Source organism: Theobroma cacao, chromosome 5 (assembly GCF_053813885.1).
Source record: "Theobroma cacao isolate CCN51 chromosome 5, ASM5381388v1, whole genome shotgun sequence".
NCBI lineage: Eukaryota > Viridiplantae > Streptophyta > Magnoliopsida > Malvales > Malvaceae > Theobroma > Theobroma cacao.
Genome location: NC_142643.1, coordinates 2,571,835 through 2,675,268, shown reverse-complemented (window position 1 = coordinate 2,675,268; position 103,434 = coordinate 2,571,835). Strand labels below are relative to the sequence as shown.

At 34.8% G+C, this 103,434-nt stretch overlaps 15 protein-coding genes across 22 annotated transcripts; 8 read left to right on the top strand and 7 right to left on the bottom strand.

Annotated features, from left to right (window-relative positions):
- The first annotated feature begins 11,496 nt into the window (after window positions 1-11,496).
- Window positions 11,497-14,258, top strand: LOC18597908 (elongation factor 1-alpha-like). Its single transcript, XM_018121659.2, has 3 exons — window positions 11,497-11,680; window positions 12,496-12,977; window positions 13,100-14,258. The coding sequence occupies exons 2-3, from the start codon at window positions 12,516-12,518 to the stop codon at window positions 13,985-13,987; spliced, it is 1,350 nt and encodes a 449-aa protein (XP_017977148.2). The 5' UTR covers window positions 11,497-11,680; window positions 12,496-12,515; the 3' UTR covers window positions 13,988-14,258.
- A 1,776-nt stretch (window positions 14,259-16,034) lies between these two features.
- IRX9 (Nucleotide-diphospho-sugar transferases superfamily protein) lies at window positions 16,035-18,602 on the top strand. The gene is made up of 3 exons (XM_007027202.3): window positions 16,035-16,853; window positions 17,183-17,429; window positions 18,241-18,602. The coding sequence occupies exons 1-3, from the start codon at window positions 16,177-16,179 to the stop codon at window positions 18,415-18,417; spliced, it is 1,101 nt and encodes a 366-aa protein (XP_007027264.3). The 5' UTR covers window positions 16,035-16,176; the 3' UTR covers window positions 18,418-18,602.
- A 3,210-nt stretch (window positions 18,603-21,812) lies between these two features.
- Window positions 21,813-25,667, top strand: LOC18597906 (protein IQ-DOMAIN 2-like). The gene is made up of 6 exons (XM_007027201.3): window positions 21,813-21,953; window positions 22,548-22,647; window positions 22,736-23,056; window positions 23,271-23,492; window positions 23,814-23,933; window positions 24,557-25,667. Exons 2-6 carry the CDS (start codon window positions 22,573-22,575, stop codon window positions 25,253-25,255), a joined length of 1,437 nt encoding a protein of 478 aa, XP_007027263.2. The 5' UTR covers window positions 21,813-21,953; window positions 22,548-22,572; the 3' UTR covers window positions 25,256-25,667.
- Window positions 25,668-26,644: 977 nt separating this feature from the next.
- On the top strand, window positions 26,645-28,160 carry LOC18597905 (mitochondrial import inner membrane translocase subunit TIM14-1-like). Its single transcript, XM_007027200.3, has 3 exons — window positions 26,645-26,798; window positions 26,920-27,098; window positions 27,684-28,160. The coding sequence occupies exons 1-3, from the start codon at window positions 26,760-26,762 to the stop codon at window positions 27,838-27,840; spliced, it is 375 nt and encodes a 124-aa protein (XP_007027262.3). The 5' UTR covers window positions 26,645-26,759; the 3' UTR covers window positions 27,841-28,160.
- Window positions 28,161-29,878: 1,718 nt separating this feature from the next.
- Window positions 29,879-33,379, bottom strand: LOC18597904 (alpha/beta-Hydrolases superfamily protein). The gene is made up of 6 exons (XM_018122252.2): window positions 32,621-33,379; window positions 32,230-32,421; window positions 31,895-32,134; window positions 31,461-31,678; window positions 30,824-31,078; window positions 29,879-30,380 (listed from the first exon to the last, which is right to left on the bottom strand). The coding sequence occupies exons 1-6, from the start codon at window positions 33,048-33,050 to the stop codon at window positions 30,111-30,113; spliced, it is 1,605 nt and encodes a 534-aa protein (XP_017977741.2). The 5' UTR covers window positions 33,051-33,379; the 3' UTR covers window positions 29,879-30,110.
- A 2,352-nt stretch (window positions 33,380-35,731) lies between these two features.
- On the top strand, window positions 35,732-39,882 carry POP4 (ribonuclease P family protein). 2 transcript variants are annotated; one of them, XM_007027195.3, is made up of 9 exons: window positions 35,733-36,030; window positions 36,323-36,534; window positions 36,609-36,644; window positions 36,737-36,813; window positions 36,890-37,155; window positions 37,711-37,779; window positions 37,876-37,934; window positions 38,571-38,672; window positions 39,343-39,882. In XM_007027195.3, exons 2-9 carry the CDS (start codon window positions 36,327-36,329, stop codon window positions 39,438-39,440), a joined length of 915 nt encoding a protein of 304 aa, XP_007027257.3. In that variant the 5' UTR covers window positions 35,733-36,030; window positions 36,323-36,326; the 3' UTR covers window positions 39,441-39,882. The 2 variants fall into 2 exon arrangements, with proteins under 2 accessions (XP_088662191.1, XP_007027257.3); XM_088806065.1 differs by lacking the exon at window positions 36,609-36,644 and having other exon boundaries at window positions 35,732-36,030.
- Window positions 39,883-44,468: 4,586 nt separating this feature from the next.
- On the top strand, window positions 44,469-49,989 carry RIP2 (ROP interactive partner 3). The gene is made up of 4 exons (XM_007027191.3): window positions 44,469-45,246; window positions 46,688-46,789; window positions 47,681-47,861; window positions 48,069-49,989. Exons 2-4 carry the CDS (start codon window positions 46,770-46,772, stop codon window positions 49,725-49,727), a joined length of 1,860 nt encoding a protein of 619 aa, XP_007027253.3. The 5' UTR covers window positions 44,469-45,246; window positions 46,688-46,769; the 3' UTR covers window positions 49,728-49,989.
- A 594-nt stretch (window positions 49,990-50,583) lies between these two features.
- Window positions 50,584-52,106, top strand: LOC18597900 (small ribosomal subunit protein uS12). Its single transcript, XM_007027190.3, has 4 exons — window positions 50,584-50,689; window positions 51,290-51,445; window positions 51,546-51,672; window positions 51,772-52,106. The coding sequence occupies exons 1-4, from the start codon at window positions 50,685-50,687 to the stop codon at window positions 51,910-51,912; spliced, it is 429 nt and encodes a 142-aa protein (XP_007027252.1). The 5' UTR covers window positions 50,584-50,684; the 3' UTR covers window positions 51,913-52,106.
- Window positions 52,107-52,633: 527 nt separating this feature from the next.
- On the bottom strand, window positions 52,634-58,611 carry LOC18597899 (uncharacterized). Its single transcript, XM_018121643.2, has 8 exons — window positions 58,305-58,611; window positions 57,570-57,764; window positions 57,220-57,486; window positions 55,427-55,461; window positions 55,253-55,348; window positions 54,825-54,975; window positions 54,048-54,721; window positions 52,634-53,808 (listed from the first exon to the last, which is right to left on the bottom strand). Exons 1-8 carry the CDS (start codon window positions 58,426-58,428, stop codon window positions 52,873-52,875), a joined length of 2,478 nt encoding a protein of 825 aa, XP_017977132.2. The 5' UTR covers window positions 58,429-58,611; the 3' UTR covers window positions 52,634-52,872.
- Window positions 58,612-59,173: 562 nt separating this feature from the next.
- On the bottom strand, window positions 59,174-63,011 carry LOC18597898 (Tudor/PWWP/MBT superfamily protein). Of its 2 annotated transcripts, XR_001928127.2 has the most exons (3): window positions 62,861-63,011; window positions 59,777-62,705; window positions 59,174-59,429 (listed from the first exon to the last, which is right to left on the bottom strand). XR_001928127.2 is itself a non-coding variant. In XM_018121642.2 (2 exons), exon 2 carries the CDS (start codon window positions 62,694-62,696, stop codon window positions 59,832-59,834), a length of 2,865 nt encoding a protein of 954 aa, XP_017977131.2. In that variant the 5' UTR covers window positions 62,697-62,705; window positions 62,861-63,011; the 3' UTR covers window positions 59,626-59,831. The 2 variants fall into 2 exon arrangements, 1 of the variants encoding a protein (XP_017977131.2); XM_018121642.2 differs by lacking the exon at window positions 59,174-59,429 and having other exon boundaries at window positions 59,626-62,705.
- A 2,663-nt stretch (window positions 63,012-65,674) lies between these two features.
- Window positions 65,675-71,919, top strand: MCM8 (minichromosome maintenance 8). Of its 3 annotated transcripts, none has more exons than XM_007027184.3 (17): window positions 65,675-65,941; window positions 66,253-66,393; window positions 66,496-66,610; window positions 66,704-66,926; window positions 67,059-67,222; window positions 67,560-67,823; window positions 68,289-68,384; window positions 68,568-68,720; window positions 68,925-68,995; window positions 69,071-69,189; window positions 69,470-69,599; window positions 69,799-69,850; window positions 69,958-70,114; window positions 70,209-70,383; window positions 70,736-70,906; window positions 70,993-71,106; window positions 71,546-71,919. In XM_007027184.3, exons 1-17 carry the CDS (start codon window positions 65,762-65,764, stop codon window positions 71,594-71,596), a joined length of 2,376 nt encoding a protein of 791 aa, XP_007027246.3. In that variant the 5' UTR covers window positions 65,675-65,761; the 3' UTR covers window positions 71,597-71,919. The 3 variants fall into 3 exon arrangements, with proteins under 3 accessions (XP_007027246.3, XP_017977545.2, XP_088662572.1); XM_018122056.2 differs by having other exon boundaries at window positions 69,799-69,856; XM_088806446.1 differs by having other exon boundaries at window positions 68,925-69,189.
- Window positions 71,832-74,496, bottom strand: HCF152 (Tetratricopeptide repeat (TPR)-like superfamily protein). Its single transcript, XM_007027183.3, has one exon. The coding sequence runs from the start codon at window positions 74,314-74,316 to the stop codon at window positions 72,043-72,045; it is 2,274 nt and encodes a 757-aa protein (XP_007027245.3). The 5' UTR covers window positions 74,317-74,496; the 3' UTR covers window positions 71,832-72,042.
- Window positions 74,497-74,805: 309 nt separating this feature from the next.
- UPL4 (ubiquitin-protein ligase 4) lies at window positions 74,806-83,554 on the bottom strand. 4 transcript variants are annotated; one of them, XM_018121468.2, is made up of 19 exons: window positions 83,288-83,554; window positions 82,120-82,827; window positions 81,913-82,023; window positions 81,711-81,827; window positions 81,445-81,603; window positions 81,188-81,349; window positions 80,729-80,881; window positions 80,524-80,645; window positions 79,901-80,427; window positions 79,287-79,471; window positions 79,055-79,150; window positions 77,637-78,884; window positions 77,295-77,525; window positions 77,097-77,201; window positions 75,979-76,059; window positions 75,824-75,892; window positions 75,576-75,704; window positions 75,373-75,456; window positions 74,806-75,282 (listed from the first exon to the last, which is right to left on the bottom strand). In XM_018121468.2, the coding sequence occupies exons 2-19, from the start codon at window positions 82,759-82,761 to the stop codon at window positions 75,217-75,219; spliced, it is 4,287 nt and encodes a 1,428-aa protein (XP_017976957.2). In that variant the 5' UTR covers window positions 82,762-82,827; window positions 83,288-83,554; the 3' UTR covers window positions 74,806-75,216. The 4 variants fall into 4 exon arrangements, with proteins under 4 accessions (XP_017976957.2, XP_088662571.1, XP_007027241.3 ...); XM_088806445.1 differs by having other exon boundaries at window positions 79,287-80,427; window positions 83,247-83,554; XM_007027179.3 differs by having other exon boundaries at window positions 79,287-80,427.
- A 1,234-nt stretch (window positions 83,555-84,788) lies between these two features.
- LOC18597894 (nuclear transcription factor Y subunit B-8-like) lies at window positions 84,789-88,770 on the bottom strand. The gene is made up of 7 exons (XM_007027174.3): window positions 88,552-88,770; window positions 88,178-88,417; window positions 87,898-88,027; window positions 87,349-87,354; window positions 87,132-87,206; window positions 86,928-86,978; window positions 84,789-85,212 (listed from the first exon to the last, which is right to left on the bottom strand). Exons 1-7 carry the CDS (start codon window positions 88,713-88,715, stop codon window positions 85,171-85,173), a joined length of 708 nt encoding a protein of 235 aa, XP_007027236.3. The 5' UTR covers window positions 88,716-88,770; the 3' UTR covers window positions 84,789-85,170.
- A 1,136-nt stretch (window positions 88,771-89,906) lies between these two features.
- Window positions 89,907-98,358, bottom strand: LOC18597893 (Leucine-rich repeat protein kinase family protein). The gene is made up of 15 exons (XM_007027172.3): window positions 97,901-98,358; window positions 96,112-96,643; window positions 95,295-95,800; window positions 94,961-95,093; window positions 94,773-94,844; window positions 94,580-94,648; window positions 94,432-94,503; window positions 94,145-94,213; window positions 93,229-93,380; window positions 92,902-93,143; window positions 91,894-92,020; window positions 91,757-91,825; window positions 91,490-91,676; window positions 90,994-91,129; window positions 89,907-90,629 (listed from the first exon to the last, which is right to left on the bottom strand). Exons 1-15 carry the CDS (start codon window positions 97,977-97,979, stop codon window positions 90,294-90,296), a joined length of 2,781 nt encoding a protein of 926 aa, XP_007027234.3. The 5' UTR covers window positions 97,980-98,358; the 3' UTR covers window positions 89,907-90,293.
- Window positions 98,359-103,434: the final 5,076 nt, after the last annotated feature.

The window sequence follows — 103,434 nt, the reverse complement described above, 5'->3', positions numbered from 1 at the left end:
GATGTGACATACTAATTTGATATGATAACATATCGTTTTCAAACTGTCATGAGATCAGTCTACACTGCGATATAAATTAGCGGGTCACAGAACCAAATTCCATAGTATCTTGACACAGTGATAAGTAACATGAGGCAGTAATAACCAATAAATATATTCTAAATGCTTAAACATCATGATAAAACACAATTTTCACCATTGCAACCAAAAATCAAAGTAAACATGCTTCAGCATTAATTCGGCTGTCCACATTCATTAAAGAAATCAAAATTTCATTCAAGTGAGAGACCAGTAGGGCACTACCCTTAGTAAAAGTATTCTACAACAAAACCTGCACAGAGGAACAATCAGAAACTACAACCTTAAAAGTAATTACTGTTTACTATTGTTTTCCGCAGCACTCTCTTCCTTTCCCAGTGCAACAACTACCTTCTTCAAAATGGCTTCGGTTGGCTGGTGAGAGTTCTCCACAGCCTTTGAAATTGCTTGCCATTTCTCACCATGCTTTGGTTCTGCAGCAACACACCTTTTCATCGCATCTTTCTGGTTCTCCTCACTACCACGCTGAAGTTCAAATTTGTAGTACAATGCCCAGAAATCCCCAATATCAGGAGCAAGAGTCACAGCCCTGTTGAGCCAAGTCCTAGCTTTATCCACCTTCCTATCATGCCAAAATAACTTGGCCACAGCTGCATCATATACTTTACTAATAAATTAAGCAAATCTTTGTAGTAAAAAAACTAAATAGTAAACTAACATATATATATATATATATATATATAATTATTCCAATCATATAAAATTAAAAGCATGCACATAAAATAGAGTGATAAATAAAAAGCATAATGCTTAAAAAAAAGTTGAATTATTTTAAAAATTTTAAATAAACTCTTATTCTTTTATTATTTTCAATTAAGTCCATGTATTTTTATTTTGAGTTAAATAATCTTTTATAATTAATGATTGATTAATTGTCATTAGTTAAAATATCACTTCTCATTTAATATTCACATGACACTGATGTGAAGAGTAAAAAATGTCACATGATTATGTTATCATGCCACGTTATTATCATTTATAATATGTCAACATACGATATCATTATCAATTATAACATGTTAACATGCCACGTCATCTTCACTTAATATAAAATAACAAATAGTATTATGATTAAGTTAATCATTAATAATAAGAGTTTATTTAACTCAAAATAAAAAATATAAAAACTTATTTAGCTCACGTCATCTTCACGTAATATAAAATGACAAATAGTATTATGATTAAGTTAATCATTAATAATAAGAGTTTATTTAACTCAAAATAAAAAATATAAAAACTTATTTAGTTCAAACTAAAAGTACAAGAGCTTGATTTTTTCTTTTTATAATTGGGGGAGAGGGGATTCGAACCCTGCTCTTTAGGCAGGGGGATTATGCACAAACCAATTAAACAAATACTCGGGTCAACAGATATTGAATATAAAAGTATAAAGACTTATTTGAATTTTCTTAAATAATTTAAGAACTTTTTTGGATATTGTGTCTGTATAAAATATCAGCAAACATTGACCACTCTAGTGTCAACATTCTGTACAAAGTTTTGCAATTACCATGTTTACTTTGACAAAAAAGTTAAAGCCATCCATCCACTGATGTAGCAAATAATAAAGTGGAAACAAATAGAAATTAATAATCAACAAGTAAAATGTCAACATATATTAAAGGCATAATATTTAAAAGAATTCTTAAATTATTTAAAAAATTCAAATAAACCTTTATATTTTTACTGCATTTAATTAAGTTTTTATATTATTATTTTGAGCCAAATAAGTCATTATTGAATAAGCCTTTATGATTAGTGATTGACTTAGTTAAAATGACATTTGTCATTCTAAATAGTGTGGTGATAACTTGACATACTAATATATCATAATTAATGATGATGTGACATACTAATTTGATATGATAACATGATCATATGACATTTTCGCCTTTCACATCAACACTATATTGTGTTATGTGAATAAAAATGACAAATGACATTTTGACTAGTGGTAATTAATAAATTATTAATTATAATGATTTATTTAATCAAAAACAAAAATATAAGAGCTTGATTAAACATAAAAAAAGAATAAAGACTTATTTGAATTTTTTTGAATGGCTTAGAAACTTATTTAAGTATTATGCCTATATTAAATATCCAAAAGATCAAGTCTTGTGTACCTCTTCTACACTTACCATGCAAACCTGGACCGAGAAATGTATTATATTCATACAATTGTATATCAAATCAAGACAATGCTAAATTATAGGACAAATAATAAAAAACAAATATCATCAAATAATGTGTGTCAAAATTAAAATAATCAAATCACGTAAATAGAAATTAAATATAAGTAACCATATACGAATCAAAAGGTTTGATCAAAATTCATCCATCATGATACACTATATTTTTAATAGCAGAGTAAACAATCGCTTAAAAGTTTGATAAAAACTTGTTAATTAGGGAAACAATCATATAAAAGCCTAATAAAAACTTATTCACTATGCTTCAAATAGCAAAGTAAACAGCTGCATAAACAATAATAAAATATCAAATAGTCATAATAATAAATCATAATCACAACAAGCAGACAAAAATAAATATGCACAGCTCGTAACACAAACTTAAAATATGTAATTGCTGCCATAAATAGTCATTGTTCTAACTACAAATTAAAAATTCATTAATATTCTGAAATATAATTTTGAAAGAGAATATTAGAGAGAAGTAGTAGAAATGTAACAAGATCTTCTATTTTGTTTCTTGTTCCAGTATATCTACCATCAACTACAATGTCTTTATTTATAAGAACACATAGATGAAGGAAAAATGAATTTACATAAATTGAAAGGATGAACTTAGTAAATAGGAATGTACATACACTAAATGAAATCGGGAGATAAGGATTTACCAACATAAATATGTACATTGGATATAGAGAAATATATTGGTGTATGAAATACAATGGATATTCACATATATTCGTAATACTCTCCCTTAAATGTCCATTGTATTGCCTCATTAAAAACCTTAAGTCAGAAAAATCTAATGGGACAAAAATCAGTCAAAAGGATAAAAGAGTACAGTGCATAGTCCATAATTGCTCCCCCTCAATTGAGCCATATTGCCACTTCTGGATTGCCTCATTAAAAACCTTAAGCTATAAAAACCTAGTGGGACAAAAATCGATCAAAAGGAAAAAAAAAGTATAGTGCATAGTCCATAATTTCTCCCCCTTAATTGAGTCATATTGCCACTTCTAAGGTCGACCAATTCTAGAACATTTGATACTTTGGCACTCAGTTTTCTTGGTGTCCATGATTCTTTCTTTTTACTTTATTTTTGAATGTTCTGTTTTCTAGACTTTGTTCTTGCTGCCTTTATTGTTTTGGGCAAATTTCTTTTTTTTCTTTTAGGATGTTTTGATTTTTTGAGGTAGAGTAATATCTTGTTACTTTGGTAGGAATAATATCTTGTTAATATCTTGTCAGTTTTCATTAATATCTTTTTTTTTTTACAATGTATAGATTTTTTGAAGAATGTCGACAATAAAAAAAAAGATAAGAATTATGATGGTGAGAATTATAAAAAAGTAGAAAATCTATCTTCGATTGATGCAAACTTGTTTTGTTTGGGAAACTCACCTATGATGATGAAAACTCCTAATGCACGATCTTCTATGCCTAGTTTAACTAAACCTTTGTTAGGTGCTCTAAGTGTAAAATGTCGTAAGTTAACTTTGAAAATTTAAGCTCATTTTGAAAAGAAAAACATAAATGGACTAGATATGGAAATTTGTAATTATTACAACACTTTTCTTAAGGCCAGTAGTAAGAATGAAACATCATTTTTGAAAAATCATATGGATACTTGTCCAAGAAATTTTTTTTGAGCATTTAAGAATGCTTTGAAAGGCAAAAGCAGCTTAGTGTGGGGATGCAAAATGATGGAAAGGTTTAAATTCAAAATTTTACCTTTGATCTAAACATTTCAAGATTTGAGTTGGCTTGTGCTATAGCCTTAGATGAGTATCCTTTTAGTATTGTTGAACATGTTGGTTTCAAAAGGTATAGTACTAGTCTTCAACCCCTTGTTAAATTGGTTTCTCGCATTATGATTAGAGGGGATATTGTCAAGGTTTGTAACACATAGAAGGCCAAGTTACAAGGTGTATTTAGGAAGTTAAAAAGTATTTAGGAAGTTAAAAAGTAGAATAGCAATTAGGACAGATATGTGATCTTCAAATCAAAAGAAATGTTACATGTCCGTCACTACTTATTTTATTAATGATTCTTGGGTGTTGCAAAGCCGTATCTTGAGGTAAATAATATTTATTTTTAATTATATAATATGTGGTACAAAATTCATTAGTGTTTTTATGAGCATACTTTTAACAAATATTTATTTTTTAAATATATAGATTTATTTATGAGCCTACACCTCACACCAAGGATGTTTTTACACAAGAGCTGTTAGATGCCTTGACTTAGTGGATTATAAAAAGTAAAATTTTTACTATAACTGTGGATAATTGCAGTTTTAATGACAATATGATTTCTATCATAGTTGATAAGTTGTGTTCTGAGCTTTTACTTGATTGAAAAATCCTTCATATGAGATGTTGTACACATATTTTGAATTTGATTATGAAAGATGGATTATCAGTAATAGACAAGGTCATAGAAAATAGCAATTTAATTTTTTGGATAGCTAGTCTCTCTAAAGTGGCAAAGTTTGAAGATGTAGCTCGTCAGTAAAAAATGTCATATTCTAAAAGTTAAGCTTTGATTGCAAACCTAGGTAGAATTCGACTTATTTAATGCTTCACACTGCTTTGCAATACAAAGATCTTTTCCCTAAGTTGAAATTTAAGGATAAATATTATGTTTCTATGCTTAAGGAAAAAGAATGAAAGAAAGCAAAAAAATATTGTTGAAAAGTTGGAATTGTTTTATAAGACCACTTAATTGTTTTTTGAGACAAATTATCCTATTGTGAATTGTTATTATGTTCAAGAATGTGAACTTCAAAGTTCAAAAGTAAATTAGATCTGTTCTGATGATGTTGTAATTAGTGCAATGAGAAAAAAATGTTTGACAAGTTTGATAAGTACTGTAAAGTTATTCATACTGTGTTAGCTGTTATGGTTATATTAGATCCTAGGTGTAAAATGAAGGCAATGGAGTTTTATTTTCCTGAGGTTTATGGTCATGATGCAACTTATGAAATTGAACAAGTTAAAAGAACTTTTTATGATTTACTTCTTGAATACCAATCTAGATCATGTAAACCAAAGTCACATTCTTTTAATTCTTGAGCTGAGGCATCAGCATCTATTCCAGCATTAAGTCAAAGGAAATTACTTTCAAAATTAGTTGCATTTATGATTTCTTTTTTTAGTGATAGGAATGTGAAATCAAAATTGGGCTACTATTAAGATGAGGCACTTGCATCATGGACTGAATCTTTTGATATTTTGAATTGGTGGAGAATAAATGGGTTAAAGTATCTGACATTGCAAATGATGGCCAAAGATTTTCTTGCTATTCCTATTTCTACGATTGCATTCGAGTCACCTTTTAGTACTAGTGGGAGAATGGTGAGTAAACATTGAAGTATGCTTCATCCAAAAACTTTGGAGGTATTAATGTGCACTCAAAATTGGTTGAGGAATGAAATGGAAGGTAAATAATATACTAGTTATTTTTTTCATTTGTTTTATAAAAATGTTTATTATATTTCAATTTATATAATTTTTCATCATTTAAATTTGTGTAGGATCTTCAGTTGGAGGTGAACTTTGCACAATTGATGTTGAAGAAAAAGAGAATTCAAATGAAATTTATGATGTATTCATTTTGTTGTATGTTATATTTGAATATGATGTTTGATTCTACACTTATATTATTTTTATGTTGTATTGTTGTTGATTTTAATTGTGAAATAGTTTTTAATTGTTAGTTAATTATATATGAATTAATGTAAAACATTTTTTTATTTGAGTTTTGGGTTCGAGTTATTAAATGGGTATCCAAATACTAACAATTTGCTTTGAATAATGGGATAATTAACGGATAATGCTATACTAATAGGGTTCAACTTTGGATAGTATTTTTTAATTTTATCTAGGTTTTTATAGGATTCGGATACTTTAGTTTTTAAACAATTTCAGTGTCGGGTACCTCAAAAATAGTAAGTGCTTTACCCGTTTACATCTCAAAACACGGGAGTAAAAAGAGGCAAAAAAACCAAGAGAAAAATAAGATAAATCTTAAAACATGGGAGCAAAAAGACCAAAAAACTCAAACGAATTTTTGAGAGACGAAGAGAAAAAAGGAATGTGAAAGCCACTGAAGGGAGAGGAAGAGAGAAATAGAGCGATGGCATGAAAATTGATGAAGAGAAAAGAAAATGTAGTTAAGTAAAAAGACACTTATGCCTTTTAGATTTGCTATACATCAAAGAAAAAAATTAAAAAAAAACATATACACCCATTTTATTTAATTGAAATCCACAAAAAAGGCTCAGCTGTGTTATTAACAATTATTACATTTCACAATTAACTCCTACAAAATTAAAAAAATCTCATATAAACCACAAACTAAACCTACCACATGTCAACCAATTGCCAATACACATGGCATTTAATTGGCCTACCCAAGTGTCTAACAATTACATGAATTGAAACTTGAAAGACACTCTCTATATATAATTATAGATATTAAACATGTAAAATACTCGCAACTTCTAGAAATCTGCATGTTGACAAAAGCTAGACAAACAAGAAATCAACATAAGATTTATTGATAAAGAATAAGCAAAACCTTAAAACCCAATTATAAATCATATTATTCATATGTTGACCTTTGATAATTATTAATCACGTTTTCAACAAAACTCAATATGCAGTAGCAAAAACATCTTCAAAAATTGAAACAATAAATTGATATATCCTAAACCAACGAACAAAACACAAGAGATGTAAGAAAAAAAGTACACAAAGCATCAAGAAAAGAATTACAAAGCATGTAACTCATATATCTATATTTATTCCACACAACCAACTTTATTGTTATTTTCCTAGGTTTTCATTATTGTAATCTTCTTTCTTGAAAAACTTATACATGATAAGGAACGAGAATGAGTTATTCTTCAGTTGGGACGAAACGATAACCCAATGGAAATTCCATTACTTGATCAGAAGCCATTCTTGATTGTGAACAAGTTTTTGTTTATGGCCACGTTTGACTAAAACTTTTGTTTTCAGTAATCAAGAAATTTTGTGGACTCATATATCTAGGTTTCAATTAAGACAATTTATCAAGACATTATGCGCTCTTGGAATTTTCTTTAATGGAATCAATAGAATCGAAAGAGAATTCTCATGTTCCTCCTCCAACATATGATATTGCTAATCTAAATTTTGTGGTGCCTCTGGTTGCATGAACTTATCAGTGAATTGCAGAATGAGATCCACATGATATCTAAAGGAGACATTAAAGCTTGAAATGATGAGTGCCCAAGCTATGATTAATATTCTCTAGTCAAAAATAGATTCCCTTAGCAAGGAAAACGAGGATTTAAAAAAGAACAATTGAGATGTGTAACATGGGGAGCCTAAACACCCTTATAGTTTCTTGTATTTATGTATGAATTATTGTTCACCATGTTTATTGTAAAATTTGGATAACATTACCATTGGTTTGTTGTTGAACAATGTTGTAGCTTTTTTGTTTAGTTAAAGCCCTAGTTGGTGACACATTTTGATAAAAAAAAATTATAATCCAACGATTTTTGGAGTTTTCGAAACCCCTTTTTCGTTTATTTTACTTATTTCGGCTGCCTTTTTGATTCAGGTTTCTTAACAGTTGGTAGTTGGAATAGTGACTAAAATTACCGCTACTATTTTATTACAAAATTTGCATAATATATATGATTAGTTTATTACAAAATTTGCATAATATATGATTGTTTTATTGCAAAGGCACAATTTAAAATAATTAAGGAAATTAAATAAAAACAATATATACTCGAATTCACATTATGTAATGATTTATAAATTATAAAACAAAAATATTACTATAACTAGATTACAGTTAATTCCAACATGACTTTCAAATTAATGGTAGAAGTAATTACACAATTTTCCAATATTTTTTGGGTGAAGTTTTTTTTATTATTTTGGCAATTTAAAATTAAAATAACAAAGCATAAATAAACATATCATTAAGCAATATATTTTTTTATAGAAGAAAGAATAAAATATACCTTGTTTAACTTTTTATAGAGTGGTTCCAATGGGACTTTTTGTTAAAAAAAAATTGCTAGAGAAAGACAGTGAAATTAAATGTGACCATTATACGTAATATGGTTGTTACTGGTTGTAACTTAAGCCCAATCTCTTGTGGCCTTAAACTCATAAAATGGAACTTAAGTAAACTTATAAATTACGGGTTTACGTTCTCAGCTCAAAAGACATATCTGATATGTGGTGGAAGACCCATGTTTATATATCAAAAACCCACCCATCTCTTACTGATGTAGGATCCATAACATTTTATCCCACCAAATTGTACAATGCTCTCGTTGCATTGACTCTGACATTCTATCTCACTCAATTATGCAACGCTCCTGCTGCAATGGCTCCTTTACCCATAGAGAAGAGAAACTCTTACACTAGTCTAAGTCTACCACGACCCTTGTATCTCTCATAGGGCTCTACATCAGTGAAGATTTAGGTCTACTTTGATACCACTTGTCATGAGTCGAAACTTAAACTCAATCTCATACGACCTTAAACTTTAAAAATCACGAGTCCAAGTTCTTAACTTAAAAAACATGCTTAATAAGTGGTGAAAGACTCATATTTATATACATAAGGCTCATCCATATCTTCTTAATGTGCGATCCATGACAATAGTTAAGATGTAATTTAGTTAAGGTTTGTTTGGTAGTCTAAAATTAACTTGCTAAAAGAATTTTTTTATATAAAAAATATTTTATTGAAAAATTTAATGTTGTCTTTTGATTGGATAAATTGAGAAAATTATTTTCTTTTATTTGGACCACGAGTTTAAAAATATTTTCAAAAATTTTCATCTGAAAAAATTTCAACCATAACACAATAAAAATATTAATATTAATCATTTATGCAAGACATTTGAAATGTTTTTTTTTCAATATTAAGAATATTATATAAAGTAATAAAATAATTAAAAGAATATGCATAAATAAAAATTAATTTTTTTTCAAAGACAATAGATAAAAACCCTTTACAAAATAAAGTTCGAGGTTTGTGAGTCTTAGATCAATATATCAATTAGTTAGCCATTGCTCAACTTTTATATACGATATGGAAATCTTAATTTGCTATCATCGTTGAGTTTGTTGGAGCAGAGGCCTTTTGCTATGATTTTGTCTATATTGTGAATATTAATGTGACATTTTTTTTAAATAATGGATATTGTACAAGGTAGGGGCTGCCCAATAAGTTCAAAGGCCTAAAGCGAAATATTCAAATGAGGCTTTTTTTTATTGAAATTAAAAAAATTATTAAAATTTTATTTTTCTAGCTTTTTAAGATGCAAAATTTTTAATTAAACTTCTATAATCAAGTTCTTCTAATATTTTTTTTTCAATTGATAATACAGCCAATTCATTTAATTTTTCTTGAGACATTATTGATCTTAAATAAGATTTTATTAATTTTAGTTTTGAAAAACTTCTTTCTCCTGAAGCAACACTTACTGAAATTGTTAACATTATTTTAAAAATATTTAACTATTATAATTATCTTATTTTTTTTAAATGGCTAATATAAAATCAACAATCCAAATTTCTAATTCAAATAAATCAACTATCACATAAAATAAAAATAATATAACAATATAATATAAACTCTAAATTAAAGTAATAAAATCTGTAAAGATTAGAACAATAGTATCTAATTGTTGAATGCTTATTGCAAACCGCAAATGAGGCTCATAGTTTTATGAAAATAATAAAAGAACAGACTTCTTGTGTATTTTTTAGAGAAAAATTAAAGTTAAAGGAAGAAAGAGCAAATGAGAAAGAAAGATTTCAAAAATATATATTATACATTGAAAATAAATAATTAGTTTTATATATAGGAAAAAAATAGCTGTTGGAAATCATTAAATGCGTTAATTGGAAATAAGAAAAATAAGTGAGAAAAAAAATAATTGTTGGAGATAATTAAATACATATGACTGTTAATTTATTGAAAATAAGAGAACATAGTTGAGAATTAATAGCATTTTAGAAAAAAGAAAGTAATAAAAAATTGAGATTTATTAGGGACATAATTAAACAAGTAAAAGTACAAATAATTTTATTAATTATTTTTTATTTTTATATTTTTAATATAATTAATTATATTATAATTATTATAAAATTATAAATTTTTCCTAAAATTGAGGCCTCCTCAAATTGGGGGCCTAAAGCCCTTGCTTGGGTGGCTTCACCCAAGGGCCAACCTTGGTACAGGGTTATACTTTTATATGATTTTTGTTCTAATAGAGGTTACAAGCATCTTGAAAGTGTTGCATGATGTACTTGATTTGTGTTCTTGTAGAGGTTACAAGCCTCTTGAAAGAATAGGATGATGTACATTTTGGTTTTTGGTATCTTGGTGGATGTTGTTGAACTACAAGATCTTTTGGTAATTTAGGTTTTTTGATTAGATATACTTGCATTACTCCAATAGAATGAAAGTATTTATTAGTTTTTTTTTTAAATGCAGTCTAATTAGTTTGTTCAAATGAAAAACTAATGCTTTTTAATTACAAAAAATAACCTCACTAATTTATACAAAGAAAATGCTAAACAAAAATTGGTTAAAGTATCCAATTTAGTCATATATGATAGATTTTTGTTCAATTCAATCTTTATAGTCTATAATTTTGTTCAATTTAATTCTTGTATATTATATTTGTTATTCTATTTAGTTCATATGAATATGATGTGACATCAAAAAATTGATATGAAAAAAATTCAAAAAAAAACTTTTTAACTTTTTTCTAAACATGCGATAGCAACATGCTAATGCCACGTCGTCGTCACGTCAACATAGTCTAATATGTTAATGTCAAGTCTGCACCATTAATAATTAATTCAGACAATATTAAAGGAAGAGATTTGATTGCACAAACTCTTAAAATGTAAGGATTAAATTGATCAGTTTAGGAAAGAGACTAAATTGACAAAAAACTCAAAGTACAAGCACCTATAGGTACTTAGACCTGGTTAAAAACGGAAAATTAGGAAATAGTGGAGGGTAAAATTGGTAGTTTGCATAGTTTAAGGAGTGCCGTGTTATTTTGCAAAAAGGTTAAGGGTATTTTTGAGGTTTCAAGGCCAAATAAAGTCATCTAGTCTGAGAGAAAATATCGGAGAAGCTTTAAACGGTTGATGTGAGATCTCTCACGTGAGCCTTTTAATCCAACGACTGAGAGAGAAACCCTAGTTAAACCAAAGCTGAGAGAGTAGCTACTTAAGCTAAAGCAGACAGCTGATTTCTTCCTCTTTCGCTTGCTCTCTACGCTCTCTTCCGCTGCGACGAGGAGAGCTTCTGATCAAGCGAATCTCCAAGAGTCCTATTTTTAGCTTACAGGTAAAAATCCTTTTCTTAATTTTGTTGCTTCGATTCGAGGAAGAATCTGATCTGATTGATTGGTACCTGAAATATTAGTTTTATCTTTCATTTGATTTGGTTAGTTAATATAAATTTGATTTTTCCACCGTTTGATTTGTTTCCTTTTTAATGATTCTGATCTGATTCGTTTTGTTTATATTCCTTTTTTGGGTAATTTCGGATCTGATTCTTTCTTCGTCCTTTTTTTTTTGTGTTATGATCGATGTGTTCTTAGATTTTATGCATCTATGATTATGTTCGTTTAAAATTTTATGATTTAAAATTATAAAATTTGTTTCCTGAGAAGATAATTCCTGTGATAACCGATCTATCGAAGCGAATTTAGCCTCAGGGAAATTGGTTATCGATAATAATAAAGATGGCCAGCGATTAATTTTTTCCCTGGGGCTTATTTGATTTGAATGGAAAGCTTTGACTGGTTACATGGGAAAGGATATGTTAAGATCTAGTGGCTGTAGTTCAGTGGAAAGAACTCCATATGTGGAGGACCTGGGCTCGAATCCCAGCGGCCACGTTTATTTTATTAAATCTGTTGACTTTTAACTTTGGATTGATTTTTTGTTTTAAAATAAGTTGAATTATTCTATATAAAACTGTTAGTTTAAACTGGAGGTTATGCTTGTTAGTTCTTATTCCATAAAATATGGATTTAATTGTGTGATCTTCATGTGGAATTTTTGTTGTTGGTAGGCAAGGGAATTTTATGCTTCAAGTTTTGATTTTGAATTTTGTTTGTGATTTGTATTATGAATTTATTTGTTGTTGATTTTCAGCTTCTCTCCCGAGTTTTATAATGGGTAAGGAGAAGGTTCACATCAACATTGTGGTCATCGGCCATGTCGACTCTGGGAAGTCGACCACCACTGGTCATTTGATCTACAAGCTTGGTGGTATTGACAAGCGTGTGATTGAGAGGTTCGAGAAGGAGGCTGCTGAGATGAACAAAAGGTCATTCAAGTATGCCTGGGTGCTTGACAAGCTTAAGGCTGAGCGCGAACGTGGTATTACCATTGATATTGCACTGTGGAAGTTTGAGACCACAAAATACTACTGCACTGTCATCGATGCCCCTGGACATCGTGACTTTATCAAGAACATGATTACTGGTACCTCACAGGCAGACTGTGCTGTTCTCATTATTGACTCAACCACTGGTGGTTTTGAAGCTGGTATCTCTAAGGATGGTCAGACCCGTGAGCATGCTTTGCTTGCCTTTACCCTTGGTGTCAAGCAGATGATTTGCTGCTGCAACAAGGTGAGGTTTAGAACTTGTTCATGTTTAACATTGTATTCTATCTATGCGTCTTTTTCTTTAATAATTGTTGTAAGTAAAACTTGATTTTGTGACTGAGCTAGTGTTCATATTTTTTGGTATAGATGGATGCCACAACCCCAAAGTACTCCAAGGCGAGGTATGATGAAATTGTTAAGGAAGTCTCTTCTTATCTTAAGAAAGTTGGTTACAACCCTGAGAAGATCCCATTTGTCCCAATCTCTGGTTTTGAGGGTGATAACATGATTGAGAGGTCTACAAACCTTGACTGGTACAAGGGTCCCACTCTTCTCGATGCTCTTGACCAGATCAATGAGCCCAAGAGGCCCTCAGACAAGCCACTTCGTCTCCCACTTCAGGATGTCTACAAGATTGGTGGTATTGGAACTGTCCCTGTTGGTCGTGTTGAGACTGGTACCCTTAAGCCTGGTATGGTCGTGACCTTTGGCCCCACTGGTCTGACCACTGAAGTAAAGTCTGTTGAGATGCACCATGAAGCCCTCCAGGAGGCTCTCCCTGGTGATAATGTTGGGTTCAATGTTAAGAATGTTGCTGTTAAGGATCTCAAGCGTGGTTTTGTTGCATCTAACTCTAAGGATGATCCTGCCAAGGAAGCTGCCAGCTTCACCTCTCAGGTCATCATCATGAACCACCCTGGCCAGATTGGAAATGGATATGCCCCGGTACTTGATTGCCACACCTCTCACATTGCTGTCAAATTTGCTGAACTGCTGACCAAGATTGACAGACGATCAGGCAAGGAGCTTGAGAAGGAGCCTAAGTTTTTGAAGAATGGTGATGCAGGGTTTGTGAAGATGATTCCCACCAAGCCAATGGTTGTGGAGACTTTCTCTGGATATCCTCCTCTTGGACGTTTTGCTGTCAGGGACATGCGCCAGACTGTGGCCGTTGGTGTCATCAAGAGTGTTGATAAGAAGGATGCATCCGGTGCCAAGGTCACCAAGTCTGCTGCTAAGAAGAGTGGAAAGTGAGATTGCTTTTGTGAGATAATTATCACAGCTAGGATAATTGTCTTAATTTTGGTCATACTTTTTATTTACCGGTAATTTATATGTCAGTTTTGTGGACCAATTTTTATATGCTGTCGTCTGTGTCTGGTTTGGGTTGAGACTTGCAAAGTTGTCTGAGGTTTGCTTTTATTATTTGTCTTATTTACATTTTCTTTTGTCAAGTGTAGTTAAATGCTTTTAAAACAATTCTCGTTTGATATTATGATTTTCTGCTGCGAGTATTCGAGTAAAATCTTAATGTCACTATGAATGTGGTATTCCGTATGATTCCTACAGCTCAGAGTTTCCTCTAGTTTGATTGCGAGCAAATTTCAAAAGTTACAAGGGATCCCAGCAATCGGAATGCGGCTTGTAAGATCATTGGTGCCGGCATCCTCGATCAGGTAGCCCAGGGGTCTCCCATTGTGCCGAATGGCAATCTAGACATTGATATTTATTGTGGCTATTTGAAACTTGGGTATTTGTTAAACCGACGCTTGTTATTGTAGAACAAGCTGTGTAAAGGTTTCGAACCGTCTTTGACCAACTACCAATTGCCCTTTGTCCTCAATTTTGATCAGGAATTATCCTCCCCCAAACAAGACATTGCCATTTCGAATTGTCGTTTACATCGAATTAATGCCAAGGTCACAGACACTTGTGCTGTGATGCTAAATTCTGTTTGGGCTCTTCCCTTGCTTTAGAAACCCGTTTTCCCCGACCAAATCTTGTATTTATCAAGAGTTACGCAAATCATGCGTAAAAAAGGTGGAAACAAGTGTGAGAGTAAACCTATCTTAATCTTGTGGGGTGAAGATGAATCATTCCCTTGGCGCTGCTCCATGGATTGATGCCTCAATACTCAATACGGATGATTCTTACTGCTAAAATGCTTGTTGGAGTGAAAAACCATAAACAACTAGAAGTGGCAAAGTCTGGGGAAAAGGCAAAGTCTTGAAGTATGAATAGTCTTTAAATCATACAGCAGCAAAAGGGCTGCTGAGACTACGGGCTCATAGTCCTGTAGACTACTATAAATTGATGATTAACATCATGAATTCATCACCATCATTTTGTCACTATCTCAAGTTCCTTCTAAAGTTAGAAAACTGTGACAAAAATTATAATTAGTGAATAAAAAATGATAAGACGTATTTTTCTAGCTAGAAAAGAAAAAAATTACAAAATCAATCAAAGTGACTTTAATGGACGACTCTTGAAATTTTAATGGCAACAATTAATAATTACCATTAAGAAAAGGCATCCGTAGCCTTCAGGCTAATTCTCTTTCTCCATTTTCTTTTCTTTTTCCTATTTCAGTGGAGGACATATTGGTCCAATTCAAATCTGAAATTTTCAAACTTACTTGCAATTCATGACTGCAATCTCAACCTCGTCTCAATCAGGATTGTGACAAGTCACAATCTCCAGTGGGGCGCAATTCCGTGTTGCTAAATTCTGATGTATTTTTACTTGGAATATATATCAAAGGATCTGGAATTCTCTCAAGTTCTTCTCATTCTTACGTATATGTATTTCAATAACATGATCACAATGATCCTAGAAAGTGGAGTTTTTGAGTAACCATGCCGCAACAGTGGATGCTGCAGACGTTCTGCATCAACCTGTTTATGGGGACTTAGAGGTCTTCTCAGTACGAAAATGTGACAACAAGCCGCGTTTGGTCAACTCCAGGTATTAGAAAAACGAATCCTGACAGCAGGGAGAAGAGGGTATAAATTGTTTTTTCAAAATATTTAGTTGATGGGTTCCATCTCAACAACTATTTGGTGCAGATAGCAACTCAAGCCCTCGTACATGTCGCTTTTTCCGTGTTTCTTTTACTTCAAGGGACAACTAAGTGAAGCAATGCCTCATCAATTGAACAAACCCCAAACGAACACAATATACATTGAGTTTGCCAGTGCCAATCACAAACCATCAGCTCCTACCTTACATTAAAAAAAAAAAACAAAGAAAAAAAAAAAGAAATACCACTCCTAGCTATAACCTCCACAACATTCAAATATAAAAAGATACCTGATTAATCATAGTCTTCTAAATCCCCCTCTACTCTATGATAACAACAATACTTTCAACTGATTCAGTGGAGGTGACCAAATTTTCCACCTTAAAATTCCATTTCCACTGATTTTTTGGCAAGTTAGAAGATGGGATCTGTGGAGAGATCAAAGAAGAAAGTACAGTTATGGAAGAAAGCTATTGTGCACTTCTCTTTATGTTTTGTCATGGGGTTTTTCACAGGCTTTGCTCCAACAGGTAAGGATTCAATTTTTTCTAGCCGTGTTGCTACAGAGAATAAATCACAGATTTCGCCGCAGCCTGTCCAAACGTTGAACCAATCAGCAACAGCAGTACATAGCAGTAATGTTAGCAGAAGTTTGAGAGCAGAAACTCCGGTGCCAGTTCCAGCAAAGTCCAAGGAACTAGAAAGTCCAAAACAAGTGGATACTCATGAAGTCATCAAGCTGCCAGCTAGAAGACTCATAATTGTTGTTACACCAACAAGCACGAAAGATCAGTTTCAAGGGGTGCTTTTGAGGAGGCTAGCAAACACTATAAAGCTGGTTCCTCAACCATTGTTGTGGATTGTCGTGGAAGGGAAATCTGATTCGAATGAGGTATCCGAAATACTTAGGAAAACGGGTATTATGTATAGGCATTTAGTGTTCAAGGAGAACTTTACAGACCCTGAAGCAGAGCAGAATCACCAGCGAAATATGGCACTGAAGCACATTGAGCACCACAAACTGAGCGGGATTGTTCATTTCGCCGGACTTTCCAATGTTTATGATCTTGATTTCTTCAAAGAGCTTAGACAAATTGAGTATGTACCCTCATCATATTCTTTCTCCTATTATATTTCTTATGATATAAGTTTCAAACTACCTGCATAATTATGCCCTTGTAGGGTATATAAAATAAAAAATTTAAAAGAGAAACTAGGACATGAGAATATAATGCGCTGGCTGGTGGGTGGAAGTTCCAAAGCTTCATTCTTTTAGGGCAACGAAGATTAATTTAACAAATGAAAGAAGAGTGTATGTCAGTACAAAGATACTAGGAAAAGATAGTGTCAACCAAACCCTTTGGTAAGCTGTAGAAAAGAGTGAGTAACTATGTATTTAACCTATATACATTTTGGCCAATGTGCAGGGTGTTTGGAACTTGGCCAATGGCCTTACTGTCAGCAAACAAGAGGAAAGTTGTAATAGAAGGACCAGTATGCGATTCCTCTCAAGTGATAGGGTGGCATCTGAGGAAGATGAACAACCACACAGATGCAGAAACAGATGCAGAGCCCAAACCTCCTATTCATATATCAAGTTTTGCATTTAACAGTTCAATCCTTTGGGACCCTGAGAGATGGGGTCGCCCCACATCTGTTCAAGGCACTTCACAGGTAAGCAAATATTCTCTAAGCCAAGCATTAGACAGTTAAAAAATGGTTTTCTTTTTCTGTTCTTGCCGCATTTCATCACAACAATGAATCTCCCATTTTAAGATTCTGTACTATCAAGAATCAAATGTACAATGAAAGAATGCATAGTTATCCATAATGGATTTAGCCCAGTAAAAACTCGTTGACATGAGACTAGGCCTAAACTCAAATATTTAGGATTTTTCACCCACTGTCCATCAGTTTGGTAATAAATGGTCTTTAAACATACTGATTGATGCAACTAACCAAAATTTATACCATCTTACAATAAAAAAAAGGATATGGTTTGCATATGAAGCTAATAATCATGATTCCATGAATGAAGCTGGGTCCCATTTAAATTAGGTTCCAAGAATTTTCACCAGGAAAATAAATGGTTCAGTAGGGGTTCGACCAACTTCCATTTCTTTATAAAAAAAACAGCAGCATACTGCATGCCTTGATAGATATTAGGTAAAGGGTTAATTTATAACATGTTGCTGTTGCTTTGATCAGTCCCCCCCACTCTAAAAACTGAAGTGAAAGCATAACAAAATAATGGGCACTTTGAAGTTTTTATATTATTCAAAAGTTGAGCTAGAAAGGGCAAAGATCAGCCTTTCTCTTGTTGGTTCTGACATCTTCAAGTGCTGCACGTATGATTTAAAAAATATTAGTTTATAATTAGCTTTGCAAGCAATAGCAACAGCATGGATGACTTAACACTTCGTGTCTGCATCTGCCAGAACTTTTATTGAGAAGGCTTTTGTTTTATCTCGTGTTTGCTTGCCAGAATTCACTCAAATTTGTGAAACAAGTTGTTCTAGAAGATGAGACCAAGTTAAAGGGTATCCCACCAGAAGAGTGCTCCAAAATCATGCTTTGGCGTCTTCGTTTTCCCATTGGAGTAGTGCCAAGAGACCTTGTCAAAACAGCCTCATTGCTGGATGTTACTGTTACTCAAAGATAAAGGAGGAAAACATATGATGCAGAGAGATTTCATTTGGTGGACAAAAATATATGATAATGAAGAGCATAGTCTCAATTTTTTTTCCCATTTATCATGTAATTTTTTTAATTGTTACACATTTTACAAATTTTTTTGTTCCTCTTTACAGTCTCAACATGATAGGGCACACCATCTTTTTCTTGCCAGTTGCAACATCAAATCCAAAAAACCATCCCCTAAATGTTTGCCTCATTTCTATAAAAAACAGCAAATAATCCTTGCCAAGGAACAAATACTACCAAAAGTTGAAGACTCCCAGTCCCACCTGATGATTATAGGATGGAAGATCTTGAAATGAAAATTCTATTGATTTAAAGCAAAGACAAACCCACCAACCTTGGCAAGTGGTTATACCAAACCATTTGATTAGAAAGTAAGCAAAGAACATTTTGGAGAAATTAATATCATATTGCTTCATCTCTCTTGGTTAGGAGAAATAGTTCTCAAAACTGTTCACAATTTCTGTTCTTTTTTTGTTTGTCCTTTCTTCCAATGCCTGCATGCATTTATCTTTGCAAAAGTTTTTGGTTGAATAAAAAAACCTGCCTGGACCGCCATGGGATGATCAATTATGGGCCATAGGGGGCAATGAAATGTCAACAGTCTTTCATTAGCTGCAGCCTGATGCAGTTTCCCACATCTTTCAACAGGCGGCCTATCTCTGTCTGGGCTGATTTCTGGACCATCACCAGTCACTTATTTACCACCCTCTTTCTTTAACATATACGTTTGAATGAATTGGACAACTTGGAGATACAGACTGCTTTGGGAAACAAACTTATCAGTCAATTTCTAGCAAATTGGAACCCATGGCTATATAAATCACTCTCTTCCCATTAACATATATATGGGAAAACATCATTTGCATGTATAAAATTAGAAGAAGCTAGCATGCATATGATTCCTATCAAAGCATGTCAACAAATAAAATCATCAAGCATGGCTATAAGATAAAAAAGTTTTATCTATTGTTATATAATTCTAAGAATAATGAACTTCTTCTGGTACTAAAAAATATGAATTATACAAAATTTTACCTATTCCGTGCATGAAAAAAAAGAGGTTTTTTATTTTCCAATGTTAAAAAAGAAAAAAAAAACGTAGGTTATAAATTTATAATATCCTTTGTAAAGCATGAACGTCCATATACGTGATGATGCATAAATATTTTTGAGAAAAAAATGAATAAGTTACTGGATCAACTCTATATAAGGGTATTACTTCTCAAAAAAAAAAAAATCTATAGGAGGGTACTAAGCTTAATACGAGTGCATGTGATATCTAATTTCGACTTATAGATAGATTTTTCCCTTTTCATTTTAAGAAATTGAATTAAATTAAGAGTTAATTTACAAATTATTTATTTTTTATTAAAAAAAATAAAGATTCAAATTCAACTTTTTAAATAAGAAAAGATATATTAATTATTAAGTCAAAGGGTACGACTTCTTATCATTTTACTAATACTCAAGTGAACTAGTATTATTTTTTTTACATTAATTTTAACCGAATAATTTTTTAAAATATAATATTATTTATTTTAATTTATCAAAATTTCTAATAAACCCAAAAAAAAAAAAACTATTAATACCATCACCTGCTTGCAACTTTGTTGTCGGTTCCATTATTCACCTTGTCAAAGAACTTAGCTTTTTTATTTATTTTTTGGACTAAATTCCTAATTACTAAAAAATCAACATCAAAGGAAGAAATGTTGCAATGTGCATCCACGTCTTATATTAGTAGGCTCCTTGACGTGACAAGTTGTAGGGTTGTTAGTAACAAACTTGGTCCTACAATTTAATACTACTTCTTATCTTAACCGAAATACTCAATTATAAACGGTTTGAGCCCATAAATTAGGACATAATCAATGCCTTTTAGAGTTGGATTATGCCTTAGAAGTGAAAAGGAATAACAAATTATTTATCGACTAGTTTTATAATTTGCTTGTATTAGACAATGCTTAAGTTAATAACCTACCCCTTAGATCGAGATAAAGGACTATTATCGATGTTGTATTATGTCGTGATTATGTTACCATATGCGATTACAACATTGTTTTTTATTTAATTTTTCTATCAAATTTAAAAATATTACCGATAATATTTAAGATAGTTATTCACAAGATAAATTATAAACGATTACTCTATTCATTATTTATTGTAATAGTTTAAAAACTTCATCAAATAATATTTAACATAATAATACACGAGATAAATCTAATCTATTCACCATTTTCCCACTTCCTCTTTTGCCAAAATTACTTATGGAAATTAAAATATGACAATTAGTCTATCAAATTGTACTATCAAACCATACATGTGAGCCAAAAGATATATCTATATATATTATTCATTATCCACTCGCATGAAAAACTGGTCAGATGTTATTTAGTAGTGTAGCACATGAGTCCAAGAATTATAGAATAGTATATAGCTTTAAACAAAATTAATTAAAGGTGTTGAAATAATTTTAATATCATAATGTGGCACGTAAATTGTAGCAGTAGTTCATCAATCATGTTTCTGCTCGTAAGGAGTGTCAAAACCTTTCTTTTATTTGCCTAGAAAAAGTTAAAACCTGTGGCGGTGTCTACCGACAACATGCCAAACAGCCTTTGCTCTGCCGTCTCCATTATGCTACTCTTCTTTTCATTTAACATGTTGCAAATTACATCACTACTTTAACATACAAAGTAAAAAAATATTTGCATGCGGTTATTTAATCTCTGCATTTAGGATAAAATTTCTTTAAAAACTTGCACTTATGTTTAGTATTTTATAAAGAAATTAAATGGACCCTACATGGCAAGGAGCATCGAAATAAAAGGGAGCATGGAATAAATCGGTTAAGTGTAAGACAAGGAAGACACACCTTTGATATATTCTTAATGACATTTTGCAGTAATATACCCTCAAAAAAGAAGTTGCGGTTAGCCTTGGTATAACTTGTTTGTTCATACCCATGCTACATTTTTGTTTTGGGAAGTAGTACTAAGAAAAGTAACCCAAAAAAAAAAAAAAAAGAAGGTTTTAGTTACCATCAGACATGTTGGAAGTTTTACAGTTGAGTTTCAGTTTTAACTGCTCTGCTACTGAACTGAAGTGCCATTGAAATTTGAAGATGACAGAACAAGAGGGTGCTTTTTTAACTGTATTAGTTACCAACATTTGGGAAAGAAAAACATTGGTGGGATAGGTTTTTTCAACCGATCAGACAAGAAGGAGGCGATCTGTTAAATTAAGTGGGACCCAAGTTTGCCCAACCCAAGAAGTGGGGTCACACTTAGCAAAAAAACAGCTGTTTTTCTTCCTTCATATTCTCTCTAAAATCTTCTTGTCAAGATCTGTTCTTCCCCTCTATATCACAAGGAGGCAGCCTAAAGGAGGTGTGACCCTTTCAAAGTTTTCTGATCTTTTTTGTTTGTCTTGAGAACAGAAAAGAAAGGAAGAGGACCCTTGAAGCTCTTTGAGATCTGGGCATTACAATCTCAGGTACTTTTGCTACTTTTTGTTCCATGGACCCCAATTTAAAGATGCATTCTTCAGCTTCTTTTTGTTTGAAATTTTTGTAGCTTGGTATTGCTAATTGTCCTTCAAAATCTGGGTAGTTTAAATACATTTGAAGACTTTTGGGTTTTGCCTGGTTGAGGAGAAAATCTAGGAAAGGAAGAAAATTTGAAATTTTTATAGCTAAAGTTGTTATTGTACAGTTCCCTTCCCTGGGGTAAAAAGCCGTTTACTTTAACTTGCTTAGTCATCTTTGAATTGAAAATGAAGAAGGTAAAAACTTGTTTAGATTGTGGTAACAGATATACATGATAGATCATGGGATTTTTTGCTTAAAACTCCCATTTTTCTTCCTAATTTGCACTATTAATATTTAATGCCCTCATGATTTTCCCTGTCTGTCTTTTGGTATTTCTGTTATTACCATTTATTAGCTATCTGCTTCCTTGAATATTTGTTTGAGATTGTCATTTTTAAAATCCCTATATTTTACACTGCGAAATCATATCTCATTTCTAGTCTATTCCAAATGCATTTTAAAAAGGGCTAATTTTTTTTTTTTTTTTTTGGCTCTTAAAGGATTATACTGAGGAATGATAAGAAGATGGGGAGGAAAGGAAAATGGTTATCTTCTCTAAAGAAAGCCTTCAGCCCAGAGTCCAAGGCAAAGAGAAACCAGGTTTGGAGAGGTCCCATTCAGCTAAAAATTGCTTGTAGTTTATTGTTATCAATGAGTTTCTAATATTCTTGTTTGCTACGTATTTCAGAAATCAAAAGCACAGTTTTCGGAGAAGCAGGTGCATTTGGGACCCAGTGGTTCTGATGCAGCCACTTTAGAAGCTGTCAAGTTGTCCCCTCCTCCTCAGCCGGAGGAGGTGAAATTAACTGAAGCTGAGGCTGAACAGAGCAGGCAGACTTACCCTGTGGCAGTTGCCACTGCTGCTGATGATGCTGTTGCTCCTGCTGTTCCAGCACAGGCTGCTGTAGAGGTTGTTCGGCGACAACTTAATACAGGTGCCAGGTTTGCTGGAAAATCTGAGGAGGAAGCCGCGGCAATCAAAATACAAACAGCTTTCCGAGGTTACCTGGTATGTGCTGCAATTTTAATAGTTACTTTTTCCTTCTGAGGCTGTTTGCTTGACCATTTATTATTAGAAATTCTATCGGATATAATTAACATTATCAATCAATTCCAGCTAATTTTTACTTAATCCCACTCATCCCGCAGCAAACATTCTCAGATTCTCAGCCACAACTGAAATTTATGTAGTGAATTTGCTGCTCATGATTTCTTCTTTTCAGGCAAAAAGGGCATTGCGTGCTTTAAGAGGACTGGTCAGGCTGAAATCATTGATGGAAGGTCCTGTGGTCAAACGGCAAGCAGCCAGTACCCTTCGCTGCATGCAAACTCTTTCGCGTGTGCAGTGTCAGATTCGTACTAGGAGAATCAGGATGACAGAAGAAAATCAGGCTCTTCAGAGGCAACTCTTGCAGAAACATGCAAAAGATCTTGTGAACTTGCAGGTAAATTCCCTTTCTCTCCGAGTTGGACTGCTGCGGAGTGGGTTCAATTCTTTCTACAAGCTCTGGTTTTTCCTACCTATAACTAGAATCATCTTTATATTACAAACAAATAGGATAATTGATTTATGTATTATATACAGCATACAAGGGGATTTTAGAGTAATTTCTGTCACTGCAGTCAAGCTCAGTTCCCTAAATGACTACGTATATATCTTCATCTCGATTAGAAAAGTGCCCTCCATCAGTGGAAAACCATTCTATCATGTTGGTTTTCCATAATGGATCCCTCCTGCTGACTATAGGTTCTGAATGTTTAAACAGATGGGGGAAGAGTGGGATGACAGCCTGCAGTCTAAGGAACAACTTGAGGCAAGCTTACTGAGCAAGCATGAGGCAGCTATGAGAAGAGAAAGGGCCATGGCGTATTCATTTACTCATCAGGTAACCCGATTCTCAAATTTTATATATGCTGTTGGAATTCATGAAGAGCATCAGATATTTAATCTTCCCTCTGTGTGTTTATATGTACAAGTGAGAGATTTAATAACATGGTCAAGTGACATGAATGAATGAAGCATAACTAAATTACTTAAAAAAAAGTTATCCTCCATAGCTTTGACGAGGCAGGAAGTAGCAGTAGATAACGATTAGATTGAGTTTAGCATTACTTTAAATTATCATACTGCCAAATAGTTTAGCATAAATTAGTTCCTCACCTGTCAGGTCAACTTATGTAGATATTAGCTGAGAGTAAATCCAAAATACTAACCAGTTGATAATGATTAGATTGAAAAACAATGTTTTCCATCATTCACTATTTGATCTCATCGAAGGGAAATGTTTTCAAGTCTGAGAGAGAGTTTCGTCCTTCTAAGCTATATATGCTGGATCACTTGACAAATGTTTAACCGTATTCCATCTTTTTACCTAGTTCATCCAAATGCTTAATAAACATGAGTCTTATTAAAGGTAGGAGTACGATCAGGCAAGAAGTTCTTTGGCATTCAAATACCTGAAGCAAACTAAGTTCTGTGTCTGACACCTGCACATAATCCCTTTTGCAGCAAACCTGGAAGAATTCTTCAAGATCTATGAGTCCATTATTCATGGATCCAAACAATCCCTCATGGGGTTGGAGCTGGCTGGAACGATGGATGGCAGCCCGGCCATGGGAAGGTCGTGGCATGACAGAAAAAGAACAGAGCAATGACCAGTCATCTGTAAAGAGTGCACGCAGCAACTTTGGAGGAGAAATCAGCAAATCTTATGCTCGCTACCAACTCAATTTGGATAAGCAATCCCCAAAGGCCAGCCAAAAGCCAAGCCAAACTTCAAGCCTCCAATCTCCTTCAACTCCTAAGCAAGCGTCCATTCCTGCCCGAAAGCTGAAGTCAGCAAGCCCTAGGAGCAGTGTGGTTGGTCCAGATGATGACACAAGAAGCATGATCAGTGTGCAGTCAGAGCGAAACCGGAGACACAGCATTGCAGGCTCCTCAGTGCGTGATGATGAGAGCCTGGCGAGCTCCCCATCACTTCCAAGTTACATGGTACCAACTGAGTCCGCAAGAGCTAAGACCAGGTTGCAAAGCCCCTTGGGACTAGAAGCAAATGGCACACCAGAAAAGGAACCAATCGCATCTGCCAAGAAACGGCTGTCTTATCCGCCTTCACCAGCCAGGCCTAGGCGGCACTCCGGCCCTCCAAAAGTGGACAGCAGCATTACCAAGACAGAAGTTGCTGTGGTGAATGGAGGGGGCAGTTAGCTATTCCTAATCAAAAAGAGATGGAGCAAAGCATCATATTGCTGTGGACAACTCCAAATGAGCAACAACCAAACAACAAAAAAGAAATGAAAAGGACAGAGAAACTACATTCATTTGATTTCTGAATCTTCTACAGTTAAGCTTTTCAATTCATTGTCCGGAGATTGTAGTCATTGGGGTAGAATTGGTTACTCGGATCAGCTCTGTTATCTGAATTATTCTTCTCATACATCCTTTGCTTATTTATTTATTTTATGTTTATGCCTTTTTCTCCCCCTTATCATCGTTCAGGTGGCGGAATGATATTTGTGATTGAGAGCAAGTTATGCCCAAATTCAGTTCATTAAAATTTCTCGTGTTGCTTGTATCGATTTGTATAAATAAATTATACGTACTTCTTTGTTCTTGTTTATTTGGCCCTTGGGATTACACTGATTGCCCTTTTTAACTTCATTTTCTTTTCATTTTTTATGAGATTTATCTGGTGATGATGGGTGTTCATTCATTGGATCAAATTTAATTGGACAACTGTCAAAACTTTGATCATCGCAGAGATTTGGGTCAATTTTAAAGCTATATCCCAGATTTTGTGGCATTGAAATTTAATTAGTAGCAGTGAAAGAAAGCCAATTGAAAGGAAAGAAAAATGGAAAATTTCTTTGATTTATGAACATCATTTACATATAAAAATTTTCTCAAAAAAAATCAAAGAAATTAGTTCCTAAATGGCATAGAAAATGGTAGGTTTTTTTTATAATATTTCAAAAATTCATAAGTTATTTAAAAATTTTAAATAAGATTTTATTTTTCTATTTTAATTAATTTTTGTACTTTTATTTAGACTCAGTGACTTTTATAACTAATTACTGTCAATTAAAATTACTTGTCATTTTATGATTACATGATGTTAATATTACACTAATAAATAATCACCATATCATATTATGTCACATGATCATATGATCCTATTATGTCACTATATCATATTATCATTTATTGTCACCTATCATCATTTCGCATATTAGCATTACATGACATAAAATTATTTTTTATTAATAATAAATAATCAATTCATAATTATAAAAGATTCTTTAACTTAAAATAAAATATAAAAATATCATTGAAAATAATAAAAGATTAAAAATTTATTCAATTTTTTTGAATAATTTAAAATTTGTTAAGTATTATTCTTTTTTTGTTTAATTTTAATTTTTAAAAATATTAAGAGAAATAAAAATATTCGGCATTTCGCTGTAGACTTCATTTTCTTGAGGTTTCCAGGATATTGTTGAAAAAAGTTTACATATTGTCGCCGAATATAACAAAAATAAAAATCTTAAATAAGAAATATTTTCTTGAGAAACACGTAGAAGGCGGGGCGGGAGAGAAAGTCGGTCGGGCAAGTTGTATTAAAATCGGGTCTTTTCCATATTAATCGGGAAAAATAAAATTACCTAAAACCCCACCACAGCAAAACCCTAAACCTCAAAGATTTAGAAACAGAATGCAAAAATCCAGAGACCTCTCAGACGCATCAGAGATGGTGAGTCCCTTAAATGATTCTTTTCTTTATCAAACTTTTTCCACCATGTTGAAAACTATTGATATTTACATATTCAAATGGTATTTTCATTTTGGTTAATAAATTGGGATTTTGATTTTAGGTTGCTCCGTTGATAGCCGGACTCGCGGTGGCAGCGGCTGCTTATGCGGGTAGATACAGTATTCAAGCTTGGCAGGCGTTTAAGGCAAGGCCACCGACGGCTAGAATAAGAAGATTTTATGAAGGTGGGTTTCAGCCTATTATGACTAAGAGAGAAGCCGCTCTGATTCTTGGTGTAAGGTAAATTTTACATCTTTCGCTAAAAGATAACCCTTCTTTTTCATTGTCAAAATATCTGCTTTATGTCATGAAATCGTTTCAATGAAGTTTGAAATGGTTTTTAATGAATTGGGTTTGTATAATATTGTGGTGATTCGCTCAATGGAATGAATTCTATGTCCGGAATTAAAGTTAAGGATGGAGAATTTCAGTACTATTTGATTGAGTTAGTTTCAAGGGATGATGCTTAATCACTCATGGTCTTTGCAGTTGAGCTGAGGTTACTTTAAGATTGGGGATAGGGGATTGTTTAGAAATTAATCTCTAATTTCAGGTTCAAGCTTGTTGTTTGAGACTTTGAATTATTTGATGAGCAAAGGCAGTTAATGATTTGGCTTGTCTTTTCCCCTGGGCCCTATGTCTCAAACTGCAGATTTTGCTTCTGAATAGTGTCTAGCCATTGGTCATTGTGCTCTTGTTCTTTAAATGTATTTACTTTAGTCCTTCTCTGGTCATTGCACTCTTCTTGGAAACAATTTCATTTTCACCATGTTCTTCCATAAGCTCCTGCCTAAAATTTTATATAAATATATTGTTTCCAAACAGAGAAAGTACTCCAGCAGAAAAGATTAGGGAAGCACATAGGAGGGTGATGGTAGCGAACCATCCAGATGCTGGTGGAAGCCATTACCTTGCATCAAAGATCAATGAAGCGAAAGATATGATGCTTGGGAAAGCCAAGGGTGGTAGCTCTGCTTTTTGAAGGAGACATTGTCATCACATGTCCAGATTGTCCACTTTGTGCAAAAAATTTATCATCCCAATACACTAGAGCGAAATAAGAGAGAAGGGTGTCTGTTCAAATCATTCTTTGGGACCCAATAGTTGTTAGACTATTTGGGAAAACTATTGATTTTTGTATGAATTTGTTGAAATTGGAGTTCATACTTATTCTAGGTTGACATGGATGCTTGGAAGAATAACAAGATACGATGGTTGTAATGGTTTTACTCTGTTCCAAACGCCAGTTCTTTCTATATGTATAATGGAGTGGACAATATGATTTGTTGATTGTAGTGGTAACACTTAGTTTCAAGCTCCAATTTTTGAGTCTTACATCCAAGAAGAAAAAGATAATTCTAAGCATTCCGTTAAAACTACTCAGAGGAGAAAGCTCTCAGTAAATATAGGATTGACTGAAAAATATATACAAACATTTTGAGCACGGAATCAATCACTCTTGTCTTCTGGGTTCTTTTCTAACTGCCAAGGCTGGTCTTTCGTTAGATTTTCATCAATTTCAACTGGTATGGCCCCCTTTCGAGGAATTGATAGATCTAATGTTGAGAGCACATGCAGCTTGACGCTACGATGCGCATTCACTCACGCTCAGAAGATGAGGTGAACATGCCTTTGGAACTGGAAGCACAGGTGTGCACAGGAAGCTTGTCCCTCCAGGAATTATTCTGAACATGTCGATATAAGAAGAAAACCTTTGTCAGCTACTTGCTATATCCCACAATACTGTCTTTTGGTCCTACCTTACTACTACTAGAGATAAAAGAGTGCTAGTGATAAAAAAAAGAAAAAATTATGAGAAATGATTTTTTTTAATAAAAATATTTTAAAAGTAACTATCAAAATAAATTTAATTATTTTTAATCATATTTAATTATGATTTGATGAAAATACTTTTTAAATTATTTCAAATAAATTAAATCATTCATTATAATTTTTTCTTATTTTTTTCCATTTGTGCTTCAGATTTCTCTCTCACCATCCCAATCTTTCAAATTTTATCGATTTTTCTGTTCAGCATTCGTCTGCGATGCTTCTGATTTTTCTTTCTCACGTTTTTAGATTTCTCTTTCTTACGCTTTCAAGACACCAAACAATAGTTTTGACGTGCTTGAGTGGATGACTGTTTGAAAATTTTGATTTTTAGGTATTTTAGATAAAACGAAAACAGTAGAAATAATCACAAATGTATGAAATAGTTTTTAATTGAAACAATTCGAAATCTAAATATTAATAAACTCAAAATTTTGAAATTTATAAATCTAGGTTTTAAAATTTTTTTTTTATTTTTAGTCAAAGTAAGTGTTTTAGATAAGAAAATATTTGTATTTTGATTTATGAAAACATATTAGAAATACTTTAATCTGTGCTAAATTGTTAAAAAAAAAAGTTGAGAGGATTTGAAGTTTCACAGGTTTTTGTACATGACGTGTAACATGCTAACCATGACTTATCACAGGTTTTTGTACATAACGTGTCACACGCTAACCATGGCTTGTCACAAGTTTTTGTAGGCTTTTGTCCATGACGTGTCACATGCTAACCATGACTTGTCACAGATTTTTGTACATGACGTGTCATATATTTTTGTACACGATGTGTAACACGCTAACCATAACTTGTCACAGATTTTTATACATAACGTGTCACATGTTTTTGTACATGACATGTCACACGCTAACTATGATTTGTCACAAGTTTTTGTATATGTGTCACAAATTTTTGTACATGACGTATAACATGCTAACCATAACTTGTTACAGATTTTTATACATTATGTGTTACATTATAACGTGTAACTTTATTAAGAGTAATTTTATCTAACTTAATTAAAAATAATTAAAATTATAAAAAAAAATTATTTTTAAAAATATCTTATCTTTAAAGATTATTTTTTAAAATACCTCTTAAAAAAGATCCGAAGTACCCTGATTTAAGTCATGGATTCGATATTGAATATTGAATATCGATTACCTACTCCTCAAGCAAAGACAATGGGGAAATGCCAAAAGAATTGTTTATACTTATTGATTCTAGTGTGTAAGGTAAATTACTAAGATCATGCCTCCTTGCCTTTTAACATCTCACCTCTAGAGTACGTTGACTTTTAGCCTGACCTCTCAAGTACTTGTAACAGAAAATTTTGAGACATCTAAAGTGCTCCTACGAGCTATGAGGGAGCAATCTGTGGTATTTACACAAAAATTTGGAAAATTCAGGGGAAAAATTGTAAATCTATGGTGATGTATCATTTTTGGTAGAATCAGTAGCTGATGATTGCTCTTCCATATCTCCTTCAGAGAGAATTTCACCTTTGTCTGTTACTGGGTCAAGAGGTCCTTGAGGACTTCCCAAGAGAGTAGAGAGTATCTGACGATGGCATTCATCACAGAAATAGAAAAAGGAAAAATGGCCTTCATTTGGGAGCTTATGCAGGATGGCCCCGGGTAGAACCCGGCTTATATAATTCATCATTGCTGGTGGAACAGCTTTGTCATCCATCCCCTGTACAGAAATTGATCAATAAACAGATGTTAAACCAATAAGAGAAAACTATATTAAGTTGTCTTTTGTTGGCTCAAGAGTCTAAATATCAGTGACACTTCAAACTAGAAATGCATGCATAAGTCACTGGCAGAGTCAATCTAAACAAAAAATAGTGACCAACTGAATTCAAAACACTTGGAGATACTCTTAAATGATTATTATATCACATATCAAAGGCTGACCAGAAAAAGATCTATGGATCCTGATATATGTCATATTGCACTATAATCTCTTCAGTTCACAACAATAGAGAAACATATCATGTTCCTCACACTTAATTTTTAAGAGATTAAAAAGCACGCCAAATTGAGGTGATAGATTGCCAAAGATCTTCCAAGTTATATGGGAATGAACTCTCAGATATGCTATGCAGGGAAACCCAGAGGAAAAAGTATGCAAACCTGCCATATATGTATTGGTCCCAGAAATCCTGCCAATTCACATTCTGCTTGACTGTACAGGGACCTGAGCCAAGGGAAAATTCCACTTCTGTAACACCTCCTCTGCACCTGAAGATCTGCCAAACTAAAACCCCAGTTTGAAACCTGTAGGACAGCTTCCTCAATGAATGGTTTTGCATTTCCCTGACGAATTGACTCCTCCACATCTCTATGCCAGAAGACTTCAAATGTTTGTCCTTCAGTCAGAACCGTGTCCTGCACACAAAAAGATTATGTACTGCAAAGCCTTCTGGTTTTCAACACTACGAATTAACATAACAAAAAATTTCTGCACTTCCAGACCTGGAACAAACTCCATAGGGTAAAATAGTTCACCCAACAGGGGGCATCATTTCATGCATTAATCCTTGTTCTATTTCTTAGTCCAATGACCACAAGCACTTCAATGTATTTGTAACCGAAAGAGATTATCAAAGTATGTTATGAAACCCCAATAAAGTGGAAGTGTGCTCTTTTAAACATAAAAAGCCCTTTAAACTAGCACCTATCCACCCTAGCTCAAAATCGTCTAAAATGAAAGGTAAGGTATGGACACATATGAGATTTGAGAAATTATTGAAGATAAGAGTAGACTCACCCTCCTTCCAAGGGACAAAGACATCCACTTCTCAATTCGGCCATGCTTGCCAGATAGGAAACTCCGGCGGTAAAAGAAGGACAGCAGTTTTGGCAATCGTCGAGCTAAATAATACATTAACTTCCTTCTTGGTAACCACTCTCCCCAAATACTTCTCATTTCTTCCTTAGTCAGGCTAGGTTCGTATGGATTGATCATTGGAGCAACCATTGCTGCACCTGCAGATTTAGCCAAGATACATCACAATAAGGTCTTGCATTGTTTGTAATTGCCTTTGCTAAGAAAATTTACACCACTATCAAATTGTTAGGATATGGTATTATCTTGATAAGTTCAAGAATCCGTTATGAAACCAAATAATTTCAAGGGCTTCTAAGTAACATTATGCTTATCATGTCAAGTATCAAAATAGTAAGTTTACAACCACTTCACACCTGAAATTCTGTGAGGAACATATCTGAGTGCAGCCCAAGCATGCATACTTCCACTTGAGAAGCCCAACACCCAGAACTTATCATTGACACCAACAGCATCAGCTAGATGAAGCATATCAAATGCTGATGAGTTCAGATTCCTACTAGGATGAGGATCACTCTCCCCAAAGCCAGGAAGATCATATGTCACCAATCGAACACCAAACTCTTCAAGCAGTGATGTCTTGACTCCAGGTATAACTGTCCAAAAAAAAACATTAACAAGTCCACCAATTCTGATTAAGAATATGCATAAGAACCCCATGCATATACAACTTTTAGTGTTTGTATCTTACCGGCAAGTCGGGATGAAAGAAATGGATGTGGAGCAATTAGAGAAAATCTAGCTTTATCAGCTGGAACACCGATTTCACGATAAGCCAAGTGTCTGCCATCTGGAAGCTGGATTCGACTCGCATTTGGAGGATGAGCACGCACTTTCTTCACTGGCGGTACCAATTCATCATGTCCACTATTTAACTTCAGAGCTGCAAATTTTTAAACAAAATAATAGTATCAACAAACAAAAATATCTTCCAAAATTATACGAATTTACAATCAAATATTTGAATTTCATCAATACCATCCTGAAATTGTGTGAATCTAACGTTCCAGATTTTCACTAACCAACCACAATAAATCCAACTCAAATGATAATGTAATAAATACTAGGAAACGATTTCGTACCTGAAAGTGCAAGGATGAAAACGAAGAAGATAACAGGCCAAGCATGAATTGGATCACGATCCTCAGGCAAGAACTCGTTCAAGAATCTCAACCGACCGGAGACCTTAGCCACCGGTCCACCAAGCTTCTGAACTAGAAACGAATCTTCAGTTACTACTGTTTGCTGCACAATGTCTATGCATCCTCTCCCAAGTTCTAGAAGCATCTCGCACCACGATTTCATAAATCCCGTCACCTGTTCCTTCAAACTCTCCTGCGGTTCCGTTTCATGATCACTCTCCACGACCTCCGCCGCCGCGGCCGATTTCGCCTCATTGAAAGGCGGTAACGACGAGACCCCGATCATATCCCCGGTGTATATCATCCCCGTGTCTTCCACTAAACTCGCCAGCTCCTCCTTCCACGTGTTCACTCCTCTAACTTCCGCCATTTTGTGAAAAAGATAATTCTCTCTCTTTCAATGAATCATCAATCTATAGAGAGAGAGCCGCTTCGCTTTAACCAGAAGCCTCTCCAGTAATCATGAAGCCTTTTTATAATAGTTTTTAATATCAAATAAACAATGTCAAATCAAAGAAAAAAACAGAACTGCAACCGAAGCCTTTACAAGCGTGACGATGAAGCTTTCATTTCTTTAATTAAACAAAAACCATAACCGAACCGAGCACCACTAAAACCGAATCAAAATCTCCTTAAAAATAAATAAAGTTCAAAAAGTTTCTACTCCCTCTCTGAAGAGTATCCATCTTTCACTTTCCGACACATCAGAAACGGTTGGCTCTGATTATAATCTGACCTAATTTCTTCAATTCTTTTTAAATGAATGTGACTCGTTAATAAAATCCACAAGGGATGTTCTGATATTGAATACCGACCGTTGATTAGAGGATTGACGGTGACGATTATCCATGTTAGACAGCGCTGTGCCGTGAGCTTAACGGCTTGTTACCAGGTGGGACCCGTGAGTGTCGGCTGCTACATGCGCTATTCGCACCTGCTATTGCCGGTGTCAGGGTGAGAGCAGGATTAAGGAGTGACGTGGAATTCGGTGCATGTGACCTGGGAATGTTCGTGTCAACCTATTTCTTTTCTGCGGATTTTTTCTTTTTTTTTTTTAAAACGAGCTTTTGATAAGGTTTGTGATAAAGAGCTGGTCTTCGACGAGTCTACTCCGTTGATATTGATTACATATGATGTCGAACTTTCTTCAATCTAAATAGACGGTGATGGGAAAGGTGGAAATGTGGTCGTGTGACGACGATGATGATTGATTTGGTTTGGGGGTTATGGTCGTAATTGAACAGTAAAAAGTAAAAGGTCAAAGTAATGACGACGGAGATAAAGATGGGTCGTTGATGAAACTTTTGGTAATTGAACGATAAGGACATAAATTTCTAAATTCTTCGATAACGAACAATTTGTTCTTTTACCTTTTTTTAACTTTCTCTTTGTGGTCCCTCCAGCTCTTTATATTGATAATTTAAAAAATATTTAGGATTATTTTAACATAATTTTTTTTATCAAATGGTGGTTTTTTAGATAGTTAAATCCCAATCCTTATATAATTGAGTGAATTAAATTTTTAAATCAATATAGTCTGACCTTGAAGCATCAACATGTGACAAAATTTCAACAAGATAAAAATTTGAGGGTGATGTTATGATTTTTAGTTAAAGAATAAGTGATTTATTTGTAAAATTATGTTCAATGTATATGTGTGTCATGTTTACTCTTTTTCAATCTAAATTCTAAGTTTTTTTTCTCGTAATGTTTTAAAAAAATTTAAAATAAATTTTTATTGAGTTCAATTAAATCATTATATTTTTATTTTAAATTAAATATATTTTTATAATACATAGCTTATTTATTATTATTAGTCAAAATGTCACTTATTATTTTATACTCATATGATTTTATATGACATTGATATGATTTTAAAGAGTGAAAATGCTTTATGACCATGTCATAGTGCCATATAAGCATGTAATGTTATCTTTCACTATAGCATGTTAAAATGCCACGTTTGCATCATATAATATAAAATAATAAATAGTATTTTGATTAATTATAGTTAGTCAATTATTAGTTATAATAATCTATTTGATGTAAAATTAAAATATAAAATCTTGATTAAACGTAATAAATGAATAATTTTTTAATTTTTTCTTAAATAATTCAATTTCTTAAATATTATATTCTCTTATTGAGTGTATATGATTGTAAACTATATAATGATGATGATCACGACAACAATGAAGAAGAATAGTGATCGTATCTCTCTTGCAAATATATATGTTTTTAAAGTTTAAAATCAAAATCTTCAGATTAAAAATTTTAAGTTCTTAAATATTGCTATGTTTTAATTTAAAACAAATTAAAACACTCTATACAGTGTCAATTATAAGTGCCAATTAATATTTGAATTATTAGTTGAGTAGGCTAAGCTATTTAGCACCCAATTAATATTTTCATTTAGATTTTTGGGTTATGGATTTTTTTGGAGTGATTTTCTAGTTTTTTCATGAGTTTCAATGGTTGGAAATAGATGAATGTTGATATTTTTATGTATCTTGGTAAAATTTTTTTTGAAAATGGATTATGGTAGAAAATATTTTTTATAAGCGATCAAGATAATAAAAAATATTTTTTAATTTATAAAAATAAAAAAAAATATTATATTTTTAGTTAAATGTTATTTATAGAAAAAATTCTTCAAACAAGTTAATTTTAGATTATCAAATAATTTTTTAATTTTAATTTATTATTTATTGACTTAACAAATTAATCAATATAACAATATAATAAGAAATAAATAAATATAAGATATATGACACAATTGATGAATTTTAATATTTTTTTATGTTATTAAAGAAAAGTTTTAAAAATAGGTCATGATGGAAAATTTTTTTTATAAATTGATTCAAATAACAAAAAATATTTTTGATAATTTAACTAAACAATAAAAAATATTAAAATTTTTAATAAAATATTTTACATAAAAAATATTTTTTAACAAATTATTTTACTATTACCATACAAATTGGAACTTAAAAATGGTTTTAATGAATTGGATTTGTATAATTCTTTTCGTTATCCATCTGACCTAGTCGAAGTCTAGGAGATGGAAGAACAGCCCAAACCCGGCGGGGTTCTGGCCCAATCCGACCTGATACGAGCGCTTTGGATTTTTGAAAATCAGGGTCGGGTGCAGATAAGTTATGATCGGGGCGGAGGCGGGGTGCCAATCCCCTACTCGAGTCTCCTCTAAAATTCTTTCATGGCTGGCTGGATCTTACTGCCAGTAACGGCAAGAAATACTTTGCCCTGAGGGTTCTTAGAAAAAGAAAAAGGGTTTCTTTCAGACTATTGCCTGAGTCTTTGTTTTGCCTTCAGTAGAAAATTGCTATCAGGTTTGTTTTATTAAACTCTTTTTCAGGATCTCACAATTGCTGCATTAGCTAGGTGAATACTCCTCTATAAAATTGTGGATTGGGTGTTCGCTTAATTGCCCCAGAACCGATTACTATACTTTTAGGCCTCCCTTTGGTAGGAAAACGGCTTTTATTAGTGCTTCTTTTCTGGTATTTGGATATCAAAAGTAAGCATGGTCAACTAAAAGTCCACTTCCCTATTCTTGGAAGTAGTATTTGGATTACAACTTGATTTCTCGCTAATTCATTTCCAACTTCTAAATTGGCTCAGACCAATGGCTACAAGCACAGGTCCTCAAGATCAAAGAAAACGCACTCTAGAAGCATTAGAGCGAAGGTTCGCCGTTGCGAAAGCGGAGCTTCATCAACAACAGAAGAACAAAAAGACATCTGTTGAGGAAGATGGAAAAGAAACTCTTAGCATTGATTCGTCTATCGCCAATGCATCCATTGCTTCTTCCTCCAATTCATCATCAAAGAAAGGTTCTCCAATTTTCTCTGATCTTTCTAGGTTCTTTTTTTTGGCTGATTTATGTTCCATTATGTCTTATATTTAGGAAATTTCTCCTTCTCGGGTCCGTCCACTTCACAAGGTAGTTATTTATATTGTTGATTGTGAACACTTCATTATGTTATATTGTACATCTTGGCTTTGATATGAGATGGATTTTAATTTTATATATAGACGTCGAAGAAAATGGTCAGGCGTATTCCCGGCTCTTGGAACCTATACATCAAAGTTTGCTACCAGCTAATTCTAAGGTAATTTTTCACTCTTTGAAATATTGCACTAAAGACTTGAGAGGACTGATGTAATCTTAACATCTTTTTGTTATAGTTTTCCAACAACAAGGGAAGTGTGGCTGATAAGATTTTGCATGAGCTTCTTCAAAGTGGGGATTCAGCACGGAAATATATGCAAGGATCTAGAAGCATCAAAATTGACAATTGGATCCTTCTTGATAATTACGTACAAGGCCGAGTTATGTCTACCAGCTCTCACATCAGGGCTTTGAAGAAACACTCTAAGCGGTCTAGAAAACACATGTCTATGAAGCAGCTTAAGAAATCTGGAGCATTTGAGTTGCCTCAAGCCATTCAAAAGTGAGTATTCTATCAGGTATCTGATTGATGCTTTTTTCCCCTTTTTCTTATGTTGTTGGAGTATTGTATTTCTTTGTGTTGCATGTCCGTTGGTATTCGGTATGAGGTGTAAGTGTGGAACTCTGGCTGTGATCTTTCCATTTTCACATCCTTTTTGTTAAATTAATATTTTTAGACTTGGACTAGTTATTTTCTACAAAGAGTGAGGATATTAGGAACTGTTTATATATGTGCGCTGTGTGTGTGGAAACTGGAAGTAGATTATTTTTCATATTGTATAGCAATGAATACTTTTCAGTTTGCTCCAAAACTGAGAGAAGAGTAGTGATACAACAGCAGATCTCCTGTTGAATGTTGAAATGGAAAGAAACTGAGATTGCAACAAATGGATTGTAGATAGTAGTTCTTTGTGAATGCTATATGTTCTGTCTCCTCTATTTATTTTCTTATTCTTTTTGAAGGTGGAGTGTGCTGTAGTGATGTTGTTCAACACTTCTATTTCTCTGCTTGAAAAATATCTATTTTGAAATCTATTGGTCTGTCTTTGATCTACAGGTTTGATACATTTAAACCAATGCATGAAATGTGGAAAGGCTACATGGATCAACTTCTTAAAACTACCGGGTGAGATGTAATCTTCACTTAATGATGCTGGTTTTTCAGTCATGTGGAGGTTGCGGGTAATGCTTTTTTCTATAACCATTGCTCTCTTAATTGCAGGAAAAACCAGTTGGCTCAATGTCTTCTTGGTGCAGATCTGCATGGTGCTTTTATTCTAGGTTAGGCTACTTATTACCAGAGCAATACTTCACATTAGTAGTGCACCTTTATCTTTCTGTGAGAATACAAAATTCATTCATGCTTTACCCACTTGAAGCAACATATATGGCAATTTAATGGGAATAGTAAAGTATTTGAATGAATAATCAAGTTTCTTTCAGGGGATCTACATATTTCGTATTGTTATGAAGAACTTATTGAACTTTTCTTATTTAAGTAGAATGATTCTGGGGAGTACAAAAGCTGACTTTAGTTGAGAAAACCCGTAGGTAGCCATTGCAAGTTCCTCTATAAGTATCCTTTTATCAATTCCTTGCTCTCAACTTGCCTGAAATCAATGCAAAGGGCAATTTATAGTCGTCAAGTCCTTGTCTTTTCTTTTCCTTCAACATTGACGTTTTTATATCTTCCTTCCCTTCTGTTTTGTTGAACGCTTTGCTCTAATGAGTGATGAAAGAAAGCTATTTACATGATTTTTGGGTTTAGACCATGAGCATACATGGGCTTAAATGATACAGTAATTACTAATTAGAACAAATTGATTTTATCTGCAAACAGTGTGCCAATAGTCTTTGATTTTGCGTAATATAATTTATTCAGTATTTATTGTAATATTTCTCTCTATTTTCTGACAGTTGCCGAGTGCAAGATAACTAGTTTCACTGGAGTGAGTGGTATTATGATTCGTGAGACTGCAGAAACATTTGGTCTAATTACCCAAGGTGATCAATTCCGAGGTAATTCAGGCACCATTTTAAAAGCTGTACTATTTCTAATGTTGCTAAGTATATATTATTTTTGTCGAGTATTGATTCTATTTTTGTACTCGGAGTTGCATGTATTCTATGGTAGTATATCTTTCTGTAAAGAAACACAAAGTAGAAAGCTCTACAGCTTAGAAAACAAACATCCTTGGAACAATTACATACGTGTCTCTTTCCCATTTGTTCCCTGTTCTTTATATACAGAGAGAGAGATAGGGGGAGGGAGGATATCTTTCCTTGTTCACTTGTAGTAAGCGTTCAGAGCATCTATGCTTTTTGGCAGGGTTAAAATATGTGTAGAAGTTACATCCATTCAATCTTAACAGAGGAAAGGAGACAGAAGGAACTGTTGGAAATATCACTATTAGTATGTGTTTTTTGATAATTTACTGAGATCACATCCATGCCAGGGTTTAAACTGAGTGGTCCTTGAGAATTGGATTAACACTTTTATGCTTAATAGATGGTATTTATGCTTCTTGGTCAAGACTTGAATGCTTATAGCAACTTTCTGAGGTTGAAGCCATCTTATAAAATTGCTTATAGTTATTTTTGTTTAGTTAATTTATGATATCCCATCTATTGCCCGTATACTGTATGTGAAAATAACAATGATTTAACCATTCAGTTCTGTGCTTTGCAGTTGTGCCCAAAAAGGTATCTGTCTTCATATTCCAAGTTGATTGCTGGAGAATTATCTTACAAGGGGACAAACTCACTTCAAGAAACTTGGGCTTGTGATGTTGATGTTAAACATCCCATTCGAGGTGTTCCTTTTCATTCGCATCGGACATAGGAGAAGGTCATGGAAATTTTGTAGCATTTTTTGTCAAAAGAAGAGAATATGTGTTTCTTCCAGATAGGTCATCCTATGAATATGGTTGAAAGCCCATATTTCATCATTTTCAAACCTAATGAAACATCCAGCATTATGGTCATGAAAAAAGTTTGAAGCTGTACAGAGAAAGGGGGGAATTCTTCTTATTAGTAGTACATATTGTTTCTGGATTTAGTGCTTTTGGTACTAAGGAAACCGAAAACTAGATGCTATAAGTAATTTCCGTGCAACTTAAAGTTGTACTGCATCTTTCTCCACTTTTCCGTAAGATAATCAAATATAGAAGATATTTCAATAAAATCGTTATTTGGCATAGCCTTCTTTTAGGTGAGCCTTTCAGTTTCACCACTAGCTGGTATTTTAGTACTAAGGTTGTTCATGGCTCTTTTTCTATGGTGCAGCTTTCTCTCTCTCTCTCTCTCCCCATTTTTGGGACTGAAACAAGCTTACGGAAGGGGGCCGCTTTCCTTTTCTCTTTTGTTTGTGTTTTAGTGTGTCAGCATGCATGAAGGGAAGGGTTTTGAGTTGAAAAGCTGACATGCTAAATAAAAGGGCATAAGGAAAAGGGGTAGTGGTTCCTTTTTCCGTTCATTTTGGTCTTTGTTCTCTGGGTTAATAATTTCAGGATTTTACCTAGCCCATCTTCAACAAAACAGCCATGTGATGGGTGAATCTGATCCATGATCGGAGCTTCAACCTTCCTATTACGGTGAGATGATTCTGCATATGTTTAGTAAATAGGTTGTATTCACCCTGGTACCATAACATTTGCAAGTTTGCAACCATGGTAGCGTACATGAAGGAGTATAAAACTTATAAGCACAGGCAACTCAAGAGTGATGAGCTTAATGGCCAAAACGAGATTGATGAGAATTTAAGAGTTATCTTAATTATGTATTCCCACTCCGCAAATTGGATTGTTTTAAAAGAAAAGCAGAGAGATTTAGCGTTACGCACTGGCTACATTTTGTGACCTTTGGCCTTATATACAACGACAAAGCATGGAAGCACAGCTCTTGCATTCAAAACAATGAGTTCTTCCGAACCTTCCAATTGATCCCTAGACAAACTTACCACAGAATCAAAGCCACCCTCTTGTCCATCCACGAGTCCATGTCCACGATATCGAGCAACTCTTCCTGCAATTACTCTGCACACAACAATGGCTTTCCTAGCACAAATTTTATCAACAACACAGTCAGTCACAACTTTTCTATGTGCTTGTCGGCTGTTGTTACTCAACACGACTGATTCTTCACCTTCTGATAAGCTAGAACCAACCATTTTGCAAACTCCACAGCATTCCCTATGGCAAATGCTTGAGAAGTCATTATTTCCTAATGAACAAGTCACGATGGCACCATGGAACCCTAGGAGTTCATTGCCATCAACTGCCAATCTCTCCATCATCCTAGTCTCACTGGCAGAAACGTTTGTAGACTTTGATTTCACTATCTCCCTATATTCTTCAAACTTGTTAAGAGCATCTACACTATGATTGATTTTCAGTACTTTCTCAATTTTTAGGCCTATTTTATTGTCCCACCCTGACCTGAAGATGGTTTCCACAACACCATATGACGACTCTTTTTCGACAAGGTTTGAGACCACATAAGAAGCTCCGCCACTCCTTGACGTGGGAAGAGTGGAAAGAGAGGATCCCATGTTCATGTTGAAAGCAACTGAAGTTCTGGAAAGAGAAGAATTGGCTCCCAAATCATTTTGGTTGGTGGATTTTGATGGCTGTTTATTTTCACGGCGAGATTTTTTTCTTTGTGAGGATGTAGTCTTTGATTTAGGTCTGAAACACTTAATGGTAGCATTGGGATGGCATACCAGCGCAGCCATAGAAGCTGCCATTAGGCATCTTTCAACCATTTCCTTTTTCCCTTCTAAGAACACCATCTTTTGCCACTGCGAAGTCTACTCAAAGGCAAGCACCAGCACCAGCACCAGAGAATTTTTCTTATTGCCTCCAAAAATTTTGCCTAAACTTCAATGCAAACTTATGCCAAATTCCTTTAACGAGATAAAATGGCTTAAATTTCGCTTGGCAGTTTTATAGTTTTACCATATCTTATCTCCAAAGTCAACATCAACCCTGATTGAGCCTTTTAACTCTATCAAAATACAGTTGTCCCCAAGTTTCAGGACTCTCACGAAGTGTTCAACGCGAAGAGCAAGCTTGGACACACAATTATGTATAAATATATATCATATGTATGTAAAATTTAATGGTGAATCTCACAAATGACATTGATGAAGATAATTTCGGAATAATTAATAACATTGAATGCCTGTCGTACTAGTACACAAGAGAGAAACAATGTTGTTTTCATAATATTGAATGAATAATTGAACGAATAATATGTGCACGTTTGAATGTTTAAATGTGTTGAATATTTGCCGATGGAGCTTTTGATTGACACGCTCCAAGTTTATCTGCCAGAAATTGCATTAGGCTATTTGTGTTTGGGAAATGGGGAATCCCTTTTTGAGTCAGATCAGGTTGCTTTCAGGTTCAGGCTCTCCTTTGGATCCAATCTTCTTTATGTGATGGCGATGTGTCTTCTGAAGAATCAGTCCTAAAATAATTTAGCTGTTCTAATTATTTTGGTAGGGCATGTTTGATTAATGTTTTCCCATTGAGGTTAGCCTAATAATCTTCCATTTCCACCCTTTTTTAAGCTTCTAGCCAATGGAAAACATGGTCCTGGGATCAAAAACAACAGTCAGGCCTATACTATGTACTGGCATCCTTACATTTGAAACTAGCAGGATGCTTTTACATTTTCTTGCCCATTTTGTCCAATACTAGTAAAAGAATCAAGTTGCCAGGTTTCTCACCTTTTTATCAGAGTCTTTACACCCATGCTGAGCAATTATTTGCCTGAAGATTTTAGGAGGTAGAAATTGGGCTACTCCTTGAGTATTGCCCTTGGACCCTACGCATGCCTTGGTATACACTATTTGATTATAAACAGGATTGATGATGAGCAATTGCTTCTCTAGCAGCTTTCCTCCAGAAATATCAACAGTGTATGATGAAATATAATTGGAGATCATAAAATGAATTGTTGATTTTAACAAAGAAAGAAAGCACTATATCATTATAGTGGCACTAACAAAATGGGAAAGGAAAAGGAGGAGGGTGAAAGCTATGTGTAATGAACTTGACGGGGCCCCAAGGCCACAACTTAACTTCTATGGAAAGATAAGGCTAACTTTTTAATGTCTTTCGGTGTTGTGGACAAAGAGAAAGCATGTGTTGTCAATAACTCATTGGAAGGTTTACCATAATTGTTGATATTCTGCCACCACTTGGTAAACCTGAATGTAAAAAGATTCAAATCCAAGCAATAAAATGGGGATTTGTGATTGTGATCAACACAGTTAAAAGGTTTCAAATACAATCAACTCAATAATATAGCATTTGAAGGCAAATCAGTAAACTTATATCTCTTCAATGTGTTAATGATCACTTAAAAGTTACAGTGAAGGGACTTTGGTCCTTTTGAATAAAGTTAGCTCTGGCTGAAAAGCTAATGCATATTTCATCATCCATTGGACTAGAAAGATATACACTTGCCCTAGGTCCTAGGAGCTCTTAGAGGAAGATTCATTAATTATTTGCAAGAATATTTAGACCCATTGTTAGGTTGTTGCATTGATTCTACAATGGAAAGCGCTGTTCAAAATCACTCTTCAAAGAAGGTTGGCAATAGGCATGACTACATCCTTCCTCTTGTCATTTTTCCCCCTTTTTTTGTGGAAAAAAACCCACTAAAATTGAGTTGTCAAGCAGTTTTTGTTAGTTCCTTTTGTTGTCCAATGGGAATGATCAGCATCACAAGCAATAGATTATTAGTTGTTGCTTTCATTGCAAACAAAGCAAAGGGCTAAACACAATGAAAGATATATCTTTCTCCCTTTGATTTACAACCTTATCCTTGTATTTGTCCTCCAAAGGAAGGTTTTACCACAATGCAAGACATACAAATGTGAGTGCTTTCTAATAATTGGAACCCCACAAGTATATTTTCCTCCTCTTTATAAGGCGCCCACAAGGAATTAGGCACACATCCAAGTCATTGATGGAGTACTTGTGATCTTTAAAATTGTCCTCAAAGCCTGGAGACATCATTAGGAGACCTATAATCAAAAGTGAAACACATGGGCTTTGGCTTTCAAATCCTTAAGCAAAACAAAATTGATTTATTGCTCATATGACAACTAACATAAATGTTGGTGGGCGGTTTTATTTCAATTTGAGCAGGAAATAGCCAAAGTAGGCAATGTCTTGGGAAAATGGTCCCCAAGTGGTGTTATTTCTAGGGACCCCCATCAAACAAAATGCCCTAAATAACAAGGCTATGCACATGTGAATGAATGGTTGAAAACAGGAACAAGACGCACACTTTAATTCCATGGATTACTATATATAGCAATTGCATTGGCTCATTAGGGTGTCTCACCACTGTCAATGCAAAGGAAAGGTCCAAAGGAAAATTTTGGGATTTTCCAGGAGAACAAGTAAATTAATATCATCCAGAATCTTATAAAGAACAGACAGGTAAAAGTTTAAAGGAAAAGAAAATTCCCACTTGTACCTGTAAGAGCTTATGCAATGGTGTGATTTGAAGGAAAGTCTGGTTTTAAATAAATCTTGACTGTTCCCTTTGCGTGCAATGACTCACTTCCTTGCGAAATTTATGGCAAAGAGTGTTATTATATAAGCAAATGCCTCACCAGAAAGATGAAACAATGACAGGAAAAACAAAAACCAAGACAAGAAAAGCGATGCATAGGTAATAATCAAGTGATTGTAAGACATTGCTCAGATGATAACCACACATTCTACTTACGAAGACAGAGATAGAGAAGGGGCGGTTGGGAATGCAACCAAGCAACTTCAAATAGATTAACCTGGCGTTTCATCCAGCACCCTTTGAGGAAAAGGAAAGAAATGTAAATCCATTGAGCTTTTTCCATGCAAAAACTTGTAAATAAGAAAGCAGCTGGGTTGTTCTCTTTGGATGGAATGCAACAGTGACATTTTGTTCCAATTTAATACTACACAGTGTATTTATTATCATTATTATTTTGCAATGAAGCATCAAAGTCAAGCCATAACTTGATTCCCTTTGCAGGATTCATTGTAGATATTTCATTTGTTGCTTCACCTTTTAGTTTGAAATATGAAGGGAAAAGACAGGAGAAAGATGTCGTTTCTTATGGATGAATCAACAGTTTCCTCTCTCACTCCATGCTTTGATCATAAGGGAGATTAATTGCAGTTTCAGAGGAGGGAGTAGCAGGGAGCCTCAGCATTTAGCAACCAATCATAGCACGTGAGTGAGGGAGCGTGAAGGAGCGCGTGAAAAAGGAGCGTGGCAACTTAATCAATCACAATCTCCTGCATAGGAAAACGTCCCAATGAGCCACCGCCTTTGCTTACTCTCTCCACTGACATTTAACAAAAACAGTGAAAGAAAGAAAGAGGAATACTTGGCCTTGGGGAACTGAACATTGAGACTGCAGCAGAACCTCAGCTCAAAGAGATTCAGAAGCTCTTACTTAACCCTGTTTGGTATTTCCAAGCTTGGGTTTTCTAGGGTTTTCTTGTTTCCAAGCTTTATTTTTTTTCTCTTTCTTTTTGCCTCTTAAGCATTAACCAAAGCTAGCTAACTAGCTAGCCTCCTCCTCCAGGTAAAACCCAACTCTGTTTTTTTTCTTTTATGTTTTCTTTCACATTTGTGTTTCAGGTTACAGTTTTCACCAATGCAGTTTTCTTCTTGTGCTCACTCTCTTAGTTTGTTTGATGCTCTTTTCGTTCTTTTTTTTTTTTAATTGAAATGAAAGTTTGAGATTTTTTTTTTGTTAAATGTGTTTAACAGTGAGTCAGGAGTTGTCAATTTCTTTCTGGGTTTTGCTAACTTTAGTTAGTAATGATGTCTCCTTTTGTGTTTCTTTTCTCAAGGAAATCTCAGTTTCTCTGCTGATTTTCTTCTCGGAAAAGAAAATGTTGCTTCACCTTTGCACTGCAGAGCTTGTTTACAGCTAGCTCTCATTTCCTTTTCTTTCCTTTTAACCTAAAAGGAAGCGGAGTCAAATTTGATCCTTTTTTCTTTTCAGAACTATAGCCGCACAATTACTTCAAATTTAACTTGGAACTTGGAACTCTGTTTTCAACTCTGTGTTTAAGCTTACTTTCCATTGTTAACTTGCTCCTGATCCGTACAGCTTTTATCCATCTCAGCTTTGGTCACTAAAGATTGAACAAAGCCTTACCCAGTTTTCAGCTTTCTGTAAAAAAGATGAATCTTATCTGCTTGCTTTTTATATATATGGTTTCTTACCAAGTGTAATCATACCTTGAAACCATGTTTTCTTCAAGTTCATTTGTTTGACTCTCTATACTCCTAACATTGTGCATCGTTCAGTTAAGTCTATCTTCCTTGTTTTTTACTTTCTATGTTAACGAGGCAAAATTTGAAGAAAAAATACGAGATTTTTAATGAGTTCAAGAGCTTTAGTCTTAAATTTGCAGCAGAAAATGGAAATGTAAGAAATGTAGTTTTCTTTGATTGGATTAACTACACTATTGCACTCGCAGTGGCACATAATTTCACTAAGAACGGAATGATCAATTTTTGGTCCAAGATTATTGCAAATCAACAGTTTTGAATTATAATTTCAAACCAAGCACAAGCAGCCAGGCCTACATGGGTTATTAACTTCATTCTTTTCTTGCTGGTCCCTTGTGGTTTCTGTAATGTTTTTTGTAGCACATTTTTCAGAACAGGAGTGAAAAAAGGAAGGGGCCAAAGAGAGAGAGAGAAATGAAAAGAAAAGGTGGAAACATGGTTTTTGTAATGATATTTAATGAATTCATTTGATGGCAACCTTTTTTTCCACTATTTTCTTTCTTTTTAAATTTTGTCATTTGGTTCTGGTTGGTGGTAGTGGAAGTAGTTTCTGTGGAGTTTCTTTGAAGGGATTGTATGGTTTGTTTGTTGGTTAGGTCTTGTGCGTACTGCTAAGAGATGACGCTCCTTTGATGAACTATGCTTCCTCTTTATCTACAATTATATATCAGATTCTCTCTCATGTTCCTTCTCAGCCCACGATTTCTCTGAACTATTTGCAGGTGGTGTGGGTCAGGTGGGGTTTGAAGCAGAGAACATATATCTTGCCCTTTTACCACTTCAACTCAAGGGGATATAAAAATCATGCAGACGCCAAAAGCAAGGTATGATCGCCATTAGTCCATGACTTTTAGAGCATTTTAATCATTCTTTTCACCTTAATCTGCTAGTTTAAGGTTTTTAAGTGCCAATGCTTTGCTAATCTCCAAAGTGGAGTATTTACAATAGTACCTGATGTCATGAAGCCTTCACCAGTCTTGTTTGAGGCAGCCTCCCCCTCCCTTCTCCTCTTCTTCTTCTTCTTCTTCTTCATTTCCCCTTTTTAAAAAAAGTTTAATCATTTTGCAATTTACTTGTTTAGTATTGGCCTAATTAGTGGGTTGGACCTGGTAAAGTTCAGGGTTACTTAATCAATTATCGTCTCCTACTTCTGTTAGATGTTAAACATTTTATTTATTGTCTTGTATAAAGGCTATGTTTCTCCCAATGTTTGAAAATTTTCATGTGAACTGCATTATCGAAATGCATGCCAATAGGGATCTGGATGAGAATTTTTTTTATATTGATGTTGTGTTTTGATGCACATCACTCTCAAGAAGTTGAAATATCATTGTCACAGTATCAGTATCTTGTTAAACCCTTATATCCCCTTTCAAGAAGCAAATAATCTGACAAGCTGAGAGGGAGATTGGAATGATCCTAAAGAAGGTAGTTCACAGTTGTTTTACTTGTGCTTGAAAAAAATGGTGCGACATCAACTTCTTTGTGGTGGTTGGCTACTTAATCTTGGAGTTGTTGCTAGTCTTGACCCACCAATTGCGCCACGATTTTAACCTATGGACAAGTTGTAAAAGTAGTTACATCCTCTTGAAAGAACCGTTTATATGATGCACCATTTTGTTTAGCCATAGCTATTACAGAAATTATCTAAAAGCTTCATTCATTTTGCTGCTATTTTCTTTTATTATTTTCCATTTTATTGTCTTTGACCGTAGAACAAGCTCCTTGGAAGTGCCTCAGAGAAAATCTCCTGCAACACCTCGAACTGCTCGTCAACTGAAGACACCAGGACCTGATTCTGACACAGTTTCCTCTCCAAATCCTGCAAGTAAGACTCCCAAAGATAGAAGTCCTAAGGTTACTGCACGCAAAGCATTGAGAAGCCCAGTATCTGAGGTATTCTCCAGTTACTTGCGCCTAAATCAGTTTATTTTTATGGCAATTGGCAAACGGTATATCCAAAAATAAAAGGTTCAGTCTAGGATGGAGCAAACTACAATGAAAACATTTCTGCACACTCTTCAATTCCAGTATTTTTCTCTTTGCTTATCTACTTAGTTACTCCCACTTACATAATGTTTACTCTTGTTGTGTGAGCTCTAGAAGCAGCGTCCAAGCAAAGTGTCTGAACTGGAATCACAGCTTACTCAACTCCAAGATGATCTGAAAAAGACAAAGGACCAGCTGACTGCATCTGAGTCATGGAAGAGGCGAGCTATACAAGAGGCTGAGGAGGCCAAGAAGCAGCTATCAGCAATGTCAGCCAAGCTTGAAGAATCTGAACAGCAGTTGATGGAAATTTCTGCCTCTGAGGATGACAGGGTGGAAGAACTCCGTAAAATTTCACAAGATCGAGATAGAGCATGGCAGTCTGAACTTGAGGCTGTCCAGAATCAGCACTCAATGGATTCTGCTGCCTTGGCTTCTGCCATGAATGAAATTCAAAAGCTCAAAGTTCAGCTGGAAAAGGCATATGAATCGGAAGCCATTCAGACTAAGCATGCTGAATCTGCACATGCTGAGATTCAGAACTTGAGAATTGAGCTGACTGAAACTCTCTCGTTGGTTGAAAAACTTAAGTCTGAGCTCACTGATTGCAGAGAATCTGAAGCCCAGGCTCTTGAAGTAGTTAGCAAAACCCAAATGCAACCGGAAACAGCAAATGAAACCATAGAAAAGCTGCGTTCTGATGCAACAAAAGCAACAGAAGCTTACAACACATTATCATTGGAGTTGGAGCAGTCAAAAGCTAGAGTTAAGTCGCTGGAGGGACTTGTGAGCAAGCTCCAGGCAGAACTGGTTGGTAGTAGCAGCAAAATGTCCAAGGATCCCAAAGATGATGGACTACCACGGCAGAATGGAGAAAATGAGGAAATACAGCATCTCAAAACAGAGCTTAATTTTGCAAAACTTGAAGTGGGTCAATTGAGATCGGCACTGGATGCAGCTGAAGTCAGGTACCAAGAAGAATATATTCGGAGCACATTGCAAATTAGAAGTGCTTATGAACAAGTGGAAAACATAAGAACGCAGTCATGCCAGAGAGAGGCAGAACTGGGGGCAGAATTAAAGAGAACCAAAACTGATGTTGAAGAACTGAGAGCAAACTTAATGGATAAGGAGACTGAACTTCAGAGTATTTCAGAGGAAAATGAGGGCCTGAATTTGAAGATTGAGAAAAACCAGTCCGATGAAAGAGAATCTGAACTTGCAACGGAGTTGAAGAAGATAGAGGCAGAGTCGACAGAACTGAAAGCAAATTTGACAGCGAAGGAAACAGAGTTGCATAGTGTAACCGAGCAAAATGAAATGCTCAAAATGGAAATTAAGAAGAGTGAAATGGAGGGTTCTAAAGTTCGTGATGAATCTGTTGTATTGTTAGCAGCAGCAAGGGCTGCAGAGCGCGAGGCTCTGATGAAACTCAGCTACGTAACTGAGGAAGCCGATAAGAGTAGCCGAAGAGCAGCACGCGTCACTGAACAGCTCGATGCAGCACAAGCAACAAATACAGAAATGGAGGCTGAGTTGAGGAGACTAAAGGTGCAGTCAGATCAGTGGAGAAAGGCAGCAGAGGCAGCTGCGGCCATGCTCTCTACAGGGAACAATGGGAAACATGCGGACAGAACCATATCTCTTGACAGCAACTATAACCCCATAATGGGTTCACCCAATTCGGAAGACATGGATGATGATTCACCCAAGAAAAAAAATGGCAACATGTTGAAAAAGATTGGTGGGTTATGGAAGAAAGGACAAAAGTAAGATCAGATGCGGCGCAGGTTGCACATATTTCTGCCCTAAATGTTTGACGGTTTCGATATTTTCTCAGGTTTTACGGAAAATTTTCTCTTAATTTTGCTCTTAACATGTCTGGTTAGGGGTGATTCCTCTTGAAGTTTCAATGTTATGGAAACTGTTAAAAGACTAAAACCCCATTAAGAAGACTATCTGTATATGCGAAGACTTGCGCGTTTTGTCGAGTTCTGCTTCACCTTAATATATCTTTCTTGTGGATTTGGATCAATGGAACAAGAATCTGCATTCAGAGCCATAACCAAGTGTCTGAATGTGGACAGCTCATCCAAAAATAGATTCACTTTATATAGAATCATAAATTTTATTACTCATAATAAAATGAAAATATATATTCTTTCCATAATTGATTTTAATTTTATTAATTAATCATTTATTGTACTCAAAATTTATGATTGGTAATGACGTCACTTCAAAATTTCATACATATGCTAAGTTAATTGCGTTTCTTGTGATACAGCATATAAATTTTATAAATTATCATTTAATCACAAAATATTATTTTATAAAATATTTATTTTTAAAACTTTTTAATTTTTAAATTTATTTATTAAAAACTTGAATAAATTTATACACTTGTTACAATATAACAACTATAAATCTCTTTACGTATTTATTTTCTCTATAATACAAAAAATAAACAATCTCAAAGAGCTCATTCATAACTGAATATTGGGCCCCAACACGGGATTATGGACCAGAAAAGGGGCTTCCATTAGGCCCAAATGAAGCCCCAGGCATCTATCTTATTGGGCCCAATTAAAAAATGTTATCTATATATATTCGCCATCATTTCTAGGGTTAGAGCCTTCAGGGTTTAAACTCAGCAGCTGCGGCTACTTCTTGTCCTCGCCTTCAAATCTCTCCGAACCCTCCTTTCAGTCGAAACAACCTCTCTCAGCCAACATGGGGTATTTTCTCTTCTTCTTAATACTAGATAAAGTCGATCGCTTGTCCTCTTCTCTTAGCTCGTGTATGTTTCTTTTTTTGAATGCTGAAGCCGCTCTTGCTTATTGAACGGAATTAATGGTTCTTCGCGAGAAGTGTTTGTTTTTGAATGTGGGTTTTGGATTTTGAAGTCTTTCGTTAGTTCTGTTCTTTGTTTCGGATGTTAGATGGGGAAAAAACAGCAATTTTTATACCTTGATAAGTGTATTGATTTTGCTTTGATTTTAGATTTTGCGAACGTATAGCCTTATTTGAATCTTTGATTGCTTTCTATTTAACTCTTAAGTTTTAAATACTGAATTGAAATATAGGTTTGAGTTTATGATTTATATGGAAGTGATGCTAGCTTAACTATGGGAATAGAATGTTAGTTTGGATTCGTGTTATAAGCTTTAGGAGAATTAGCCTTGAGTGATGCTTGTGTGAATTATATACTTGGCTTTCATTTCAAGTGATATTGCCCCCCTCCTCAAATATTTGTTAGACAATACAAGTTTTATAGTTTTAGGTGTAGAATTTTATCTTTGAGAAGTTAATAATTACATTAATGGTTTTTTTTTCAGGAAGACACGTGGTATGGGAGCTGGACGCAAGCTGAGGACCCACCGCAGGAGGCAGAGGTGGGCTGATAAGGCATACAAGAAGTCCAACCTTGGAAATGAATGGAAGAAGCCATTTGCTGGCTCATCCCATGCTAAAGGCATTGTTCTTGAGAAGATGTAAGACTAGATCCTTTTTATTGGTGTTCTTGTTTTCTGTGTTCTTGTTTTCTTTGAACTATTATTGAAGAAATGTACTGATGGCTTTTGTAACATTCAGAGGTATTGAGGCTAAGCAGCCAAACTCTGCTATCCGTAAGTGTGCTAGAGTTCAACTGATCAAAAATGGAAAGAAGATTGCTGCATTCGTTCCAAATGATGGTTGCTTAAACTACATTGAAGAGAATGTGAGTATTACAAAAGTGAAATTGTGTAACTCTAGTTGTTTAAGCATATTTAGTATCTTTTTGTTACCTTCTCTTCTAATGAGAATATGTTGGCAATAGGATGAGGTGTTGATTGCTGGATTTGGACGAAAGGGTCACGCCGTCGGTGATATTCCTGGTGTAAGGTTCAAGGTTGTGAAGGTCTCTGGTGTTTCACTCTTAGCACTCTTCAAAGAGAAGAAGGAGAAGCCTAGATCATAAGTCTGCAAGGGGGAGGATGACTCTTACTACCTTTTTATAGTTCTACTAAAAACTGAGAGCTTTTTATTGCGTGGTAGCTTTTCTGGACAATGTTTTGTTTATTTATCGACTGGTTATTGTATTGAATTTGCCATGTCAACTCGATCCAAAAGATTTTGGTGCTTTATTGCTATTCCAAACCATTCTCTTCCTCATGCTATGAATTCAAGCCTTTACTATCTAGCACTGCTATGCTTCCCTGAGTATTTTCTTGTTGCTAACAAGTCATAAGACGATGGAACTAAGAACAAGTGAATTTCGCAATCATCCCAAGAAAAATATCTATTACATTTTCGGCAAAGATTTGCAAACATTTCTCTGGGAAGTGGTTGAAATTTTCTTTTTTGGGGTTCTGTTCTGTTGCAAACATGTCTGTTATTTTAAACACGAAGTAAAAGATAAAACAAACAATATCTACTACAACATGACCAAAGGAAGAACATTCTAAGTGCGCCACTTTGGACTACAATGTCAAGTGCTGCTTTGGTAAGTTACCAGATATTGGACTTCAAATATAGTAGTAATAAATATGCATCCATGTGACAAACATTTTCATGATGTGGGCACAAAATCTTATATTCACGCGACCAAAACTTTTTCCTTTAATGCTTGTTCTCATTGCATGATAAACATGGGTGGACACAAGATGCATCATGAACTAAGCAAATCGAAAGACTACAAGTTCAGCCCTGAAATTCTATCAGATGCACTCCATGAAACCAGAACATCAGATTCGAACATGGTGAAAATCGAATCTGGATTTCTCATTACTCGATATAAGTAAAAATTCCACTGAGCTAACAGAGTAGCACAGAATCTACAAGGCGATGTTGTATCTAAAAACTCCCAATAAGAATAATTGAGAGATGATACCATATCAAGGTACTTTAAAAAATCTGCTACTAGAGTGTTGCACTTGTCTTAGCTGTACTCCGGTAAAATGCTCTCTGGAGACTGTAATGTGGTTATCTTGTCCACCCCCACTGCTGATCCTGGTGTAACTGCCAGTGGTGTATGTGTATCCATATTGTAAAAAGAATCCTTGACTGAGAAAGGTCTCCTTGAGCCGGCCATAATTTCAGAAGTCATAGGGGAAGGAGAAGTGCGAATGGGCTTTGACAAACAGTTCTCAACCTTCTTGTCACCATGAGCAAGATGAGAATCAGCATTGGGTTCTTTCTGAGTGTCTGAAGATAAATACCCTTCCGCGGTGCCAGCAATTTGATCTTCAATATGAGCTTCTTCCTTTTTTTTGGTGTTGTAAAGGATAAGTGTATCAGTCTTCAGATATAAATGGCTGTATGTTTCATTTTCGGCAGCTACTTTCAATGGGATTGTGTTCTGATCATCAGATTTGGAAGTTAAATTATCAGTGGTTTCAGGTACTCCATCAAGAGGAACAATCTTGGTGTCCTTTATGCGAGCACCATCCTTGCCTCCCAGGCCTACAACTTGCTTTGGAAAACCTGGGCTCACAATTTTTTCTGCCGTACCAATGCCCTGAGCCTTTGAGTAACTTTCTCTACCAGTTTTCAAAGATGATTTATTCTGAAATTTTGGAGATATGCCGGGGCTGCTTTTGGGGTTTCTTAAAGCACTTGATACCTTTGCTGCAGCATTTGGAGATTTTTGAATAGTCAAGGAAGATCTAGATTTCACAGCAGAGGAAGTTTGCTTAACATCAACCTTGGGGCTCTCGATTGCAGTCAGAGTTCTAACAGGTTGAAGCTTTCCAATCTTTGCCTTGTTTAAGCTCCCACTAGGACTAGTGCTTTTTGCTCCAATTTTAGGCAAGCCATTAGGTACACCAGGATGAGACAGCATACTCCCATTTGGAGTGCGTCCTGATGATCTTACCTACATCCATCACAATTTCACAGGTTATAGTACTTTCCGAACAAAGCAAAGTAAGACTAAAAACATTACAAAAGGTGGTTTGTTCATTTAGATTTCATAATAGAATAAAAAAGTTGTATCCTCTTTATTCAGCAGAAGATTCTGAAATGAGATTTTCCATCTGCTTATTCTTGAAAATAGTTTGGCGAAAACCACTTCCTATCTATTAAACAGAGAAATTTTAAAAATTAAGAACTAACCCCATCAAAAAAGCCAAGTTTTGGTGATGGCATTCGAAGGCCGGAGGGTTTCATGGAAGCTGGATGAAGAAGCCCACTAGTTCCAGCTGAAACTTTGTTTACACTTTCATCAAGTGAGCCAGTAACCTCAGCACCATGTCCCATTGAGCACTGACCAGTAGGATGGTCTTGAGAATCCAAAACTTGGTGGGCGTCCCTATTTGTACCAAGTCCTTTGCGAGAGCCAATGCCAAGGCTAGGTCTTACAATATTAGACCTTTGATTAACAGTAGAGGTTGATGATGATGAGTCTGAGGACCATTCACTGATAGAGCTAGCAGGAGATATACTGGAAGATAGCTTGGTAGAAGACTTCGAAAAAGTTGAGAGCCTTGAACTTCCTGCTTGATTTTTACCTTGTGATGCAATTTTCGATGGGGTGCTGATAGTGCAACCAGAGGAAGATGGACTAACTCTTCCGGAGTCGTTCTTTCGTTTAATCGAATTCAAGGAAGATTTAGTAATTCTGCCAGATGAAGCACTGGCACAGCTCTCAAGTGAGGAACAAGAAGTTGTCAGCTCTGTTTTAATTGAGACTGGAGAGCACGAAGAAGACTTGGAAGATAATGTAGGCCTAGGCACAATATTTCTTAAACCACTCAAAGCAGGAGTCTTTGAAACTGTATTCCCTCTACCTACAACCATCAAATTGAATTTAGTAATTTAAACAGAAACATGAGAACGATAACTTCTTCTGTTTTCATGAAACTAAGTTAAACATATTGTAGTCTGAATTACCAGTCACACTTTTTGCATCCTTTTCCATTTTGACGTTCTTAGAACCCAAGGAAACCCTTTTGATTGGTGTTGTTGAGAGGGGAACAACCCTGCTTAGTACCTTTGGTGGCTTATGAAGAGATGAAGTTGGTTCTCCACTTCTAGCAAAAGACTATTGGTAAAACCAAAAACAAAGTCAGAGTTGCAGTTGTGCTAAATAGCAGTTATATGGTTGCATATTCAGCAGTTGCATAGAACTTTTACAGGCTTATAGTATAGTTTTCTGAGAATGTTGCTGTGTAAGTCAATTTAACCTAACAATTTAGATTTGGAAGTTTAAAACTCACTTAAAACAACCTAGATTGTTAAATAATATTCATCTCTATCTCAACTAGAAAAGATTATACAACTTGCAGCTACTTATTCGCATGACATAGCACAATACGTACCTGAGAAATTTGTGGACGGACAGAAACCTGCTTCATTGTTTTCCCAGAGTCTTTCACACCAATGTTTGGCTTTTTTGGAGCAGCTTTCTGCTTCATCTGAAATCACAAAAATGTTATTGGAAAAATACAAGTAACAATTAATGAAAGTTTAGTGCAGACAATTCTTTAATTCACCTTATCTTGAGTAGCCAATTCTACCTTCTTTGAATCTGGAAATGAAAAAGAAAACAGGGCACTGTCAGTTTGAAAATATTTTTTGAAATGATCACGTATGCCTAGCATGTTCATTTACACCCTACATCTCATCTTATTTAGAAAGAAGACAAAAAAAAAAAAAAGCTCAGCATGCGAATGAAAGACTCTAGATAAGGCATTTTATGCAATTATGTGATTCACAAAGAAATATGGTCTGGACCTAGAAGGCATGTTCATTTGCACCTATGGACATTTGAAAAAGTAGTTTCCATCTTCCCCATCTAGGGATAAGTAGAATATAAGTGTTCTTAACCTCATGATCACATTTTCCTCAAGGGAAATCCTCAAAGGCTCTCTTATGCTGGAAGATTGCAGCTGATGCAATCAATTTTTTTAGTTTTCAATACTACTGGTGCAGCATCTTTCTTCTCCCTTAAAAGTTTGTCAAAAGAATTGTACAGATTTTCTCCTCTTTATTATGGAAAGGTAAAGATGGTGATGCTAGGGGTGCCAAACTTAGCTGGGAAACTATTCCAAGAATGAAGGCGGTCTTGGTTTTAAGGATCTCAAAGTTTGGAATCTTGCTTGTGGCCTTAAGCACATCTGGGCTTTATTTACTCAAGATGGTTCTCTTTGGGTTGCCTGGACTAAAGCTTATCTCCTAAAAGGCAGGAGTTTTTGGAAGATTAGCTGTACTCAAAGCTGTTGCTGGACTTGGAGGAAGCTTTTAAATCTTAGGCCAACTGCAAGGACTCTTATAAGCACAAAATTGGGAATGGGCTCAGCGTCTCTTTATGGTACGATGATTGGCTCCCATCAGGCCCTTTCCTTCTTATTTATGGCAGAGGTTCTTTATAACAGATTGATATATCTGAAGATGCAAAGGTTGCTTCTCTTATTAGCAATGGTAGCTGGATGTGGACTTCTCGTGAGTCTCAGGAGTTTAGGCAAGTTCAGCAGATGTGCTCTTCTTTACTTTGAGCTCAGCTGATGATATTGTGGTGTCACAGGCCTCAAAGAGTGGTATGTTCAAGGCTTCTGATACTTGGCAGTTGCTTAGAGCTATGAAACCTAAAGTAGTTTGGCACAAACTTGTGTGGAATCAATTCTCTCTTCCTAAGCATAGATTTATTGCTTGGCTTATTACTTTAGAGTACACCTTTCTCGTATCAGAAGTCGGGGTATTAGTCTTCATAAAACAACATGTAATTTCTATGATGCTGAAGAGACTAGAGATCACAACTTTTTTCACCCACAATTAAGGATATTTGTTGCCAAAATCTTGAAAAGCTGATTATCTAAAAGAGGGTTGGTTGTTGGCAAGAAGAGTTTAAGTTGCTCACTCTAGAGGCAAGTCTTTTTTGCTGCTATCTTGTTAAGGGTGGCCTGGTCAGCATACTTGTTATCATATCTGGGGGGATTTGAAACTTGAAGAAGTTTGGCTTTTCTGCTCTTACTGCTGATGCTATTTTGCATTCTATTATTTTTAATGAGAAGATTTGTTTAAGAGGTGTTATTCAAGTGCCTGACCTCCCCATTAACCAGCTTTTATGTTATAATTGGAACATTGTTGTAAGGGGTAGTCACTAAACTTTCTTTTTCTGGTTGTTATGTTGTTTTGATAGCAGGTTTTCCCCAGCATTATTGGTTAAATATAATGCTAGTTATCCAAAAAAAAATCATTTGGAGATGTAATTTTGGCCTCGGAGCAAAATCTTTGGGTTCGCCAGCATATAACAATGCAGAGACAAAGAGAAACAAACTATACTTACGTGACACAGTTGGCGTATCTGCTGTTTTCGATTCCTTTTTGCCACTTGAATTTGCAATGTTGGATGCTTTGTTAGATTTCTGGATTGATGCTCTTATATCTTCAAATAAATCAGCCTCAAGACTTTCCAATGTCAAAGTTTCACTATCCAATGTTGTTAACGAATCACAAGATTTGTTTACATCCTCTCGAATCCCAGGTAATGTGTGTATTTCACCTTTCTCATTGCCTCCAATCATGCTAGACAACTCCTCTGGATCGAGAACACCTAAAAAACAGGATATAAATCATATCAAAACAGGAAATTTAGAATCATGACTCGTTTAAGTGTAAATGAAATCCAATTTGTACCTGCACTTGTGAAGAAAGCACTATCCCATGCTAAACTTTTGCGTAAATTATATTTTCCATTCTTACTCGTCTTGTCTTGTTCCAAAGAATCCGGTGGTTCCTCTAACTTTCCATTTTCTTCAAGGGAGCCTAACGAGATTTCTGCACTGTCGGGATCCATAGCGAATCTAACACTTTTGGTTCCACTCCTCTTCCCTTTACAACACATAAAATCCAATTTGTCGGAAAAAGAAAAAAGAGAGAGAGAATGAGATTAAATTTCAAATAAAAAACACGTAAAACAAAATGAGGATCATCATCTTTTATCTGTGAAAAAGCAAATCCCCAAATTATCAAATGGTAATGAGAAATTGCATTCAACAAACCAAAAAGAATCCATTTATCAATTAATTTAAAGGTTTATTGGAAACAATTTGTATAACGAATACCGGGAGAAACAAACGAATCATGAAAAATTAGGTTCATATCTATGATTTTTTTGGAGCTAATTACCGTTAATAAAACGGCCAAAACGCATTTCACCATCAATTTAAAACACGATTAAAAGTATTAGACAAATCAAGTACTTTTCCGATGAAATATAAATCCTGCAATAACCAATAAATCTCAAACAAGTTCAAATTAAAAGATGTCAAACAAATAAATCAAATTTTCAAAAAAAAACCAGAATTATTAGCATTTCTCTGATATCCCATGCAAAGTCAAGAGAAAATAATATAAAATTAAAGGGGAAACCTGAGGATTGAGGGTTTGTGGGATCGCAGAGAGGCGAATTGATGAGGCAATCGTCTTCGGACGAAACGTCGATGAGGCTCAGCCCTTTGATATCGAAGTCGCTTTGCTTCTCAGAATCACCCATTTTCCCGACGGAGATTAATATCAGATCGAATAGGAAATAAGGCGATTAAAGGTGTAATTATTTTATGTAATAGATCAAGAATTGAAGGAGAGATGCGTGAAAGAGAGAAGAGACGAAGGAGAAGTGAATATTTTGAATTTGGGAGAAGAGGCGGTTCAAAATTAAATTTATTAAATAATGCGAAGAAAAAGAAAAAATAGGGAGCGTTTGATGTATATAGCACTTTCACCGAGGTGTAGGTACGAATTTTTGAGACGTTGTGGGACCGGTTACATGTGTGCGGTGATCAGCAGGATGGACGTTGGATTTTCCATTTTGATTTTATCTTTAATTAGGAGACTTTATTTTCAATCCGTTACACGGATTTATCATTTAGGTCCTCATCCAACGGTTTCCAAGATTTTGATATTGCTGTAAAAGAATTGAATGGAGGGTCCAGATCGTTGCTTTGTGAGTAAAGAGCAATTTTCATTTTATCTAGAAGTGGATTGGAAATGCCATATTTTGAGGTGAAAAGTTATACTACAAGTAACAGGGTATCTTTTCCCCAAATAATTAACCTTTTCACAAATTAACCTAATGAAAAACTTGCGCATATTTTAACTGTCTTAAAAAGAGTACAATTTACAGCCTGTTTTTTTTTTTTTTTTACTCATTCAATGCTCCTGATTTAAGTGAATATTTCACCCACCCAATTATCTCGGGCCAGAGGGAATGAGAAGGAAGCATTGAATATGACTGATGATTTACGGCCTAATATTAAACCATAATATATTTCCTGTTAGATGAGCAGTAACGTGATGATGGGAAGGCGCTGCCAAGTGCCAACCTTAAAATCTCATGATTACAAGCCAATGAGATGTCGGGAAGAAGCATGCAACTCATGATGAGCATCACGAATGAGACTGTTCAAAGAGCCAAGATCATGTTCCATCTGAAGCTGTTGCAGTTTCAAGAATGTCCGAACCACCTCAACAAGCCCAAAGCTTCAGCAAGAAACCCTACTTGGAAGTGAAAAATGGCAATTACAAACCATACTCAAAGGCTTTGATGCTTTTAGTATAAAAATTTCTATACAACCCCCCTTAATTACCATGTTATACTTAGAAACCCCGAGAGAGAGCATTGCAAAAGGTGGTAGTGCATAAACTTAAATTAACTGAATGTAAAAAAGGTTTTCACTACAGCAAATCAAAATGTGCAAGATGGTCAGTCATATAAATTAACCTGCTTGTGAAGAATTTGCAACAGAAATAGCTACGTCAACTGTCTGATCCTACCATTTTAAACTAATACAACCTGTCACTTTTATATAACCTCATAAAGGAAAGCATTTAGAAGTTCAAACCTTGAGTGTGAATGCTTAACCTCTCTTTACATCAACTTGACTAGAATCCATGGCATCAAGTAGTACTTCCATCTCCACATGTTTCATCTGTTCTGCTTTGCTTAGTTGCAACTGGAGATGATCTAGGCAGTGCAGAAGCCAGACGCTTGAGGCGGTAACTAACAAGTGAGGGTCCGAAAATGCTGTATTTTCCAGAACTGCTGAAAGCTGTTTCAGCATCTGCATGTCTTTTAAAAACCACTCTGGCACGGACGCTCTTTTTTAACACTTCAGCCCCTGGCGCAACCAAAGGCCCATAACGGCTAAATATCTTATTCAGGTCTTCTACTGAAGGAACCGATTCTAAGTCTGAAAAATTCAAAATCAAAGCAGTTGGATATAGATCTTCTGTATAACTTTCATCTGAGTATTCTATCCGTTTCTCTGCTTCCATTCCAAGATTTTCATCTGTGACTGTACATTTCTGTTCAGAATCCAAATTGGGACTTGCCTGAGCAGCCGGTTGCGATTCAATGACAGAAAAACCCTTTTCACTAGGAGTGTCCGGAGAAACCTCTGTGGTTTGGTTGTGGTTGTCAACTGCTAATTGCTCTTCAGGAAGGCACTGGATTATCCTATCAGAACAACAGGTGTCTTTGATTGAAGTCAACTCAGACTTTCCAGTAACTTCAAACCTGGTTGACTTCTCCCCTATTTCACCATCAGTTCCTTGTTCTGAAGATTGTTCAGACATTTCAGAGCTGTTAAGATCCATAGCAATTGAATTCCTCAACTCCATAAAGAAAAAAACCATAGAGGACAAAAAACTATACCCTTTCAGGGGATCTGTTGCGGCCAAGCAAAGCTGTGAGAGCATCTCATCAGCGGAAGACATATTTGTTTGAAAAGCAGTCTTCCCTGGAGATTTACCAGACGAATTTTTTCCTTTACTTTCATTATTAACCGCAGACTTTTTTTTAGTTGTCCCATCACCATGCTTAAGTACTGGAGTTGAAACTGTTGAACTTGAACCATTCAGTTGGCTTGCAACCCTAAGTATGCTAGCTCCAACTCTGAAAGTTTGTTTAGACTGCAGCGACTTATCAACAGACCCTGTTGACGCATTACTTCTATTCTGTTTCAATGCTGAGTCATCACGCACAGACTCAACCACCTTTAGTTTTTTAGCAGGGGATGAAGAAATTAACTTGTCACCAGCTTTCTTAGTCAATTTCCCTTTTCCATTTTGCATATTCAAGCGCCTTTCAGCTATCAACTCTGACAAGCTTTTCTCCTTTTTGTTGGAAACTTTAGCGTCCCCTGGGATTTTCTTTTGTTTCTGAGAAGAGCCATCTTGACTCTCTGACTTCTCTCTTTCAGAAAGCACCTGTTTGTCAACTTCAACACTAGGAACATCACCTCCAATCAGTTCACAATGTTTCTTTACTTCTTCGGAGAGAGGTATCTCCACATCAGTCTCCAACAATCCACAAAGGTTTTGAAATTCAGGTAGCTGAGAGTAACCCTTCCAGCGATGGAATGCCAACAATTGTGCCTGTGATGTTATGAATTGCAGTCTGTCAACCTCGCTATAAGAAGGTGATTGGGCCAGTGCTTTTATCCTCTCAACAAGTTCAAAAGGGTCAAAAGAATCAACACCTGAAAATCTGTCCCCACCATCTTTTCTACTAGATTCTTCTCGGATCCCAGCATTAACAATTATCTGAGCTTGAACCTCGGCATATGCTTCCTTGGAAATGCAAGAACAGGCCAGACCGAACTCCACACGTCTAGAAACCTCATCCAAAGCACAATCAATAGCATAGTGAAACTCTTCCATATTGTTCTGCTTTTCCATATGTGAGAAATGGGGCCTAAAGGGCTTGATCCGTGATGCTTCGTTCCAAGCAAATGTCTGGTCACCAAAATATGCAATCAAATAACAGTCCTTTTTAAAATACTTCTTCGCCTTCGCTGTGGCAGCTGAACGATCAAATATCTGTCCCGGCCACCAGGGATGACTCCTTACTTTACCCCAGACTAAATCAGAGACACAAAATTCAGGTTCTTCTGGTTTTTCTGGTTTTGCATCAGCATCATCAGATACATCCTCGTCTGTGCTTGTGCATGAATTCAAGTCTACCGCATCATTTAACAGATTAGACCCTTTTTCTGCATTCTGAATAACCCTGTCCCCTTTGTCTTGGATGGCAGTAATTAAATTTCTTTCGTTGGTATCGTCAGGTGTATCAATCTCCATATCCCGACCTTCTAATCTGCCAGAAGATCCTTCCTTTGAACTCACATTCTGCTCCCCATAAGGTAAAGAGTTTCCAGGACCTAATCCTGAAGAAAGAGGCTTCGCATCATCAGAACCTAAATCATGAGCAATACCAGATTGAATGGTACTATCAGCAAACAAGCTCAACTGAATCCTAACAGAATTCCCCTCTATCAACGTGTCCTCACTAGGACACACACTAACATTAAGATCCTCAGCTACCCCACCAGAAGATCTCATAGCAATTTGTTCAGCCACCACTGGTTTCTTGTCTTCAATAGAAACACTCTCTCCGTCTCCACGTCCTCTTGATCCTCCATCAACCTCCATCAAAGAATCCCCACCCGAGCTAAACCGGGCACTAACTTTACCATCAACCTCTTCACCTAAGGATCCAATATCAGCTTCCAAATCAATCCCTTTATGTTTCACACTTTCCATTTTGCTTTCTTCCCCTAGCTCATCAATCCCACCAGCGGACTCATTATCCTTTCCAAAGACCCCAACCCCATCAACTGTTCGTTCTGTTAGGGTTTTGGTTGAAGAAGTACCCGCCCCAGAGGCCGGCTCCTCATCATTTACATCATTATCCTCGTTTTCTCGGTCAACCGGAAGAGCATCACAGTTCAAGTCGATTTCTTCAGGAATTTTTTTCGACATTGAAGAACCCTAAAAATAAAATAAACTGAAAACATTAAAAACCCTAATTCACTAACAAAACAAAACCTAACAAACCATTAACAGCTCAAAAAAATACTGATATAAACCCAATTAGTAAAGAGATACACTAGCGAATAAAATTAATAAACAGAAGAGCTGTGTACCGTCGTTTACTTGATTTTGATGCTCGAATATAAATGGAGTTGCCCTAGTTCAAGAGTAAAAAATTGAAAAATCCTGGTAGGGTTTTGGGGAGAGAGAGAGAAAGAGAGGGAAGGGAAGGGGAGGTCGTGTCTGGAGTTTCCCGGAACTGGTTTTTGGTTTCGGGTCCCTTTAAAAGGTGTGACGATCTTGTGGGCACGTGGCGGAGATCGGAAGGGTTTAGTTCAAAAGAGCAGGTGATGGACTAGTGTTGATTTGTGATTTTCCACGTGTCAGCTTATTATGAAGTTGGAAAAGTTAACTATCATGTGATTAACTTGGATTAACATCAAGTTAACTAATTTGGGAATATGCACACTGGCATTTAATTAATTAATTGGTATATAATCTTTATTTTAAAAGAACAAAGTTTGAAACCTTCTTCTCTAAATTCAAAAAATTAATTTGAAAATATAGATTTTATCATCTATAAAACAAAAATTAAATGATGGCTCAACTTGTTTTAAAAATCTTTAAATTATTCAAATTTTGATTCAAATAAATTCTTACAATAGTTAATTAATTTTCATTAATTAAATTATTACTTATCATTTTTTATATTATATGACACTAAGATAAAAAATAAAAAATATCAAATAATTATGTCATTATAATAATCATAATTAATTAATTGTTAGTTATAAAATCTTATTTAATTCAAAATAAAATACAATCATTTGATTAAAGATAATAAAAATAAAAGCTTATTTAATTTTTTAAAATAATTCAACACCTTTTTAAATATTATGTCTTTTGTGCTTTAAATTTTAAACAACAAATAAAATATAACTTGATAACAAAACTGGCACAAAGATTCAACTTAGAATCCAAATAACCCTTTTTCATAGATTTTTTTTTTAAGCACCTTTTTTCATAGATATATTATTTTATTTTAGCAACTTACCTTATTTGTCAAACTAATCATGCAAAGCAACTTATTTTGCCAAAGTGATATTATCAACTCTTTTTTTTTTTGCATAATATTTAAAAAAAGTTTATAAATTATTTTAAAAAATTCAAATAATTTTTTATTATTTTATTAAGTTCAATGAAATTTTTATATTTTTATTTTTGAGCTAAAAAAAACTTTGTAATTTTATTTTATACCAAATAAACTCTCATGAATAATTATTCACTTATTGAAAATGTCACTTGTCATTTTATGTTACGTGACGTTGACATAATATACGAATGTAATATGATAATATGATTATATGATATTTTTTATTTTTCACATCAACACCATATCAAAATCATGTAAATATAATATAACAGGTGTTATTGTAACTAATGACAATCAGTTAACTTTTAGGCATGAAGTGTTATTTAACTTATTATTTCATGTTACGTGACGTTGACATGATATGATAACACAATTATGTGATATTTTTCACTTTTCACATCAATACCACGTTAATGTCATGCGAGTATAAAATAACAAGTAATATTTTGATTAATAACAATCACTTAACTTTTAGGCATAAAGTGTTATTTAACTTAAAATAAAAATATATGTACTTGATTAAACCAAAAAAAAAAAGTAAAAACATTTTATTTATTTGAGAAAATGAAATTTGAACCCTGCTGTTTAGACAATAGATTATACAACAATTAATGAGTCAATTCCTCATGTGCAATATAATAATAAAAACTTATTTAAAATTTTGTAAATAGTTTAACAATTTTTTGAGCATCGTATTTTTTTTAACCAATGAAAAACATATCAAAATGTGAAAATTAGTTTGTTCACACATACACATACATACATATATATTTGTATATGTATATATGACTTAATAAAAAAACTTAATTTATCTTAATTTTTAAGAGTTTATATTCAATGCATTGTCAATATATATTATCTAGACATTATCACTTAATCATGTAATGATATCTCATAAATATGCAAAAATATAAATTTTAACTATTTATTTTTAAGATGTATAATTTTTAAATTTATTTATTAATCAAGCAATAATATTTGACTAATTAATTACGTATAAAAGGTTTATACTAACCATATATCAAATATAAATACAATAATCAAACATCTTTGCAAACCATAACCTTTAAGTTTATAATTGATGTTAACATTTTTATTAACCTTATCGTTAAACAACGTTAGATTTGTTCCTTTTTCTCTTTGTATATATATATGTATGTATTTTTATTTCAAGTAGTTGATTACTCAACAATTAACTAAACAAATTAAGCATAGGTCTCAATATAAATTTACCCTCGCTTTTTGGCTGAATCAATAATATTACTCTTGTATCATCGAATGAGATGTTTGTTTGCCAAACATTAAAAGAGTAAATCATCGTTGTTACCATGAGTTAGTCTAAGAATAAAGAAAAATAATTTAAACTTTAAACTTCAATATTTTTTTAAAAATTATTCAATAAATTTGAATTGTTATTTAAAAATAAATATTATAATTAAATATAAATCAGTAAATAAATGATTATCAATTCCCGATCAATTCAATCAATAAGAGTATATCGTTGAGAGTTTTGAATATTTTATTTTCTATTTTATATCGGCCACCAATTACAAAGGGCACAAAGTAAAATATATTCCACAACACTAAATAAAAATAATGTACTAATTCTAAATACCAAAAAAGGGAAAAAAATCTCTAAAATTTCAAAGTGATATTCATAAGACGGCCCATGTTAGGCCTAAATAAGTCGGTCCACAAGCTCCCACGGCAGTCGAAATGTCCAATTATAAAACCAGGAAAAATATTTTTTCCCTCCCGCAACTCTCCCGCCAAAAAGGTTGCGGATAAACAAATCAAATCTCGTCGGAAATTTGACGAACACTCGGTGGCCAAGTTTGAAATCACCTTCACCACCGTCGAGATGTACGGGGCTCAGGGAGAGAGCGCGAACGATAAATACGGTTCGATCAATACAAGCAACATTGGCTCGATCGTGCCCGTTTATATCACCGAAAACGAGTACTCCAAGGACGAAGAGAAGCTGATTTTTGAGCTCATTCGGTTCTTCTCCGCTCCTCCAGGGCAAGATCTTGCTCACCAGGTCTTTCTTCCTCTCTTTGTTTTCCTCTGGAATTTCCAGACATATTATATATGTTCTTTTTTTTTTTTGAATTTTTGGTTTGACTTCATTTTGGTAATCAGATGATTGAGAGTGATCCGTAATCTGTTTTCAATGTGCCCAATCAGGTGAACAAGGCATATTAATGGACGAATTAATGTAGAGATTTAATTTAATTATGACTAATATAATTTGGTTTTATTACCTTACAATCTTATGTAGCAGCCAAGTTCTGTTAAATATTTTAAAATTTAAATAAATTAATTAGCAGCTCTGATTCCAATCACGAACAGGTGAAGGATGATTCTAGTTCCTTCTGTTTGCCTCTTGATTTCCAAAAATTTCGAAAGTTATGTGATATAGAAGAATTCTATGCGAAATTGGCAGATAAACCTAAAATAGCTCTCTCCTGCATGAGTGCCGCAGTTCACCAGGTACGAAGAAATGATGAAAGAAGTGATTTTAAGTTTATTTATTAGTCATTATTTTTTTATTAAAAATTTAATTTAACCACGGAGGTATGTTGCAAGCTGCAGGTTCTCTTAAGCAGTTCGGATTTCAGCTTGGAGGAAGGAATGAAGATAAATATTCGTCTCCACAACTACCCTGAGTCCGTGATTGTTTTGAAGAACTTAAAGGCTGCTTATATTGGTACACTTCGATTTCAATGTTTAGTTATTGTTGTTTCTTTCTGTAGCTTGCATTTCAAAATGATTTATGATAGCTAATTGATGTCATATACAGACAAGCTTGTATCTGTGCACGGTACAGTTGTAAAAGCTAGCACTGTCAAGCCTCTAGTGATAAAAATGAATTTTGCCTGTGAAAAGTGCACAACCGAGATCCCTCGTATGTTTCCTGATGGAAAATTTTCACCTCCATCGACTTGCACTTTACATGGCTGCAAGAGCAGAACATTCAAACCAATTCGATCTTCAGCTCAAGCAATAGATTTTCAGAAAATAAGGTAAAACAACCTTATGCCAGCTTTTACAGTCTTTCTTAGTAAACCCAGACAGTCGTCAGTCACGCATCTTTACAACATTCTATTACATTTTTATAATTGGTTTCTCCCTTCTTCTGTTTTCACAAACTCCAGGCTACAGGAGCTGCTCAAGTTTGAAGAACATGAAGAAGGTCGTGTTCCTCGAACGGTAGAATGTGAATTGACCGAAGATCTTGTTGATTTGTGCATTCCTGGAGATGTAGTAACAGTCACTGGAATCATAAGAGTTATCAATAATTACATGGATATTGGAGGAGGTACCATAAAGGGATTCCTTTGGAACTAATTTATCATAGAATTTTCATGTCATAGTGTTCTTCCTTTCCCCTCCTTTCCATGCCGTTTGGAAAAAAGTTTACCAACAATATCTCGTTTTTAGTAAAGGCAGAGACAAGGCTAACATGCTACCTGTGAGTTATTGCCATTACATTCAGACAAATATGCATCTTCATGGATGTAGAAATTATGAATTCAGAATTTAAGGGTCATCAACACATTGTCTGAAAATAAACTTCAGCTGGAACCAAACACTTGCATACATCTACCTGTTTTCTATAAGTAATACAGTTTGGAGAAATCTTTGATTGTTGTCAGGAAAATCAAAAAGCAGAAATCAAGGATTCTACTATTTGTACATAGAAGCAGTTTCTATAAAAAATTCTAAGTCACAGTCTGTGCCTGAGGACTTGCAAGACTCCAATAGTAATGCTAGAGCAACAGAGCTGGTTGATTTGTTCTCATTCTCTCCAAGGGATTTGGAATTCATTGTGAAGTTTTCAGAAGAACATGGTTCATATGTCTTTCGGCAAATACTTCAATCCATATGTCCATCAATTTATGGGCATGAGCTTGTTAAAGGTAAACCCTGAATTTGCACTAGAGTGAAACTTCTTCAATACTGTCATGCTGTTATCTAAAATGTTATCGATTTTGGCTATGTAATGTTGTAATTTAGTGGCACCTGAATCCATCCAGATTGCATTGGAAGTGAGACATGTTTTTTGAATTCCCTAAAAAGTCCTGTCATAGTAACTTGCAGTTGAAAAAAGTAGTTCATCCAATAATCCTAAGATTCCAACAATTCTTACATTGCTTTTCTTAAGTACATAGCGCCCCCCCCCCCCCCCCCCCGCCCCCCCCCACGCACACACACACACACACACACACGCACACACATTCACACATACACACTCCACCCCTTGATATAAATCTTATGCCAAGTAGCACGATTAGTGTGACACATGGAAATGGTCAAGTATTTATGGGTTGCCAAATTTGATTATGTGATCTTGTATTTATGAGAATATTTGGCTTTCTAAACAGCTGGAATAACTTTGGCATTGTTTGGTGGTGTTCGGAAACATTCAATGGATCGGAATAAGGTCCCAGTCAGAGGAGACATCCATGTCATTGTTGTCGGTATGCTTATTTTCATCTGCTCCTTTTATTATAAGAAGTCTTCTTAGCTGTTTTACCTTTTCAAATAAGGTTATACTTATATCACATTGCCATCCAGTCAACCAAATAGCCAGGTCATCCTTTTAAAAATTCTGAGGTCAAACTTGATAGATTGAATCTTAACAGTTACTACTTTTTTACCAGGTGATCCTGGTCTGGGAAAGAGCCAATTACTGCAAGCAGCAGCTGCTGTTTCCCCACGTGGCATATATGTCTGCGGTAATGCTACTACCAATGCTGGTCTCACTGTAGCTGTAGTGAAGGACACCATGACAAGTGATTATGCTTTTGAGGCTGGTAGTTGATTCTTTCTCTCCCTTATTTGAAAGTTGATATATACTATTTTGGTCTCTTTGATGAGCATGTAACGAGCTCATTACAAATCCATTTTGCCACCCATGAACCGGAAACATGTTGGACTAGTCTACATGATGTTTACTTTTCGTTTTATAGTGAAAGATATGATTATATTTTTTCTTTTAACAACTACTTTGGCTGCAGGTGCCATGGTACTTGCAGACCGTGGATTGTGCTGTATTGATGAGTTTGATAAGATGACTGCTGAACATCAGGTTTCTCCTGACTACTTCTATCATTTGACCTCAAAGTATCTAGGCTATCTTTTGCTTACATCAAGGTCGCCGCAGGCTCTACTGGAAGCAATGGAACAACAGTGTGTTTCTGTTGCAAAAGCTGGACTAGTAGCAAGTTTATCTGCTCGAACATCTGTCTTAGCAGCGGCAAATCCTGTTGGTGGTCATTATAAGTAATACTTAGTGAAATCTATTATTGTGTTTTTCCATTCATTTTCACATGCTGATAAACTAATGCATATATAATTATATATACAAGTGATTTTACTTGGGATGGACATATTTTACTTGTCAGCTAAATACTTCATCAAAAGTCAGTTTTCTCTACATTGCTTACTTGGAAGACTCGTAGATTTTCTTTTGGTGTTTCATTGTTGTTCTATTATTATTTCTCAGGGGATGATACTTGTATTATTTATTGACAATTAATAAAAATTCATTATTCAATTGCAGCCGTGCAAAAACAGTCAATGAAAATTTGAAAATGAGTGCAGCTTTGCTCTCACGATTTGATTTGGTTTTCATATTGCTTGATAAACCTGATGAGTTGCAGGACAAGCGACTCTCGGAGCACATAATGTCAGTAAGTAATCTTGCCTGGCCCCTTATATTGGTGGAATTCCTGTGAGTAACTACACAAAAATATCTTGGAGCCTTCCTTCAGCTTTTGTACCTTATAACAAAAACAACATAGCTTATTGACCACATTGTATATAGGTTTATAAGCCTGAGCCAAGGTTTTATAAAGCCAAATGTCATTTACCCCAGAGTCTATCTTGCAGCTTCATGCTGGATATGGAGAAAATTCACCGGCAGTGAAAAAGCCACGTGTAGGTAAAGGTTTGCATTTCTTTCTTTCTTATGAAAGTTTTTATACATTTAAGTGAATCCAGTTTATAAAGAGAATCTGACAAGAAACTTTTATTTATTTGTAAATGCAGCATCACAAAATGTTGAAGGGATAGGTATGAGTGCGAAAGGAAGTTCTTTAGTTTCAAGGCTGAGACTTGACCCCAAGAAGGATGCTGATTTTGTTCCATTGCCTGGTCCACTCCTTCGTAAATATATTGCTTATGCAAGAACCTATGTCTCCCCCAGGTGATTTGATGTGATCTCTGCCTTGAACTGGCATTTGCTTACATTAGCAATTCTTTTTCTTTTATTATTATCTCTTTACTTTTATGTGAAGTAGGATGTCAAAACCAGCTGCAGAAATCCTGCAAAAATTCTACTTACAACTTAGGGACCGTAGTACATCTGGTGATGGTACACCTATAACAGCAAGACAGCTAGAGAGTCTGGTGAGACTGGCAGAAGCCCGAGCACGAGTGGAGTTGAGAGAAGAAATAACAACCCAAGATGCCAGGGTAAGAGGATTACTTTTTTCCTTGGTTTCCAGGTTAAGCAAGTAGAGGATATCTTGATAATGGTCATCCAGTTCCTATTGTCTAATTGAAGCTGAATGATTACTCATATTAATTTATTTAAATTTGTTTGATATCCTTGCAATCATTTGAAAATAATTTTCTTTTTTACAAACTCTAAAATAGTTGAAAGTCAAATATAGTTTTCATGAATTTTTTCTAAAAATAATTCTATACACTGGCGTGGTCCAGTGAAGATTAATTAAATTGCTTCCATTAGTTCAGAACAACTAAGCTTTGGATTAAAACCATTTCTTAATTATTTTTTAAAAGCTTTGGATTATATATTTTGCAGGATGCAGTTGAAATAATGAAAGAATCCCTGTATGATAAGTATGTTAATGAGCATGGTTTTGTGGATTTTGGTCGAAGTGGGGGGATGAGTCAACAAAAAGAAGCAAAGCGCTTTTTAAGTGCTCTGAACAAGCAGTCGGAGTTGCAGCAGAAAGATTGCTTCTCCATTTCTGTATGAACCTAGGTTTCCTTGGCTGGTCTTACATATATTTTATTCTCGTTAAAGGAAGGCATCAATATCTGCTTATTTTATTTCAGGAAATATACAGTTTGGCAGATAGAATTGGCTTAAGGGTTGCTGATATTGACACATTAGTGGATAACTTAAACAGTGTAGGTTATCTTCTGAAGAAGGGGCCGAAGACATACCAGGTATAAACTCTGAAGCTCTGAACACCAGAAACAAGACATCCCATAATTGTTACTTAATTAGGGAATTGATATACATATGAGAGAATGAATTTTTGATTATAAAAAATCTATGTAATTCATTACATTAAAAGAACCGAATCTCATCTCTTAGGCTTTCATTTTTCTGATCTCAATTTTATGAAAGTACATAAATTATAGCCAACTCAAGATCAAGATAGAATCTATTATTATGATCTGTAACATTTTCAGACACCAGATACAAGTATTTAGGCAATATAACAGGTAACTTATTGTTCATGTCTTGTGTTGATGTAACACCATTTAGGTAGGTTTCTAAATAAAAACATTTAATTAAAATATTAAGTTCATCAAAGATAATTGAAATGATTAAGGATAGATTCATGTATGACCCTTGACTGACCATGCTTTTCTCATGCAGGTATTATCATCTTCCTATTCACGGAGTCAACCATCAAGATCAAGATGCTAAATGCCATCATAATGGAACAGGTAGGCTCCAGTTACACTTTCTGTGAAATTCTATTATGCTTCAAGATGCTTGAACATGAGAAAGTGGGGGAAGGCTTCTGACCATTTTACTAAAATGCACTGGGTGTAACAATATGACCTATGGACAGTTTCATTGCTGTTATGTATACTAGAACTACTTACTGTAAGTCTGTAAGTAACTGGAATTGTGTGCTAACAGAAGTTTAGCTTCAGCATTAGTAGGAATCAGAAGTGAGTATCTCTTCTGCATTTATTCTCAAAAGTATTTATAGATTATATATGGCAAAGAAACCATTCACTTCATTACATGAAACACTATTTAACTGATTAATTTTCATCTGAAATTTGTAATGCATTACATTCACTAAATTACAATTAGTAAGTATACAGTAATGTTCATTTGGCCTTACTAACCCAGAGGCATAGTCATCTATCTATAGGTTCAAAATGCCACTCACTCCCATAATAAGAATTAGGCAAACCCAACCAAAACTTGAATGCCTCAGCTGCTCTCTTCCTTTCTATCCTCCTATCCTGCCTTGCCTGTGAAGCATGCTTGCTAGTGAACATCCTGGAATGCATCTCCACATAGATTTTCTTGTACTTGGTCTTATTTGGTGGTATGCCGTTCTCTTCCATGCAAGCCACAATTTCCAAGGCCTTCTTGAAGAAAGCAGCCCTCACGCATATATCAGCCAAAGTATCTAACAGCCCTTCATCTGGTTTCAATGGTGGAGGAGAAGAAGAATCAGAACATGGATTGTCGCCTTCCTTTTTCATCTTGCACCTTTCCTTTATCTCTTTCCAAAGCAGAAGTGCTTCCCCTGGTTTTCTAGCCAATGAAATCCCATTGGCCAGACTACCATAAGTAGCAACATTAGGGTAAAATCCTTTTTCTTTCATTCTTTGGATTATTTTCTTTGCTTCTTCAACAAGTCCCAGTCTAGAATATCCTTCCACCAACATATTCCAAGCAACCAAGTCGACTTTCACCCGTGGATCTCGAAGCATCTCATCAAAAACCTTGTTGGCTAACTTTGGTTGACCAGACAAAGCAAAAGCTTTCATCAAAGTAGTATAACTGATCTTTGTTGGAGCAATTCCTCTCTCCCGCATCTCATTAAAGAATGCAAGAGCCCCTGCACTGTCATCAATCAATATGCACCCATCAATCAATATATTATATGAAACTACATCTGGCTTAATCTCTGCATCATCAGCCATCTCCCTTAGTAACTCCTTCGCCTTATCTATTTGCAACTGCTGGCAATAACCCTTCAGGAGAATATTATAAGTAATCAAATTAGCAGGCACACCAATTCTAGTCATTTCAGCTAGCACTTCTCGTGCTCTATCCATCAACCCCGCCTTCACAAAAGCAGAAACGACTGTTGTGTATGTAACATGGTCAGGATGACTAGCCTTATCGCCCTGATGCCTCATTGCCTCTAGCATCCTCACCGTGTCACTAACCCTACCTGCCTTCATATAACCTTTCATTAAAGTTGTATAAATCCTAGAATTAGGTGCATACACTTTTGGCAATAATGGTGCTTCACTACTTGGCTTGATCGAATTAGGAAGCAACTTTTCAAATACTATATCATCTTTCTCATTTTGACTCAAATCTTTCCTATTCTCCTCCTCCTCCTCCTCTTCCTCCTCATCTTCCTCAGCTTGATTTAAATCTTCCAAATTCGCGTCCCGGAGAATCTTACAAAGATCATTCCTTTGTTCCCTCATAGCTTGAACAATTCTCTCAGCCGTTTCAAGATCATCAAATCCGACATAAGCCGCAACAAGGGAATGCAGAGTAGTCATACACAAACGTATTCGTTTCTCAACAATCCTCTCCAACACAAAGACAAGTAAATCTTTCCTATCAGCTCTAGCCAACAACTTTATCATAACATTATAAGTCAAAACATCAGGTTCGCAACCCCATTCAGACATTTCCTCAAACAGTTTCAAAAACTTACTCTTGTCCCCCAAATTAGCACAAGCGTTGAGCACAGCGTTATAGGCAGCCGTGTCGGGTTTGGAATCAGCAACGATCGTGGGATCCGCAAAGCGTCTGACTCGGCGAGTTACTGAGTCGAAAAGGTTTATCGACTCTGAAGGTGACTCGGTAGAGAGCCGTGAAACGACGGCGCTCCATGCTTTGACGTGGGGGAGGTAACCAGAGCGAAGCATGGACTTGATGAGGGAAGAGGCGTAAAGGGTATGCCCCGATTTTGCAGAAGCTGAGGCCAGGAGGCCGAGGGAGTTGGCGTCGAGACGGTGCAGCTGGCGTTCATTGCGGAGACGCGTGATGATGGAACGTGCGCGTGTGAGGGACAGTGGAGTGGTTTGGTAGGAGAGTTGAGCGACTAAGCGGCTTAGGCAAGTCGGGGTTGGGAGGTGAGGGGATTGGGAGTAATGGTCCCAGGCTTGTTCGGTTTTTCTTTGGCGTAGGAGTGAAAGAAGGGTTTGATCGTTGTTAGTCTTTCTATCAGTGGAAAGAGAGAAATCAGCGGTGGGTTGAGTTTGCTGGTGGGCTGTGGCTTCCAAGCGACATAGACGCGCGGGCTTAGAGGTAGTTGTCGCAGTGGTGGCTGAAGGAGGAGGAGGAGAGAGCCAGTGGAGAGTGGAGGGATATGAAGAAGAAGAAGAGGTTGGAGAGGAAGCGGAAGAGCATGGGGAGGGTCGAGGAATATTCATGGCTTGTCCATTTGGGGGAGAAAAGAAGTTTTTGAATTAAGATTTAGATTTGCCTCTCTTGATTGAATGGAGAAAGGACGCACTACGTCGACTGGATTATGTTCCCTTCTTGTTTATCCACACCCGTAACACTCACCTCTCGTTCACAGTTAGTTCCTCCTCTTGAATGGAAAAGTTTAAAGCAGTTTTCCTTGGCGCTCACTTTCTGTTTTTTCTTTAATCCCCTAAATATAACTTTCTAATACGTAGGGAGCACGCCCTTCTGATTTCATATTTCTCTTTCTTTTTTAAGATTAATTTTAGAATTTTAAAACCCAAAATCTCTTTTATTTTTCAACTCTTTTGCATCGAGCCAACGCTTGAATTAAATTTCCTTCTCAAAATTACCACCCAACTGTGACTCCTAATTATTTTCAGGTTTTATAATTAAGCCTAAAAATGAGAATTTAATCATATAACTCCATAAGCTTTCTAAATTGAACCCAAACACAATTAAAAAAATATTTTAATTTCAGTAATTTCAGTTTCATTGATTGAATAAAGCTAGTTCTAAATAAAAAAAAAAAGAAAAGAAAAGTAAAAACGAAATCTCTGTACATAATTTTGTGCATTAAGTGAAGGAAGAACAGCCAACCATCTGAAAACCTCCCATCTCTCCCTGTACAGCTCCCAGGCTTTGAACTAAAACAACTATTCTGCATCATTTCCAGTTCTTCTATTTACAAATATGCCACCAAATATTTGTCAGCAATCTCATATAGAGCTTCCTCTTGTTCCCGCAACAATCAGCTCCTCTTTCACCCATCAAACTCCCCACTCCCACTCCCTCTCCCGCTAACACTTCATGTACAACACCCACCTACCTAATAATTACAATTCACATATCATTACCTGCAAAAGCTATGAAAGGTGGAATGAGCCTTGCCCTTCTGTTATCGCGTACAACAGCTTCTCTTTCATCCTCTCCTGCAATCCGATATTTCTTTTCAGTTATCTTTTTAAGGAATTTAATACGACTATAGTATTGCATGATTATAAGGAGCTTCGTAGGATTACTTTTGAAGAATAAGGCGGCAACTTCAGGTAATTGGCACAAGTCATAACACTGGGCAGCTCTGTATCAGCACTATTGCTACTATGCTGAAGGAAACGTTAAAATTTTTTCAAGAGATAAATACATGATAAGACAAAAACAAAAAGAAGAAAAAGAAGTGAGATTCGACTGCAAAACTAAGGTGTACGGTATCAATCAGACAGACCTTGCGAACAATCGTCAATTTTGGATTTAGAGAAGCCAAACCTCCTGGAGGTAGCCGAGGTGCGCCGGTCACAAACTGCAGAAATGCTCGCCGTTGTGCATATTCAAACTCTTGTATAATTTCCAGTAGCTGAGATCCAAAAGGAGTGAGAAAATGACCATTTGAAGTTTACCAGATAAGAAAAGCAGAGGGCGGAAGAGAAAACGGGGGTGGAGAGCAAAGGAAATGAAAATGCAAGTAACACAAACATTAATGATGGGTGGACTGCTAGCTGTATATCCATGATCGAACTTTATATGCTCCAGAAGTTCGTTGAACTGCTAAGAAAACAACATTAAAACTTAGTAAAGGTTATCAATATCCCCGACAATAGGTCGATTAATCAAGTGACAGAGACACGTACAGCCCAGAAATCACGTTCTCCACAAAGTAAACGCTCTAGTTCCTCCCCAGTAAAAATATGGAGATGCTTAATTGCAAAAACCTGGAATGAAAGCCACAAACAGACAGATTAAAGGAGGAAACCACTATCTTAAGGATTCTTTTTTCTGTTCTATTTTCATTGGAAAAAAGAAAAAAAAATCCTAATATGATCCTGGAGGGAAAAATTGAAGTGACAAGATTGTTAAAACCTACAGTTAGAACAATAAACATTAAATAGATGAAGTACAATTCTTTTAGTGATAACCAAATCCTCAATATGGAAGCCCCTCAATCTTATAGAACCTCTTCTATCTTTTCCCCTATTTCATCAACTATCAACTATATCCACAAAAGCGAAGAACTTAAACTTTATGATATCATTTGGAACACAGCATAGAGAAGCAACCACAATGCAGCAGGATGGTGAATTATAATCATGTTTCTAAAATTTTCTTAGGCTGAGACTCATCTGGCTCACTGGAAAAGCAAATTGCTTCATTAAACCCTTCAGTGCAAAGGAAACAAAAATCAGTTATTTAACCGGGGGCATCAGATTAATAGTCATTTCTATAAAAGCCACTAAAACGATATTTATACCTAACTTTGGTCTTAAAAGTTGGACAATTACACTAATTTATTATTAATAAATTAAAAACAGTATGTCTTAATGGAGTTGCCTTCTCTGGCTCTTATATAACTGTGTTGAAGAGAGGAGTAACATTTAAAGTGCAATTTATTCATAAAGCAGAGAGACTTCAGACTTGTGAACACATAGATGAACAGCAATAGATCATATATCACAAAAACAAATTACCTCCTGATAAACTGAATCATCAATGTTAACTCGATCAACTTGTTAAAGAATCTCTCATAGTAAAATCACACAAAAAGTAATACAATTCTTTCATGAACAAAAAATGAAAGGAATGGCCACATGAATCATTTGACCATTATTTCCTTCAAGTTTACACCACATCAAGTAGCATAAATTGAACATCTCTATGGTCAGTTTTAGTCAATTAGAACACTTTAGGATTGAAGACATCACCATTTTGCTTACTTCTTTTACAAAAACATGTAGTGTATGATGATGCATACCTGATTAAATCCAGATTTGAAAGCTTCAACTTGTCTGGCAATTCCAGTATGTATGGTAGCATCCACAACAAGCTTGATATAATTGTCCAAGTTAGCCAAATTTACCTGGAAACAATGTGTAAATAATGTGAATCAAGTTCGAATTCAACCAGTGGATCTCAGGGGAAGTGAATGTAGTCATATTTAAGAAATACTTACCATTTTGTGATTACACTCGGAAGAAAGAACATAATCTGGATAACCAGGAAGGGTAAAGTCAAGACAAAGGTCCTCAATCCTGGTATTCCGAAAGCATAAATCCAGTTTCAATGTTGAGTTTTCAACACAAATGGATTCCAAATGCATTTTCCGATCAACAATAGCCTGAAACTCCAGTAGTGTCCTACCAAGCTCAGGGTTGAACGATTGGATGTCATACAAACAAAGGTCCTACAATCCAAAAGCTTCCACATCTTAATAGCTAGAGTGCAAAGTTAAATTTTTACTACAAGCACATAGGAAAGTTCAATCGTGATTAGAATTTAAAGATCAGAAGAATACCTGCCCCAGAATTATTTTGTAGAAGGCTTTGGAGAAGGGAACATCCAGGACCCTTCCATCTTGAATAGCCTTTGCAACAATTTGACCCAAAAGAACAAACTTTTTTAATACTTCAGAGAACTGTATCCCATTGCATGAATCTGTTGTAGGTGACCATGGATGAGGGAAAAGCCCGTAAGGGTTTATCAGAATTCCAGAATCCACAACAGGCAAGGTTTCTGAAGTGATAATCGACCTATAGTCCTCTCTCCAAATGCCAAGGCCAGATTTCTGAAATTCATGACAAACAAGAGTATAGAATTCCAAAGTTGGACCAAGACCAGTGCCGACTTCTTCATTATATTCCACTTCAAGAAGTCCCTTATGACGAGCATGTAAGTCCATCATCCTCGTTGCAGAATCCAGAATTCGATCCCGCCAAACTAAAAACTTCTTACGAGGCAAACCAGCTGCGGTAGATTGCCTGTCATTTGAAGCACCTGAATTACTGCGTAACGTAGTATGAAGTTGAACTCTTCGTGGACCAAAAGCAGCCAATCGGAAGTACTTACATTTTGCCTCAAAGCTAAACAAAAAGGGACATGAAGCAATTAACTGATTACACCATGAAGGCATACCGCCAGTGGACAAAGTAAAAGAATCACGCATCTGCTGTTCTAGTTTTTCTGTCAACCTACTGCTGACAAACTCATTTTGAGGCACCGAATGAACCATTACCTTCAAATTATCCAAGTTATCAATTCTACCTTCAGCAAAAGCTCGTATTCTCTCATAAGACATTAGATGAAATGAACATTTGTTGATTCCTTCCAAGCTTTTCAGCAGAAACAGTATATCATAAGCAGGACTTGACTTATCCAAATTAGAAGCAAGTTTGCAAGCAAACAGGCTGGAAAAAAATGCCATATTCTGCATAGAGGCAACATTTTTATCTGATATTGAGGACTTCTGTTCTAGCAATGTATGTTCTTGAGCATCATCTTGCTTAGATTCCAAAGCCTTCTTGTATGTTAGTGTATACACTCGAGTCCACAATTTAGCCCATGTAATAAATTCATTCTCTGAATTTAGTAGCTGTTGAAGAATTGCTTGATACAGTGTCAAAGTTCGATCTAGTTGATGCCCTTCTAGATAAAGCAATAGTCTAGGTGAAGAATCTTCATTGTCATTGTTACCAGATGCAGAACACTGAGGTTTCATTTTTGTAGTTGACTCTGTAGGAAACTGTTGTACTTGTGCAGTAGAGCCCTGAAACATAATGCAATTTGCAGTCAGTGAGAGTGGGTAGAGTTTCTTTCTAAATCAAAGCACTCCTTTCAATAAGAAAAAACCACAATATAGACAATTAAACCAGTAATTTAAGCAGGCTCATATGATACATACAAGATGTAAACCAATAATAAACTACCAATACACACCATATTAGTTTCATCCAAAGACATTGTTTCACCAGAATTTGATTCTCTGAAATGCACTTCTTCAGAGGCAAACTGTGATAAGTTAGCCTCATCTTCCTGCAGGAAAGCATAACTGCAAGAATTGAGTAAAGCTAAAAAATCATCACAAACACCATAATAGATAAAGATATGCAAGAAAAAGGTCATGCTACTAAATAATTATACTCATTTAAAGTCAAACTGCAAGAGTCACCTGCATCTCAGGCAAATCAGCGGACATGCTGTCTATAAAACCAGAACTCTCGCCTTGACTAGAGTTTGCATTTGATGGCAAATGAATAGGTTGACTTTCCATCTGTTCCAATGCTTCGGCATCTGATTCCCCATTTTCTGTTCTTTTAATGAAAACTTTGGGCCAAAGATATCCTTCAATGGCATCTGATGAAGAAAAAGGATCTACAGTCAAAATATCTTCAGGGCAATCAGATAGGCAGGTCTCCCCCTCTCCCCTCACAAAACGAACCCTAAAACATGGATACATAATGCAACGTCCATTTGGGACAGTAGCAAATGAAGTTTTCTGCTTGAATCCGTGGCTTGGAATAACAGGGAAATTTTCCAAAGATGACAATGCACTTTGTAATTTTTGTATTAATACTGACAGAGGCAAGTCCTCAACAGGGATATCTGAATAAGACAAAAACAACTTTGCAAACACCTCAAATCTCTTTCCAAGAACAAGCAAATGATTATATATACCATTAAATTCCACATTATTTCTTAGGTAAAGACCATTAGATAGGTAATGCATAAGCGCTTTCACGATTCCACTTTCAATAAATTCAAAAGTGGAAACACGCTCTCTACCATTAAGCTTCAGCATAATTTGATGCAATATACTATGGAACTTCTCTTCATGTTGAGCAGGAGTATCATCATCAACAGGCATGTTTATCAAATCACTCAAGGCAGCTGAGAAGGTTCTGAGGTTTTGAAGGATATCGGTCATTCCTTTCTCAGAGTCCGATAATTCAGGAGCAAAGTAACTGGTTTTAATGTGTTTTGCAAGATTGCAAACAGAATCCTTGTCAAGCTTGCAAGGTGGAGCTGAGGAAGATGGCACTGTATCAAATGCATAACACAAGCATCGCCGGATATCCCTTGCGGAAGATTTTTGGCTAGAATCAAATAATGATTGGAAGCCACTAAACACTGGAAGCATCACTTGGGAGCATTTTTCCGGCATTAGCAGTGTATCGATGGCAAAAAAGACACCCTCCTTTATGAATGAGTTCAAAAAAACATCAGAGAGCTTTTGAAGGATCATCTCAACAATCTGTAGGGCTAACATCAGCAAATGGTGATCTTTTCGAGTAAACACTCCGGCCAGGAAACTGCCAAAGATAGGTTTCATGAAATATATTCAAGATCTGTCAACTTATCTTTTATGGGTTTAAAAGAAAAGAATTAAGGAAAAGATCCCTATTCACCTCGGAATGTTGGCAGTCTTAAGCAATTCAACAAGCATGTCAGATTTGCTCAGAAAAACTAACTTGCTGATAACAGATAGACAGCCATAGCAAACATATATGTTTGCACCAGAATTAACTACCTGTGCAAGCAGTGAAGCATGTACTATAAAGCTATTGGAAGGACAAAATACAGCAATTCAACTATACATATCAGGAAGCTAACCTGGACCAACATGGGAAGCATATCCATTCCAAATTTTTGCAGAAGATCAGGGTGATCAGCTAAAAATGATTTTTTATCCAACAGTAGCTGATTACCTAGATCTCCAGTTGAGGTGGGAAGCAGCTCATTGAGCAACTTCAGAACTTCATGTACCTGTGACAGAAAGTAGCAATAGTGACCAGTGCCATTTCTTCTGATATTAGAACACCTACTGTTGACTTAAATGCTGTCATTAAAACTTCACCATAGTGCTTGAAAGCTAGACAACCAATAAATAACAGTATCATAGTTGGAGATGAACTTGCTGCCCATCACCACAATAATTACCATTATCAACTACAAGGATGATTTAAAAAAAAAAAAAAAAAACTAGAAGGATGGCCTAAGAACAAACATTCAAGCTATTGCCAACCAACATGGAACAGCCTTGAGAGAAGTTGTGCAGTCTAAGATGCAAACCTGATTGCAATTGCCATCAACTGAGTGTGGAGAAGACATTCCATGTGTGAGGTCATAAGTAGATAACAAATCCTTCAATATGCTGCTTATGTTTAGCTCATACAGGCTCCTAAAAGCTACAAATGAACCAGAAGAAAGTTTGACAAGTAATCCTATCAAGCCCTGCCAACCAACATGGAACAGTCGAATCACCATTCATAAGCAGTGTAATATGAATATAGCTAATCTCTGAACCACGATCAAGGAAAGTTGCATACATTGTAAATTGGCTGGGATACAGTAGTTCGGCTATTCAAGTTCATAAGGTGTGTAACTTGATTAATCAGCTCGTGCTTACAAAGTTCCTCCAGCATCTCAGAAGACTGGCACATTCGCTCAGCTATTTTGATCAAACAAGTTGCCACACTTTCAACAAGCTGGAAATTTTGACAATGCAGGAGTTCAAAGGTCAATAAAATATTTGAGAAATAAATCTATTGAAGTAGTAATCCAAAAGAAATAAAACTACAAACAGTTTGAAAACCTGTTGATCCTCATGCTGAAGTAAATCACATAGTTTTGGAACAGCCTCCACGAAAGGTGCAGGACCCTCCAAAGGAAGTTTCTTACAAATGTTCACCACCGTGGAAAGTGCAACTCTCTGATTGGCAAATTTAGAATCAAAATTCAATTAAACAACGTATATCCTAAGTCTAAAAGTAAGAACAGAATGCACATCAAATTACCTGCACACTTATGGAGAAAAAATCAATAAAATTTAGAACAGCCATAATTGCACCAGCCTGTAAGCATGCAAGCGGTTGATCACGAGATATTTTCTCCAATGCTTGCAAACACTGCATTACAGAAAACCAACATTTCTTAGCATAAGTAGTTCAGTTACTTCAATCATACTATAATCTAACGAACTGACTTAACTTAATAACCTTTACCTGCTCGGCTACATCCACATATTCAATAGCCAATAATCTTTGACAAAGAGCAGGAACTGCATCATGCCTAACAAGGAAACCAGATGATCTAGGAAAGACATCAGACAAATAAGTTATACTCCTTATTGCCAACAACATTATATTAGCATTACTCTCATTCTTTGCAAGCTTTACAAGTATTGGTGATAAAGTATCCGCCATCAAACTTGAAATCGAATCCTCTGTACAAAACGACAACACTTCACAAAGTTCTGTCAACGCAGCCAATTGACCAGAATCTCCATTTCCTTCTTCATTTAAATTTGACAAGATGTTATTCAATTTTCCGTGATCACTCGACGATCTTCTTCTCTGATAATCTCTTAAAATGTGGTGCCGCGGTTGTTGCTCCGCGTCCTCGGAATCGCATGATCCGTAAGCGGAATCCTCTTCCTTCTCGTGTTCACCGTCTGATCGGCTGGAGGCCGAGGCGGAGGAGGAAGTGTCCATGTCAGCATCGGGAGTGGAATTTGGCGAATTGAGGTGAGTTTGGATTGAGGAAGAGTTGGAGGAACTCGGTCGAAACTCTAACGAACTACAAGCTCGCTTATCTGCTGGTAATTCATCGGCTGTTTCCGTTCGTTTCTGTCCTCGATTTCCCATTTGAATTTTTTCTTTCTTTGTTCGGCCTTTAACTGAAGAATTTCTCAATAAATATTTCACTCAAACCTGTAATAATAATAAAAAAAAATTTAATCGCATTAAACAAAGTGTAAAATGAAAATTAATAAGAAAATTTATTGTGGTATAGTAAAAACCCTAAATAATCATGAAAATTAAATGATCAAAAACTTCAGTCGACAGCTTAAAGGAAAATCGTTTTTCTTTTATCCTTTTAAATCAAAACACGGCGTTTAAAACACGAGAGAAGATCAAAACAAAAAACCAAAAACATTAGGGTTAGTTTGAACATCAAAACTACAAAACAAACAGAACAACAAATGATCACTCCTTAGAACAAGGAACAAAAATCGAAAACAAAAAAAAAACAAGGAAAAAGAAAACAAAGCGGAAAATTAAAGACAAAAAAAAAAGAAAGAACAAAAAGCAATGAGCTAAAAGATTTCGAATGAAAATAAAACAATCACATTCGAGATTTTTCGATTCTTTTTTCCTTCCTTTCATGTACCTAATTTGTAAGAGACGAGAAGAATTTGTGTTAATCGGCCTTTCGAGAGAATCGAAGACCTACAATTTTCAATCAACGGGGTTCAATTATAGAAGGGAGACGGTCTTTTCTTGCTTCTTTTCTTTTCTTCTCTTCTCAATCTTTGATTAAATTTAAGAAGAGATTTTATGCGATTGTGATGATGATGATGATGATGATGGAGGCAGTAAAGGAGGGCATTTTCTGTAATTTTTTGGAAACATTGTAGAGAGAGAGACAGACCGGGATTGAAATTCTTATTGAGATTATAAATAAGCTTGTAACATACTGCTGGCTGGTCAGTATCCTGTGCGAGCGAGCCGTATTGAAGATCGTACACCCTCAAAAGTACTATTATTCTTATCAGATTTTGATAAGATGCGGAAGTCTGGGCCGTACGATTAATAGACCATATTTCCTTTCGGTGCAGCGGTGCGTCTTGATTCATTGTTTTGGGTTAAGGATGATAATGGTACCCTTTAAACGGGTACATATAAATATTCCACTTGATTATATAAAATACGTGCATCTCATATTTGGATTTGAGAAGAATTTAGATAATAAATTTATTACGAGTACTTGGCTCGCCTCGGTATTGTGGTGATTAGTAAGATTATTGAATTACTGGCTTTTAATCACAAAGTGATTTGAATTGGATTAGCAAGGAAAAGAATTCTTCAAAGTACTTTCTCTAGGGAGTAGGTCTATGCTTTCCACGGTATGAAATGCTCTGATATTATCATTATCTTTCAATTTTTTTTATAATACTAAGGAAAGCTACGGAGGAAAAGAATGCAGATTTTGTAACACCTTGACATAGCATAAAGGGGAAAGAAAGAAGAGGAGAGGTGGGTATATAAAGTAGAAGGAATATGCATTTCTTTTTCTTTTATGTAAACTACGGTTCCCTTACGGAAGAATAAAAATGAAAATGATATAAAAATTATGCTCTGCCTAATCAGAGCACCGTAGCGTACGTGGAGGCGAAGAAAGCAAAAGCACATTGGCTAGGGGCGCAAGCAAATGCCAAGCCTATGTTGACAGACAACTTTGGTGCGTAAGCAAAGCTTCCTGCGAACGCAACAATTAGAAGTGGACGACATCGGCTCGTGTTCTAAACATCTACTCTGTCGTGGAACCCCGCTTACTGAATAGCCCGTATCAGGCTACAACACCAATTGTTCATAGTAATAATTAGATTGAAAAAAAGTTCCTAAAATGGAAAGCATAGAACCCACCCATGAAAATTATCATGCATGAAATGTGCATTCCACATGATTACAATGTGCCCTTTTCCTTTTCTACTTTTTCTTTTTTTTTGGGGGGGGGATTATTTATTATATCCTCCTCGGGTGTAGCCTTTTCTATCTCAAGTCAAGGTGAGCATGATGAAAAATTGGAAAACTAATATTACCCATGACACGGTATGTATCAAAGAACAGGTCAATGATCAAATAAACCAAATCAATACAAACAAGTATAATTTAACAGACAGTAGAAATCATCAAATAAATAATGTTGTCCATTCAACCTTTACATTGTTCAAAGTCATATAAAGATAGAATGAACAGAAGCATGAGAAGTTTCCTAAACAATGTCATACCAGAATACTATGTCCTCCCCAAGAGATCAAATCTATAACAACCTCCCAAGATTTACACAATCCAGGGGAAAGGGAAATCTATTGCAAAGAGCACCTGATATACAAATATTACTAGAAATTAACAGCTTACAACCTAAGAGGACGAAAACCATCCAAATTGTCAGCTTTCACATCGGATGGGCATAGCCATAGCATTTGTTGCGGCACTGAAATAAGATATTGAATGGGATTTAGATAATGGAATTGGCTGAAAGGTGAATGTTTACTCAGTGCCTTGCATAGGAACCATCAGATGGGCCTGTGACTACAAAAGTTGCATGATATTAGAACCAACTAAAACAAAATTTTTTTTTTCTAATTTTAAAGATGCCCGAGCAAAATCATTAAGAAATGTAAAGATTGAGGAAAAGACATCATAGCAACAAAAAATCATAGCCAGTGTTAAGGAAAGAAAAACTTGAAAGGAAAAAATGGAGAAAAACAAAAACAAAAAATAGCCATTAATGAAAGCCTTACAACTATATGCATAATCTGCATACATTTGAATGACGCATACACATACCAAATTATTTGTAAGAGGATGAAACAAATTTTATATTTTTTCAAGTAAAAAAAGACAAATGGATTTCAAAAAATTTGAGGCATGTTGTAACTGATTAGTATTAAAAAAGTTGCATGCATCACATAAGTTATCATGCCCAGCTCACACTTGCTTGCCGAAGTAGTAAGCCAGACTTGCTACTAACCTTCTTTCATGGTGACTATCACTACAAAACCAGAGTTACTTTTAAAGTAATATTTAATCATAACTACGACTTTTATGTGCTATAAACAATGACACAGGACATATTATCTTCTTTATCCTGTTTGGATAGATCATGAAACTTGAGAATAGGATTGACAATAAAATAGATAGTATGGTCTTCCTGCTGGCAAGTGAACTTAGCCAGATATGACACCAGCACTGTAGCAAAGATGCTGGCAGCAGCAGTGGCATTGAAACATTGCAATGGTGGAGATGACTTGGTATAGGCAATGGCAACAGTAGAATCAAAAGCAATGGTGATAGTGGCAAAAAATTACAGAGAATTGAAATAATATCAATGGCACATCATGCAGAATCGAGGGGAATACAAAGCAATGATGTAGTCATGTCATGTTCCATTGATAAATTAGAAATATTACTGTGATGGTACCCATATTTCTCTTGTTCGAAGGCTAATATGGTGCTACAAAGCTTGATGTTAATATGTATGTTCCATCCAAGATGTCATTCAGTATACCGATCAAGACCTTTAGACTAAAACCCATGTACATCACATCACATACACAATTTGATCACTAGGACTTCAGAAATAATCAGTCATAGGACAAAAATATAAACCAATGAACAAATTCTCAAGCAGTTGGAAAGGACCTTTACAATGGTTCCCTTGCTTCTATAACATGAGTTAGGCAAATATAACCATTAAAAGATTCTAAGTGATGTAGTACAGATAGTCAAATAGCTGCTAAACTCTGAAGATCCTTTTTGTGGCTTTCAGTCACAAACTCTAAAGGTCAGAATTTCAAACATGTGAAATGTGTAATTACGTACTCATACGAGATAATCATGGAAGCAACCACTGTCAGATTATGCTGTTGTTTACAAGATTTAGCATAATTTAAGCCAGGACTTACACCAATAGGTTTATACATGATATCACTAACAATCAGAAGCTCATTTAAATAAACTTAACTGCATCAAGACAGATCCTTCACATTAATGTTTGGATGCATCAATGAATAAACTCATAATATAGTGTTATTTATTATCAGGATAATACTTTTCAGTTGTACCTTTAAAGGCTACATTACGATTGCGCACAATTATAAAATGCCATATGAGATACTAAACCTAAACCAAAAGAGGTAGGATAACCATCATTAAAGCACTTCATGAAGACATAAAAATAAGCAAGGATTCATGATTGTGTTTATTTGTTGACATATTCCATGAGAGAGAGAGAGAGAGATTACTTGAGAATTGCCATAATTAACACCTTGTGAGAATGAACCTTGATGAATGAGCTGCCAGAATTATATACCAGAAAGATCAGAGAATAAGATGGCATAGTTTGCTAGGCGTGAACTTAATTTAAGAACAATAAAGCAAACAAAAAGTGCAAAGCATGAGGACCAAAACTAAAATGAATGTAAGAGTAATGAAAAACTTATATTCACCTGGGGGTTTGGGCTTGGTTGGACATCTTTCTTAGCAGATGCATCTCCACCCTTAGCTGAACCCTTGGTATCACCCTATCAAACATCATAGTTTGCAAGCCAAATACAATTAAAAAACTAGACAACATCAAATAAGTAACTTGTAGAAGACAAGTTTGGGGTGGTAAAGTATTTAATAAAGTAGCAACATTATTTGAAGAAGAAAGTATTAACTAACCTCCATCTGTAATGACCCAATTGACCACAAAACCACCGGAAAAAAAATCAATCAATTCAGTACAGCTTGTTGCAAAAACTTAGCAATTAAATCAGGCAATACAGATTGGAATACCAAATTATTTAAAATCAGAACCCCTTTGGTTGCATAGAAATAACAGATAAAAAGAACAAAACTTTCAATTCTCACATATTTCACCATCCATAAGCTGAAATTCTAATATTAATTTTCAACTATAATCTGAAACAGCAGATTGGAGTCCAAAAGCTCCACAAGTAGATTTATAATCTTATATGGTTGTCACATGCCCATTTAATTAATAAGGAAAATCATAAACCCATTTTTGTAAAGTTATTAATTTCCACAGATAACTGCTAAGATACTGATCCTCTTCATTTACCTCAGATGAAAGTCTACAAAATGTAAGATCCACAATAACTGATATTCTTTTTGTTCCTTCTTAGCAACCAAAGGGGGAGGGGGGGGGGGGGGGGGGGGGGGTGAGAGGGAACAATAAGGAAAAAAAACCGAATTAACAATATAAATTACCTCTCTATATCTAGTAAGGTAATTCTTAAGAGGATCGATGTAATCTTCAAACCCTAAAGTTGCCATAGCCCAAAGCAGATCATCCCCGTTAATAGTCTTCCTCTTCTCTTTCTGACACTTGTCACTAGCTCTGCACATAAAATTCAACACCAACTTTCCAATTACACATAAATTTCTTACGATCGACCTATTAAATTGAATTACAACGCTTAATAAAACCTCAATAAAATACTAAATTAAGCCAAAATTTTGGGGAAAAAAAAAACAAAGAGAATCGTACTCGCTGGTGATGAAGCTGATAAACTCAGAGACACACTCTTGTACGGTCTCTTTTGCATCTTTAGCGATCTTCCCGTTCGCAGGAAGAGCCTTCTTCATGATACGGCTAATGTTAGCGATAGGAAGATACCTGTCCTGTTCTCGCACGTTCGACCTCGGGCTCTGCTCGCCGCTCTCGTGACTTCCTCCACCGGGACTCACCGGAGCAGGTGCCGCCGGTGCATCCGCCATAGCGAAAACCCTAGGCCCCACAAATCACCGAAAATCATAATAAATAATTAAATCTTTTATTTCATAAATCGAAACCCTAAGAAGAGGAAAAGAGGCGAGAAAGAGGAGGACAGACAGAGAGAGGGTGGGAAAAGAGGAGTTTACCTTGGTGGGAAAAATGAAAAAACAAAGAAAAGGGCGGGAGAGAGGGAGATTGGATTACGAGGGGAAGAAAGAGAGGGGATCGGACGCTGGAGAAGAGAGGAAAGAGGAGACGACTGAGATGAGAGAATGAGGTTTATCAACACCGTTCGTTCGTCTCTTTTCATTATTTATTTAATATTTTAATAGTAGGTTCTTTTCTGGGACGCACTCTCTTAACTTTTTTTTTCTTTTTTCTTTCTTTTGTTTTTTCGGGTTTTGATTTTTATATTTCCGGTTTTTCTCCGGTTTCTGTTTCTGGATTAGGTTGCCCTCTCCCATCTCACCACGTGTCGGCGGTGTTCATCCCCTCAATTTCTACGACGTCGCTTTTGACCATTTTACTAGGCACATTTTTAACATTTAATAGGTAATAGTAATTACCATATAACTTGAGAAATCTACTAAAAATCCTCCAGAATTTTATTATTTACGCGTAACAAAAAAAAACCCAATTATCTTGAAACTATTTCATATTTTGTTATTATTTAAATTTTTCATATTATGTTTTAGATAATGATTATCAATAATATATGATAAGATTTATAACAACTAAATAATTTGATTGAATCAACATTATCAAGTAGTTTTTTTTAATTATCTTTTTATTATGACATAATATTTAAATTTTTTTTTGAAATATTCAAAAAATTTTAAATAAATGTTATATTAATATATGATAATGTCAATGTGCCATGTAAACATAAGAATAATAAATAACTTAAAATTAATCAATCATTAATTATAAACTTATTTAATTTAAAATAAAAATAAAAATAAAAATACTTAACTGAGTATAAATAAAAATAAAAAAATAATTTATATTTTTTAAAATAATTTAACAACTTTTTAAAACATTATTATCCTTTTTTTTTATCAATTACTTATAAAAGAGAACACTGGGTACCACTGCCCGGTAAAAATGAAACAAGGGGCGGACAAAGACGAACAAGCCATGGAAACTTTCTACAAAATGATGGGCGTGTTTCTTCAAATCATGGCGGGCGTGTGATGTGATGGTCCACCGATTGTGGTGGGCCGTCAAACACATGTTAAACTTCTCAACAGGAGTTTCATACCCAGGTTCCAAACATCTACCATCTTTCCAATAAGAGATTGCTACATCTCAGCTAGTCCACACTTTAACTTATGACCACAAATTTGCCACCGCTTGATGTGGCCCCATCATCCCCAATGTTCCAATCAAATCATATGCAACTTGCTTACCAAATCGTTAATATCTACATTTGTTCAACCATGCAAGATGGAAACAATAACATATTTCCCAAAGCAAGCTAAGCATGACAGTAACACAACAGTACAGAAAACCATGTTCATTCCAATGGAAAATGTATTCCATCACCAGTATTGAAGCATTTATAATAGTTTTGTTTCATTTTTTTTGCCTGTATAGAACAAGGATTTTGTGCAAGAAAGGACAGAAACTCAAAAGGAAATAAAGTTACATGCAACAACCTCAAAATTTACAAGCTCAAGAATTGGAGCTATGCTGTCTATGGGATCATCTTTCCATTTTCATTTCTGTTTTTACCTTTCCTCCTTTTTTTTTCGGGGTGGGTTGCAGAAGTAGTTTCTCAAACCTAGAGCATGATTGAAAATTCCAGCACCTTTAACAAACAATATGAGGAACGGAAAACAAAACAGGACGGAAGGGATTGTCTCTTTGTACATGGACAAACAAAAGACTATCGTGCTACTGGCCGTGCAATGGACGCATCCAAGGACAGATAATTATCCGTAGCAACCAAATCCAAGGAACCAGGGTTCAGGGAAGAATTGGCGGAGTTTCTAGACATGTCATCTGAGTTACCTTCTCTCACAATGATGCCTTCCTTCTCAATTAAGATAGCATCTTGGATCTCCTTGAGAACTTCCGATATTGATGGCCGCATATGTCCATGAGGTTGCACACAGTTTAAAGCCTTCTCTGCTATTTTCCACATTGATTGTATGTCATATTCATTGTATAGGGAAGGATCAATAATTCCTTGAATGTTTCCACTCTCGATATGCAACTTTGCCTGCAACACAGTTATTGATTTGAAGAAATCAACAAATGAAAGCATGCTCGTGTAATTATGATGGAAGCTTTCAGGCAAGAGCATAATCATTTGCAACCATTTCAGAGTTTGAAACCAAGGTCTTTCTCAATAACCTCAATTTATTTTCCAAACAATGAGTGCAGGAAAGTACATTGAAAAGTCTAGAAGGTGATGAGCTGAAAGAAATAAAAGTAACATATGGGCAATTTCATCGTTGTGTTTAATATTAATTACTGTTTAGATGTGAATTATTTGCTCAGAAGAAGTTAAGTAAAATTTTATATTGATAAGAACTTCAAACAAATAGTTTCCTTCTGCCTTTCATGTAAATATCTGAACTTACCCATTGGACAATATTACGGCAATTGACACCAAAACTTTCATTAGATATGGCTTCCTGACCAGACATCAGTTCTAGAAGAATGACACCAAAGCTATAGACATCACTTTTGTCTGTTAACTGCTGGGAGATATAATACCTGTACATCAAAAGAAAACATTATAAACCCAGTGCGACAAGTGGAATCATCATCAAACACATGAAGAATTTCACACTGCAGAGATTTGGTTGTGATAGCGGCCTCAAACAGAAATTACTATGGCAAAAGGAATTTACAAGGATTGACTTGATCAATCTTTGAACATGTTAATCATCACAAATACAAAAATCACTCTTCTTCCTTGTTTGTCTGTCCGTAAACACATAATTTTGTCTTCTAAAAACAATTTAATGATTTGAGTACAGCAGCAGCAGCAGCAGCAACAGCAAATCAGAGCAAATACTTATTTAACATGATTTAAAGCAAAGAAGGTAGGTTTCAGTAGAAGCAAGGCCTTACTCAGGATCAAGATATCCAACAGTTCCCCGAACTATGCTTGACACATGCGATACTCCATCTACTGCAAGTTTTGAAAGCCCAAAATCTGAAACCTTTGCCCTCATGTGCTTGTCAAGAAGAATATTGCTAGTTTTTAAATCCCTATGGATAATGGCCGGGACACAGCCTGTGTGAAGGTATTCGATACCTGAATACAATACAAGAATTAAACCTTCAGTCACTTCAACAATACAAGAAACTTCTGCACAGAGAAATTAGCTTAAGTACCTTTTGCAGCATCTTCAGCAATCTCAAGGCGTTTTATCCAATTGATGCCATGTTCCTGTGTTAAAGGCCCTACCATAATTTACACACAGTGAGCACTCAAATTATACTGCTTTTAACCTAAGAACACTTGAACTTACCATACAGACGTTCCTTGAGTGTTCCATTGTGCATGAACTCATAAACGAGCATACTTCTCCCATCTTCTTGACAATATCCAAGAAACTGAACCAGGTTCCTATGATGTATCCTTGAAAGAAGAGTCACCTGCACCACAAGTCAAAAGTTCACACGATTGCAGTATCCAATGGCAGATTAGAAATATGCCAAATCAGTGCAGCCTAAATTATTTAAAAGCCCGACAACCCTCTTTCTAGAAAGAAAAGGTCATGGTGATGTAAAGCCTTTCTTTTTAAGAAAACTGCACAGCCTTAAAAAGTCAGACATGCATGCTTCCAATTCAATCTTTGTTTATCAGCAAGATTAGAGCAAACAATTCGAACAAATTCATAATTTTGCTTTCAAATTTAGACTGTCAGCTTATTTCAGAACCAGTACATTAGATGGGAAAATGTTCAGCACTTTTCATATATAACATATAAACAGAAAATTTTACAAGTTTTGGCTGCTAGCTGTTTTACAGGTGCTGCATTAAGTTGAGAACTTTCTAGTTATTAACTTAATTCCAGGCTGCCATATTTTCATGGAAGTACAGAGATTTTCTTCAGTTTGTAGTAATTTCTGATGAACTGAAACAATTAATTTTTGACAGTCCAATGCAGCAGAGATGAAGTCTAAATTCTGAATGCTATGGTCTTTACCCAGTATCCCCTAAATTGAATGAAATTCCCTCGAAAACTTCTGAGAAACAAACACTTAATACACCCCAATTAGAGTATTATATATGAGAAACCTTTCAAAATGAATAAACTTAGCTTTTATTCTTTCAAGTTTAATGGTCAAACAACTCCAATGCCACCATTTTAAATTTGATCTTTATCACAAGGCAAAGGTAAAACAACTGTGAGAAAGTTGCCTTGATAAAAGGACCCATGACCATCAGACAGATGCAAAACTCCGTAACTATGAACAAGAATTTGAAAACAAAAAATGCTGTCAGATTACAGAAACAGGTTAGTTAGAGTTACCTCATTTGTAAATTCCCTCTTTCCTTGGAAGGAATTACTAATGAGAACTTTTACCGCAATTTCCTTCCCATCTTTCATTTTTCCATAGTATACAACTCCAAAGCCTCCAGAACCAATTTTCTTCTCAAAATTGTTTGTAGCATCTTCAATCTCAGCTAATGTAAAGCAATGTGCAGCTTCTGCAGGAGCATTACTCAAGGCCATTCTTTGACTTTGAATAGGCAAGGAATGATGAAATTGTTCTGACATAAATTCAAGCAGTTAAGCATGTGAAGCCATTGAACATATGCAATAGATTAGCCAACCTTTAAAAACATCATCCTATACCTTGTTCACGTTGTTTCTTCCCCTTGCGCAAAATAAGACAAGACAAAATTGTAGCTATGAGCAGAACAGCAGCTCCAACTGATGAACCAATAATAATACTAAGGTGTCTCCCTCTTCCACCCCCCTCATGAAGATTAATGTTTCCAGCATAACTGTGGGGAAAAAAGAGGTAGTTTTAACTATATTGCACTAAACTAACAAAGGAGCATATATTAGTATGAAAGGATAGAAAAGATAGAAAATGTTATAAAGGGAAGCAAAAATATAAATTTATTTAAAGTCTACCAACTAGCAGATAGAACATATTTGCAGTTTGTGTAAGTGTCCTTCACTGGCTATTATCAGGTAACTTTTCTTATTTATTTAAAGATTAGATAGGCTTTCTATAATCATTATATGGGAAGAAAAGCAAAAAAAAGATATGAAAAGAGCAAATTCAAAATACTAATATTTACTCAAAAGAGACTCTATAATGACTTCCACAGCAGCTTGCAAAGAAAGTTTGAATAATAGCACCTATCTGGAGAGAAATTTAAAATCATATTGATTAACACACTATCATGATAATCCGTTTAAACAATGGTGTCTTTGCCTTTTCACATGATGAAGCACCAGCAGGTGCCCATGCCTCACACAATTTCTCAAACCCTGTTTCCAGTGATATACCATTTCCTAAAGAGTTTCTCTTTCAACAAAATTAGTAATGCTGCTTCCTGTGTGTCTGTGTATGTTTGTGTTGATGTCTCTATTTGTTTAAAAGAATAGAGGTACTTGTCACAAAATTTAACAAAGATGCTCCATAGCATTGACTTAATACGTGCAAATTGTATAAATCTATGATGTGAAGAAGACACTGTACACCAATTATTAAGCCATGTGCTAATGTATTTGAATTCTACATTTTAATGATACTCACTTCAAAACCAAGTCCTTATTCAGAAGGCCTGATGGTACTCTTCCCGATAGCATATTATTCTGCACAGACCTGCATTTATCAAAACATCAAGTATATAAGATCTTTTCCAGGGAAGTAAGATGGCAAACAGCAACACAACTAGAACAATAGAAAATGGATACATCCAATATAACTACAGCAGCAACTAGTTCAGACAATACATCTTGGAATTTCACTTTTAAACTATGCAAAGTTCTCTAAACTGTCTAACAAATAAAAACAACTGATAGCCAAGTCAAATGACTTACAGTTCCTTCAAGTTTGGTAGGTTCACTAAAGACGAAGGTAGCTCACCCGTTAAGCGATTATTTTCAAGATGACTGTGTCAAAAAGAAAATCTTAGTCAGCATTTCTTTAAAAAGTATCACAATTAAGATAAGAGCAATCAGTGTTTACATGATCTTTAGGTCCACACATCCAGTAAAATCTGGTATTGGACCAGCTAGGGAATTGCCATCAAGCCATCTGTAACCAAAAGATGAGAAAATAATTTGTTTAAGAGGGTAAAAGCAGTGCGTCAACTACCAGAAGTAAAAAAAAGATATAAAAAATAAAGAAGAAGAAGAGCAGAATGCAGTTTGAAGCTTACAACTCAACCAAACTGCTCAACTTTGTCAAGTCTGAAGGAATATTCCCTGTCAAATTCTTGCTGGATAAATGGCTGCCAAGCACCACACATATAAAAGAAGTCATAATGTAGTAGTGTTTTTTCAGATATTACTATAAACTACAATTTAACAGATGCAGGCAAGAATCTCAGGTGGCATAAAACTTTACACAGAAACTATTCGTGGCTGTAAATCTGAGTTACACTCCACCCATGACCATGGAACAGGCAAGCATGGGTCACCACCTTCTTGTGCCCAGCCTACTGATGAGTAGAGTTCAACCATGTTAGCCATAACTGCTCCTGCAACTCATGAAAACCTAATTTTAGATACACTGTGATTACATCTTTCAGAATTCATCAAAATGAGAAAGCAAATACTAGTCTTGGTGATATGTCCAGCAGCAATAATTACATGAAAACTAAAGTCAGAATCCCCAGAATCAGACTATGGAGTGTATTCTAATGGTCTGTACTCACTGAAGCAAACTTGATCTTACTTACCATCCAGGGAACCGTCATTTTTCTCCAGATACCTGCTAATCTCCATAGCATTCAAAAGTGGCCCCCTGGAAGAATCAGATGTCTTCCCAAATCTAAATGATAATACAAAGGGGAGGGTTATGTTAGGATATCCTGGTTCATAAACACGATATTTTCCTTGAGCATTTTCCTGGATATTAACAATAGCTTTGCTCAAATCAGGCTGGCCTGGTAGCACTAGCCTGAATTTTCTGGATTCGTCTGGAGCCAAATCTTCAATTTCCGCAAAGTATGTGAATGCCCAGCCATTACCAGGAAAACCATCCAAGTTCAAGCGATAAGTTAAAGATCCATTTCTACCAACTACAGCAGTCTGCATCACTTTTTGAGGTGCTCTTTCATCACCGCCAATTTCAATTGGCTTATCTGTTGATACTTTCTCAGTGCCAGCAGCAACATCAACAAGGTAATTTGCTTTCTTCACAGAGTCTGACTCCCATATTCTATCAAACGGATCATCAGGGTACCTGAAACATAAATGTACTTTTATATCACCTTCTGTAGCAGAAATTTGTGTGGAAGGACAACAGTTCACATAATCCCCATAGATGCATGCTTCCTATAGTTTTCCAAGCCCCAATTTGAATCAGAATGGGAAAGCAACTTCAAGTTATCAAAATAATATAGATAAGCAAATTTGTTATCAATTTGATCATTAATTATACTTGTTTTTGGTTTTGTTATTGTTGCTGTTATCAACGTTCTCTCTGTTACTTTAAGTATTGATTGTTGATGGCTCATTATCTTACAGCAGTCTTAACAATGTGCTCAAGCATACCTAACTGGAGCTTCACTATCAGCACCAAAGTTGATTCTTGCGGAGACACTGAGATAAAAACTTTCTTCAAATGGTGTGTAATAAATTGAACCATTGAATTGTCGGAGCTCTAGTGTAGATATGAATGGCTTTCCAGTTGTAGCATTGGATAAACAGACGCTGATGGTAGGGCTAGTGGCGAGAAATATTAGTTCCACCTTCTCTATAGTATTAGCATCCGATATGACAATTGTAGACCAATGAGTAGCCCCAAGGGAAATGTCAAATTTTGGATAAACATTATTGTTGTCAAAATTACCATACAAGAAAGTTGCCCTCACAAGATACCTAGTTCTACTTATAACATTGAGCTTGTAACAGTACTTCCTTGAATCGGCAGGAAAATGCCTAAGTGTCATATACTGCTTCCTTGACTCATTTAAAACAGATATGCTAGCTATTTCTCCATAAGTAAGAAAATCATCAGCAATCCACTGGAGGCCAAGTTCATCCATGACTTTTCCATTACCCCCACAGTTCAAACTGACAAAACCTGTTTCACATGTTCAGATTTGTTAGCAATCACATAAATACTCCATCAGACTTTGCCTGCCAGCTGCTTGAAATCATGCATCATGGTGAAAACCTAAGGGTATATGAAGATGAAAAAATGTACTTTACAAGTGAAACCCATGTTTTTTCTAAACAAGAGCAATAAAATTTTGCTATATGACACATCGATACATACATAGTCGCAGGATGCTTTTCTGGATTACAAAAACTTCACTCCTAATGCACTTGCTTAATGTGATTTAAGACAATAATATATCATAAGCTCGAGAGGAGAAATTTTCAAACTTTATTAATCTTTCCTAGTTGCATCATACTACTTCTCTATCCTTGGTAGCATGCATGCCTCCCCAATTAATACCATTACTTCAACATTGTAATGCTTTATACAACTCAGACAGCAAACAGGGCTCCATGAGAACATTTAAACCATAATTTCAAAATAAAGTATGAAGGTTGTGAAACAAAATACATATCGGTGGACCTATTTAAATCGATCTACCAGTTGCTAAGTTTTGAGATTTTCAGTTTCTTTTACCTGGAGTTTCACCTAGGAGTTATGATTGCAAGACCTTTCATCAGTAAGGGAAGCAAGTTAATAGGATAGGATTCTCATCTCCAGTAGTAAAACTTTAGCAGACAAGACCTTGGTTCTATTCCCCTTTTCTCTTCATCAATTTTTCACATATTAAAAGATTCATCACAAACCCAAGACCAAAAGGATCTTCTGTTCGATTAATAATAACGATCTTCTGTGTTAGTTTGGTCACAGCCGTTGCCTCTTTTGGTCATTTACCATCGTTAATTGTAAAAGTGGGCAATGTTTTCTTGACATATAACATCCAAAAAGATAACAAAATAAATACTTTCCTCTTTCTTAAATAACGATAACATGTTGTTAGCTACAGTAAAAGAAGTTCAGGAAACAACCAAAACCCCAAACTATAGATCTTTACAGTAACCTTAGAAACAAAAAATGAGAACAGAAAACAAAGATATCACTCATACATGTAATCCAAAGCTGAAACAGAGTGATCTCCAGATTCATAGAACATATTTCCAAGGTAAAAATGACTCAAAATTTAAGAGTCTATGAGATATGCCCCTGAAACTGATGCTCTTGAACCCAGTGTCACAAGCAAAGCATAAATTTCAAAATCATGAAGAAAGTTACAAACAAAAACAAAAAGAAGTCATTTGTTTATAGCTACACAAAAATAAATAGAGAAGATGGAAATACCTTGCACCTGGGCAGAGCAGGAATCCAAAAGAAGAAGCAGAGGGAATAAAAGAAGTAAAAGGAGAAGCCTTTTCTCCATCTCAAGGGTGAAGGCAACAAGTGATAAAATGAGAGACCATGAACAAAAAGGAAATGGTGGCAAAAGAAAGAAACTACAGCTAGACGAAAAAAAAAAAGGGCAGCTCTTTGTGACAGTGTACCAGGTATAAAGCAGAAGTCACTACTAGTTTTTAAAAAAACATACCAAAATTACCCAGATAAGAAAAAATAAAAATCTGACTGTGATTCTCTTTAGAAATTGCAAATTTCAATTTTCACAAGTACCCATTAGACTTCAAAGTCGGCTAAAGAGAGAAGAGCAAGTAACCGTGATTGTGTAAATGATTTGGAGAGAGATTGAGTGGAGTTTAAGAGGAAAGAGGAGTCCTTTTCCTTTTTTTTTTTTGGGGGGTTTTTTTAAGTGTTTTTGTATGTTTTGTTTGCTGGCTGCTGCAGCTTCCATGCTAATCGACTAGTTAAGCATGTTTATCAAGAACTAAATCAAGCATGAAACTTTATTTTATTTTATTTTATTTTCTTGTTTTTGACATCTTTTTGAAAGGCAGAGAGTGACTGGTGAGGAAATGTGGGTCCTAATGAAAGTGGGAGTCCGAGAGACTTTGATCATATCAAAGGTCAAAGTTAAAAAAAGTATGGAGAAGGAAGGAAGGAGATTTGTTCATCTTCAAGGGTCCCACCATCAGTTTGCTCCACGTCACATCACCATCAATAATCAAACACTGTTACACTTGAATCTCGTTTGTTTTGTTCCTTTCTTTTAACATGTAACCATACGCACATAATCTCATACAGACATTTCCTTCTGGTTCTTCCAGATCCTGTTTGCTCCCATGCGCCATTTAGTACGTGCGCTACACTTTATAGGTGTTGACTCCACATTGACCAGTAAAATTTTGAAGAATTATTATTATTATTATTATTATTATTATTATTATGTTTCATAGATCAAGTTCGATGAAACCTCGAATCAAAAGCTTTATTGTTTGTGTTTCATGGGAATAGAAAAATATACAAACCAACTAAACTACAACTGCAATAAAAACTAATTAATTTATTTAAATAATAAAAAATATTTTTTTTCAAAATTTTATCACAAATTAATATTGATAAAACGTGAGTAAAATGAATTATTATTCATTTCGGATAATGACTAATTTTTTTATATTCGAATATATCTAATAAACATGATTATTATCAAAATATCACTACAAATTAGAACTAGGTTATATTTTCTTTTTATACCAAAGTTTTATTCAATCCAATACTTTAATTAACTAAAGTTATTTTCAGAAATCGATGTTGTTTTATTTTTTTCATAAAATCTTCAAATATTCAGTATTATTGAAAAGAAAAGATGAGAGAGAAAAATAAAAATAATAATAAATAATGTAAAATTCAATATTTTGAGAGACAAATATAAGATATATATTTATATATTTGTCATTTTACCATACTAATTAATTAATATCCTAATTATAAAATAAGTAAATCATATGAAATCAAACTCTGAATTGAGAAGAATGATAAGTCAACTTGTCATCAACGAATCTTCACTTGTCTTTTTCTTCTTCTACTTGCCTTGTTTTCTAAACCAAACACAATTTTCTATCACACACTGTTTACATATAAAATTGGCATTCAACAACCAAGGCCAGCGCTACCAAAGGAAAAGAAAAACACTAGTTCCAAGGAGAGCGTATTGTCACGCTCACTTGAGAGATGGCATTTGGCGTTACTTGTTGCCAGCCCGCGCCAGGGAACTTTCGTTTTAAATGTAGCCTCCGTATTTATTGAGAGTTGGTCTAATCAATTCAAAAAATAAATATCCTAAAATCTAATTAAAGAATATTTATCTAGATACTTTAAGATTAGTTAAAATTTTATTTTAAAAATTTGTTTTCATTTAATATATTATTTTTATCAAATTCAATAATAAATTAATATATTAATTGTAATTATTTTATAAATATCATGTTCACAAGTATTTATAAACTCTATAACATTTTGCTTTGATATCTCCTATACTAGTATTCTGATATAAATTTGTTCATTATAGCTTTATTATACTTTGGCATTACCATTAATCTCCTCTTGTATAAAAGTTGTGGAGTCTAGTCCAGATCAATACAATTAAGAAAGGATAATTAGTGATAAAGAAAACGAGAGATGAAAGAAAACAAGCTCATAAACTAAAAGTAATATTATAAATTATAATCATTTATGAACTCATTTAATTCAGACAAAATGTTAAGAACAATGACTGATGCTAAGCGTATGAGGGTAAATTTGTAAAAAAAGTATGAGGGGTAAATCCTGAAATTTCAGAACCAAGGGCTGTAAAGTAATAATGTAAAGCTTTGGGGGGTTTCGGCAAATAAAAAACTAGTTGTTGCTATTTAATAATGCAGACATTCTTGGACTGACAAAAAGAAAAGTCATGGCCTAAATTATAACTTATTATTCCAGCTGCAGAAATCCACGCTGGAATAAGGGTCATGAACTTCCATGGTCTGAACCGGATTGATCAGACGCCATTGAATTTCTGACCGCTGTTCTAAATCGAACGGGGGGTGTTAGTCTTATCAACCGTTGATCAGAGGTCAACTCGTCAACCGTCCACCAATGATTACGAGAGTGGAGAGCACGTGCATTTGTTTGAACATTTGACCTACGGTTGAAATTGAACGTCATTCATTATTCTCCCTAGCTTATTGATTTTTTTTTAAAAACTTTTAGACCATTAGGTGCGCAACTAAATAATTAAATGTCATATCCTAATTTCATATAGAGTTAAAGTGAAAATACTAATAACTTAATTTTGTTTAATAAAATTATAATAATATTTTAAAATATGAATAAATAACTTAATTTTGAATTAAATGTATTTTGATAATTTTACTAAATAAAATTGACAATCTAATTTTCAATCAAAACATAAATTATTCATATATTGTTAAATAAAAAAAATCACATAAAACCATTTGAAACAGATCAAAACCACGGGTGAGATAAGTGGAATTTACTGGGTCCGATATAAGTAAATATTACATTGAAAATTTTCATTAACTTCAGAGCCTTCAATCATTGTAGTCATGAATGGTGACCATACTTATCCAAAGGCTCTTTCATAAGGAAAATCATCGCCACGAGATGATTCGTCGAAATTCCATGTGATTTATTCATTGCCAATATGATTAAAAGTTGAAACAACACAAAATTGGTAGTACCTAATATCTCTCTCACATAAATGGCATGGGCTTTACAAAGTATTAAACGAAGCAAAGGTAGCTGCCAGAACATAAATCGGAGAAAAGCAAATGAAGGGAATCAAGAATTTGATTCCAACTAAAACCATCAAGCTGCCTTTATTTATTTTTAAGTAAAAGAAAAAAGAAAAAAGTGAAGAAATAATCCGAAAAGATCATCAATACATATTGAAAATATCTTACTTTAAAAACTGCACATGTCATGATACATAAGTTCAAGTCATACACGTTTCGACACATGACACGTGCATGACCATGGAGATTAAAAAGTCAAACAATCTAGATTCATTTAAGTATTATAGCTAGACAAATATCTTAAGACCGGATTAGTCCTCCAGTGAAGATTCAAGCCAATTCTTTACGGCAATTGTATTGACCTGTCTGAAGCAGTTAGAAAATGAAACGTAAAAGGAAAGGATTTGCCATTGACCCCGAGGAAGTGTTGATGCCAAGTGGCACTGATAGCGACCTTGATATTTGACTATAAAACTTCATTGAAAAATGGTGGGTATGTGTACAATTTTTACTAGACTTTAAGAAAATTGAATTCAATAATACATAATTCCACCAGCTGGGCATTCTGCTTGATGGCTTTTGGCTCCTCCACTTTGAAAGACTTTGAGCAAGGTGTGTCATTTCTTTATGAAATTGTTTTGAAGGCGCCTGCCTTTTACCAAAGATAGCTTTGTCCGAGCTTTACAAAAAGATACCTCACCTGCCCTCGTCTTTTAATGCCCTCCACTTTTTTCTCTTCACTCGTTGGAGTTCGGACCGGAATCAAATGCTACAGCCTGGGTCTTTTGATAAATCCATTCTTAATCACGAAGTTTATTATTAAAATAAAAAGATAAAAAATTTATTTTTTAAATTTTAATCAAAATTTAAAAAAAAATTATTTATTTTTAAAATAAACATTACATATCAAGAAGATATATTTTATTAAATAAATAAGTGTAAATGTTAGTTAATCGTTAATATTTTTATTAATTTGATGATATGATAATATTAAAATTATAATTTTATTTTTTATTAATTTTAAAATTATTATTATATTTTTTTATTAATTAAAAAATAAAAAACCCAAAAGAGATTGATGCTCTTTTGTTGGGAAGCTTATCGGTGCTATTTATTTTTTTATTTTTATCAAAAAAATATAATAATAAATTTTAAAATTAATAAAAAAAATATTTTTATCTTTTCATAATATCTGTTTACACCTTTAAAATAAAGTGTATATTTTAAAAATTATTAAATTCATCTAAAATTTTGATTAAAATTTAAAGATATGAAGTATTTTACTCAAACTAAAAAGAACAAAAATGCTCTAGCGAACCAAGGTCATGGGCTTTGTCCTTCGCTACTTGAAAATGTGTCGTGGGCTTTTCTTAATTAAAGGAACCGGCTAACATTTTTTGTATAAATATAATTTTCAGCTCTATATAAGTAATTAATAGTTAATATAATATATTTTATCTATAATTAATAAATTATGATGGAATAATTGATATAATAATTTATATTTTATATATATTTGGGTGAAAATGATTCGAATTCTATTATTTTTAAATGAAGATTACACATTAATCAATGAGATATTTGTTCGAATACATAATTGATATAATAGTTAATTAAATAAATTTATTTATAATTAATAATAAAAGGAATTTGTTTTCTTTCTCTCATTTCTCAGTCAAAATAAAGATATCGAAACAATCAAAAGTTAAATAAAAGTTACAAATATTAGATCACAAAAAGATTTTATATATATTTTATTATATTTTTAAGTTACCTGTAGACTATTAGTCTAGGTTGTATTTATGATTTTTAATTAAGTTAATATTTAAAAGATAAATATGAAAATAATTTTATATTTTCATTATTTTTAAAAGTTACTAATAAAATGATAGTTTGTGTTATATTTATTAATTTTAATTAAATTAAGATTTAAAAAGTTAAAATTTCAAATTATATTACTAAATTTAAATTTAAATAATTTTAAATTAATTTTTCTGATCATTTACAATATTGTTTTATATTCAAAATTGGTTCAAGCTCAAATTAATTTAAACTTGATTTATTTAGATACAAATCGATTTAAATGTGGATTCCATAAATTTTTTATTTTTAATTCAGCTTACCCTTACGACTTCTGCCATTACGTACTTTGTTAAGTACCACATGATTTCATGCGTCAAATAAGTATTATGG

What these genes read in the sequence shown, in the direction of transcription:
- LOC18597908 (XM_018121659.2), top strand. Translation starts at nt 12,516, where the DNA reads ATGGGTAAGGAGAAGGTTCACATCAACATTGTGGTCATCGGCCATGTC. An exon ending in TGATTTGCTGCTGCAACAAG is followed by an intron (nt 12,978 to 13,099) that starts GTGAGGTTTAGA and finishes TTTTTGGTATAG; the next exon opens with ATGGATGCCACAACCCCAAA.
- IRX9 (XM_007027202.3), top strand. Translation starts at nt 16,177, where the DNA reads ATGGGATCTGTGGAGAGATCAAAGAAGAAAGTACAGTTATGGAAGAAA. An exon ending in AAAGAGCTTAGACAAATTGA is followed by an intron (nt 16,854 to 17,182) that starts GTATGTACCCTC and finishes GCCAATGTGCAG; the next exon opens with GGTGTTTGGAACTTGGCCAA. An exon ending in CTGTTCAAGGCACTTCACAG is followed by an intron (nt 17,430 to 18,240) that starts GTAAGCAAATAT and finishes TTTGCTTGCCAG; the next exon opens with AATTCACTCAAATTTGTGAA.
- LOC18597906 (XM_007027201.3), top strand. Translation starts at nt 22,573, where the DNA reads ATGGGGAGGAAAGGAAAATGGTTATCTTCTCTAAAGAAAGCCTTCAGC. An exon ending in CCAAGGCAAAGAGAAACCAG is followed by an intron (nt 22,648 to 22,735) that starts GTTTGGAGAGGT and finishes TACGTATTTCAG; the next exon opens with AAATCAAAAGCACAGTTTTC. An exon ending in AAGATCTTGTGAACTTGCAG is followed by an intron (nt 23,493 to 23,813) that starts GTAAATTCCCTT and finishes ATGTTTAAACAG; the next exon opens with ATGGGGGAAGAGTGGGATGA.
- LOC18597905 (XM_007027200.3), top strand. Translation starts at nt 26,760, where the DNA reads ATGCAAAAATCCAGAGACCTCTCAGACGCATCAGAGATG. An exon ending in TCTCAGACGCATCAGAGATG is followed by an intron (nt 26,799 to 26,919) that starts GTGAGTCCCTTA and finishes TTTTGATTTTAG; the next exon opens with GTTGCTCCGTTGATAGCCGG. An exon ending in GCTCTGATTCTTGGTGTAAG is followed by an intron (nt 27,099 to 27,683) that starts GTAAATTTTACA and finishes GTTTCCAAACAG; the next exon opens with AGAAAGTACTCCAGCAGAAA.
- LOC18597904 (XM_018122252.2), bottom strand. Translation starts at nt 33,050, where the DNA reads ATGGCGGAAGTTAGAGGAGTGAACACGTGGAAGGAGGAGCTGGCGAGT. An exon ending in TGTTCCTCACAGAATTTCAG is followed by an intron (nt 31,679 to 31,894) that starts GTGTGAAGTGGT and finishes CTAAATCTGCAG; the next exon opens with GTGCAGCAATGGTTGCTCCA. An exon ending in GACCAATACATATATGGCAG is followed by an intron (nt 30,381 to 30,823) that starts GTTTGCATACTT and finishes ATTTCTGTACAG; the next exon opens with GGGATGGATGACAAAGCTGT.
- POP4 (XM_007027195.3), top strand. Translation starts at nt 36,327, where the DNA reads ATGGCTACAAGCACAGGTCCTCAAGATCAAAGAAAACGCACTCTAGAA. An exon ending in TGCTACCAGCTAATTCTAAG is followed by an intron (nt 36,814 to 36,889) that starts GTAATTTTTCAC and finishes TTTTTGTTATAG; the next exon opens with TTTTCCAACAACAAGGGAAG. An exon ending in TTGCCTCAAGCCATTCAAAA is followed by an intron (nt 37,156 to 37,710) that starts GTGAGTATTCTA and finishes TTTGATCTACAG; the next exon opens with GTTTGATACATTTAAACCAA.
- RIP2 (XM_007027191.3), top strand. Translation starts at nt 46,770, where the DNA reads ATGCAGACGCCAAAAGCAAG. An exon ending in ATGCAGACGCCAAAAGCAAG is followed by an intron (nt 46,790 to 47,680) that starts GTATGATCGCCA and finishes CTTTGACCGTAG; the next exon opens with AACAAGCTCCTTGGAAGTGC. An exon ending in TGAGAAGCCCAGTATCTGAG is followed by an intron (nt 47,862 to 48,068) that starts GTATTCTCCAGT and finishes TGTGAGCTCTAG; the next exon opens with AAGCAGCGTCCAAGCAAAGT.
- LOC18597900 (XM_007027190.3), top strand. An exon ending in GGCATTGTTCTTGAGAAGAT is followed by an intron (nt 51,446 to 51,545) that starts GTAAGACTAGAT and finishes TGTAACATTCAG; the next exon opens with AGGTATTGAGGCTAAGCAGC. An exon ending in TAAACTACATTGAAGAGAAT is followed by an intron (nt 51,673 to 51,771) that starts GTGAGTATTACA and finishes TGTTGGCAATAG; the next exon opens with GATGAGGTGTTGATTGCTGG.
- LOC18597899 (XM_018121643.2), bottom strand. Translation starts at nt 58,428, where the DNA reads ATGGGTGATTCTGAGAAGCAAAGCGACTTCGATATCAAAGGGCTGAGC. An exon ending in AGATACGCCAACTGTGTCAC is followed by an intron (nt 55,462 to 57,219) that starts GTAAGTATAGTT and finishes TTTCATTTCCAG; the next exon opens with ATTCAAAGAAGGTAGAATTG. An exon ending in GGATGCAAAAAGTGTGACTG is followed by an intron (nt 54,722 to 54,824) that starts GTAATTCAGACT and finishes TGATGGTTGTAG; the next exon opens with GTAGAGGGAATACAGTTTCA.
- LOC18597898 (XM_018121642.2), bottom strand. Translation starts at nt 62,696, where the DNA reads ATGTCGAAAAAAATTCCTGAAGAAATCGACTTGAACTGTGATGCTCTT.
- MCM8 (XM_088806446.1), top strand. Translation starts at nt 65,762, where the DNA reads ATGTACGGGGCTCAGGGAGAGAGCGCGAACGATAAATACGGTTCGATC. An exon ending in GGCAAGATCTTGCTCACCAG is followed by an intron (nt 65,942 to 66,252) that starts GTCTTTCTTCCT and finishes AATCACGAACAG; the next exon opens with GTGAAGGATGATTCTAGTTC. An exon ending in TTACATGGATATTGGAGGAG is followed by an intron (nt 67,223 to 67,559) that starts GTACCATAAAGG and finishes GATTGTTGTCAG; the next exon opens with GAAAATCAAAAAGCAGAAAT.
- HCF152 (XM_007027183.3), bottom strand. Translation starts at nt 74,316, where the DNA reads ATGAATATTCCTCGACCCTCCCCATGCTCTTCCGCTTCCTCTCCAACC.
- UPL4 (XM_088806445.1), bottom strand. Translation starts at nt 82,761, where the DNA reads ATGGGAAATCGAGGACAGAAACGAACGGAAACAGCCGATGAATTACCA. An exon ending in AAGACTGCCAACATTCCGAG is followed by an intron (nt 80,428 to 80,523) that starts GTGAATAGGGAT and finishes TATCTTTGGCAG; the next exon opens with TTTCCTGGCCGGAGTGTTTA. An exon ending in GCAGTCCACCCATCATTAAT is followed by an intron (nt 75,705 to 75,823) that starts GTTTGTGTTACT and finishes TTTGGATCTCAG; the next exon opens with CTACTGGAAATTATACAAGA.
- LOC18597894 (XM_007027174.3), bottom strand. Translation starts at nt 88,715, where the DNA reads ATGAAAAGAGACGAACGAACGGTGTTGATAAACCTCATTCTCTCATCT. An exon ending in ATCAGCTTCATCACCAGCGA is followed by an intron (nt 88,028 to 88,177) that starts GTACGATTCTCT and finishes TTTTATGTGCAG; the next exon opens with AGCTAGTGACAAGTGTCAGA. An exon ending in AACCAAGCCCAAACCCCCAG is followed by an intron (nt 86,979 to 87,131) that starts GTGAATATAAGT and finishes TAATTCTGGCAG; the next exon opens with CTCATTCATCAAGGTTCATT.
- LOC18597893 (XM_007027172.3), bottom strand. Translation starts at nt 97,979, where the DNA reads ATGGAGAAAAGGCTTCTCCTTTTACTTCTTTTATTCCCTCTGCTTCTT. An exon ending in AAATGACGGTTCCCTGGATG is followed by an intron (nt 95,094 to 95,294) that starts GTAAGTAAGATC and finishes CATGAGTTGCAG; the next exon opens with GAGCAGTTATGGCTAACATG. An exon ending in GCCGTAATATTGTCCAATGG is followed by an intron (nt 90,630 to 90,993) that starts GTAAGTTCAGAT and finishes ACTGTGTTGCAG; the next exon opens with GCAAAGTTGCATATCGAGAG.